Source organism: Cylas formicarius, unplaced genomic scaffold (genome assembly GCF_029955315.1).
Source record: "Cylas formicarius isolate icCylForm1 unplaced genomic scaffold, icCylForm1.1 PGA_scaffold_3__17_contigs__length_32017465, whole genome shotgun sequence".
Taxonomy (NCBI): Eukaryota; Metazoa; Arthropoda; class Insecta; order Coleoptera; family Brentidae; genus Cylas; species Cylas formicarius.
In genome coordinates, this window is record NW_026844326.1 from 21,270,293 (window position 1) to 21,414,471 (window position 144,179).

Below are 144,179 nucleotides of genomic sequence, written 5' to 3' on the forward strand. Positions count from 1 at the left end.
ACAACATATAAGCAGGTACAAAGTAGAATGCGAAAATGCCTTGAATAAGTCAACAGGATGATTGGCAAAACGTCAGCAAGTTGTAAAAAACTGATTCAGTAGGAAAGCCGAAGATTTGAGAATTGAGTATTAAATGAACTTCGTTGTACGAAATTTGTTGTCGATCAAATCGCTTCCAAACGGAGTTAATGTGTGAATTGGTATGGACTCAAGTAAAACGGATGACAGCAAGGCATAAGACCACTTTTAAAATGAAGGACGTTGAAACTCTCCCGCAAGAGGGAATAAACACAATTAATAGAAGGAAGAATGTGGGAAGCGATGACTATAGGTCATCGACAAATGAAGTTGTATTGTAAACACTACATTCGTTTTCCTGTATAAGTTTTTATTTACTTGATCTTGATCTTGGAGTGATTGATCATGTCAATTATTAGCCCATCACTAAAATTATAATAATGTCTCGTCTTTCTATAGTATGCAAATTAGTGAAACTCTAATTTAGTGTTTCACGGTTTGTACTAACCAAAATTGAATTACGCATTTTTACGGTATAAACTTTAATTTCGTCCCCCCCCCCCCCCCACACACAACTTTTTCCGAAACGCTAGTATCTTTATACGGCAACGATAAACCGTTTTCCGTTATAAATCGAATCGTCCGAATACATATCATATAAAATTTCCTTTTTATCCAATTAATCAGAACAAACAAACCATTTATTTTATTATTGCTTTTAAACCACAATTTTTTCATCGCTCGCGCGAAAAAAATCCGTCGAATGGCCTTAACATTTAACAAATTGTTCGTTTAATGCGAAAATATTATATGTTTGATACATTTTTTATCTCGACTTCTAATCTACGGCATATTCAAGGCATGGGCGTCCCGCGAAACGGTTCGTTTCTTTTTTGCTACGTCGCCATCTTTATTTTGCGCGGACGCTCGGCTAATTAAAAATGCGGCTTACAAACATTTGATACCATTAATCGTTAACATAACTTTCAGCAATTACGCGACATTTTTCACGAAAGTCGTAAAGTTGTTCGGTCGACGCCGTAAATGGTCAAAATTAACATATTTCTGTTAATGGCGTGAAAAAATTACTCGTTTCGCACTCGAAAACGAGCCCGGATTTTAAATTTTATCCCGTAATTAAAGTCGTTTTTGTATATCGGATATTTTTATCAGGACCGCCGTCGACAGAAACACATGGCTTTTGTAGCTTTTTCTTAAGTAATAAATTTTGTTGAGGAGCGGTATTTTTCAACACAATTATTAGCATACTTTTCCTTTAGCTTGCCGTCTAAATAGTCTTGTCTAAATTATATTCTAGATGGGATATCAGTTTCTGCTATATTAAGGTCTTGATTTCTATTGGATTCCTCTTTTCTGTAAGGCTCCCTGTATAAAATGGCGTTCTTTTTTGTACACACACATTTGTACAAAATATATTATAATATATATTTTGTAATTTCAATTTGCGAAAAAACATTTTTGATCCCTATGGTAAATGGCTCCCTACTGTACGACGGAGTAAAGGGAAAGAAATAACATTTTAATAACAGAGTAATTAAAACATACTTACGGTAGCGCCTTTACAAGTATATGCGTTTAGTTTAACGCATTTTGTATTTGCTGTTATTGCGTAGTTCTCACAGTATTATAAGGTCAGTAATTAAATTGCGACATTCGCACCAAAGAAAAGGTGTTAAATTGTTGCGGGAGAGAAAGAGGATAACTTCCCAAGAAAAGTGAGGGTGAAAAATGAGCATACAAAAGTGTAATTCCAATCAAAGTTCACTCTTTTGATTAAAAAAAAATACAGTTATGTAATACTCTCTCTCTTTTGTCTGTCTGCATTATCACTGTTCAGACACTGCGACCTCTTCTCGGCTGCAAACAAATGTCGTCTACCACACTTGTTGTATAATATACTATCAACTTCTCAGATTTCGATCTTAAATCAAGTTTACTTGGTTTGTGGAAAACTTTTAGCCTCTATTTCAAAGGGTATGTACGTCTTCCTGTGCAAAGTAACTAAAGTGTTTAAATTCGTGTTATTATAAGGTTCTTCTGTGATGTGTAGTTCAAGGTATATATATTTGTAATTTGGAATGCGTAGATTTTATTTAGACATAAATATGAATGACTTTAAAACCAGAGTTCCTCAATATAATTTTAATTATATTATTATTATTATTATTATTATTATTATTATTTTTATCACCCTTGTTGCGAGTTGTCACTTGAGAGCTGGCAGGCGGTCGCCTGCAAAGCGCTTAAAGTCTATTGGTCGGTCAAGTTAATCTTTGAAACCTTTCTCATGATGTTGCATGAAGGGAGAATCACTGCCTTCTGGAGTGGTCGGAACGGGCAAACCGGTAAATTCGATTTTTCCAGCTGAGTCGTCAGATTTCGGGCAATCTCTCCGGTGACTTCTATTATAATTGGAATCGTTCTGACAGCACGCACCCTCCAGGTGTTTTTGACGTCCTCTGCCAGAGGTAACTTTCTGTGTTTTTTTTGCAGGTTTGCAGGTGGTACAGCAGCAATGTCAATAAAAGCAACCCTGTTCTTCTCTTTGTCGTAGGTAACGTATGGGTTCATCCGTTAAAACTTCTCGATCCCAGTACCCCGGAGGCGAGCATTTTTCAGAACTGAATCAGGAGCATATAGGTAATAATTATATTAATATAATTATAATTATTATTGTTATTGCTATTATTATTATTATTATTATTATTATTATTATTATTGTTATTATTATTATTATTATTGTCTGTGATGCAGAGGTTTTGAGCTCATTGAGCGTGTATAATTTTTTATTGACAAGTTTTCGATGCCGTCAGACTGCGGTCAGAGGGGGCGTATCAATTTATAGTACAAAAAAAGTTCACTGCAAATCTCTAGACTTAGACAAATACTCGTTAGATATTCACGCAGAATTTTGCGGAATAGAATTAATCCACAAAAACACCATAATCATAAACGTATACAGATCGAGGAGCCACGGCGACCCTTACTTGTTTATGTCTAGATTTGAGCTTCTCCTAAGGGATTTCTACTCTCTAAAAAGAAAACTCATCATCACAGGTGATTTTAATATCAAATTCAACTTGACTACTAACGGTTTTAATGGTGGATTTTGTCAACCTACTATCTACCTTTGGTATCTCTCCTACAATCAGTGACCACACCCGAGTAACTCAAACCACGTCAAGCTGCAATGACAATTTTCTTGTCAATATATCTCCAACTTTATTTACTGCTGGCAGTGTGGATCCAGCAATCTCTGACCATTCAGCAGTGTGTTTTAAACTACATTCGGACTCTGGTCCCGCGGTTGAAAATCCCACTCGATTTAGACCAATTACACGGACCGGTTTAAATGATCTATCCGCGAGCTTTGAAGCTACCAATTGGGAACCTTTGTTGGACATGAACGAAGACCGATCAATCTTAACAAACAATCTGCTCCTTGTCTACACCGCGAACGTTGAACAGTATTTTAAAGTTGTCGAGCGAAACAATTCCTTTCGGCCCCCGGTATCCTGGATCGACCGTAACCTCAGAAATAAGAGGGATAATGTGCTGTTCCTAAAAACTAAATGTCGAATATATTCCACACGCGACACATGGACAAAGTACAGACAGACAAATCTACCAACATGAGCAAAAGCTGTTGGGCATTAATCAATCATGAAACCAATCGATCATCCAGAGTCACGCCCAGCTCGATCACGCCCAATGAGTTCAACCTCTTTTTCTCCAAGGTTGTCGAGGATCTAATCTCAACTATTAGAAAATCCAATGATCCCTATACGTATTTAAAGAAATTCTCTACCAGTAAATCTTTCTTTTTGAGTCCAGTTTCAGAAAGCGAAATACATGAAACTATCATGAGTCTGAGCAATTCAAATTCCACTGAATGCTTCGGCATGAATTTAATTTACCTAACTAATGCAGTGTTCTCAAGTGGCGAATTTCCATCGCAGCTGAAACTATCTAAAATAATTCCTGTTTATAAAAAAGGAGACAATCACATTCCGAATAACTTGAGGCCCATTGCAATCATCCCTATCTTTGGCAAAGTGATCGAAAAAGCCTTAAAAACCCACCTTTCACGATTTTTTGATAACCACAAACTTCTGAGCAACTCTCAGTTCGGCTTTCGTGAAAAGAAATCCACAACCCATGCGCTCATAGAATTTGTGAGCAGGGTGGTCCAGGGGTATGATGGAGAGATTTCGAAGGCCCTGTTGTATGATCTTACAAAGGCTTTTGACTGTGTTGACCACGTCGTACTATTGAACAAATTAGGGTTTTACGGCGTCAGGGGTATCCCTCTACAATTAATAGAGTCATATCTAGACAGCAGGTTTCAGTACGTTGAAAGTAGCGGCGTGTCAAGCGATAGCGTTCTCCCAGTAGTCTCCGGCGTGCCTCAGGGCTCGGTACTGGGGCCTCTGCTCTTCTTTATTTACATAAATGATCTGCCGCTGTCCATACCCAATAAAATCGTGACCCTGTTCGCAGATGACACTGCCGTTCTTTCAAAAGCTAGGAATCATATAATGCTTACTGAAACGTTGATGAGACTGTGAGGGCCCTTCAGCAGTGGTTCTCTGCAAACAATCTAGTCCTTAACCAACAAAAAACTCAAGAACTGACTTTCTCTTGTAGCAAAGTAGACTTTCTTCATCAAGACAATATTACTCTACTGGGATTTGTTATTGACAGAAATCTGTCATGGACCGGGCAAATCGACGAAGTCTGCGCCACACTGTCCCGGCGTTTGTTCCTGTTACGGCATCTCAACCACTGTTTAAAAAAATTGGCCCAAAGAAGGCCATGCGGCTACTTAGCGGCGCTGGTCCGCGTGAACACTGCAGACCCATCTTCGCGGATATGAAGATTATGAGGCTGCCCTCTACTTACATCTACAGATCTGTTTTATACATTCATGATAATGCTGATTCTTATCGCACACTAACTAGTGGACATGAGTATAACACCAGGCAAGGTGATTCGATCGCCCTACCGTACTCCAGACTGACGTCCTCGCAAACTATTAAAATCAATGTTAAATTATACAATGTTCTGTTAAGCAGCCTTAAAAATCTACCAACTACCAATCTACCAAAGAAAATGAAAATTTTCTTTATAGAGAATCCCTTTTATGGCACCGATGAATATTTTGAGCTGCTTAAGCATACGAATATTTAATAATTTGTGACTTTGTTATCTATATGTTTACTTTTCACTTTATGTATTATTTACATCTTATCTATTATCTTGAAGTATTTTGTATAATTTAGTGCAATTTGTGTGTACTTTATTAATGTTTTTTTATATATTTTCCCACTGCGATAACCAATGTAATTGTCATACTCTTGACGTACCATTTGTTGTTCTTGTGACTTATCTGAATGGTTAATAAAGTTCTCTCACGCAAAATAATATTTTACTGGATCTAGGGTACATTAATCAATTAAAAGCTGCACAGCTTTTGTGAATTTCTTTGAAGGATACGGCTATTGCTTGGGAAAAGCATAACCTGAGGCATAACGGTGAAGCACTTTTACTGGAAAGTACAAAGCAGTACTCGAAGAGAAAAGCATTTATCAAAAGTGTTGCTGATTTAGTAGTAGTTATTCATGACCATAGAGAAGTTATTTACTGGTTAATTACTTAAGATATTAAATATTGTAAAAGAAGATTTATTAAATATAACAAATTTACACCATCGTTACACCGTGGAAGATATAGCAAAACAGCCTCCATATTATTGCCAACTAAATCCTATAGAACTTATATGTAAACTTGTTTCTTGCAAATCAGTCCATAATAATATTTGCTGCATTAGGATTGTAAGTCGAAAAAATTTAACTATACGTTATCTTTCCACGTCAGACTATGAACGACTCCCAGCCCAAGTGAAGGAATGGCTTTCTGGTTAGCGAATTCTATCTTTCTTTTGTGTAGAGAGGGAGACTTTGAGGAAAACCGCTCCTTAACTATGCAGTTCAAGAGTATAGTGTCGTTTTCGAATAAATCGGCTTGACCATCATTGTTTAAAGTTCCCAAAAAGATTCGTAGTAGTACCTATGTATAGCCTGTCGCAAACTTGATCGTCCTAATCTTTTTTTTTTGTTTATTTTGGCTGGGTATAATCTTATTAAATTACACTAAGAAAAAAGAATGACATTAAATATATACAATAAATTGATAGCTAAGAATATCTATACATAATTACATTTCTAATATAAATATAATATAAATCTAAATCTGATCTAAATTCACTATCAGAGTCGTCATTGAGTTGAGATTTTTGTTGTTTTGTATAGAAATGTAAGAGTCCTCAATTTTCATAATGTGAAGTACTGAATTTTTCCAGCTCACAGTTGGTATGTTATTAATTACATTTTTTATCAAATTTATAACACTGGGACTTAAAGTATTAGTACATTTTCTGCTTTGATTTTACTTTGGTTCCACAAATGCTCTAAGGGGTGAAACATGCAATGATATGGAGGAAGACGTAAAACACTATGCCCAGCCTGTTCAGCCAAATGCTCGCATCCATACTGTTTTTTAATTGCATATGAATTTAGGACTTCCAAAAGTTGCGATTTTTTGTAACTGCATTGAAAAATAAATATTATTTTCTCACAAATATTTCTGGATTTCAGTTTTTGAACTTAATTTGCGCAGCAGACGGCTTTGGTAGCTTAAGTTGTTGGGAATATTTTGAAATATTCTTTTGAAACCAATTTTCAAAAAATTCGGCACTAATATTCTCATGATAATCCAAGCTATAATCCTTAATATTCTTTGCAAACAGCAAGCAGTTTGGGACAAATCCGTCTTTTGACTAAGCGTATATTATGGTGATGGTTTTTATGTATTTGAAGGTGCTTTCGATTGACAGTTTGGAGTGGAATCAACCCATACTTTGAATACAGTGCGTGTGTATCCAACCATCATCATCATCAAGGTAAATTATGTATCTGTTGTCTAATATATATCTTTTAATTTCTTGAAGGTAATTAAATTCTATTACTATTTGCCTTTTATAGTATATTATGCAACAAGTGCGGTAAACGGCATGCGGTAAACGGCATTTGACTCACGGGTTTATTTGACACAAGCGGAGCGAGTGCTTAATAAACGAGTGAGTTAAAAAGTTTACCGAACGTGTTGCATAGTATACTTTTTCTACGACCGTTAGTTTTTGGATACATTTTCGCAAAACAACACGAATACATTCACTGAGCTTCTTTTCAGTTTATCCATGGTAGGAACAACTTCGCTTTGATAAAGACAATATATTTTCCTTATTAGGGCCTGATCACTATTATCTATACGCTGAGTTTAAAAATCACTTCCTTTTAATCAATTCTTCAATATTAATAATATCCCTTATCGACGATATTAACTTTTTTGCAAGTAGACAGTTTTTTTTAAGTTTGTTGTGAAATCATACTCTAGTGATTAAAGTTTAACAAACATTTTTCACAATCTGTGTCGCATCAGGCGACGAATGATTTCGATGCGACATTGTTATAAAAACGATTATTCAACACTGCCACAAATGATCTCTCAAGAAATATATCAGAAAGAAAGAAATATACCTGGCCCATGCCTGCCTCGTCACTCAAGTAAGAATAATTTTTTTATTAATGACTTTGCTCAATAACAGTAGGTAAAAATATCGTTCAAGTTTTATTGGGGAGGGTCCGTCGGAAGCTAACACGATATACTATACTATTATAGTCAGTCACTTCTACATACTGAAATCAAGCTTATTATGCTTGTGTATGCTCTTTGCAGGATGAATGAAGACTAAAGACCGCTTTACAAACTGGAGATTTACTTTAATTTTTCGAAGAAACTACTGGACTACTTACAAATGGTTTGGATGCTTCCTGCGTTGATGAATCGAACTTGCAGACGTTTCGTTAATCATTATTATTGAAACGTGAACAATTCGATTCATCAATAACCGACGTGATTAACTTAACACACTTTACTTAAGTTTGGTGTTATTAAGTGGCTAGGTGGAATCAACAAAATTTTAAAAAATTGTCCCGTATCAAATTTAAGAAATATACTTCAACAAATGCTAAAAATAACAGAGTGTTGTAAAAATGTGCAAACGCTTTTATCCAATTAAAAATAAAAAAGAAACGAGTCAGCTCAGCAACCAACAAGCATTCACAGCAATATCAATTAATATATGATCGAAATTTAATGAAACATCGTCGACAGGAATGACAAGGACCTTAGTCGCGTATCCTGTTGAAGCAAAAATCATCCTCATGCTCCTAAACAACTGTTTCCAAGTACTCGTCTCATTTTTTATTTATCATCGCATTCAATGAATCATAAATCAATTTGTTAGTGCGCCAGGTGTGCATTTTTTTTAAGGACGCTAGGACTAGTAGCATGGAAGGAATTTATTCGAAATAATCTGCATTAGAAATTCTACAATTAAATAATAAGTTAAAAAATCAAAACGCATTTGAACTTTAAAAGATTTTATTATTAAAATAATTACATTTAAAAACAGGTATATAAATATACAAATTACTCTTTATAAAGTATATTACACCAAACGCAAGTAGTTCTCCTCTCGAAACGGAGGAAGTTTAATTTTACTCTACTTAAGTGACTAATTAACGTTTAAAACAAATTTACAAACTTGGTAACCACGAATGACTAAAAGTACTTGGGACTCCTATAATTTTAACTAGTTCTGTACAGTATAGGAGGTACTATAATTTTCGAAAATTGCGGTGAACATGTTCTAACTTTTTTTAATCTAGAAACAGAAACTTCCGACAGACGGCTGATAAAAATGGCAGACAATACCAACTGTGTCCTGCAAATCAACTTTGAATGATTTTGACACATCCGATAAGCCTTTGCAGCAGAACAAAATATGATTTACAGTGTATTAGAAATTAAAGCTACTCATAAAAAACTAGGGCTAAAACAAAAGGTAACTTAAACATCTGATTGCACGATCGCAAACATTTTTAAAATGTTTAAAACTTTTAGGAACACAACATTTTTTTAAAATCAAAATTAACGTCTACAAGTTGTGAAAAGTAATAGGACGAAATACAAAGTTAGTCGTTGCATCTTAAGGGTAAGTTAGAGATGGTGCTTTTTGTTTTGGAGGTGCTACTTAACACTAGCAAAAATAAGGAAAATGGAGATAAAAAAGGACACTTTTCTTAGTCAAAGGAAGGAACAAAAGTGTATAACGTTCAATACTGATTCGAATGTCTAGTCGCGGAAAACATTAACGCGATCCGATTAAATGCAATTTACATCACCTCAAAACGCCTAAAACAAACATAAGGCAAAACTGTCTAGTCCGGTCCTGTAAACGCCATAACATTTTTTTGTTTAATTGACACGCACTTACACGAAAAGCCATTGGGAAGGCGGTCGATTTTTGCATTCGGTTCTTTCACATATGAAATTTGAAGAATATCAACATTTTTGTAAATGACGCTAAACAAACACCCAAAGGAACCATAAAAATGAGAATGACAGGAAGCAAGAGATGGCCGAGGGAATACTAACATGTCTGCTAAGGGAGAAAATAGGGAAACATTTAAAACAAGTCGTGTCATACAAAACATGCATCCCAATGTCATCATTTTTTTGTGTTTTTGAAAATTGAAAAAATCATAGAAAGACAAAAAACGAGAATATGAATACGAATTCTTTGAGTGAACGACACAGGCCTTCTTTGGTCTCGCAACATTTCTTTAGAAAAAAAAATGGCGGTTACCACCCACGTCACCTTTATTGTTATGTCAACACTTTACGCGCGGTCATCAATTCCGCTCGCAATCTTAACCTGGAACTGCAACATTATTTCCCCGACCATTGTTGCTCTCAGCTAACGTCAAACTGCCGCCAATAATTGTACAGAACGGCAGTGCTCGTTGCCGAGATAATAAAATCGCCGATAAAACTAAAATACGGCGCGTGTCGTAACGAAAACTTAAGGCCGGCCCACGCGAAGAACCCCGAGGCACGCCCATAATATTTATCGTTTGCCATTCTTGTCACTCGCGAAGATAGTAGTATAACATTTCGAAAATAATGCGAAGAATTTCAATATAAATCGTACCAGGCTGCAAATAAAAATAGATCGTACGTATTTTATCAAAATGTTGCTAATAATTTTTAATGTTATAGATTCTCCAAAACAACTTTTTCTAATGTGTACCACATCGCTGAGAGGACGGATTGACGCACCGACTTGCCACGGCCATTTTAAACAAATGGAGATAGGAAAGAGGACTAAAATTCAAAATATTCGAAGTATAAAAAAATGTAAGAAATAAACGGTAAACAATAGGTTATTAAAATATTTGAAGGTAAATAGGTTAGATTTAGGCCTTATCGTTAATATAAAAATTTTCACGTATGTGGAAAAGGAAACTAAAGAAAGAGAAGAAAATAAGTAAATAGAAAAACCATCGAAACAAGTAACAGTGAACTATTATTTCATAACAAAATGAATTCAGTGAAGAGAGAAAAGAAGTTAGAAGTTAGAAATAGAAAAATTTGTAAATGGGAGAATCAAATGAAAACGAAGTTAGAAAATAGTAGAGAAGTTCTTACAAATAAGAAAAATAAAATTAAGAAAGAAAGAAAAAATATTGCACCATAATAAAAACATTAAGATCGATAAAGAGTGAACAATAGAGGTTAGTAAGAAAAAGAAGAAATAATAAGCATCTTAGAAAACTGAAAATTAAAGACAAAAAATATAACAAATAAACGATAAACAATGGTATGTCAAACTATGTTAAAGTAAGTTAGATATTAATGAAAATTGGAAACGTGATAAATTATTGTGATAATAAAATTATTCTTAAACCGATAACATAAAAATTCTAACGCATTAGGAAACAGAAAACAGTAGACTATTATTTTATATAAGTTATTAAGAATAAGAGACAGAAAAATATAAAAAGCAATAAAATTTGAAAGTAGAAGAATCAAACGAAAACTAAATTGGAAATCGGTGGACTCTTATTTTATAAGAAAATTAAATCAGTCAGGAGAGAACAGAAGTACGTAAGGCTAAAGTAAATACAACTATGAGAGAAAGAATGAAAACGAAGAAAGAAAATATAGCGGGATAATAAAACAATTAAGTTCGACACTCGCGAAAATAGTAGCATAACATTTCGAAAAGAATTTGAAGAATTTCATTATAATTCGTACCGTGGTGCAAATAAAAATAGATGGTATTTATTTTATCAAAAATTTGACAACTAATGAAGTAGTACACTAATAAATTTTAATGTTGCAGATTCTTCAAAATAACCCTTTCTAATGTGTAACATATCGCTGAGAGCACGGACTGACGCACCGACTTGCCGCGGCCATTTTAAACAAACGCGTTAATTGGTCGCCTATTTTTTTTTTGTAAAACGCTCTCGGGACTCGTTAAAAAATTACCGCCAATTAGCGGCGATTAGAATGAAAACGCGAGTACTAAGAAATTGTTGTTACGCATAATTTTAAGAGGTATTGTTTTCCGAAGCTGTAATCTAATTGATGCGCGCCGTTAAATCCGCCGGCCTGTACGAAGAAATTTTCAGGTGCGTTTTAAATGTTTCGAAACAGTGGCGTGCGCGCTATCACGACAAAACTAAATTAAAGTAATCGTTGATGGGTTAACTGATACACATATCTTACACTTATTAGTATTACACTTATTTGTAATTAAATTTTTCGATCTACACGAAAAATAAATAAAAGATAAACGAACGAAAGAAAATGAGTAAAAGAAAAAAGAATCTTAAAAATATAGAAGAAAAAAATGAGTATATAGAAGAACTCAAACAGTACACAATAAAAGTGACAAAGGAAAAGAAGAAAAAATAAGTTTGGAGGGAGGAAAGGGAACTTAAATACAAAGTATCGAAAGAATAAAAAGTATAAAACGATAAACAACCGAATATTAAAATATTTCAAGATAAGTAAGTTAGATATTACCAATACATACAAATTCTCGGGTATAAGGAAAAGGAAAATAAAGAAAGAGAGGAAAGAAAGTAAGTAAACAAAACGAAAACAAATAACAGTAAACTATTCTTTCATAGGAAAATTAATTCAGTGAAAAGAGAAAACTAGTTAGTAAGAATAAAAAGCAGAAAAATATAGAAAGTAGGAAACTTTGTAAATAGAAGAATCAAACTAAAACAAAATTGGAAAACAGTAGAGAAGTTCGTAAAAATAAGAAAAATGAAATTAAGAAAAAAAAATTGCACCATAATAAAAACATTATAATCAATAAAGAGCAAAAAATACAAGTTATTAAGAAACAGAAAAAAAATAATATAAACAATCGGATATCAAAACATGTTAAAGTAAGTAAGTTAGGTATTAATGAGAAATGGAAACGTGACAAAAACTATTCGTAATGTTTAATGATAACATAAGGCAACAGAAAACAGTGGACTATTTTATAAAAATTAGTAAAAATAAAAGACAGAAATAAATAGAAAGAAATAAAATGTGTAAATTCAAGAATCAAAAGAAAAACGAAATTGACAAAATAATAGACCCTTATTTTATAAAAAAAAATGAATTCAGTTAGCAAAGAATAGAAGTTCGTAAGAATAATGTAATTAAAATTATGGGAGAACGAATAAAAAGAAGGAAAGAAAATATGCGGGATAGTAAAAACAATAAATGTTATTAAGAAAAAGAAAAAATAAGTATGTAAGTAGGGAAAACAACTAAATTTCAAAGTATTTTTTTTCAAAGATAAAAAATATAACAAATAAGAAACAATCGTATATCAAAACATGTTAAAGTAAATAAGTTAAATATTAATGAAAAATGGAAACGATATAATAAAAATTTCCACCCATGAGATATTGTAGTTAGTAAGAATAAGAGATAGAAAAATATGTAAAAAGAAAGAAGAATCAAGTAAAAGCGAACTTGGAAAATAGTCGACTTTTATTTAATGAGAAAATGAATTTAGTCAGCAGAGAATAGAAATTCGTGAGATTTAGAAAAATAAAATTAAGAAAGGATCGAAGAAAAGAAAGGAAGACAATAGTGCTGCATAAATAAAATCAACAAATGGATAGACGGCGAAAAATAAAAGTTAATAAGAAAAAGAAAAAAGGGAATTAAAATTCAGAGTATCCTTTTTTAAAGATAATTAAAATATAATAAGAAATAAACGAAAATAATATTATTTGCTTCATATTTCAAGTCGTCTTCTGCAGACGACGTCAGTAAGCGTTTACTGAATAAATGAACTAAAAATAAAAACAAAATTAAAAAAAAAACAAATAAATATATAAGGCGGGCCAAACAATAACAGCACAGTACTATTAATTTTAGCAGGATTAATCTCGGAAAATGCCAAGGATAGGAATGATAAACGAAGAGGATGGAGAATGTAAACGTGTTTGAACCAAACGTTAACAAACACAATGAAATAAAGACAATTACGAACGATGCGGAAGAAAGAAAAATGCCAAAACTACACCGCTGCGTCGAGACCAGTTCTAGTAAAAGCACATATTTATCTCGTCGTAATGGCATCTCACTGTGAGGAAAGTCAATCCCGAACCGCTCAGTTTATTCATGCAGCATTCATACAATTGACAATCGCGCACTATTCTTTTATGGCTTTACAAGTGTTTAACTTCCAGTTAATATATCTATTAGGCACGTGTTGTCGTCGACGCAATCGTGTAGCTTCGTAATTGAGAAAATTTTCGGTGAAACGCTTGCACGTACGACATTTTTCTAGAATTAATATTCGGAAGAGAATAGAATAACGAAATAACGCGCGGAGGTCACGCGTTAGTATCGTTTAAGATGTGGGACTGCTGGAGTGCCCGATCTAGACTACCAGGGGCCAGGAAGTGGGTGGTACCGCGAAGTAACTGCCTCGCTGACCCGAGGGTACTACTGATCTATGAGCCGCGGTGATGCATGAAATACCAAGTGACCAAAAGAAGCTGTAGTACCGGCTTGGGTAGGTCTAATGTTAACGGACAAAAAGAGTCTAATCGATTTGGTTGGGTTAAAATCATGTCCTGCCTTCGGGCGCGGTTTGGACGGAATTATTTAATTACGAACGACGAAAGGTAAACTTGGTCCGCGGTATAAAATATTATTCACGACGCGGTTCCAAAACAAGGTCCGACGCAGATTACAGAGGATGATACACGTATTTCAAACTGCTACTCCGGCGCTTGGGTTATTATTAGTGACCCTCGGGTGACGATGCGTGTTTGTTTTTGCTGTTTTATGCACGCCCATTATTGATTGGTCGGCGAACCTCCTCCCGGCGCAGTCCGTGCATTTCCTATTCGTTTTCGCCCGAAAAGAACGAGTCAAGTTTCCCAACAGTTTTGGAAAGATCCACAAAAGTGCAAAAAATGAAAAAAGTACCTAAATAAAAACAAAAAGAAATGAACCAAAAGAAAATGAATTCTGGTAGCAGAGAATAGAAGCTTGTAAGAATAAGGAAAATAAAATTAAGAAAGAAAAAAAATATTAAAATCGACAGATAGTGAAAATGAATAAAATAATAAGCATGTAAGTAGGGAAGAGAACTAAAATTTAAAGTATTTTTTTCCAAAGATAAAAAAATATAATAAATAAACGATAAACAATCAGATATTAAAATATGTTCAAATAAGTTAAATAACAAAAATTCTAGCGTAAAAGGTACAGAAAAATATAGAAAGAAAAGAAAGTAAATTAGTAAATAAAAAAACCAAACGAAAACAGGACACAGTGGACGACTATTTCATAAGAAAATAAATTCAGTGAGAAGAGAATAGAAGTTAGTAAGAATAAGATACACAAAAATAAAGAATCCAGGAAAATTTGTTAATAGAAGCATCAAACGAAAATGAAATTCAGACAGCAGAGAATAAATGTTCCTAAGAATAAGAAAAACGAAATTAAGAAAGGAATAATGAAAACATGGCACTATAATAAAAATATTAAGAACGAATAGATAGCGGACAATAAAGGTTAGCAGGAAAAAGGAGAAAGAACAAGCATCTAGGTAGGAAGAAAAAATGAATTTTGAAATGCAACAAATAAATGATAAACAATAGGAGATCGAGGATATCAAGTAAATTCTCATGTATAACAAGCAAAACGATTAAACATATTTTTGTTATCCAAAACATTTTATAGTCTACAGGAATTTTTTTGAGAAAATGTTTTTTTATATCTCTATGTATTTTGTAGTGTTTTGTAGTTGTCTTTGGGAAAATAAATATTATTATTATTATTATTATTATTATTATCATTAATTAATACTTCAATGAAGAATAAGATGGTGAAGCAAATATATTGTAAAAAATAACCCAAGTGATATTAGATAAAATAAAATTCGATATCGAAACAAAGCGATAGAATATTCAGTAAGTAGAGTAACGAGAAAAAGCACACACTGCGGATATAGTTATTAATGGTTATCGAAAATATATATATATATATATATATATATATATATATATATATATATATATATATATATATATATATATATATATATATATATATATATATATATATATATATATATATATATATATATATATATATATATATATATATATATATATATATATATATATATATATATATATATATATATATATATATATATATATATAATATATATATATATATATATATATATATATATATATATATATATATAGGAACGAAGATGATAAATTGCTCGCAAGGTTTTAGATTTTGCGGCAGATTAGTTGGTTTATTGACCGAATCACATTAAAGCATGCAGTAGTAGAAAGTAAAAGGAAGAAAAATGTATCGAATAGTCTATTAATTAAATCGAGATTTATATTCAAATTAGGTTCAATTATGGGCGTAGTTCAGGTTATAACATTTTCTGAGTATTTAAGTTTGTTAAAGTTTTCGGCATCTTCAAACCTATTGTTTTAAGTACACTTAATGACGTTTGTTTAAAACGTGTTATTAGCAGTATGAACGTCGTTTTTCAAGATTGCGTCTTTAAATGTAAATACACATCGACATGTTTTATTAACTCGCTTTCAAAATCGACTTTTTCAAACTAGTCAGTACAAATTATCAGATCATCTCTGTGCGAAAGGATATCGGACAGTTTTCTCACACAGCGCACGTCATGTGAAGGGCGACGGACAAAAAACAACAACCGTTCGATGTTTTTCCTTTCGTGTGGCCGACTGAAAAAAAAAACGTGATATTCAAGATGTTACTTTCTTTCGATGGGCATGCAGCGTTTATTGTTACTTAAATTAAAGATTTAATCGATTATTATTTTTGCGTTTTATTTTTCGTGCACCGTTCACTTCAATAAGGAAACCTCTCAATTAAAACGTTAATTGCGAATTCAATAATTAAATTACTCGTTTCGACTCCCTCGCGTCGTTGCGTATCGTGAGGAAGCGAAACACGATGGTTCTCGATGCGAGATCAGCAAGGGAACGAAATTGAAATAGCGGATATCGAATTAGGCAAGTACAACTAGTTGAAACTTCAAATTATAGTGTTGAATTAGTAATTTCTGCAAAAACAAAGGACAGTACAAAGAAATAAAAAAAATTAATGTTAAAAAGAGAGTGGGACAGAGAGAGAGGGGGAGAGAGAGAGGGGGAGAGAGAGAGGGGATAGAGAGAGAGGGGGTGAGAGAGAGGGAGGGGGAGAGAGAGGGAGTGAGAGAGGGGGAGAGAGAGGGAGTGAGAGAGGGGGAGAGAGAGGGGTAGAGAGAGAGAGGGGGTGAGAGAGAGGGAGAGGGAGAGAGGGAGAAAAGGAGAGAGAGAGAGAGAGAGAGAGAGAGAGAGAGAGAGAGAGAATAAATAACATTCAACTAAGAGGACAGTTAAAGTTAAATAAGCAATTGGTATGAAATCAAAATTGAGTACAAGAAGAAGAGGAAGAATACATCCAACAAGATAGTAACAAAATTAAAGCAAGAATGAAGAAATAAATAAAACACAACGACCAAAGCATATTTATATCCATACTTAAGACAAGCAATTTTTAGAAAATAGTTTAGTACAAAGAGAAAAGCAAATAAACGAAAAGTGAAACAGAAGCTAAATGCAAATCAATATTGAGCTTGTAGAAAACAGTAAGCGTTAAAGTTAAAAGAATAATTGTTAGAAAGGCACAGGTGAGTATGTGCAAAAGAAGTTAAAATAAAAATAAACAACTCGCTATAAAACAATATTGTGGTTATTTAAGGTTAAAAAGCGACGATGCGAAACAGGGGTTGAACATAGGAATAAAGCGAGAGAAAAAGCGAAGAATAACTTAAAAAGCAGAAGGAAAAGACGAAATTATATGCAACGAAGCTAGAAGTGACACGAGTATGCAGTGTAATCATAACTGCCGCGTTTCACCTACCGCAGCATATCGTATAGGTAATTGTGCCTTTCATTTGAGCAATTAAAATAAATTAACAAAGTAATTTTTGTTTTTATTTTTATGTAGCAATTTGTCGTCGTACTTACAGTAACTTTCGCTGGCGTCTTCCTAACGGTATAACAAAAAAAAATCAAAAAGCATAAGCGTTGCGTTAAACGTTTCACAGGCGATCGACAAAAAGGAACAAAACCATAACAATGTCGGCAAAAAAACAAACCATTTCATCAAAGTTGAAGAATCCAGCGTATAAAGGCTCTATAATAAATAGAAGAAAGTTGATCCGATCGAGCGTAAAATAATTGGAAAGTGATTTTTATTGCCGTCGCGACTAAAAATAGGGGAAAAAAGCGGTCACAAACGAACCATTTAGTTTAATTTATGCGCGATGTAGAGCAATTTGTAGTTCTTTGCTAATGTATCATCCATTCTTTAAAGGCTCGTAATTGCGTTCACGTTTAACCTCCAGTTTAGAAGCAACGCTTAATTAGTTACTGCAACGTCCGTACTGCCGTTTGTTAGACCTAATATGGACGTCTCTTTGCTTCCTGTCTCGATGGATGAAATTTTATGAGAATTTTTGTCGTTTTTTCCGTTGGATTTTTAATTAGATCGGCCGCTTACCGTGTAATTATTTGAAGTGGGGAGAGCGCACCGATATACCATTCGGAATTTCAAGTTGAAGATTACTTACGTCAATTATTTAGTATCCGATAGTCAAATAGAATTGAAGACATAAGAGAAAATATTTATGAAAATCGGGAATATTGGAAAAGTGAAGGTAGCTAGTTAAGTAATGGCTCACAGAGGGAAAATGGAGGAAGAAGTAAGACTAAAATATTTGTTATGGTCAGATGAGGAACTAAAAATAGAAGATTGAACTACAATAGAGCAGACGACATGGTAGATGTGTTGATGGTATCCCCCAGAAAAAAGAAATATTTTGAGAGGCAGTCTGGATTTATCGCAGACTGCTTTTCAAATTAAGGAAAAGTTCTTGGGGATATTGTATGATATGTTCGGCGGATTTTGATATCATAAAATATGAGCTCTGACACTTTTCACTTGTCAGACGGTTTCCAAAGGGTTCAACTTCGAAATTACAGAGTTGAAGAGGCAAGTTCTTTTCAAATGTGTATTAATTTTAGTTATTTGAATCAATTATACATTGGTCACCAAATGAATAATTCGATATTTGTTAGAATTTTGGACTCACAAGAGAGAGAGAGAGATGTGTTGCCCAGATACATCACAGAAACTTTAACAGAGAGAGAAGGTAAAGAAACAGCAATGAAAGACGATTAACACATGAAAATGATAAAGAACAACAATTAAAGACAATTAACAACAGTTATCTGCTTGAATGAAAAGCATCAATCATGGTTACAACTCAGTAAATTATAGAAAACGTTGAAAAGGGGAAAATAACAGATGGCGAAATCGAAATCAACAGTCACAGAGGATCCGACCGGTTAGGTACGTAAATAAGGTGCTCCTTAACCCACGCATGCTTTTTACGGCATCTCGCCAATGAGCCGTCAAAACTGTTTGCGGAATTCCCGTCCATCATCTAGCCCAACGTGACCGAGCCGTCAAGAAGACCACACACTCAACAGACGGCTGTGCATTCGAATAATTAAATCTAAATGCGAATTCTTAAATACCAAGTTTACTATTTAATTCAACTCGGATAGCTAACCGATTGCATAACGAAATCATTCATTAATTTATCCGGTTTAACCTTTTGCTTTCCCAGTGGCTTTTGCATTCCTTCGCATCGGAAACTCATAAAATACTTTGTCAGTCTTGCCCGTAAAGCTAGGCAACATTTTTTTCTACGCGTTTTTATCTAACTTACGCAGATTTTGTACCTATAACATACCGCGGAAGGTTTGCAAATCAACTGGATGAAATTCATCTGGTTCTGGTTTAGAAACATGGTCTATTTTTTGTTGTGTAAGGGGGAGAATTGTGGTTGTGGATTAAAACTAATGAAATAAATTTTTATAGGACTGAGAAGTATTAGACCTAGAAATGCTGGAACTAGGACGCTGGCACTGTAGGATGCATCATCCAAATATGAAGCTTATTGTCAGAATTAGAGAGTAAGTAGAAGAGAATAATTCTGAGGCTTTTTTTATGAAATCAAGGTTCAATTTGTTTCGTAAATTTTAATTGCAATTTCAAAATTTTCGCTTTTGATTTATTAAAAAAAAACATTGTTTTATATTGTAACAGTCCATTCATAATTTTTAAGTAGTTTTTATCATCTTACTATATTTGAAATAAAAATATACTGTTCTAAAGGCAATTTAAATGTGAACCACCTATGAGTTACCGTCATACCAAAAGTAATAACCAAAATAAGGACTCGTATTCATCTTAGTTAGACACCCTATCTAGAAGCCCGTAAGGTAAGTCAAAAAATTACTCTTTTCTCTTAATCTTGAACTTTGAAATGTCAGATGAACCGCGATGACACAGATGAAAACAATCCTTTGAGTTTACAAACCCACCCACTCATATAGTGTTGAGTTAAAATAAACCCATCCATCAGGTGTCCGAGTGGAATATCACAGCTGCGATCATGTATTGCCGTTGTTGCTGCTATTATTATTATTGTTGCTATCTTCGTTGCCTTGCTTGCCGCCGTCCTCGGTTTTAGCGTTATTGTTATCATCGTCTTTATGTGATGTCTCCGAGCTGGTCGAGGACCTCGACGAGAAATTGTCTTTGTCGGAGAAGTACGACGAGTCGCGTTTGACGTCGTCGACGGGAGAGTCGGGTTTGTTGTTCTCTGGTATGTTCTTTCCCGTGTCGAACAGCTTCGAAGCTAGCGGTAACGGGAAGTTTGCCAGGTTCTTGGGCGGCTGCAGGTGTTGTAATAGTCTTCCGTCGGTCACTTTGCCCATAAACGATCGGATCTCCTCGAAATAGGATTCATCACTTAGGTTCCTGTTCATGCTCCTCCTCTGCACGTTTCTCTCGTCCAAGATCGTCGGTCCGTCAGCCTCGTGCTTCTTCAAGTGACGATCCAAATTCGTCTGTTGTCCGAAACATCTCTCGCATAGCGGACACTTAAACGGTTTCTCTTTGTTGTGGATATTCCTAACGTGTCGCTGCAAGTTGCTGGATATACTAAAACTCCGGTCGCAGTATCTACATTTGTATGGTTGTTCGCCCGTGTGGGTTCTGAGGTGTCGAGTAAGGTTCGCCGATCTGGGGAACACTTTTCCGCAAAACTTGCAGGCGTATCGGTCTTTGACTTTGCCGGCTGCCGGGTCGAACACTTTGGGCGTGTTCGCGGCCGTGTTCGACGCGTTTCTCAGCATGTCGAAAGGAACATTGTTCACAGGAGGACTGAGCATGTTGGGACTCAGGAACGGGTACCTTTGAGGGTAGTTAGGGGACTGCGGATAAGGTAAAGGCAGACGAGGCACTTTGTCTCCGCCTTGCGCGCGGTACATCGCCTCGAGCATCATGGGGTGAATTGGTTGGGGCGGAAACAGCATGCCGGGATACGCGGGGAGTTGGGGGGAGAATGCGGGTTTTGGAGCTGAAGTCGTCGACAGAGGCGACGTCCGATCTTCGACTACCACGTCGTCTTTTTCGCTAGACGTACTTGGAGTGGGTGAGATGATGTTGCGGTTTTCGTCCTCGATCTGGAAACAATGAAAACCAAATTGAAGTGAAGTTGAAGGTAATGGCAGATCCAAGCTAGGGTTCATGAACCATCATTAGTAAAGTTTTTTGAAAAAAAAATGAAGCACAGATGAAAGCATAGTTTTAAATATAGCCTTACCTGTCTTCTCATGATAATTAAACTAAGCTTTTTGTGTTCCACTCTTAAGTCGAGAGGTTGTTCGTCGCCTTGAGGCTCTTGAGGTCCGGGAGGAGGTCGACCGGCGGGACTCATGTGAGGCCCCGGCGACGACCGGCTCGTGTTTCTGCTTAAGTCGAAGGGAGCGTCTTCCGGCGGCGGTACGCGAACCGAGAGGGGATATACCGCCGCCTGTTTCGGCGACGAGTGGCCGCCCTGGGCGACTAACATTTTCCGGGGCGAGGCGTCCTTTTCTCGCATAATAACGGCCGGCGGTATTTGGTAGGGGCGACAGCGGGGGAGCCAGAACAGGTGGGGGCTACTGCAGGCCGCGTCCGCCGTGGACATCGGGGGTGTGGGCAAGGGGCGGGCCCGCAGCTCTGCCGGATCTGCAAGGAAATACGGTTTTAATGATCGAGTCAAATTGATACATATGTATCGTTTAACAAACGTTATAAATACTGCGCAAAAATATATCGCATAATCGGAAAAGATGCGAGCAAAACAATCATCTAAAGAGATCAAGTAGGCACTTGTCAGTCAGAGCGTTGACAGAATAACGAAATGCGTGAATGAAAACTTATGTTGCGAAGTTAGTGAATATTAATCAATCAAGTCTCTCGGTATGGAGAACCTGGAAGGTCTGTTTTTGCATGTCCTCGCTTGACAAGCCGTCAAGATGATTGTTATTTGCGTTTGCAGGAATAAGGCGTGTTACAACTGCAAAATGACTTACGCGATGTGCGAAATACACGCCCAATCGTTAACACAGAAGCGAATACGACCAAAACTGATGTAGTTGTAGCCACATTGGTAGTTGTAGCCACATTGTGTGCGCCATATGAGGTTTGCCGGGGAACATGTAAATTAACGACTGGTTTCATTTTTCAAAGAAACTTCCACAGGCTACTGTGATACTTTTTACAAAACTTCTGGATTCCTCCTGCGTCGGTTTTTGCTGAGTCGAACTTGCTGACGTTTCGCCAATCATCCTGACGATTCTTTTATGTGTTTTTCATTACAATGTAGTACAGAATTAGTTGTAATGAATAGGGGAACAATCACTGTTGACAGATATATAAGAGACATTTTAGAATCATATGTTGTAATTAATACATGATAATGCAAGACCACACCTGGTAAGAATTTCATCTAAATATCTAGTAAGGTTTGGATGGTTTAGAATTATATAGAGCACATCTGGGACCATCTAGTACTTAATTTATAAATGCAAAGGAATCTCCTAGAACTCGAACATGCTGTACCTGAAGAATCAAAGAATAATTGAATTGAAATTATTAAATTGGCAGAAGTCATTTATTGTTTATATGATCCTCAAACATGAAAATTGTCAAAGTGTGAAAAATGTATCATTCAATACTTTTTTGTGGAGATTGAACGCAAATCACAATTATTTTGACGTCAATCCTTGGTTCGTCTTTTAATAACAAATTGTAGTTCTTAAACCATTAACATTTTTAATATTAGAGCAATATATGAGTTATTTGAGCTCGGGATTCTACACTATAATATTTTCGATTAGCTATGAATGGCCGTATCTATAGAATAGAATTAGTATTATCAAATCACCAACTGAAAGTATTATTTTCAAGACAAAAAAAATATTAACGGAATGTTTTTGTTTCAGATTTTTCGGCATCTGCATCAATAAAACACTGAAGGGATTCCAGCTTCTTTGGCCACCTTTCTGACATTCTTTAGACACTGTTGATCGTTTTTGTGCCGAAAACTTCCAATAAAAGTTTTTTTTTTTCAAAATACATTTTAATAAATAGTCCTTCTATATAAAGGTTAACAATACAGTGAAGGGTACTGTGCAGCTATCGCTATATTTTCGTTCTCAGGTCTTAAATCTTGCCATATACGCAGACTTCAATATTTTTCGCCATATCCAATTATATTTCTCACTACACGAAGAGGCAAACGTGGGTGCCCACAAAACAATGGTGAAAATAGCTGTTTGACTAAAACGACATGCAAATTTTCAGGAAACGTAACAATGGGCATGTGTGGTCCTCGATACTTTTTTTCTCGGTTTAGCCGCTTCATATAAGGCACAATGATATCTTCATTAAGATCTAATCGCAGGAAAATTGCATCTCTCGCGTTAGGGGATGCCGATAAGTAGAAATATAAAATCAAATTTTCGAGCTTGTTGGCTTAAAGTTTGCTGAAAGAAGAAGAAAGGGAGGAATTTCAATTTGAAATGACATTTGTAAATGAATCTTTTAATTGCCGATATATTTGGACAAAAATTTACTTTACTGTCGATTTGTTATTACATGAAAAGAAGAATGAAGAATTGCTTAACAGAAGAACAGTTTGGCGTAGTTAGTTTGGAACAAATAAATACTTAGGCGAAATGAAATGTCTAATAACCGGAGTCAAAGTCCTGCCGTCGTGTAATGCGATCATTAGAATGCAAACGCCCCAACTCGACATTGCCGGACTCTAATTCACTAGTCGAGTGTGAAAAACCGATCGCTATCTTCCTCGAACTATTTTCGTGCAACGGTCGCTCGTTCCTGCTCCTCTTATCTCTCGTCCTGCAACGGCAGGCATTAGGCCGATCATAAAACAAACGGATGGACACAATCTTCCGAGTACGTGACACTTCCAAGACTGTAATGTGCCCGATAAAAACAATAGGTGTCGCGTTGGACGTGCAAAAGAACAACTGTTTTGCTTCGAAAATACAATGTTTTGCACGACGGTGTTTGTCGTTGCGACCGGAATGGTTTCTTATTAGAGAAATGCCGCGCTGTTCCCGGAATTATGGTGCGAATCCGTTTTTTTATGTTTGAGGTCATGTTCGCGCGGGATCGGTTGCGATGACCCTCGGGCCTAGATAATCACAATTTTCGATGGTTTTACGCTACTCAAGTTCAAGTTTCGAACCCCAGAAACCAGGACAGTTAAATAAAATAAATTTAATTATGTTAGCGATCAATAAAATGAAATAGGATTAAAAATGACTTGCCAAACTAGAGCCAAATTTGCAACCAAATGAACCAAAACCAACGATTTTTCAGCAACGAATTAAGGCACCTAGTGTTTTATAAAAATTGAAAAATACACCTATGAAATGGTGTTACAGAGCAAAATTTGAAGGATTTGCAAAAGGTAGTAGAAAGGTTTCCTCAAAAGCGAAACCTAATAACGCCGTCATATGATTTTTAAAAAATGAAAATATACCTACAAATTGGTAGATTTGATTTTTCTCTTTTCCTCGATTTCAAATATAAGTTGATAGTTCCTTCGACGACAGTGCTACTTTTGATGAGACTTACATTTTTTTTCTTCAATAACTAATAAACTTTTTGAAAATCAATTGCAACATTTTTACATCTTGTATTACAGTGTACAGTGTACAGCAAGGCTTGAACTGAGGTGACCTTTACTTGATGAAAATCCATTTAACATAATAAATAAGAACTAAAAGTTTAGATTTTCACGAAATTATATATTTTCACATGACAATTGTTTCGACAACACCGTGTCTTTCTCAAATGTAATATTTACAAACAACCTTTTACTGTATATACCGAAAGATGACAATAAAACCTTAATTAATGTTGTTGTGAGAATTTAAGTTTAATAAAGAAGAGGTATTTAAATATAATTGATCGTAAGGCAATACATTTGAATGTCTCATTATGTTAATCTCCATTGCTTCCAATAAATTTAATTTTCTACTTTCAGCAGCTGTATGTAAAATATCAGAATTGTCGTCAAAAATGTGTTTTTTGTATTTAAGTGTGTAGCATAATTAGAATGTAGACTATTGTTTTTAAACGCCCTTTTATGTTCGTTAATACGTTTCTTGAAGGATCTACCTCTTTGCCCAATATAAATTTTAGGACCAGATCCGCATTTCCACCTGTAGACACCTGATTTTTGAGATTTTGGACATTTCGTTTCATCGTTTTTTAAAAATTTTCCTATTATGTTGTTAGTTCTGAAAGCTATTTTTAAACCACATTTTGACAAATGTTTTGAAACTGTTCTGTACAAGGTTCGGATAAATAGAGTTTACTGTTGTCTGGATTTGGTTTTTATTTATAATTTTATCTATAATGGACGGATTGTAGGCGTTGTTCAGTGCAATTTGTTTGATGATCTTAAGTTCTTTGTTGTAATTTTCTGTTGAGAGTGGTGTATTAAGAAGTCTGTGTATAAAAGAGTGAAATGCAGCCATTTTGTGTGTATAAGGGTGATTTGAGCTGTTATGTATGACTGTGTCCGTGTGTGAAGGAATGGAAAAATCTAATTTGTTTTGCGTTTTCGTAATAGTTAAGTCTAAAAAATTAATACAGTTATCCTGTTCATTCTTTCATTTTATACGATTATGTATTGAGTTAATGTAATTTAAAAAAAAATCAATTGTCTGTCCGTTCTAAAAAAGCAAGCAACGATATCATCCACGTATCTATACCACCATAGAAAACTTTTACTTGAAGGATGTTTTACTATGATATTTTCCAAATTATCCATAAAAATCTCGGCTAACAAAGAACTAAGTGGGTTTCCCATAATCAAACCTTCCTTAGAGATGTAAATCTGACAATTAAATTCAAATTGAAAGATTGCTTAATAGTATCTTTAGACCAAAATTATTTTCATGAAAATCTCAACTTTTAGTTCTAATTTATATTGTCACAGCAAGGGTCTTAATATTTATGGAGATTAGTTTTTTTAGTGGATAATTTACATAATCTGAAGCAATTTGCGTTTAGTAGTTATAAAAAAAATATCGGAAGACCTATTTCTGCTATACATTATTCAAAATATGATCTGAATCTTGAAATGGAATTTTATTGTAAGGTTATTTAATTCACTTGAAAAAAAAAGCTCCAGAACTTTTTGAAGTTTAAAAATTTGTGCTATATTGTTAAGAGCGTACAATTAAAAATAAAAGAGTGTTTTTTGTTTTTTATATAATATTCATAACCTGGACCAATAACAATAGATCATGTTTAAAAAAAAACTTTCTACATATTGCTACCCGATATGGAGAGTGAGCATATTGGTTTCCATAGATGTTTTAAGTTTATATTAATCCAAGCTTTTTTTGGGTAACTCAGCACGCTCTGGCGAAATATTTAAATTGTAAAAACGAACGAAAATGTTCTTTAAAGTCCGTTATTTTTATTGCTAATTGTTTGCTGACACTAACTCTTTGAAATCTTTTTACTTTTGACTGTACATTGAATGTTAAAATTAATCCCGATACATTCAAGTCACTTCCAATTTTTGTGAACAATTACGACCTAATGAGAAGGTTGCACTGTGCAATAAATTAAAATATCTGGTAAAAGATAGACTGTGATAATAGTTAATAGTAGTAAAAATGTTTGTTTTATACTATGTAGGTACATAAGTTTTTTTTTTAATTTTAACAATATCTGACAAGTGTTGAAACAGGCCTAAATGGAAATAAATTGCTTTTGAGTTTGGAATTAATCAACTGTAGAATAAATTGGACGCTATCCGTGGATATCGGGTCTATTTATAATAATGAATACTTTTCCGTTTGAGAATTCAATAGTGAAAGTGTTGCATTTTGAATAATACTTTATACATAAATACTTGAAGAAGATGAGCGAGGGAGTTGAATTGCTAGTTTTTCAGGAAAAAGTGTCCCTGTTACGGCAATGGACATGAAAAATGAAAAAATTTGCAAGTAAGAACTAAATTATATGTGAATAAATTACTTCAATAGATTATATCAAATGAATGAGAATTTGAAAAATGCGGTGATGATAGTACTACTTTTTTTTTTTAAATCACTATTGTATAATAATTAATAGTATATAATATAATACATATTGGTACATATTTATTATATGTGTTGTAGCCCATAATAATAAAAGCAGTTCTTCTACCCCTACTTCAATACCTACATTGCATTGCGAGTCTGTTACAGACCTTAGAAAATTTTACATTAGCATTTTCGCAAATGATGATGATGATTTGGCCTTTTCTACCATTGTATAAACAATATTTTTGACATCCTCAGTGATCGTCTTAGCTTTATTTCATCTATTTAATAACCGAACAGACTAAAAACCGCACTAGCTCGTTATAGTAAAGACCAGGTTCCGAACATCTAACGACATTTTCATAACACACGCCTGGGGAGCCAGTTCATTATAGTTTCAACAAAATACGCACTCAAAAAAATCGTCTAACGATCCCGTTTCATTACTGCAAATTGTGCGGGTTCAATTTGGCACAATCCGTGGAAGAACAAAAAAATCTCTCTCTCGCGTCATTACTCGGTCACATTAGAATCTTCTTTTTTTCTTCTCCGAACGTCCGTTACTCACGACACTTTTGAGGTGTAAACGCGGCGTTTCGAACCGTGGCAAATTGGCGGCATCCTTTGAAAGTTTGTGTGTGAGAAATTCTAGTTTTTACAAGCCGCCATTAAAAAATTACGTGAGGTCGGGCGAAAGGTCTTCGGATTTTGGTGTCGGCTCGAATAGTATTTCATCTTATTACCCCATTTGTGTCAGTGATGTACTCATTTTTATGCAGCATGTTTTTTATTCGATTTTGTGATTATCAAGTTACAACTACCAAAGTAATTGGTCATTAACAGCGAATTATTATGGCATTATTTTCTTTTATTAGTATTAGGAGTAAAGAGAGTAAAAAATAAAATAAATTTAAGTTAAAGGATTCACCAAAAAAAAGCTTTTATGGCCATTTGGTCGATTTTCAGAACTGACCTGAGATCTCAGAGTCTATAACATAAACACCTTAGGTCAGCATTGCTTTATTTTTTGTATTTCTCTTTACTATAAATTAGAGGACAAAATATTTCAATCTGTTTTATATGAAACCAAAACTGTGCGAAGTTATTATGCAAGAAAAACAACCCTGTAGAGGTCCTTCGAAATATGTTCTGAATTTTGAAAAGAATGCTCCGGAGCCTTTTGAAGTTTAAAATGTTAATTTGTGGCATATTATTAAAAGCGTACAATAAAAAACTGTTTTTTGTTTTTTATATAACTTTCATAATCTGGACCAACAAAAATAAATCATGTTTAAAAAAAAACTTTCTACCTATTGCTTCGCGATATGCATAGATTTATATTATAATCCGTGCTATTTATAAATTGTATTAACGAATCCCTAAAACAACGTTTTTTAAAGTCTTTTTTTTATTGCTTCATTAACCCTTTGAAATATTTTTACTTTTGGCTGTTTATTGAATGTTAAAATTAATCCCAAAACATTCAAGTCACTTCCAAATTTTGTGAACAATTAAGACCTATTTTTTTCTTAATATTTCTCTGCACTGTTACTTGAAACTTGTTGACTGAAATTTACAAATGAAATTGTATTTTATCTATTTTCTTATTAGTCTTAGTCCTATATAAGTTTTTATTTACTTGATATTTCTTTATAATTTCCAATATTTCAAGCAACTTTGAATACCTAAACTTAAACTATCGAGAATTATTTGCTACATGCTACATTTACTACATGTGTTATTAAGATTTATTTAAATTACTTGTAGCATCCATTGTTAAATAGTTTATTGTTTCGAAGTGAAGAAAAAGGTTTTTACAAGCATAGCAAACAAACGAATTTCTTTGCAAATTCGACCCATTTTCTTTCCAAAAAAATATTTTTTCGACAACGCATATCTAACTACTTATTCTTTTACGAATTTTACGTATTTTAGAAAGACCAAAATTAATAAATATAACTCCATTTAGATTAATTCGCAATTTAATTTATCCATTTACGTCTGTCAATTACAAACGATTTTACAAAACGTAGGTACATAATATGGCGGCGCGAAGCTTGGGAACTAATTGGCCGTTATTAGCAAGTTCTAATAGCTGTCAATTTAAAGCCGTTTCTAATGAACAATTTTATTTTGACGGATAGAATCGCTCATTAAAGGACTTATTTTGTGTTTGTTTAATCGTAAGCCAAATGGTACGATAGTAGCGAAAATTCTCTCGTGTCGTTCGGATCTCCGAGACCAAAGCGCTGCAATAATTTTTACCGGTCGGGTTGCGTAACATCTTAGTTCTGCGAGATCAAACTTGGTATTCCGGAATCGTCTCGGCTAAATGAAAAAATCACGATTTCGATTAAAATTCTATACTGAGAAAGGTCTCAAATTAAAAAGTCTTCGACAAAAGTCTTCCACGCTCGTTAGATGTTTTTCATTCGGATTATTGACAACTATAACAATATCGTAAAGAACGCTATAAGCGGCCGTTTGCATTCAGATTGCGAACGCAGATAAGTGCGTTCAGAAACTTGTCGTTTTCTTCACGTAAGTTGGGAAAATTATTTTCGCATTTTTTTTTGCGGAGTTACCACACTCGAACGAAACTTTCATTTTTGGATTACGAACACATTAACATTACAAAATTTACATCCGAAATATAGGAAATGTACCTCAACAAGACTTTAGCATTTTTTTTTAAATTGCACAGTTAGGTCTGATTTTCTATTGATAAGAATATCTAAGAATAGAAGGTTACTATTAGTTTCCAACTCAATGGTAAAACGTATGTTAGGGAGTATAGAGTTTAAATGTATTATAAATATATACTAACTCTAGTAGTATATACTAACCCTAGTAGATTTTTATCATTATCCGACCCAAAAACCATCGGTTATCAACTCGCTTGTTTACCGTGCCTTAAAACTATCTCAGCCCGATTCACTGAACCCAGAATTAAAACACCTTACCTCTGCTCTTCTCTCTAATAATTTCCACATTAAAAATATTAAGCGTTCGATCAAAAAATACACTTCAGCACAACCTTTCAATAGCAATGAGGACGAAAGCAATTCTACACTTGCCATTGAAACCAGATTTACCACGTCCAAAAATCTCTCAACATCTTCGGTCCGTCAAATATAAAATTTCATTTGAGATGCCAGGAGTTTACAGCATTTCATGCATATGCGGCAAAGGATATATGGAGAGACTGGTCTAAAAATATCAACTAGGCTCGAAGAACACGAAAGAGCTTTACGACTAAGACAAATAAACTCATCAGCTGTTGACGAACACAATCACGAAACCGGACATCAAATTTTATTCGATAAAACTCAAATTCTTGCATGTAATTAATTCTTCTATTAACGAAAAATCCGAGAGTCTCTAGAAATCTATAAAAAATCTAGCAATTTTAACCGCGACTCAGGCCTCTACCTGTCACCAATATGGGAATCAGTCATCCGAGACGGTATTTATGCCCCTCATTTAGCTTCTCTTCTCTTAGTTTTGTAAAAAGTACTTTTTAATCTTATTTATAAATCAATTTGGCAGCGGCAGCAGATGATGTTTCGTTTTTAATTTTAGATAGCTCTGATAAAGTTCTAGAAAACGTAATAGAATTGAAAAATTTGCTTTTTAGTTATCTCCATTTAGAACGACGACTTTGGGATTTCATCATTACATTATAACCGAAATAGAGATTTCAAAATTGACTCTATCGCCACAAGCATCATTGATTCCTTCAAACCTTAACGCATTAAAATTGGTCATCTTTCTACTACGATATGCATAAAAGTCCGCGGAAATGTTATTTTATAATCAAATCATCAAACGTTATCTCGTCGTTTAAAAGTTTATCGCGGCAGTTCGCTTTCAAAAATCCTTCTGCACGCTGCGGTTGACCATCGCGCAGTCGAATTAATCGACGTGCCGTCTCGGATCCCGAGTATGAATATTCAATTTGACGAGATCATTTCGCCGGAGTAAATTAAGCCGTATATTGTAGCTTACTGTTTTAATTTGAATGCGAAACCTTTTAAAATGTGCTTATTTCACGTTAACGACTTCATCTGTATTTACGATATCTCCGACTTCCCCTTATGATATCTCGAAAATTACATTGTCGGAGATATGTGAACGTCGTTACACGATTCTGCACTTTATTTTGGCAATCTTTTGAGCGTAACCTTGTTTTTAGTTGGCACCTGCCGTAATAAAAGTATCCGTTCAAGAAAACTGCAGGTGACGTTGACTATTGTGTTAAAGGTCGATGAAAATCTTGTTTGGTACATCTACGGATAATGTTAATGTGGCAAGTATAAACTGTATTTATTAATTGTGTGAATTGTTAAGCGATTTTAAATTAATATCAACTTGAAACCTCTTTCTTTTTTCTTTTCTTTTCTTTGAAACAATTTTGTTGTTTTTATATATTTATATTGTTATAAGAATAGTATAACATTATCCGTGGTAAATTGCTATATATAAAATGTACAAAAGGAAATAAATATTTTAGAATTGAACATTTTTTCGTGTATGATTCAGCCCAAATAATATGACATTGAACAAAGGGAACTGACTGTTCCCTCCATTTACTCTGAATAAAATAGCCCCAGCAGAGCTACTTTTATATTGCCAGAATAATAATAATAATCTTTATTGTCTAACATCCATTTAGAAGATAATTTCCTCTTAAGAACTATAACTATAATAAGTATGCAACTATATTCACTGCAGCAAAGTAATAGTGAAACATACAAGCCATTATTTCATTTCACATTTATGTCTGTGGGCGAGTAAGACCAAAAACGTCAATATCATTACAACTGATAGAGAGGACCTTTGATCAAAAAGTTGGTTCTTGGAGTTGAAATACAGGTGATGCCCTTACCGCGGCATGAAAACGAAAGTTCAGCTGGCTCAGTAACTCAGAGCAATCTACTAATGAATTGCAAAGTTTATACAAAAAACTAAAATGGTACCTCCTATGATTGAACAACCTTAAACATTAATAATAAATCACTCTGTGGCAGTCCCCTAGCCGGGTAGAAACCATTTACATGAAAGTGAAGAAATTTCAGAAACTTTCTCTGTACGTTTTCAATTTGAGTGATGTGCTTGTCAAAGGTTTGAGCATTTTGAGTAAACGTCCACAGGCTTCATCGACGTGATTTCTGAAATAGCGTCTTGTGTCAAACGTTACGCCCACGTCTTTAAAACTGTCACATTTTGTTAATAATACGTTATCCAGATGGTAATTAAAAGTTGTAGTATCAGTTTTGTTTGAAAATGTCTTTGTAAAACATTTATTTGTGTTCAGGGGTAGGTTATTAAAAGCTACCATATCATGAAAAGCAAGAATATCAATGCACGTAAGCATCCTCAGTATATAGAGCAGTTCATTGTGGTCCATCCGTGTTAAAGCCATTTGAAAAGTCATTGTATATTACTTTAAGGTGTTTTAAAACATCATGTGATTGATAATATTTCGTTGCAAGCGACACCCGATCCTGCTGCCCGCATCTCGTCGAATCGTCGATCTAGAAACACGACGGCAGGAAGAACAATCAGACCGCCTGAAAAAAAAGTGCGCGCGCCATCTGTTCCCGCTACGGTTCTAACGGCCCAAGCCACGTGTCACGTGACCTTTGAGGCACGTTAGCCAACGGCGGCCTGGCAGCAGGATAAGAAACCGATCAGGAAGAGGAGCCGCGTCGCGTTCGACTGCGCCGCAGGAATTTGCAATGCGCCGACCGCGGACGGGGCATCCGCAGGCCTTTCTTTGCTCTTATCTATTTCGCCGTCTTCCTTGATCCCACGTTGCCGTGTGTCCGAAACCGTTCGATCCAATTTGTGTTAAATTCTGACATGTTTCGATCACCCGGTTTACATTTTTCTCACCGACCAGTCATCTTTCACATGTTAGTTCTTTAGGTTTGGAATCCGTCACGTCGTTATTTGTTGGAAAAAATACATATTATGTAGCTGCCACATTAGAGTATAAAAACAAAAACCGTTGAAATATAGATACGATAAGAAATGGCATCGTAGAAATCCATTTTGTACTTAGTGCAATAACCACCATGGCCTCTCGAGGTTGGGGTTTGTTAAAAAAAACTATTTGCAGGCCTAGGAGACCCTATTGATTGAAATTTCGATCTATAAGTATCAGGTATCAATTCTTGGTGACGAAGTGAAAGAAATGGATGGTAATTTCAAAGTGGTCATGTTGGAGGCTGTACATTTTAACATTTTGTCCTCTTAACGAGTTATTCGGAGCTCGCCACGTTTCGGTTTAATTCCACTTAGTAGTTTTGATTTGATTTGATTTGACAAAATTTCCAGTAATATTATATCCTCATAGAAAAAATGAATAAGTTATATTAAATGTTGTCTTTATTGTTGAAGTTGCTGATCAACAGACTAGCTGTCAACAACAACCAAAATTGAATGAATGAAATCTCATACATCTACAAAAGTATAACACATATACACATTTTCCAATAATTAAGTTGAAATTTTCTGGGCACTTCTGTTTCAGAAGTTTAGCCACGCAAAAATTCCGATTACCATTAATTTTTTGACAACCGCGAAGCATTCGAATGCAGCAGTATGTTGATGATTCGCAATTACATTTATCCTATCAATGACACCAAATTTTAGATACCAGTGAGACAATGATGGAAAATAAAGTTTATGCAAGATGTGCATAATCTTGATTTAAAGCATACACAGCAAATATGAGAACGGCATTACATGAAAGTTCATTTACTTACTAGGTCTACATCTGCTACAATAAAGTGCCAGTTATTTAAAAAGATTTTAGTTGCCAATTCAATATGTTAGACTTTCCATTTTTCCTTGTTTATCTTTCAATATCTAGAAGATATTTTTTAAAGAAGTTGTCACATGGTTAGGTTAGGTTGTGGTGAAATGTGTTGAGATAGGAAGCTAGGCTTTAACTATAAAGTCAATATAATATTTATAATAACAATAAGAATTATTATATCTATTGGCGTTTATAAAAACAGAGCTAACGTTGTCAGTTAGGCAATTATGAAGTGGCTACGTTCACGAAGATTTATTTATTTGCAGAGTTTATCGAAATTCCGCAATAAATTACGACGTTCTGAAAGCTACTAAATTCAGCGATTAATGTATACATAGAGCTGAGTGTACGGGCACCCGGTAAATCCGACAACGTCGCGCCAGTTCGACGTCTTCACCGCGGAGCGGTCGTGTTGGGCGTATTCCCTGGGTTAGGTCGCTAGCGTGCGCCTGCAACCGTTTCACAGAGGTTAGATTTATGGTGCTTAGATCTGGTGCATGGGTCTCAGGTCCGAGCGGACACACGTCGGCTTGTAGCGACCGATTTCGAACGATTCGAAGAAGTTTTGATATGCGAAAATGTCGACCAGAGCTAATTGCACAAAATTGCCGCGTATTGGCGATCTTACAATGAGACCTCTGGGGGAAGGTAAATTTGGCAAGTAAAACTGGGAATTGTTGCGTTGTATGAGTTTACGTTGAGATTGCTTGAACAAAATAGTTCGTTTGGTATTGTGGCCAATTCAATTCAGAAAATTGATTCTCTAAACCTACCTAGCACACTTTGACAAAGCTGCAGGCTACGCCATTTATGCACAGTTAATTTGGTCCTAAATTTAATAGAATATGTTTGTAATTTTGCTAATTTTGGTCCAATGTCCAGTTATTGATAAAATTGTAAGTGGACATTATTCTTGCGGCGTTTTCCGCAACCCAACAATTAACGGTTAACGGAACCACCAATAATGCTATATAGTTTAGACCAACTAAACTTTTAATGAATCTATTTGGTCGATTATATTCTCTTAATTTCCTAATCAAAGTTTTTTACATTAACGCTGACAAAAACCAATTTGGCAAAACAGTTTCGGAGATAGCAAGGGTGATATCTCATTAAACGGATACTCTATGTAATGTCTAAAATGTTGGAGATATTATATTTGATCAAGTTAATAATCATGTCGCTGATTCGAATATTTTGCCTGCCTCCCAGTTTGGGTTTAGGTCCTGGCACAGTACGGCCATAGTACTGCTTAATGTCACTGATGACCTTTTTAGGGCTTAAGATGTGTCAAGAAATCCTTGTTTGATTTAGTTAGTTACTCGGGAGGTAGCCGGCACGATCAGCAGTGTCTGACTTTCTACATAGTTTAAGAGAAGTTGTGCAATGCTGCATTTTGGGACCTTTTTTATTCTCTTCCTTTGCCTTTTCTAGGCACCTAAATAAATGTTATTGTCACCAGTATGCTGATGATATGCTTATCACTCTCGGTCGTGTCTTTCTATGCCAATGAATTGATTCTTAGAATCTCCAAAGCGCATGGTCTGATATTAGATAATTCCAAGACCCAGGTTGTGCTTTTTGGCAATAAAAAAGAGGAAGTTATCCATTATAATGATCTGAAACTTTCCTTGAATGGTACTCCGCTTGAATTTGTCGTCAAATGTAAAAACTTAGAAGTCTCTCTTGATACTAAGCTGCGTTTTGATTCTCACTTGTCTTATTGACTTCAGAATTTGGCAAGTAAAACTGAGGATTGTTGCGTTTTATGAGTTTAAGTTGAGATTGCTTCAACAAAATAGTTCGTTTGGCAATTCAGTATCTTTACGGATTGATCCGAATCTTCAGCATTAAACTAATCGCTCATTTCTTCCATCTCCACACACGGCAAATATTATGCCGCTGAAGAACAATAATTCCAATAATACCTTTTGATTGAGAAAATTGATTCTCTAAACGCGACTTATGGATACTTGAACTTTTGTTATACTTAGTTTCATAGGACGTGCTTTTAATTTTGCTTGTTTTGGTCCAATTAATGATGAAATTATAACTACACCTACACCACAAAACTGTTAACGGAGCCACCAATAATAATAATAAACTTTTAATGAATTTACGTTTCATCCTGTACCGATAAAAATTATTTATCTGTGTAAGCGGCATGTCACAAAGGCGATCTGTCGACATAGTTTCGGCGAAAATCAAAGCTTTCGAGTCGCGACATCTCCTGTCCGTTGAATTGTTTCGGGTCGCGTAGTAGGCGTTTTATCTAATTGTCAATTTCAGCGGTTGTTTTCACAGCCTGCTGGGTTTTCGGTATGTCGCGATCACAAACGCGGCATCTCGTGAACGATGACCCGCCGTAGATAGCGACAAGAGCTTTTACACAGCTCGTTTACACAAGTACCATACGATTAGAATATATTTCAGTCCCTAATTTACGTAATTGGGAGCTTGCTTCGTACAGAAGAGACGAAAAACTGGCGCTTTCCACGTTTTCTACGATTCCGCTTTTAATTATCACCAAAAAAACCAGTCGGATCGATGTGAACATGGTGAGAACCGTAAAGCACCTTAACTAGTAATTTATTTATATTAGTTCTTTGGAGATAGTATCTGCTTATTCCAATTTTGGCGCGTTTGGGTTATATTTCACTTTTTTTCTGTTTTGCAGCACGTGCTGCCAATCTGAGCGAATGATTGAAAATTCCTTGCTCGGAATTCTGACATTCAGGTTTATTGTAGGTACTAATTTAATCCTACCATGATTGAATCGTTACCAGTCCTTTGAAGATCTTGATGCTATGATTTCTATTATTAAAAATATTTGGAACAATGCAGCGTTGCCATTACATTTTTGTGATTCTATGAAAAATTTTCTAAATTTAGACATGACATATAGTAATGATCTTTCCAGCTATTTTGAAGAAAAAAATTATTAACTTATTTTTCAACCATTATATATCAATTTTATATCTATATATTATAACATGATATTTCTATATGATACATCTTACATTATACATCATATGATATTATGATGTAAGATTACTGTTCTTGCTTGTAACCTTATTGCACTTGACCGTAAATAAAAAATAAATTTAATCAATCGTTGTTTGGATACGAATTATTTATTACAACCAAATGAAAGTTGTTTTGCAACCGTTATTATTTTCAGGCCGATTTCAATCGTGCCTTTGTTCGGAAAAATTTGAGATCTTCCTAAAAGGTCAGCTAACTTCTTATATTAATAAGATCGAATGTCTGGGCAGTTTGGATTTAGGGGAGGGTGTGCGACGATCCAAGCAGTGTCTAAAGTTGTGAGTGGGATAGTTGAGGGCCTCGAGGGGGGTGAATTAGTTGGTTTGACCTTGTGTGATCTCTCCAGGGCCTTCGACTGTGTTTCTCAGCAGCTTGTTATTAAAAAGCTATATAGATATGTTATACGAGGTCAGCCCTTATATCTTATAGCATGCTACTTGCAGGGCCGATAGCAGTTTGTAGAATACCAGGATGACCGTTCATCACTTGAATCAGTAGTAAGCGGGGTGCCCCAGGGTTCCGTCCTGGGCCCGCTACTATTTACAATCTACATAAATGACCTTTATCATTTCTTGGCCCCCAATCACTGCGTGATGTTTGCCGACGATACATCCTTCACTACATCTGCTAAGAGTATCGAAGAGTTGTCCGTTGGCATGTTGGCATGTTGGAGGACAGGGCTAATGTCTGGTTTGAAAATAATTATCTTAAATTAAATTTAGACAAGACCCAGAGTATTGTGTTTTCCTCCAATTGCTTGGAGGGCAGTCCGTCAAGTTGCTTGGCATTAGGATCGATGATAGTCTAAATTGGAAACAACATATCTCAGACCTAAAAAATAGATTGTGCAGCAACATATTCGTTCTTCGACGACTAAGAGGCCAGATAGGAACAAGGACTCTGTTTATGGTCTATTTTTCTTTGTTGCACATTCACACTTATGCTATGGCACGGTGCTGTGGGGTGATTCCTCAGCTGCTGTGGAGATTTTTAGAATGCAGAAAAGGGCCATGAGTCATTGCTAATATAGGATATAGGGACCATTGTCAACCTTATTTTAAAAAATTTAAAGTGATGCCCCTTCCTTGCATCTATATCTAGTACCAGTTATTAGAGATACAAAGAACGAAAGGAAACTTTAGCGCTAATTCCGATTGCCATGCCTATCCAACTCGTTTGGGGGATCTCCTTAGACGGCCTAGGTTTAGACTGAGGAAGTCTGAGAACAACTCATTGAACCTGAAATTGTATAATGTTTTGCCAGGTACCGTGAAAAAAATGAGCAATAGAAAATTTAAACATAAGATTAAAGAATTCCTACAACGTCATTGTTTTTACTCCCTGCGAGCATACAATGACACTGTCACTGGTATCGATGCGCTATAAAACTGTATAGTACTGTCTAATTTTGTTTTTGTATTAGATGTGTGTTTTTATGTTATTTTTTAATGTGATTTTATTGCACTTGAATATAACTTCTGACTTGCTACAGTTGTACGTCCCTTTTGTACGAAACGTAGTCAATAAATGAATCTATTCGATTTGTGTAGTAGTGGTACCAGGTCAAATAAAACCAATATTTAAAAAAAATGCATACAATCTTAGATATTTGCAGGTGCTCCAAATCTTATATAGAATTGAAGAATCATCCGATAATTTTCATATCGTCTATCAAGGCGCTTATGGCATTTGAGAGGGAATCAAAAATTTCGCTTCCCTTTTACGAATAAGTTTCAATGAACTTTTCTTTTATGGTCAATCTCATCAAATAACAATTTGCTTTTTCCGGCAGCTCTTTTCTATTCGCCAATGGTAAAAACGTGACTCGTTCGCTGTACATCTTAGAATTTCTTTGACGCCGGCACAAAATTTGATTATTCCGGTTTACAATAATTGCCCGATGCAATCTTTAAACCGTCTTCGACGCCTGTTATTGTTCATTGTCTGGTCCGATATAAAAGAAATCCAAATGAAATTGATATCTATTCAGTAGAAATCTCTTTATATAAATATATAAGTACTTTCGGCGCCAAGTTCCAAAAATACACTTTTGAAAACTGAAATAAATTGATAGAGAAAGCGAATTTGAAAACCAGATTATATTTTTCTGGACCACTAATTGAGAAAAATGTAGGAAAATTTTGACACTATTCACCACACATCCTAGAAAAGTCTTTGATAGATTTTACTACTAACAACAAAATGAAGGAACTGCTTTCGTTTGTATGCTCTCTTATATAACAAGGGTATTCAACGCTTTTAAAAAGTTTTTCACTAACAAAAAGCAATTTGGCCAAACAGTTTCGGAGATAGCAATGGTGATATCACATAAAACGGACACTCTGTGTAATGTCTTAAATATTGGAGAGGATTATATATGATCAACTTAATAATCATGTTGCAGCACTGCTTAATGTCACTAGGGCTCAGGACGTGTATGGAAATTCTTGCTTGATTTTGTTGGAATATAGCAAGGCCTTTGATACCTTTCTACCAATTTTAAGGAGAGTTCCGCAAGGCGGCATTTTGGGACCTTTTTTGTTCTCTATTTACACCTACAATTTGTCTTTCGATGACATAAATAAGGACCTTGAAGTCATTTCTAGAATCTCAATTATTCAAAGGCCCAGTTTTTTTTTTGGCAATTAGAAAGAGGAAATTATACAGATCTGAAACTTTCCTTGAATGATAAATTACAAATTTAAAAACTTAGGAGTCTTTCTTGATAGTAAACTGCTTTTTGGTTCTCACTTGTCTTATTTACTGCAGAAGTCCTATATTAAACTGAAAGTTAAGTAAGTAAGTAAAGAATGGAATGGAATGGAGTTTCATGTATGTGTTTCAAGAAATAGAACGGAAATTAAAAGAAAAATAATATTATACAGAGAAATATTAATTATATGATTTATCACTAATAACCTTTTTGTGGCCACAAATGGTAGGAACCTATGCTAAAAAATCATAGAAATTTCGTGGCAGCGTTGGATCTAAGATGACGAGTGATAAGTCTGATAGGGCCCCCTACACGACAATTTCTGAAACTGTTCTGAGGAAGTCTCCACAGACATCGATTTTGTCATAGTTTTCCTGTTAGATGTGTGCGATAAGTTATTGTAATTGTTACTGAATACTAAATACTATTAGATCAATAATTTGTATCTGGTGCATCATTGACTGGCAGAAACGTCAACGAAAGAGCACCGTTTCCACGCCAAAGTCGACGGCATTATAATTAATAGGAGAAACACACATTCAAATTGCTATAGAAAATATATTGGACGCGCAACTTTCATTGTTTAATGATACATGTGTGTGCACTACATTTTCCGCCGTCTTGTACCAGCAGGAAGGCCTCGGGACATGAAACGCTTCGCAGGAAATGGTCACCGTCTCAGCGAGCCCTGATCTATAACACACATGCGACTTTTGATATAAATCGAACCACTTTCTCCGTGTAAATAACGTCAAAGGATCTCTGACCATTAGTTAGGCGTCGAATTGATTGGCTACTTTCAGATGTCCTTGTTAATCGGCGTTTGTACGTACTATATGGGGAAAACAAGTGCATCGCGGTGGGAATAATAACTGTTATTTTTTGTTATCGAAGTGCCATTAGTCTGACGTCTTCATGTCAAAAATCGGACCCGATGGAGTCGTTATATTGTTTAAAGTGGGCATGATTAATTAAAATAAAAATTTCAGAAATGACAATTGCAGGAACAGTTTCTAAAATTTGATAGTTAAAAACTTATAAAAATATAAATCCGGGGTTTCAATTTTGACTACTCCAAATGGAGTAAAAAGAAATGAATGCCACTTTAATAGCAAAGTCATTACGTCATACTTACGATAGCGCCTTTATAAGTATATTTATTTCGTTTAACGCATCAGTATTATTTGCTGTTAGGTGGTGGCGGCACTCACACCAACGAAAACTTCAGGATCATTTAGGATCTTGATTGCTTTATCGATTCGACAGTCGACCCGTTAATTATAACTTCGAGAGGACATGACAAATCTTCAGAAGAATGTTAAGATTTCCTATAATTTAATTTCGGAATAATGTATTTTTTGTATACTGTTTAATGAAATATAAAGTTACCTTATACCATATACATAATGACTAAGTTTTATTCTGTTGAAATAAAATTCTTTTGCTTGTACGAATATCCTGATATTTTCTGTAGTCGATAAAAAGAAATCGGCAAGTCCCCCTGTAGTCCCCTCGACCTAATGAGGTGTTAATAAAATACTTCTTCCTCAAATTTCTTTTTAAAAAATGTATATATCTTTATTTCTAGTATACACGGATATCGTGTGTTTTCAACTTGTTTTCAATTTCGAATAGGAGCTTGCAGCAATGTGAGAATGTGGTGTTGTTGTTGTTTTGAAACAATCTATTCGATAGGTAAGGAATACCAAAATACTGGTTTATTAATATATCTGAATAATATGCACAAAAATACATTAGGTTATAGAAATAATAAAATTCAATTAACAATCTATTTTATTTGTATAAATAATAATAATATGTAAGATTTATAATATATTAATACTTATAGTGATAACAATTGAGATACCATTTATATGCTGTAGGTGTAGATGTTTTAAAAAGGAACAAAAAGGAAACTTATATTTGCAGGATATATGCATTACTGCCACCATATGCAATTAAAAAAGTTTTCATTGCAAACTGCATACACAAAATTGTCTAAATATATCACAGTTCAAAAAAGATTAAGTCGTCATTTAGTTGGTCGTGTTGGATATTGAACCTACGCGTTAAATCCTACAATTTGTGTCTAAAATTTTTCTCTAAACTGTTAAGGTTAGAGGAGTAACATTGATAATGGACGGGATCTACCCTGACACACGCAACATATTTGAACAAACGCGCGTGCGCTGTAGAGTACCGGACACGGAAATTAACTTCGCTAATGAAGAGGGCTGCGCATTACCGATTCCGCCGCCGTCCGCGACGTTTCGTTTTTGTCGTCGGTACGACGTAACGAGAGTTCTATGCTGATTTTATGACGGAACGCGATCTCCGAGAAGTACTTAATTAAAATTCGGGAATTCGGCGTGATACCGCGGCCTTCCTCGAACGGCCAGCCGAAAAAAAAATCGGTCGGGAACGGTAGCCCAAAAATGGCGCCGTGCGGGGGGGCTGGATTATTTTATGTGCGTTTGAGCAATTGCGCGCGGAATCTTTTAAGAAAGATTTTTCGGCCCGGACGGCAATTAAGGTTCCGTTGGCGGCCATAAGTAATCGCTTTTTAGCCGGGGAGGCGGTACACGAGGAAAACACTGCGGTTTTTTCTACGTCTGCTACGGCGCCAAAAAACGATCTCGTCCATTAGAATTAAACGGATGGTAATAAGTACAGTGTCGACGACCGAGCTGAGTGAGATACTAGAGGATTGGGTCTAACTTGAGTATACAAAACCCAAACGAGGAGCAGGATGATGATTAAGGAATGTTATTGCCGAGATTTAATTTCTTTAGAAGGAAAAGAAAGCTCTGGTTCTCCTAAATTTGACTCGGGATTCTGCGCAAAATCTGCACGTGATATCGTTTTTTATATACGTATGTTTTACGTCTAGTTGATTTATAAATTTACAGTGCTGCAAATAATAGCATCATACTGTAACGCAAACTGACTATTTAATATTTAAAAATTTCCTATTCGCTTATTTTTCATTCCCACAAAATAAATATTGAATGTTTATTTCTTTCAAAAAATTGAAATAATACTACTTGGTTATGCAGGAAAATATTAATCATACTGCAAAGGATTGGTTTCGAGTAGGTGACGGTACAACTATATTTGTAATTTCTTCCCAGTTCTACATCTAAAAGGAGAAGCAAACAAATTAAAAGTCTAGTCATGTCTTATGTGAGTTTTCACTTCACCTCGTATATCTCTTGGAGATCTCTAGATTCACAAAGTATTTTTAATGGTTAGTTATCGGCAGGCAAAGTAAAACAAATTGATTGAGTTGGTTATTGGTGTCACCATGGTTTTATTACTGTTTACTTGAGGATTTAATAAACCCATACTACCAATTCGTTAATTTAGTCCAATCGGGAGAAATCCTCTTTAAATGCTTTCTATATGATGATCGACTGGCTCCTACATGCATCTACTTGAAAGTCAAGGCAGCAACTCCAACATGTAGTCGCCAACATCACTTTTTAGTTTGAGAAAACGAGACCCAAATAAGTATTGGTTGATTAGGGAATATGAAGGAGCTAAACGATGGAAAAGAAAGCTCTGCTTCATTGAAATTTGAGGAACTCATGAGTCTGGTCGATTTGTTGAAGGAATTGCGTTTCGGTAAAAACAGGGGAAGAACATCAGCAGGAAGGGAAAAAGAATAGCAGTGATCTAGATACTAAACAGTACCTTTTTATTTTGTTTGCTCTTGTAATTTTTACTTTGTGCTGTCCTGTAAGAGGGTGCTGGTAGAATACTGCTTGTTGGATAGCCTGTGTTTAAACAAATAAACCATAAAGCAGCTAAGTATATGTGGCAAATCTAAGGGTTACCATCCGAGTGATTAGGATAACGAGCTTGACATAAGCAAATACGAAAGCAACTGAAAATTTATCAAAGTTATCATGATCGACGTTTGGTTGACTTTTGATAGAAAATAAGAAATAACGGGAAAACCTTCGAAAATAGGTACATGGAAAGCCGTAGGAAATAGATGTAGAATTACATTATGCGGTACTAATATACAAAATATATAAAATATACGAAATTCCCGTCAATATCAAGTTTGAAAGGATAAAAGTCATTACCACGAGGAAAAAAATGGTTAGAAGACGCAGTATTTAAAATAATATTGAATATTTCAAACATTTTTTTAATAAGCATTAGTATTTTTAGAGAAATTTGAAGGCACCTATCATGAAATTTTTGCAAAAATCCAAAAATTAAATAATATGCCAGCTATTCATTCATTTAAGATGAGAAAATTAAGAACTTTGAAAGACTATTTGGAGAAATATAAAAATCCCGCCGTGTAACCAGCAAGTAGAAGCAATTTTCAAAAGTTTTATCCAATAACGTTTTACTGTAGTCAATGCATCCAGATTATGCTTGAACCAACAAGTAAATAGTTTAATTTTGCTTGGAAATTTCAAAACAAACGCGCAATCTCAGATCTTAAAACATTTCGTTTCTTCAAGAGAATAATAAAATGTAAATTTGCAGTTACACGATATTACCATCGTTTAGTCTAGATAATAGATGAAAACTTCAACGGCTCTTAATTATCGTCGTCGCGTGTCTCTATTAAAAGCGATTCTCTGTTTTGAGCTTTTTTGTAACGAAAATTCGTTTGCTTCAAAGTTTTCTGCCTGTTGCTACCTGTCCGTATACCTGACACTGAGGGGATCCTCGACAATCATCATACTATTCTTATGGAGTATGACTAAGAAAACTAAGTTTTACAGCTCAGTAATGATTTTTTCTCTGGCATTAAGAAACAGAGCATAGAATGCAGAACATGTGAATAAAATCTCAAATCGGATTGGTCAAAATCGTGTTTAGAATTTGATCTAATAATCGGCTATTTACACAGGTCTACAGTGATTTTTATGAAATTAAATGTAATTTTTCAACAATGGATATTATAGATTTCTCTGCAAAGCAGCAGAGTTGGTGCAGAAGTTTCAATACAGGGTTGTAACCTGCTTATGCTCAGTTTGGTTGTGTTGGTCGTCGTGCTGCTGTATTCGCGACTATTGTCTTCGACGTTGCGTATTTCTAATGTTCGTATAAATTTAATAATAATAATTATAAATATAATATAATATATAATTGTTGTTATGTCTGTGGTAGTGTCGTAGTTAAGCAAAGGCAAACTATAATGTGAAAAATGTATAGCACGCTTATTTTGGCGGTCAAAAGAAGTCCTGGGCGCCTCCACTGTTTGTTCCGTTTGCGTTGAAGAAACTTGCAAAAAGGTACGCCTTGATGTTACGGTAATGTTCAAGTATTCAACAGAAAAAATAAGAAACAAATTGTGCATCTCAATCTTGACTATTCGACTAGTTCCTCATGGATCAGATATACCAATACCTACCTCCCAAAAAGCTCTTGGAAATGTCATATCGTCAAAATCACAGGAATCTAATTCCGACCCAGATGACTCAGATTTCATACAAGATTTCAGATAGCCCCAAGTGTTTAACCAGAACGAATTAAATGATTTAATTAGAGATTTGTACCTTCCAAAGCATGCATCCCAATTGTTAGCGTCCAAAATTCGTGACTGGTACCTGGCGTCCCATCAAGCTTTTACCAGGAACGCGAAAAAGATTTATGCCAATATTTTACTCAGGAAGGACCACTAGTGTATTGCAACAATGTTCATGACTTATTTTCAAAATGTGCCTGATAGAAAAGAAGAAGGGTCCCTGTTTATTGCACATTCGCTACATTTATCACAATTTCTTTATTTATTTTGAAGAAAATAAACTACCAAGAACATCAGTGGATGCTTCGTGGTGACCTTAAAGCGCTGTGCATGCTTCTAGAACAATATAGAGGTTATGCAAAATGTCCATGCTTTATTTGTGAGCGGGACAGTCTGGCAAGAGATAGACATTGGACTCAAATAGAATCTAGAACAAGCCTTACATCCGGCAGCAAAAATGTATTAAGCGATAGCTTAGTTGACCCCAAAAAAGGTTTACTGCCTCCTCTTCATATCAAACATGGCTTGATGAAGCAGGCACAAATGAAAGGTGTTTCAAATATTTGTGCGAGAATTTTTTTGGGTTTTATTTAAAGAAGTAATTGATAAGTTTCTTGGGAACTTGGGACAAAAACGAGAAAAAAAATTGTGAAATATTTGCGAGGAAATCTTATTTTATATATATTATATAATATCAGTTTCCCGAATAAAAAAATCTGTCAAAAAGTATTTTGTAGACCTTATTCTTTGGATAGAGAATAAAAACATTATCGTCGTGACGTCAAACGATCTCTGCGCGTTAACAAAATCGGAAGAAGACGGCGACAGCCGTGAGCGACGACTAATCATCTCCCAGCTCGATTCGCAATTTTGCCTCGCATCACGCAGAAACAATAACCGAACGCTTCCTAACGGCGAATTCCATTAAATCCGACTTCAATTAAATTCCCTTAAAGGCTTCGGGAATCATTGCGGCATGTGGAGGCTAGGCTAATGCCGATTTAATTTTGCTGTTTTTGATTCCCTGTAATTTTCCAGTACCGTACTTTCATTACGACGACAGCGGTAGTAATAGCTTGGGGCTCAAATTGAGTGTTGGGACACACAGAAGATGGTCGCGGGTGACCTATCGGCCATAATATGGAGGATTGGATTGTGCAACCGGAACGGCTTGTAGAACCGTTTCGGAAGCCAAAGGCGAAAATTGTGATCGCTAATGGCTTTTGATTCGTTTTACTCTAAAGGCCCCCACAGACGTCTTCTTTTTTAGCAATTTTATCCGTACGGGTCAAACAGCACGGTTAAACACGAACAACGACTTCCCCCCACACATACGCGTTGTTTTGTATGTTTCGTTCAGTTTGTTTGAAATTGCGGGCAAAAATCATTGGTGATGGATTTTACGACGAAGTTAGAAGTGGTGGCCGCAGTTGCTATTAAAATAAAATATTCTAAAAAACAACGTTCCAAATGGGTTAAAAAATGGTTACTCAAGCGAAAACAATTTTCACATGTTAATATTTTGAATGAATTACGACTAGAACCGGGAGATTGGTTTAATTACCTGCGGATGGACGAAGAAACGTATTTGAAACTGCTCTCTTTAGTAGCACCACTGACAGAAAAACAAGATACCGTAATGAGACTAAGTATTTCACCACATAAAGGTCTCACCGCCACACTAAAATTTCTTGCTACGGGAAGAAGTTACGAAAATCTAAAATTTTCAGTGGCAAATTATACCAGAAACGTGCAGTGCATATTCTGTTTTAAAACACCATTACTTAAAGGTAAGAAAATATGTTCAAATATGCTTGAACAAAGTTCTTTACATGGCTACGTGGCTTGTTATTTATAAAATTAGTTGCCTTTTTGATCGCTCAGTTTATTTTGGAATTTTCAACATTTAATAGAACCTTTTGTAATACTTACCTCATTGCTACTTGCTTCGTCACCAATATTAGTAACTGTGCTCCTCGGTGTTTCTTGGTCTATAAGGAATAATAGAAATTCGTAGTACCACAAGTGTGGTTTATAGATGTCTTCAGTACCGGAACCAGATGTCTTAGATTGAATGACTTTTTTCAATTCCTTACGGAAGCAGCCACGTAAAGAGTTAATTCTCTTTTTCACGGAATCTCGTGTTGCAGAGTTATCTGGTTGTAACTTTTTTATCATATCTTCGTAAGCTTTTTTTTTGTCTCTATCAGAATACTCCGCAGATTTAACCTTCCACAGGCACGGATAGCTTGTATACAGTTCTAAGAACTCAATTATAAATTGCTTGTTGTAATTTCTTAAGTCAGTCATTCTAAAAACTTACAGCAATATATTTTTATTCAACAATACAATTTTAAAATCGCTACTCAAAACTAACACTAATTATTGCTGTGTAAAATAAGTGAGTCGACACTGATAAAACTGTCCTTCTTAACTGTTTTCGCACCACACACTGACAGACTTGAACGAACGCGTTTAAAACGGACGGTTAAAATCAAGCAGTGGCAGATATTTTTGAACGCCAGCAAAAAGGACAGTTTTTGGCTACACACTGACCAACTTATCCGCACCGTTTTAACCGTGAGGGTAAAATTGCTAAAAAAGAACGACGTCTGTGGGGGCCTTAACGTGGACGCAGAGCAGAGATAATAAATCGTCCTAATTTCATACGAGAAATACAAGCTATTCCAACTGAAATGCCTGGCGTTGTTCACCACCTAATTTAAGGTGACGTCTTAAAATTTTTTAAACATATATTGGTTATTTGGATTTCGAAATTTTTGTCGCTAAAATGAAAATTACCTGACATTCATTAATAATAAATTGATTCTATGTTTTACGAGCTAGAAAGTATTCAAGGATTACAGGAGCAATTTTAAGTTTTGTTTGGTTCATAAAAAATAAATGATTTTCCGCTATTAGTTACTACCACTTACTATAGTTGCAGTTGCAACACTGCCTAGTTACGTAATACGCTAATTAATTGCAGAGTAATGATTATTAGGAAAAAATTCTGTTTTGCTTAACAATACCAAATCTAAATATTTAAAAATATGCAGTGTGTTCCAAAAAAATTACGGAAATGGGACACTCAATCGATTAATTGTTTCTGAATCTATATAAAAAAATCTTTTTCGACTGCCTTCTGTAAAACAGTAAATTTCGAGAAAACATTTTCTTGACTCCGAATGTGTTTCCGCCTCAGACATAAAGTTATGTACAGGGTGAACATTTTATTGTAGGCCAATAGCTTTTTCTCAGAAACTACAATTTTCACAAATGTTTTTAAGTTTAAGTCAGATATTTATGTCATTATTTTTTCATATTTTATGGGACATCCTATATGCTATTACAAATTGAAGTAGTAGTTTTTAGGAAGAGTTCAATAGTATGGACCTGTGCTCCAAAGTTTCGAATTTATCTTTTATTTTTCTTCAGATTGTTTAATTTGTTAACATTTAAACATGTTTCTGTGTGGACTCCCCAACAACATAACGTCATATTTTTAAATAGAATCAAAAGCCTTTTTAACAATATACAACAAAATGGATATGCGGTCACCCTTTCGGACTTATCGCCGGCTATCTTCAAGACTTTTTTTTTTAAATTTTGGCTCATGTATAATCGTAAGGACACAACAAAGTAATTAACAATACAGGTGCATATAGTTATTACAAACTGCAAGAAATAACAAGTTACCGAAAACTTGACGAACGGGGAAGGCAATTATTAGTAATACAGAAAATAATCAAATTATAACCTAAAAAAAATATTTTACGTATTGTGCTCGTAGAAATTTTCAAGGTTTCGGTTATCGCACTATAAAGATAACAACGCCAGGTAAGGCGAGGAACCCTGAGATACATTTTTTAAAATTTTAAATGTAGTCCAAGGTTTAATAAAGAGTTGTTTGGTTTGATGCGTGCATTTAATATTACATGCTTCTTTAATATAATGTGTGACAAAATAGTTTAGTATAAGTTAAGTTATAATTTTTTTAATAGAAATTTACTTTTACCCAACACTTTCCTTTTTTTGTATATAATGTTAATATTTCGAATTTTTTGAAGATTGAAAATATTAGTTTGTTTATCCAGTTTTAAACAACAATAATACTCGAGATAGCCGGCAACTGTCATAACTAAGCAAAATACGTGGCGTTGGCGTGACGCCACGATGACGCATGCCAATTTTATTTTAGGCTAATTCTGACCTTAATGTAAAAAATAATTAGTGCGTAACGTGTTATTTATTTTATAATCAGCGTAAAGGCAGGTTCCTTTTTATGAAATAATTATACAGGTCTTCCATTTACAAAAATACAACTTTGATATGTTATGCATATTTGGCACCCCTTGTACATTAATAAATATATAATATTAAACCTAATTTACACATGAAACCATACATAAACGTTTTTTTTGCGGCACTTGATGTACGTATGGCGACAAATACCAGGCGCGCCGGTCGTAATAATATTTCCTCGATAATTTAAGGTTATACACCGACGGTGTTGTTAAGTAATCGCGAAACGTGGATTAAATTTTGATTCCACACTCGGAATACCCGCAATTACAGCAAATTCCACCTGCTTCGGATTTCTCTACACCGATCCTTTTGGCAGCGGCAAATAATTATCATTAGCATTTAAACAGTTGACAGCTACATAACGCTCTAACTACCGGGTGCTTTCCAGTTCTCGACTCCTAATACCGGTCATTAAAATCAGGTGAAAACATCTACTTCGGTTCGGGCCCATATCCAAAGAAATCTCAGACTCCCTCGCATTTTTCCCGTTTTAATCGCGGATATCTCTTTCTCCGGCGTTGCCCACGCGGCCCGCCATTAATTTAAAGTGAACGGTAAAACGTTCGGAATTAGCTCGAGCTAGGCACGAGACCAAACTAAATTGGCAACTGTGTCGTTATTATACCGAATGATCGCATATATTTTATACATCTCGCGCGCGCAATTGCCGGGCTTTCTTTGCCGTGGGCCAAGCTCCGAGCTTTGTGGAACAACTAGAGCGGTTAGAAGAGTTTGTATAATGTTCAGGAATTTCGTTTGGACCGTTGATGAACCTGTCGCAATCGAACGCTAACGGTGCACCAGGAATTATTATTTGTTTTATTGTGGTTGCGGAGGTTCATATCGAGCGTTACGCTGTTGGCAGCGTACTTTGATAAAATTTTCTTCATTTTGCTATTATTTAATATTATTGATAATAATAAAAAATATTGGGAATACTCGAAAAGCGCGAGGTCTACAGTATAATTTTTCGAAACAGAAAATTAATTTCAAAAAAAGCATGACATGTTTCGGCTAAAGATGTCAAATAAAGACCTTAAATCTTATTATCCATATAAAAAACACACCAATATAAACTAAGTGGACACCAAACACGTGAACTAGCTTGCTAGAGACGTATATATTATAGTATACTATGCAACAAGTGCGATAAACGGCATTTGATTGACGAGTTTATTTGGCACGAGTGGAGCACAATGGAGCGCAGCGGAGAGAGTGTTTAATAAACGAGTAAGTAACTTGAAAAGTTTCACCATACGCGTTGCATACTATACTTTTTCTACGATCGTTAGCTGTTAGGTACATATTTGCTAAGCAACACAATATATTCACTACATGGCCGTCAGACCGAGTGAGATAAAGAGTTTTTCTACTCCAGCCTGTAAAATACCTATTTACACAACGATCTGGCGTGCGTCACTTTACCACGTGAGTTTTATTTCTCACGGATGCGAGGCACATGTAAGTGAATTTATTCGTGTTGTTTTGCGAAAATGTACCCAAAAACTAACTGTCGTAGAAAAAGTATGGTATGCAGCACGTTCCAACACGTTACCAAACGTGTTGCATACTATAATTTTTCTACGACCGTCACGAAAAAATCACAATTTAACAAATTAATAATAATAACAGATATCGGATTACTAAATTTCGTACCATTCAAACAAAATAATTACTAGTTGCTATTAAACCTATTCGTTTATCGTTCGGATCGGTTCTGCTATTGTTGCATCTTTTTAACTGTGTACGTTAGATAGAGAGAGATGTATTTCAAATACCCGGATCAACACCAGTAAAAATAAACTATATTTATATAAAATTTTATTTGCTTATCTGGAAGTGATTTTTTTATTTTCCCTTTATTGATAGATAGTTATAGAAAATTTATAAATAAAATGCGTTTAGATCTTAGCCTTTTTGTTTAGGACTTTATTTTTGAATGAGACACTCTGTATAGTTGCAATTACAAACGAGATCTTGGGCAATGATTACAAAAAAAGAAATAGAATTTGGAAATAGACAGTTTTCGACTAGTGGTTTATTTTGAAAAAAAAATCATTATTTTAATTTGTATTAATATGAGGACTTAAGTTAATTGAGAACGTGTTTTGCTGGCTTATAGTCCTTGAAGACTCCTGGCAGATCTTCATTGTAGTAAAAGAAAGATTAAATTTACTGTGTTACTACAAAATGAGATATTATGTATAATTCTTACTAGAATAATAAAAATAATTAAGGCAAAAAAACGCATTTGATAGCTTAGAGGTAATAAAACCAAGTTTCATTGAAATTTTAAGTATTTTTGTAGTTATTGTTTTTATTTACGTTAAAAATATACCAAAATTTTGAAAAGGAGTGCTTGCAATTTATAAAATTGGAAAATATGATTTTGTTTTTTTTTTCAAAATAAATATATTTTGACTTTTAATGAATTCAGCACTAAATTTATATCTATCACAATAAAAAATGTGAAGCATATTTTAATTTTAATTCCATACAAACATTATAATAAATTTCCAATAAGTTAAAAAGGCTTACATATTCACCGTTTAAATTAAAATTAAAAAAAGTATTTGATGGACACGGCTTTGAGTATCAATTTTTCTTTATTTATTATTTTCATTTATTGAGCCGAAATTTGCTCATTACCCATATTTAAAGATGTTGATCATTTATTATGGTTTCTGGTTTTATATGCACCCCAATATTTGAACAATTATTTATTTTATCAATTTATCATTCATGCATTATCACAAGAAAATAAATATAATCCAACCCAGACGACTAATATAATAGACGGAAAGGACTTTACTCAATAAATGTCGCACGCATAAATTGTGGTCGACCGTTCGTATCGAATGCCACGCCCACGCTCAAAAAGTCATCTCAAAAGCCTTTTCTTATGAGATTTCATTATTAATGTTTCTAATAAATTGATTTGACAGTTAATGGGAGACCTTGTCTGGTGCAAGTGCGAATTATGCCGTAAAGATATGCGATAACATTTTACTACGTGATGATGATACTCTCGTCTTAATTCGATACTCATCGTTTATGCGAATTGTATGTGTCTTGTAAACATCGCTATTGGATTTCTATAGCCAGTACGGATGTTTCAAGGTGTTTGTGACTAATAATGCGAAATTATTGAAAAATAACCGAAAGCATGTCCTACTACTTTTTGTGATTCGATAAACCACTGTTCAAAAAAGTATTCACTTGTTAGATCCTGATTTCTCAGATTTTATCCTTAAAAGTACTAGTGGGGGAAAAGAAAACATAACTTTTCCAATAGCTGAAGCCAGATTATTATTATTGTTATTATTGTTATTATTATTATTTCTATTATTATTATTATTATACTATTATTATTATTGCTGTCTTATCAAAGAACGGACTTATATAAAGTTACATAATTAGGGACTAATTAACAAAAGCTCTTCTAATGTCAAACCAATACCTAACCCCTCTCAAATTTGTAATCTGCCATTTGCTCTTTAGATATTCAGGTTATGAGGTATCGCAGATACATTTCTAATATTGGCGAATATTGGACCACAATGAAACGCAATTACTGGTAACAGATAAAACAGATCAAGTTGTAATATAAAAAAAATATTTTATTTTGTGCCCGCAGAAATGTTCATGGTATCGCTTATCGGAGCTCAAGAGATCTTGAAGTCAGGTGAGGCAAGTAACCCTGAGATACATTTCTATTGACCTTTTACCAAGTTGGAGAAATAATGACTCAGCCGATAAGTAGGATAATAAATGATGGTATTAATAATACAATTTTTTAGTTATATTAATTATGTCAATATATACCACAAAAAAGGACGTTCAAGTGAGGATAGCAAATATCCATAATACGTATGTTTCCAGAGGTATGCAATATTATTACAGCAATGAGTATTTTTAAAGAAAGGTTTTAATTTATTGTCAACTACTTTTGTTTGCTTTTGGCAAAGACATTACATGACAGAATTATTGATGCGGAACATTTCTTCAGAAAACTCACACCCAATATGAGACCTCGCCGGTGCGATTTGTTGTATTTATGTCGCGTGGCCATAAAACTTAAACCTAGTCATTGAACATATTCAACAACTAATGCAAATAAACGAAGTTTTTTACGAGAAGCGTTCTACGGAGATATTAACTGCTCGGAGATCTCGACGCTAGATGAGCCGAGGAACCCTCAGATAGGCCAGAACCTTCTTTTTCGTCGTCGGCGCAGATAAACAAATCAAGTTAGCCAAACTATCGTTCAACCGGCAAACTACCCAAACGTAACATAACTCCTCGTTAAAGTCGTGACCATTACCATATGTGTGGCAATTTGCAGGCCGTCGCTTGTATACCTATTTTTTACGTCGAATGGGGCAATTCGATCGACCGGCGAAAGTTAGAACATCACTTGCTTCGGCCGTTTATCAATTGTGTTCTATAGGTGCCAATCATGACCGTATAAATACATCGATCCCGATTTACAGGTTCACCATCCGCGGGATATTATTTTCCCGCTGTCCGCACCAGATTTTTTTTCTTTCGTATTTGGTGGCAGGTAAAACTATTTATGTGGACTGCGATTGTTTTAATTTTTAATTTCTCTCAACGTTTCGATTGCCATGTAGTCGAGAGAATAAAAGACAAAACTTAAAAATAAATGTTTGGGATTAATTTTTTTTCTATACCTATGATTGGGCTGTGGTGCGGATTGTCAGTGTCAGGTCTCCTGCCTGGTCTTACATCTTTTATAACCCATTAGTTTAATAAACCCGATAACTTTATGGATAGACCGTATTTGAAGTTGTGCTTGAATTGTTATTTGTACAATTGGTTGTATAACTGCAGTATTTGAAATGGATTACGAAATTGCCCTTTTTACAATACAATACAAACATCGATGAAACTCGCCTTCTTATGCCATTCAAGAACGAGCTGTTTTAATTTTTTTGATCAGAAGTTTCGTTTTTGCAGATCATCTATTTCATTTTGATAGCAGATTCTGAGAGCGTATTATTTAATAGTTGTTATTCTTCTTTATCTAGTTTCAGTTAGTTGTCCACAGGTCTATAATATCTTGTAATTTTCTAAATAACAACAACAATCAGTATCTAAAAATTTATTCGAAAAAGTAATGCCAGAAACTCAGTATTTTGAAAATATGTTGAAAGGTAAAATAAATCAATATTCCATTTTCATAGGCCTCACGACTTCCCGCGTATACCCAACCCTGTGTCTTGGAATTTTCATGAATCTCGGGAGTTTCCTAACTCCCAATAATTTTCTTTACTTTGACATTATTTTGAAAATATCTTAATAAATATTTTGATTCAAGAATTCACTTTAAAATGTAATTTTGTTATAATAAACCTGACAGTTAAAATTATGTCCCATGAAATTTTTCCTTGTGTCCAAGTTTCAGGAATATTATTTAAATTGCGATATTTTTCCTTTTTTGTTGAGGTATTAATGTCAATTCGAAGCTACATGTTCGCGGGTTTTCGAGTAATATTAGACAACTTGGAAACATTTATTGAACTTATCTATGTGTCGAATAACAATATCTATCTCTATTGCTCTTGTAATACAACCCATGGAGCTTTTGAAACATTTATCGTTTTATGAGTTACCAAAAAGATATTCATGAAAAACTTCGTAACTGCTGTAAAAAAAAGTAACCCGTCCATTATGCAATCATAACCTCACTTTTTAATTGTTAATGAATTTACTCTTGAAAGAAGATATCTAGATAAAGAATTAAGCTAAACATGCCTGTAACATTGTGTAAATGGAAGAAGTTGGGAGAATAGAGCTTTGAAAGATTTACGGTGAGGGTTTAACGGAAGCAAGCTATAAAATCCCACGAATAAACGTATTATAATAAGGTTTTTAAGAGCACTATCTTTTTTAAAAACTAACATCAAAGTGTTTCGATCGTTATAAAATTGTTATAATTGTTTCTTATAAACCCCGTATAAATATCCGTTACCATATCTTGGTTGGCACGCCACCCCACGAAATTTAAATTAAATAGAAGGTAAACTCTTCATCATCGCAATCATCCTCAGCGTAGAACGGATGGGTGGATGCCTACGCTTCAATTCGATTCACGTCAGATTAGGATCGTCTAATCAGAATTCGCCCGCTACGTCGTCTCGTTAGAACCCGCCGTCGATATTTTAATACGCAATAATCCCGTGTATCTCTGACATTAAATCGGCTCCCGCTAGATTGCAATTTATTATTTCCTAGCCTATATCGACGACGCCCACTTTCATACGCTACGATTAGTTTTATTAAACTTTTTATTGTATTTTTTCATTTTTTCCTATTTTCTCTGTTCTTTATTAGCCGGCTCCGCCCAATGGACTCTTTATATCGGTTTTCTAATCGACGGTGTGCAGTGATGATGTGGCATAAACCATCTCGTTCATTGTTTAAATAATTTTAAATATTTTAACGAATTAATTTGATTAACTAAAATAAACTAAAATGAATTTTATTTTAAATTATTTGAGTTCCTAAATTTAAGAAATTTCAATGTTATTTGGTTTCGCTTAGTTAATTTAGAAAAAATAATTACAAATTATTTACAATTTTTAGTTTTAATCATTTAATTTAATTTTTCTAAAATTAGCCTAGAAAAAATCTTAAAATAATGCAGTTTGGAATTATTAGCTTTAACGCTGTTTCATTCCTGTTTAATTTTCTTTGTTCGACAGAAAATAGGGAATTATATGGAATTGAATAACGAGTTTTTACAAGATCGAGGTATAGTAAGAACCAAAGCCCAAAAATTTATCAAATTATGAGAATATAATAAATAAGCCATGAAAAATAATAATAAATAGTAATAATAAGTCAATCAAACATTGTTTTATATTTTCATCTTAAAAAGATTCTTTGGCCGACTAGCAGTTTTTTTAGCAAATTTAAATATTTTTTAAAACAATTTTTTTCTAGCTTTGCGCTATACTTGCTTATAATTTAAAATAATTTATTTAGGCATTTTACAACCACATGCCTTGAATACCACATGGATCTTGCTGACCATCTTTAAAACGGTAGTGCTACAGGTTTTTATTCCTAATGTTATATTGAGGTGTTTCGCGTCTCTTATTGATAAAAGTATTGCAATGAATTTCATAGAAAATGTGTTACCTCCTCTCTGACCTAACTACCATAAAGCTTATTTTGTCTATAACTAAGTAAAGCTGCTTAGCTTTAAATGAAAAGCTAAAATTGGCATTACTACTCTAAGTATCAAAAACTCACACCGTGTGTTCATTTAAAAATAGGGTCAAATTGTACTCAAAAACGGTATAATAAAACTTTTTTCTGAGTATAAATGAATTTATGTTTTTATGTAGTAGCCCCATGATATCAAAGTTAGAAATGCGTATCTTTTATGTTTCCATCGGACTTTAACTACGACCCTGTTCGTGTACAAATTGTTATTAAATGTGGCATTTAAAAATTATAATTAAATGAAGGCGGCGGCTCCTACGTATTACAACGGTCGATGAGCGTCGTCTCTAAAGGTTACGGACAAGTTAGTGGCAGCAGCTGTGAAATTAACCTAAAGATTTATTAGTTTAATTCATACGCGTACCGGAGCGGAATGTCACTAAGTCGTTAATTATTTCGTTATTTTTTCGTTCGAGTTTGCCTTGGGACTGACATTTGTACTTAAATATCTCAGCGTTACACGTTTCGGTTTGTAGAGCACCAGCGTAAAGTGAAAAACACTGGCTAGTTTGTATCGCAAATCCTTACTTGACTGGGAACTAACCAAAACTAAGCAACGATTTTGACAAAAAAAAAACTCGCGCCATCGAATATTGTCATTTTTTTTTGGTTATTGGGGATGAGCAATTAGAAATTAAAATTTTCTGTATAAATATTTACTTTAATAAGAAAATGGTTAAATATTTTAGAAAGTGGCTTTTGTTTCTTTTTTTAGAAAACGAGACGAGATACCTAAAAAATACGGAACAACAGAACTTTTTGCTGCTTATTGGGGAAAAAATGTAAAAACGTCAGTGGCTCATTTGCTTGTCAAAAATGCTATTCCTGTAACACAAAAAGTCACTTTAATATCATCTCGAAAATCGCCTCTTTAGGGTTACTCACACGTTTAAGAATACGCTATGTTGAAATTTTAAATAAATAAAAACATTAACCGATTTGTCACCTTAGGTCATTTTAAAAAAGCAAGTCGAAATTACTATAAGCTTTACCTAAAAGATTTAATACTAATTGGTTTTCAATGGAAAGAAGACAAACTCTGAAATCTTACAGGTTCTTCATGATGAACTCTAACAGCTGATAGAAAACTATAAAGCCCATATAAGAAAATCTCCTTAATTACTCCATTAAATGAAAAGAATCGACCATCAGCTTTTGTGTTTTTTTGTATCTTAAAATTATTATTATTACATTTACGAATTTTGTTGATGTACAAATAAAACATTTATGTAACGATCATAACATCCCTGTTTTTGGAAATTAAAAAAAAATCGTTTTGATATTGTTTATATTTTGCACCATATCTAAAGCCTAATAGATAGATAAAAACTTTAAATTCAAAAGATATAGAATAGAAAATAATGAATTTCACATCTATCAAAACGACATTACGATGATTTACTTCCTGCTTTCAAGTATATAAAGTTTGTATCGCTGGCCGTTTTTCCAATATTTACGTTTAAATTTAAATATTATATTATTATTTGCAAGTTTAAATATCCACGGCTGTATGTTTATGGAAATAATTAACGAAAAGTTTATTTTTATCGGATATTTTTTAAAAGTAGTTAATACAAATAAAAAGTAACATCTATATCACATAAATTTTACTAAAACTGGAACCTGCATATTCAAAATAGCTGCATTTAATATAGGCAAACTTTATGGTTGTATTTGAAACTATGAAAGCTATATGGTTTTGATAGGTTTGCAAAACATTGTTTTCTATGCTAAAACTGCCAAAAGATAATAGATAAAAATCCTATATATTTTGTATTTAAGGTTGTTTCTGACCCTTCAACGTTTGGCTGTAGTTATGGTGTAAAATATAAATAAAAACCCTGTACATATTAATGGGCTTAATAAATAATACAAAAACACTATTCTGCGTAGCTATTCCAACATTTCTTAAAGGCACTTATTGTTCCCTCCACGTCATACACTACACATAATTTTCAATTGAAATTTTAAATACATTAACGTATTTTTTACAAATCGCGTTCGTATCAGATAACACAGGATTTAATTCGATGCGATTTAATCTAAAACAGCGCAACAATTTTGAAGAATAGTCCGGAGGTAAACGGGTGTGAAATCTCACTTGTGTTCATATTAGAACAATTATTACGCCGTTTAAAACCATTACCGCAATTTTACACACTCTTGGGCCTTATATATTGTTCTCGAACCGTAACAGTTAACATTAAAATAGCTACGTTTTACGACCACTCGTTCGGGTGGCTTGATATTCTCTGCTGTGTTTAAACAACACTTTATTGTGATTACTTTAATCGGATGTGAATTATAGTTCTCGATTTAATGCCTTTCCTCTGGTATTAGATTCGTAATATTATCGGATTGTTGGACGCCGTAAGTGGTAGATGAGACGAAAAGAAAAACATTCTTTTGGGACCGTGTCCAGACAAAATATTATAAATTGAGGAGGTGAATCTATTAGGTTAGAATTTTCAAAAATCAGTAGCTGGTACTTTCATTGTTCTTTTGTTATTGTTTGCGTTAAAGCAAGTTGATGTCTTTTATATGATTTGTACTTGTCCTAGGCCTTGATAAACTATGCAGGAACGAAATGTTTGATGTGAAAATAAGTATTATTTTTACAATAATCCACATTCCGATTACGATATCAAAATTATACTTATAACTTTTGCGCCAGCTATCAATTTTATTTGGAACTATAAAACAATCGGAACATTTCTCTTTTAAACAATCTTACGTCATCCAAGCTTAAATTTTACAGAAATCTTTTTTGTTATTGACCCTATCAATTGCGCCATCTTCCGGTGAAGCACTAGGTCCTGTAGTTTTCGAGAAATGGCAACTAGCGACTGTACCGGTCATTCGATATCTCATGTAAAAATTAAATAACGAACGTTCCTGGTAATCGAATTAATCTGATTAACTACTCACTACTTGACTGCTTATCAACTGTCGCGGATTACATAGATCGTTCTAATGAACGCGCAAACTCTTGCTGCCAAATGCCAAGCTAACCTAAAAGTAATTAAAACAGAATCCGAAATTTTTCGCTCTACAACTATGATACGACAGAGATATAATATTCATACGCTTTCCGTTATGCGTCTAAAGCGAACCTTATACAGTGAACTGTTAGAGAGATCCACTTTCCCATAATAAATAACGAAAAAATAATGGATCCGTTGCAATGCCATCATATGTTCGACGAGGTAATTCTTAATACTACTGTAATTTCTTAGAAACGGGTTTTATGTTTTCTGAAAAGAAAACCGACTTAATGCGTTTAAAGGTTGTTTTTTTTTTACTGTCCGGTGAATCGAATAAAATGCGAGGATATCGTTGAAATTATTGCTCCTTTGTGCGATAAATACAACGCGCGAAACGGAGTTGTGCGTTTTTCGAGGAAAAAATAAATTTCGGTTACGTTTTTTATCGCCCAGGCGTTTTCGGAGGTTAAGTTTTCTATTAGGTTGCTTTTCGATATCGGCACGCTAGCGACATCTTTCAAACTCACCAATTTTCCTTTCGGAAGCTGTGATGATGCGATTGCGTTTGTTGGAAACATACCTGCAATTAAAAAAAAACATTTTATATTACGAGATATTTAACTAAAAACGCTACAGTCAATTTTAGTAAAGTTTAATATCCACTTAACTATTTCAGGGTTATTGGCTGTGTACAACAGCAGAGATGATAGGTTCGATAGTTTTGACGAAGAAATTGTAAAAGGCAGAAGAGTTCCGATATCACAGTTCATTCCTTTCATAATTGCTTTTTCGCAAAATAAAATTCTCAAAATTTCTTATGATTATATATTTTGGTTAAAGTAGAAATTAGAAAAGTGGCGATAGTAGTAGTATTTTGAATATTCAGCTGCAAATATCGCTTATCATCTTATTTTTAAAAAAACTGCATTCAATTAAAGTTTGTATTTCAACATATACCTCGCACGGTGAGTAGAGGTCCAAAATGACTCAAAAAGAAAGATATTAACTTTTTTCGATACATGGTTGATGAAGGCGTAGGTAGAAAAACAATTTAAACTCTATTAGGGTACCTTCTAGAATATCAGAAATAAGGCTTTCTTTAATAGTTTTGGTTTTTTGCAAATGTAGATAATGTAACCGATTTTGGTAAATATTCCAGACCAATACTTTTTACAAAACTTTATTCCTCCTGCGTCGGTTTTTGCCTGAGTCGAACTTGCTGACGTTTCGCCAATCATCCTGTTGGCTTCTTCAGAGCGTGACTGAAACTGGGTCCTATTTTACTCTGTACCTGCTTATATATTGTTGGAGGGGGGCGGAGCTAAAAGAGGGACATAAACACCGTCTCGGATGACTGATTCCCATATTGGTGACAGGTAGAGGCCTGAGTCGCGGTTAAGCAACATCTTCGGTCCGTCAAAGAAAAAACTTCATTTGAGTTGCCAGGAGTTTACAGCATTCCATGCATATGCGGCAAAATGGCGAATAAATTGGAGAGACCTGACGAAAAATATCAACTATACTCAAAGAACACGAAAGAACCTTACGACTAAGACAAATAAACTCATCAGCCGTTGCCGAACACACTCATGAAACTGGACATAAAATTTTATTCTATAAAACTAAAACTAAATTCTTGCATGTAATCAGTTCTCCTACCAACAAAAAATCCGAGAGTCTATAGAAATCTATAATCAACCTAACAATCTTAACCGCGACTCAGGTCTCTACCTGTCACCAATATGGAAATCAGTCATCATCATCATCCGCCTTCCTTCAACAATATGTAAACAGGTACAGAATAAAATACGAGCCAGTTTCACTCAAGCTCTGAAGAAGTCAGCAGGATGATTGGCGAAACGTCAGCATGTTCGACTCAGCAAAAACCGACGCAGTAGGAATCCAGAAGTTTTGTAAAAAGTATTACATTAGCCTGTGGAAGTTTCTTTGAAAAATTATTTCAAACCATTGTTTGGTTTTTGTCAAATTACTTTGCAATAAATCAAATAATAAGTTAGTAGACTTTTGTTACAGGGCCTTAAACAAAATTTCATACGATGATTTTCAAATAGATTTGGAGAACATGTCGTGGAATAGCATATTGTATATTACAAACATTGACGATAAAGTAGCTTTTTTGAATGGGGTTTAATCGATAGACACGCCCGTTTAAAACGTTTTTAAAAAACTAAAAATTATTCATACGCTCCGTGGATAACGGAAAATCTTCCTGATCACTATCAACACTATAAACGACTCCGAAATTATACCACATCAGCGATACGCCGCTAAAAAAAAGCATATATAAATTTCAAAATTCAAAAAGACACGTTAAAAAGTCCAAGATAAGATAACCAAGTCAAAAGAAAATATTCTACCAAATAATCTGCGAAATTCCAATGATCTGAATCAATTTTTTATAAAATTGAACGAAAATAATAAAATACCATATCAGGAATTAATTTCTATGAGAAAAATCCATTAGAAAATATTGATCAAGAGCTACATTTTCCATTATCTACAGAGGATGAAATATTTCACATAATAAAAAATATTAAATCTAAGGCAATAGGTGGTGATTATAATCCCTTTTATTACAAATGTCATAAACCAATGTATATTGAACTCTTCTTTTCCAAAATCTTGGGAGCACCACTTCCTAAAGTAAAGAACCCCACAGAATTTATACAACTGAGTCAATTAACATTCCTCCTACTCTTTCCAACGTTTTTGAAAAAATAATTGATAGGCAAATAAGAAAATTCTTAGCTCTTTTTGATATATTACCTATAAAACAATCCAGGTTTAGAAAAGATTATAGTTGTGAGAGTGCTTTGTTAATTTTGTTAGATACTACATTGGGTTGATTCTCTCCGTTGAGTTAGGTGTACCACAAGGTAGGATATTGGGTCCCTTGTTGTATACAATCTATACGTTTTATTTTGTTAAGGCTTTAAAATATTGTAATTATCACCTATATGCTGACAGTCAAATTTACTGTTCTTTTTAAGATCATGAAATGACGCAGACTGAGACTGAAATCAACACTGATTTAAAGAACTTTTATAAAATTGCATCCGATCATCTACTGCAACTAAATCCAACTAAATCGTCGGTGTTGGTTTTTGGAAATGACTCCCAGGTACATAATGTACCTATACCATACTCGGATACATCGAAAAGTTTAGGATTGATCTCAGACTCTAGGCTGCATTACAAACAAATAGAGAATGGCATATGGGAATTTAAAGCTAATATTTTCTTTCAATTGTTTTTAAGAAACTGCTTTTTTGAATCCATAGTTTTGTCACAGTTCACAGAAAATACAAAATTCATGTTTGCGGCTTGTTTATGGATGTTTAGGGTTTTCTTAATATATGCCATAGGTTTAGGTTACACCGTGCTACATTCCATTTTAAATTAATTAATTACAAATCTCCTGAATATCTATTGAACAAAATCACTTTTCGTACAGATTTTCATGACTTAAATCAACCAAAACTTTTAAAAACCGGTATAAAAAATAGCTTGTTGGAAATCAATAATTTCTGTATTTGCTGTTTACCCTTACCCCCTCCTTTCTCCATTGTCTTGCGACTTCTCTCTTTATCGAAAACTATATTTAATGGTTAATGTATTCTAAACTCTGCGTAACATATTCAATTTTGTTTGTTTGGTTCTTAGGATAATTTGGTTTACATTTAATTGAGGCTTGAACAGTGTCTGACTTTGCTGGATGTCTGCGTTTTATTAGGCCTTTTGTTTGAAAAGCAAAAAATGTATTTATTATTATTATAAAAAAGTTGTAAACGAAGTTGGTTGATTTCTGATCTTCGGGTTTGGATCCCGATTTCTCTTTACTTTTGACGGCCACCGTACAAAGATTTCGTCACGAAAGCATCGAAAAATGTGTAACTCGTAAGTATGCATCTACAAAAGACGCCGACGTAACAACAATACGCATTGTCAGCACAGGAACTTATAAAAAAACAACCGGTTTCGCTCGGCACAATAAAACTATTAATTCGGAAAGAAGAATTATTATGGCGACGACATGCAAATAACCTGTTACACTTTCTAGTTCGGTGACATGTCATCGGGGCGTCACGTAGTCGCAGGAAAATTAGTTAGGCACGTTAATTTTCGCAGGCCGCGAAAGCCGGCCTGATTTGCTGCCGGGGAACGGATGTCTTTTGTTTTTCTATTATTTTACGTTGCGAATCGACAATATCCGAATCGGTTACGGACTGGAGTCGTGCGTTTTCGAATATGACACGGCGTCTTTTTCTGTGCTTTAACGCAATCGATCGAAGATCGAATATTCGTTTTATTTGTCCCCTGGAAAGCTTGAAGACTCGATTTTATACGAGCAATTAAGACCAATGTTCAATGTTTATATGTAACAAGGACTATGTAAGTATCCGATATTGCATAAAAAACTTCCAAAATCAGCTTATGTAGGACGGAATAGAAAAGCGGTTTGCCTCTTTCTTAAAACATGGACATAGATATATTTTTTATTAAGTAAGAAAAAAATGGATGCACAGGAAAATGTCAAGAAATAGAGAGATACTTTTTACAAAACTTCTGGATTTCTCCTGCTTCGGTTTTTGCTGAGTCGAACTTCCTGACGTTTCACCAATCATCCTGTTGGCTTTTTCAGAGCTTGACTGACACTCACCGACGCAGGAGGAATCCAGAAGTTTTGTAATAAGTATTGCAGTAGCCTGTGGAAGTTTATTTCAAAAATATTTTGACATATTTTAATTCATATTTCAACAAATCAAGCGGTAACTTTATTTAGTGTCACCCGGTACATTTTAAGCAGCAGAACTAAATATTTATTTGCCTATTTGCGGTAACTGTAACAGTCGAAGACCCGAAAGAAATGATTCAAACAATCAATTTCTGTTGAATAGATACTTCGTTGACTCTGAGATAATTGCCCCAACAGACAATTGCATATGTAAGGCAAGACTGTATTTCCCTTAATCGCCAGACAATGTATCTATACACACCTAATTTCTGTTCAAAAATTTACTTTTTACATGTGAGCTTTTACTTAAATATCGTCGAGAAATTTCAATAGGCCCATTTGCGACGAAATAGTGCTGTATTCGGTGCTGAAGATGCGATAACCGTATCAACTTCGAATAGAAAATTTAAATTATAAATAATAATAGTCTTTTTTAGCATTCCAAAATTAAAGATATGAAATTGTTTAATATCAATTATTAAAGAAATTGGAATTCTTTAAGACCTAATCTGAGGTGGATATGACTTTCTTGAATAAAGATTCTGGATTGTCTTTAGGATTGAAATTTCAAAAATGTAAAAATGAGAGATTTAGTTGCAACAGCACATTCATTTTCATATTTAAGAACAAAAAAATGAAGGATGAATGAAATATAAAAAGAAAGCTCACAGATTTTAGTAAGTAGCAGAAGAGTGTTATAAAGATAACGAGATAATGTACAGCTTAACATATAACATATCGACCTAATGTCAATACGTCGATTTTTAAACGGACCTCGGAGGACCAATAAAAAATCCTAACAATGGAGATAACAATTAAAATAAAAACGTCGGCATGTCGCATAAGGAAAAATTTCATTGACCGTGTCTTAAGGAGTACCGGCCGAGCTACGTAATTGGTCGGTTTAAAATCTCCGGTGGTCATCCAAATATGGACGATCCACTTTCGTACGCCGAAGCATCTCGACGAGTCGCTTTGAAAGAGAAAACCATACGGCATCGACATCTTCGATAAATAAGTTGATCGTCAATGTCTAATCTCTAAATATTGATCTGATTTTCGCGCCTACTATGCTGCATTACCAGTTTATGTTCTTTAAACGTCAGTTGTCTCTGACATCGAATCTAGATGTAGGTGTTTTCTATTTATTTTATAATTTCTACCGAAACGGTTTATTCAAATAAATAAAAATAACTTCAATAAAAAAAAATATTTTATACATTTTTGATTCCTCGCCGTACAGCAAGATTGTATTTTCGGGTAGACAAATAAAATAAATAAAATCGGAACTAATTCCATGAAAAAAATAAATTGAAACGTTAACGGAAACGTCTTTAACTATTAAGATAAGCTTAAGATAAAAATTCAATGATATAAAAGAAACCGAAAGTGAAGTGAAGTGAAAATATTTTTCTATAATTAGGTCTATTAATAGATTTTTAAATGTTTTTTGAGCTGGTTGTTTTTATAGGTATGATTAAGGCAGCGCCAAAATAAAAAGAAGATTTATACACATATAACAATTTACGATAACAAATATTGGATAAATAACAATAATGAGAAAGATTTTCCTAATAGTAATTTACAACACTCGACAAATTATCTAAATATTTAATTATTGTGATTTCTTTTTACTTTCATTTTAAAATAAATGAGTTTCTTTTAAAATTCTTATTATTTCGACATTCCTCTTTTTGGGTTGTGCATTTCTGATGATCCACAGTGTTTCTCAATTTGTGTTGTCATTTTGAAAAGTTTCATGCGTCCGTCTTGTGAATCAACAAGTAAATATTTTATTAAATTTTAAAATATTTCTGCACACGTTTCCTAACGTGTCCAAAATGGCCTTTCCAGAAGACCTGTTTAGTAGTATAGTAGGCGCCGTGACTCCTGCTACACACACACACACTTCTGTGCAGCGGTCGTCTATTACGCATGACGGCGGATCAGGAAAAAAAAAGCGTCGAACGAGAGCAGAACGGGACTCGAGCTACAGATTCCTGCAGTAGATGTGTTCGCCAGAGACATTCTTATTCCGGTGCGGAGAAAGCTCTTTCCCTGTGACTGATTTCGATCTCGATGCGTACAGCAAAAAAAAAAAATAAGACCATAGGAAATTATTTGCATATAGAAAACGAACGGCGAAGATCGATTTTGAATAGGCGACTGACCGGCGTGAAAAAAGATGATTCGTTTTCTTCGGAGTTCGGATAACGATATCCGCGGTGTTTCGAAATTGATGTGACAAAAGCGTAGCGAAGCATCTCATGTTAAGTTTAAGAAGCTGATAATTACTAGATGACTGGAATTGCGTCTGCTTTTTTGTAGTAGAAAATATCGCCCTGTATTTTTTTTGCGGTTTGTGTTGAGGTTCATATTCCAAGTTGGCGAATACATAAAAAGATTTAAATATATTGGAAGGGAGTTCTGAACACAAATTAAGTTAAAATTTAGAAATTCATTCTTTTAACATTAAAAAACATGACTGATTTGATCATAAACTTGAACTTGGTGGTAATATAAGCATCATCATTGTGTGTCTTTCCTCTAAAGGCAATCCAAATGCAGAGTTCACTTTCGTACAGAATTACAGAGACAATCTTCATAATTTGGGAGTTTTTAGGCCTTACATCTGGCCTTACAAATGTAGTGTTCACTTTCTTACAGAATTACAGAGATAATGTTCACAATTTGGGTGTTTTTAGGACTCACATCTAGGGCTGGGGCTGGTCAATTGACCGTCAATTGACCACTTCTTAATTGACTAGTTAAAAAATTTGAAATATGACTGATTTAATCATTAACTTGAACATAGTGGTAATATAAGCATCTTCACCATTGTGCGTCTTTACCTTAAAAGTAATCCAAATGCAGTGTTCTTTTTCTTACAGAATTACAGAGATAAACCTTACATCTAGTGCTGGGGCTGGTCATTTGATGGGTCAATTATTCACTTCTTAATTGACTAGTTAAAAATGTTTTAAATAAAATCTTGCAATTGTAGAGTGTTATCCACCATTATTTAATAATAGTACGCATTTTATAATAAATTATTTTGCGTTTGTGATGCCCAATTTCACAACCCCATTGACATCAGCATAACACAAAAATATTTGGTGGAAAATTTTAAACTCTTTCTGTGATGGTTTCTTAGTTTTGCTTTAGTTGTGGATTCACGCACTATCTTGATATTGTGTTTTGGTTTACTTCGCACATTACATCTTAGGGCTTGGGTGATTGATTTTGAAAAAAATGTTTTTACAAGCAAGTTCACCAAATGATGGATTGAACTTTGAGGGTTTGTAGTATAAAAAATAACTGGATAATTCTTGGAATCTTTTTGATACACAGGAATTAAAGTTTTAACAAAAAAATGTTTTTTTTATCTAAACAGCGGTTTCCGTAAATTAAGTAAAGTTCATCGAGGCGCATTTTCAGGTGCACAACCTTTTTTTGATTTCTATCAGTGGCGTTCGTCATCGATTTTTATTTATTTCAGCTGACATTTTTTTCTTTGAATATTTTCTTTGGTTAGTCGAGTCAGTTCTCCCCATAAAAGTCTCACCTCTTGTTGACTAAAAATAATTAAATTAGAAATGTACATTTCGCTACACTAACCCATAATTTTTGAAGATACAAATCTAATTTGCATGGAATAATTGCATATTACAAATTTTCGTTAAATCATTCTAAGTTTTGGCAGTTGGTTTTGAATTTGAAATGTGAAATTGTTATACCAATGTGAGAATGGCACTCAAAATTTAAGAAGTTTAAGACCTACGATTTTTTTTGCTTGAAAGGAGATCAAAGATTATCTACCTTTAGTATTGACACGCCATTAAGAAACATATGTGTTGCACTAGACCTTTTTCTTTCATTTTTTTGAAAAACCTGTAATTTTTTTAAAAGTTGAACAAATTTCTTTCTGAATAGATCATGGTATCATTCAAATAAAGAAAAAGCAAAGCACTATATTCGAAAGTCCATTATTCTAGGCGATTGTTAAGCTAGATTCGACTGTCATGTCCGACGTTAACATAAAATTTTCTTTCCATTTGGAACAAAATTTCCGTGGGCGTATTTATTATATCGAAATCGGAGTAATTCTGAAAGGCGCCGTTGTCCATCTCTTATTTCCGTTTGACAATCGCCGCAATAAATATCGAGGACAAAACACAACAATTTCTGAAAGTGTTTTCAAACGAACTGGCACACGAAACTACACGTTCGTGTTCTGCTTCCTCGATTGCAAAACTTTGACAGAATCGGCGAAAACATCGAAAAAATCGTTTGTTTCACTCCGGTTCTTCTTCCATAGACCATGATTTAGCTGGTTTGATGTTATTTCTTCTTATGCAAGGCGAAATGAAAGTTGTTAATAAAACATTACAATGTACAGATTAATTGATTTTTTTTTCAAAACGAGGCTGAGCGTCCAGTTGAATCTAATTTTTAAAACTTTTACTTTGTTCAAAGGCGAGCGCTTTCAGGTTCGAACTGGACGTTGATTTATTTTCCAAAACATCCTCAGATACCTCAAGGCATTCTCACATTCTTCTCCGAGATATTGTAGAAATTTTTGGTTAATATCGGCCACGAAAGGAAAATTATGATTTTCCTATTCATTTTGCAAAACTGGAATGATTTAGAGCATAAATGCCAATAATTGATAATTTAAATTTCGGTTAGTCTTTATTAATTCTGAAAAAATAAACAAAAGTTCATAAAAATATATTTTTTTTAATCTTTATGGGGTTTGAGTTGATCTGAATTCAAAGAATCACTGCTGTACTCCGATCAAAAACGATATGAACTAATAAAAGTGTATTGTTATCGGAAGAGAAAATACACCACATAAGATGTAAGCACAATATCCCTACCCAATTTATCAGAATCGAGTTCTATGAATACCAATAACACTAATAAATTTAAATTAAAACTAACTAAACAAGAACGCTTTTATAGCACAATAATACTAGAACTCCTTTTTAAATATTGCCTCGTTATATATCAACAGAAAATTTATTTAATTGCTATTTAGTAAGACGGTATTCTTAAGTCATGTCAGCGACTTAAAATTTTAACTTGTACTTGAATTGCCTAGTGTAAATGGGGCTAGTTGTCCGTTAAATTAGAACTGTCTAATAATAAAAATACTAACAAAAATGCACAGTCGTAAGGTTAAAATAGTATGGTATTTTATAAAACTTGATATTTTGTTGCCTCAAGCCTCAACGCAATAGTTTTCCATATATCAATATTTTGTTCATATTTTTAACAACCGAAGAAAGCATTACCCGGTAAAAAAGTTTTGGACATATCCGGATACGAGATGGTAATGTGTGTTTAATAAGATCGCATTCTTTGCAAAATGCAAAACATTTAAGTAAATCTAAAATAAAAATATAGAGAAAATACATAACTTGACAATTACAATTTTACAATTTCTGTCATTCCACAGGCTCTATAAATTTTACCCGGTCTATTATAAGATATTCTCAGATTTTCTTAACCAAACATGGTGTTATTAAATTGGTCCACAATATAAAACAAACATCACTAAAATTTACTTTAAAATTTTAACAAGTGTTGCCGGTTCATTTATATATAGTTGCAGTTGCCTAACTAAACATTCCTTGTTGAGATATCCTAATTTTTGTGTTTCCTTCGAAATCGGCCATATAGTCGCACTAATTTAAAAATTAAAGCAAATACAACTTTTTTTGGCAATATTTGAATTTCCTCTATGATATTGGCAGACAATCTCTATCAAAAATTAATGTTATATTAAAATATATAAAACTTGTAAAAAAATGTTGATAATGAGCTGTATACAATCACACGTACCCAGAAGTTTATGAAGCAGTAATTCTGTATATTGAGTTGTTATATCAAAATTCCTTTATGATGAGTTTTTTGGTTTTGTTTTAAAAACAGATAACATAATGTGTGGCGATTTGAGCCGTACCCTCAAATCTATATATTTGCAGATAATTTTGTGAAAACTTGAGCATTTATGAATAGAAATGGTCGAACAATATCTATAGTCCGACAAAGTATTTTTTAACATACTGACTCCGATTTTCTTCCAATACTTTAGAAAACTCCGTTTTTCATTTAGACAATTTATACAATATTTACGAACAATTTTTCATAATATTGAATGGTGGACGTAAGGACCGAAGTGGTGATTTACTGATACAAACAATCAGATACATTTTCCCGTTAAGTAATCTATTAATGTTTTACGACTGACGACGACGACGATGAAAAGACCGTACACCGACTAACTACTTCCTAAATTATGCGCTGTAACCAAATTTTATTGACCAATTTCGTTATCTGCTTCCAGCGGACATTTTACGCACCAATTGCAACAATTACCCGTGAGTCACTTAGGAAATCGCAAAAAAACTTTCAAAATGGCAACGCAAAATAAAAACTGCGTTTGCGAAAATATGCTTGTGCAAATCCTTTGTCCTTAAATGTCTTCAAAAGTAGAAGTTTCGAGTAAAAAAAAGACCCGTTATTAAGGTTACGTTGGGCAATCCATTTCAAAGAAAACAAAAACGGCCACTTTGTTTGCCGTAAATATTGACCCGAATAAGTCGACGATTGTCTCGACGTGCTTATTTTGTTATTTTTCAATGCAAAGATGTCAGTTTAGTTCCCATAGGTGGTCGTTACCTAACTTGGGACCATTCTTAAAATTTCCCATGCTTAAAACATAATGAATACATTAAGCGGTTTATGCTAAATACCTTTTTATAGCATATTTTTTCCGTAATTAGCTGATAATAAGATAAAAGAGACATGCAGGATCGTTTGTCGAAGAATGAGTTGTTGGGCAATTTTTTAACAGGCGACTGTCGGTTCGAGGATTGATGATGACGAGGACTTCTTAGATTTTCTCATGCGTTTTGTGTTGTGTTTCGGTTTGTTTATTGTTTAATTGAGATCGACGATAGAAATTTATAATTATCGTAAATGAAAGTTCAGTGCAGTGATAACTAGCAGGCATGGGTATGACGTACGAGACCAATCTAAACATTTTAAGAACTATCCCTTAATTGGTCTTTGAAGACTTAGATTTTAAAGGACACTACACAAAAAGCAATGTCATTTTGTTTGGTATTAAACAAATATATTTTACCATTAAGCAACGTTGAGAAATTGGGAATACCTAATTTTTTTATTATGCTTGATCCAATATTCTGTCCAAACTGTCCATATATGGACATAATAGACCTGCTACTTTCCAGAGGTAATAACTTTCTCATTTGAATTGAATTTGAATTTGAATCATAAATGGAACAAAATATTGATGAGCTATTTTATAAAATCAATAGTAAAAACGTATAAAAAAAACGTAAAAAAATGAGTTTCTATAAAATAACAGTCCACTATTTTGGTTAAATACGACCAAAAAATAGTAGTCACCGTAAGAAACTGGATGTTTTCTGAGTAAGAAATACAGGGTGTTTTCTAATTAAATGTCCATCATTTTAAAAATAAAACTTCATTTGAACATATGTTCAAAAATATATGCTTTGCATATTCAAATTCTGACGGTGATACTTAGACCGAATCGTTCGATTTGAAATATAAAATGTGGCCCGAGTTACAAATGCTTTTAATGAATGACAATTTATATTTCCTCTAACGTATGATTTACTAATCGCTGCGATTTAGAGTTCGGTACACACACACGGCGCGAATTACCATCACAAAAACCGGCAATTATCCGCCATCTTCAAACGCATTCTCCTTAGCGGAGATAACCATCTGAAACCAGAACGCACCGTGTATAAATAATAACGTTTTTATTATTTATTAATTCCGATCCAGATTCTGAAGCCGCGCGTTCACTTTCTAATATCGGTTTCCAATTAAAATCGTATCGTAATTTCTCGGGCCAATTCGTAAAGTTTTTTCTTTTTGCGGAGGGACGCCGGCACATTCGAAGCAGAAAAAAAAATCGTTTACCGCAAAACGGTATAGATTGGCTACTCTTCATGTTCATTTGAGAAGATGAAAGTTTATTCGTTTTTGCGGTTTGACGGGAGAGATCGATAGCAACTATTTTTTTCTATTCGTTGCACTTTTCATTTCGATTAGGCGTTTTTATGCCGTCAAGCGAATTTGGCGTTTGACCGTATTAATGTATCCTTCCTTACGAAGCAAAGGGATGAATGGCGAATGCGTAGGGAAAGATTTGATTCATGTTCGTCTAAAACAGTAAATAGCTGTCAAGGAGCTTTATCCATGCTAGTCAGACACTTGGACTTGTCAGAGAAGCAACTTTATAGTATTAAAGACAGTCAGGCCGCCTTCAGGGCGTTAAAATCGTATCAATATTCGTCGAAACTCGTGGTGCTGCGACCTGATGATCTATTGCCGCGCGGTTCCAAGTACTCACTTCCCCATTCCTCGTACAAACTCCGTTATTTTATGGGGGGGTAACTTATTCAGATCCCCAAGTCTGCGAGTTTCGGTACTCAGTTTTGTTTCTTTCTTTCTTTTCCGCAAAAGTTGCTTCCTTTCCCGCATCCTTGCACATGTCTCAATCTGATCCGATTGATAATTCGGTCCTTTGGTGCTCCCCATATATTCCAACTCAAATCGTTTTATTCATTTAGGAGCTGTCAGTGTTCTGTGCCCACGAGATGAATTTTATACTGAGTCCACTCCTTGGCATATTCACTTGAAAGGAATATTTCACTTCGATGAGTATGTATTTGCTTATACGTTGGTGTTTTTTAAGTTTATAGAAGGAACTTAGTTAAAAAAAATTTCTCTTGTGTTTGTAATTTGATATTGGGTTGTGAGGTTTGTTGATTGCAATTAAATAAATAGACACGGAGAGGGAAAAGTCAGATACCCAAAACTGGTAGCTGACATCTCAGAATGAGCGAAATACTGTAGAGAAGTAACGGCGTGCTGTAAAAGCTCCACAGTCCGGTCAAATTAACGGTTTTTACACGGGCGAAAACAAAAGAGTGACTGTCCAAAAAATGCATTACATAACCCCGAAATCATTACCATATGAACAATGAATTCGGTTCGTCCCATTAAGAGAGCCGTACCGCCTAAACCAAATGTTAATTTAAACACAGTCTTAGGACGTCACATTTTGAATGGCCGAGAGTTTCGTCGTATCTCTTGTATTAACATATAATATGTTATTATTCTTATTTATTATTAACAATGCTAGGTGTGAGGCCGTATATAAGAAAGTCTCGAGGCGCACGGAACGCTGCGATCCAGATTAGCATTTTTAGATGACATTTGTCGCTGTTTCAATGTCGAACGCCTCGGGTTCCGTTTAGTCGTTTTTTACGTACCTGCATAGAGAGGCGTTTGTATCGATATGAATGGGAGACGAATCGCCTCACGACGAATGGTTCGAAGCGTGGCATAAATAATTTTTAACTATCCGTAAGGTGCAGATATATTGTAATACAGTGAGCTCGTAAAATATCTCGATGTGGAGCAAAAATCATGGTGCTGCTTTTTTGAGGTCGAATTGCTGCTTAACTTAGGTTCGCTTTTCCAAAAACGTAATGTCGCAATTCTGGTACATTTTAAAGAGCAGATTTTAATTGAAGTTCGAATCGCTTAATTAGTATATTAACACTTAAAAAAAATTATAAGACTATATCGATCTTACCTTTTTCTGTATATTTCGTTTATTAAACTTAAACTTAAAATTGTTTCTAGAAACAATCCTGCAGTTGTTTGAAAGTTTCTTTCTAGATTCTGATGAGAGTACTGAATTGTAAGGGATATTTTATTATTTTTTTTTAACAAACTTGTTTGGCGCGACAAAGTCAATACCGGACGCAGGATAAATCCAGAAGGGCTTTTGCACTGTTGGTTCGACCTTTGTACACAATAACCGGAAAGTATAGACATTTTCAGTCCTTGCTGAATTGGTAGCGTTTTCTCGTGTTTTTTGGTTATTATATATATAATAACCTTATAGAATGCAAAACACCTGGATTTGTTTTCGCGTACGCAGGTAACACATCCATTGAAATCCTTGACATAACATGAATTTTCTATTATCAATTTGTCAAAACAGTCTTGACGCTTTTTAAAATCAAACATCGTAAGCCGTTGTAAATGAGCCTCTGGTATGACTGTTTTGCCCTTTGTTTATTTCGTTATTTTAACAGGTATTCTCACTGGTATTGTTTACTCTAAATGCTACTACATGATAAAGTCATAAAAAAATACTCAACCTGATTACCGTGTATTATGCAAATGAAAATTCGCCTTTTAGCTATAGTATAGGGTAGCAATCGGCAACCTATGTCACGCGAGCCACTAGGTGGCACACAAGTTTTCTTGTGGCACAGCAAAGTAGCTAATAAATATAAAAAAAATTCGGCAGTTTTTGTATATTTTTTAATTTTTATATTTTGCGCCGCTAAGAAATTCATAAAATTCCGCCCCCCCTTTTCAACTATAGTCTTGAAGACAAAAATTTTAAAAAATGACAAACTCTCATGAAAAGGTTGGTACAGGGTGAAACTTTTGTTGATTTGTGGTATGTAATGTATTAGCTGCTATTTTCAATTAGCATATTTTAACACCGTTTAGTTTTAGGTATTTGATTTGTCTGATCTACATTAATGTATCACAAAGGATTTATAATAAAATAAATAAATAAATAAATACAAATGTATCTAGGCTTCATTGTCAAATATGCTGGGAAAATGAGGGGTTTATTGTAAATTATGCAGTATAACGAAAGAGTTAAGATCTTGCTATGATGGAATGCTTGAACGTAGTTAGTTTGCTACTTATCTGAGAAGACATATTCATAATTGTGACAGTTATGTTAACAATAAATGAAATGATGTCAAAGACCCGCAGTGGGTCTGCTACAACTAGAGGTACTTATTGCTAGACCAATCGTAATACTACATTATATTCTTAATGTTACGTAAGCATTATTTACATGTTTAGATAGTTGTCTAATCTATATAGCTCAAGTTCAATTCAGAGTTTTTTTAATTTCGCTTTTAAACGCATTCCTAGGATTAATTCGTCTAAAATTCAGCGGTAGTTTATTAAACAGTTTTACACACATATCTCCAGGACCCTTTTGAGTGATTTGAGTAATATTCCGATCTCGTATTATAATTTTCTGTGTTTAGTCGTTGGAATAAATGTTTATTTCTGTGAAGGAACATAATTCATTCAAATATTATAGAGCGTATACTGTCAAAAGTCCAATTTGTATAAACACCTTTCGATACGTTACAAAACAGTCTTGAATAGTACTTTTTTTTCCTGAAAGATTATTCCGTATTTCATTTTTCATTCGAAGTAAGCAAAATATAGTTAATGTTGTTTCGTTCATATAGCAACCGTCCTACTACATGGTTTAACTTAATTATTAATTGAGTTGTATGACAAGACAAGTCCAGATTTTCATTCAGATATAACAAGACAATTTTGTATTTTCTGACATGCGTAGGTTTTTATTGTCTACGGTGAGGTTGCCTATTGTTTCTATATTAGACTGTGTGGCTCTGAAGAATAATTTTACCAAGGAACGATTCTGATTCATTTTGGAGCTTATATAGACACTAGCAGCTAATTAGGATATTCGGGTCATCTGCGTAATTTATTATTATTTGTCTGGAACTTTCTTTAACCGTGTATATGCCATTGATAAATATAACAAACATAATGGGGTCTAATATACTTCCCTGAGCTACGCCATTGTTATTATAGCAAACTTTTGGTTTTTCGACCAGACCATTTTTGTAGACCTTGACGATTTGAGCACGTTGGTTTATCTTTATTCATTTTAGCGCTGAACCTCTTACGCCATATCTCTCTAGTTTTGTTAATTGCATCTATCTGTCTAGGCCTTGGATAGGTCTAAGAAAATTCCAACCGCTGCTTCACTTCTTCAAAAATTGGTATATAGCCGTCTGCGTCAACTTTCTAGTTCCCACTCATAAAATTTGTTAATCTTTTGCACATAGCAAGTTCAAAGTCAATAGCTCTCCATTTTTTGGACGTCGCCCTTTTTGTATAACGGTTTAATTAAGGCTAATCTTAGACTTTTTAATAATATTTGTGCTATGTTTATTTTTGATATCTACTGCTAGTTACTAGATTCAGTATCATAGATTGGTTGTTATATGGAATACTGCAGATATATGGTTCCGATTTTAAGCTTTTTAACATTACTGGAATCACCGACGTTAAGAACTGATTATATTTATTGACTACTTTTCCGGCATTCTCTAACATCATTTTTGGGAGGGAATCTTCCTGTAATCTCTGTGCCGATGGCCCACATACATTCCATTTTATTATCTTAGTGAATTGCCTGTTGGTCATATTTAACGATTTGTGCGTTTCTTAATAGTTCATCATATTCCTTTTTTTGCCGTTTTATAAGTATCTTTAGTAAGTGAGTAATAAATCTAGTCCATTTTTCCAATTTACAATTTCTGGGGTAACGCCTTTTTTTCGGTTTAGTACAAACGATATAGGAAAATATTAATCAAACAGCCTTATGTATGTGTCCATGATTATTTACATCATCTATGTCCATCGAATATACATTTTCAAAATTTTTTCGCCCCAAATCGCACAGAAAACTGTTTTTGTTTTCCTCTAAGAAAATTATTTTATACTCAAGGTTTGTAGCCTTATCCAGATTAATCTCAAACTCAATTTTCTGTGCCAAATGGTCTGAGGTTAAAATTTCTATTACACTGGTGTGAACAAAATCTGAATTCGTCAGTATGTTGTCACTGCAACTAGCAGAGGTAGGTGTTATCCTAGTATTTATTTACCTTAATGATCGTCACAAGATCAAAAAACGTCGCCATTGCTAAGATTTCAGAGCCTGCTTCATTTTTTAAAGAAGAAGTTCAATGTTACACCTCCTACTACAAACACATTTTTTTTTGCTTCGAACGTGACTCTTCTTTTAATACGTTGAGGTCATTTACTTTACTCCTTTTAGAGAGTCAATTTGTTGAGGTGAAGATTTTTTCAGCTGCAGAAAATACAATCCTACAGCAAATAGCTTGCTTTGCTTTTTTACTCATAAAGCAACATTTTCCAAAGTACATTTCGACAAACTACAGGTTGGGTATTAGTTTTCTTAATTCCTTTATTTCAGAAAACTTTCTCTAATCTTCTTTGGCCTTTACCTTACTCAAATAACGGACGACATAGCGGAACGTACCCAATGTAAAGCAGATTTTTTATGGGTTGCTCGGTGACTCTAAATAACGGCAGCGCCAAACTTTCGATTTTGAAGAAAAAAAAATGTATCGCGTATTTGTCATATAAATTGATCTAGACAATGCCAAGACATGCAACGGAGCGTGTAGTTTCAAACACTTTCGTCGGCTGTGCGGCCGATCAGCCAGTGTCCCGATGATCTAGATGTTCACGGGTCCAGTGAAGCGAGTCCAAAAAAATACCGTCGAAAATTACCGACGGATTTGTCAACTGCGCCATCCGACGTTTGTTTTCATTTTATTGGAGGTCTGGGATGATGACGAAAAACTGTGCAATTTTCCGTTAGCGAGACGCAATTTATCCGTGTCACTGAATTTCGGTTTCGTTTGGAAATCTGAGCCGCGGTTTATTTACCTAGATCGCCGTTTTGACATTTTTAGTGAGTAATAACGGTGTGACGACATTGACTTAGACCGGTTTGCTATCGTAACATTTACGGTGTTAATTTTTCAAAGAAACTTCCACAGGGTACTGTAAGTTTTCGTTTATCTTCTACACAAAATCACATTCAGAAATTTAAAAAACCAACGTTAACACTAGTAAAACTACCAAACTCTTCTCCACTACCTAACACTGTGATAAATCTATCATCGCACTAACTTTGGGACACGGAAAAATCAGTTCTTGCAGAAGGTTCCAACTTCGTCGTTGCCCCAGGTATTATGCCCATTTCAAATGTCGAGTCTATCCTAAATAAACTGTCATCTTAAACAACTGAAATTCTATTTGAAACCGCGAAAAACCCTTACAAAATCAAAACCGACTACATCTAATATTGTAATGTCTGAACACATTGCTTTAAAATCTCTAAAATATAATTGCGACTTCGTAATCCTAAAAGCAGACAAGGGAAATGCTATAGTTATCATGAACACAACTTAATATTAGGAGAAGATTCAAGATATTCTTACAGATGGATCATATCGGCAAATTAAAAAAATCCTACATCGCCTAGAGAACACAAACCTTAAATTAAGGCGTCCTCTCTATCAGACTCCGTGATAAAGTCTATCATCCCTCATGAGTCCAAAATTCCTCGTCTCAACGGACTCCCTAAGTTTCACAAACCAGGATTACCCCTTAAACCTATTGTCAGCATCATTGGTCCTTCAACATATTCTCTGGCAAAATATCTAGCTTCAATAGTAAAATTCTTTACAGGGAAAACTGATAGTTTCGTACTTAATTCCTTTCACATCATTGAACAATTGCAAAGCATTATATTAGATCCACAAGATATTCTGGTTAGTTTCGACCTATAATTCTAACTAAAGTCCCTATTCCTGAAACTCTCAAGATCATTTCAGATATAATAAAATCCGAGAATCTAGAATCAAACCTTCCCACCTTAATTGAAAAATGCTTGTCAGAAACATGTTTTCCTAAGAACGGAAACATTTTGGAATAAACGTGGGGAACAGCTTCCATCTAAAACTAAAATTATGGAAACGTTACGTCTTTGATACTTTTGTTATTTGACCTCATAGTCAAGAATCCCTAGTAGATTTTATTAGACATTTAAACTATATATACCATAGGTTTCACCATTGAACGGGCGATTCAATAAGAGTTTCCACATTACAACCTGAAATATTTTTGATACGCCACTGTATTTGTTTATTATCATATGAGATTTCCTACCTCAAAACATAAACAAAATTAGTCATGGAGCAATATACAAATGAACAACGTGTAAAAATCATGCATTTCGGGTTCTACGTGAATTATTCGGCGCACAAAATCGACCTTCTGAGAGGTCAATTTGGAATGTGGTTCAAAAATCTGGATTTGTAACTAACCTCAAAGTCCCTCAACGTGCTCGTGCAGGTCGGTCAGATCAAAATATTGCCATTGTTCGCGAAAGTGTAGCCGAAGATCCAAACACATCGATCCGTCATCGATCGCAGCGAGTGGGCCTTACGTATTCAACCACACAGAGAATTTTAACAAAAGACTTGCATCTACACCCATATAAACTCCAAATAACGCAGGAGTTGAAACCTCGAGATCATCAACAGCGCCGCGTGTTTGCAGAATCGATACGAGAACAAGGGGTTCATTTTTCAACGAAAATCATCTTTAGCGATGAGGCACATTTTCACGTTGGTAGCTTTGTAAACACACACAATGCTCGTATTTGGGGATTAGAAAATCCATGAGAAATTGTTCAAAAAGCAATGCATCCTCAAAAAGTGACTGTTTGGTGCGCATTTTGGTGCGGAGGTGTTCGCTATCGAAACATGATATCTGATTTTTTCTGGGAGCAGTTGGAAGGTATGCACGTTGAAGATTTGTGGTTCCAACAGGATGGAGCTACTCGTCCCACATCCAGAGAAACGATGCAATTGCTGCGAGGCAAGTTTCCTGGTCGGATTATCTCACGTAACGGCGATATCAATTGGCCGCCGCGATCATGTGATCTTACTCCCCTAGATTTTTTTTTTTGGGTATCGAAAAAGCAGAGTGTATAGAAATAAACCAAATACTATTCCAGAGCTGAAACAGGAAATTAGACGCGAAATAGCCGGCATAGAACCTGAATTGTGTCAAAAAGTGATAGGAAATTTCAATAAACAAACGAATTACGTCATGCCACATGAGTCGCGGGGGTCATTTGAATGATATCATCTTTCATACCTAATTGTAATACACTAATCTAAAATGGCAAATAAAAATATTTGTATATTTTTATATTCTTCCGAGTTTTTTTTATTATTTTAATGTGGAAACCCTTATTGAATCACTCTTTAGAAATTAATAATTTTTCAAAAGAAAATCAGACCTAACATTGGGTCCATCGTATTTACAGAAAACGTAGGCACACAGACTCTCTTACTTACGGCGTCATAAAACTATCTCAGCTCGAGTCACTAAATCCAGAATTAAAAAACACCTTACCTCTGCTCTTCCCTCTAATAATTTCCACATTAAAGATATTAAGCGTTCTATCAGAAAATACACTTCACCACAATCTTCCAAATGTGAAAGCAGTCCCACACTTGCCACCCTTATCCTTTCTTACATAAAAAACATCACTGACCATATATCAAAGAAATTTAAATTTAAAACCAGATTTACCACTTGCCCAAAATTCTCTCAACATCTTCGATCCACCAAAGAAAAAAATCCATTTGAGATTCCAGGAGTTTACGGCATCCCATGCATATGTGGCAAAGAATACATTGGGGAGACCGATATGGGAATCAATCATCTGAGATGATGTTTAAGCCCTTCATTTAGCTCCGGCCCCCCTCAAACAATATATAAGTACTTACAGAAGTTTTGTAAAAAATGTTTATAATGTTTTTGGACCAAAGAATTCTCGAACATATAAAACTGGTCGAAAAAATTGTATCCTTTCGATTTTGATGATATCGAAAATATTAATAATACCATTCATAACCGACAAGTATTTTCACATTTCTAACATTGTCCATCCATCATGAAAAAGTAATTTCCGGATAAAACAATTATGCAAATTTAGTAATTAACCCTATTTCCAAGTTCTGTTCTGGGCGAATTAGGTTGTGACGTTCTGATTCAGAACTTATGAGGCAATAGCGTTGTCATTCCAGAGTTGTGGAGCTGCTTTGATATTAAAAGTTACATCTTTGATAATGAACGATTTCAAAAACTTCATCCAAGTGTATATGGTCGTTTCGATAGAGGCGTTTTATTGTTTCAATAACACTTTGATCCAAAGAACTATCCATCTTCGGCACGAAAACGGGCACTATCCAGAAGAACAAGTGCTTTTTCCTTTATCTAATAAGTCTTTACATTAGGAATGCACTTTTTATGGAACCGAGCCTGAAAGATACCACACGTTTTCCAAACAGCTTGGTGATTGCAATAGTGACGTGGAAGATTGTGTTATTTGATACGCTATCCGGGATAATCGGGATCCTACTGTACTCAACATTGTATTTACATTGTTACATAAACTTTGTTTACGTTTCAACAAATTTTATGTCTGATGGTTGTATTTAAAATTTTAGACAACTCATTACAAAGGATAACCTTCTTTTATTGCCCTAGGAATTAAAGGTTTCCCATATGGTGATGAATTGGCCACCACATTGCCGTTAGAACTACTAGATAGACAACTATAAAAAAGTGTTTTCTGGCTCGTATTTGTACGAACCTTGAATCCCGATTTAGAAATATTAGGAATGAATGTTACGAACAAGTTGAAAATTTGATAAATCAGGATGATGTTTTTACCATTTGCAAGCAAAAACCTCTAATAAAATAAGTTTTGTGATAATGGCACTCAGTTTGAGGTACAAATTATAAGGCGCAGCCAGTTTGACGTTAATTATACATACCGACTAGTATCGACGAAAAAATATTTTTGAACGTGATCTTACGTGATTGATCCACTTGTTTTACTATGGCCGTAAACATCACCAGGAACTGATTTATTTTAATTTCGCGTATACAATTAGAGTCAGAAATAGGATCTCTGTGCGAGTTTAATGGGAAAATGCCATCAACTATAACTTATTCTAATATAATTTATTGCTTGTTACCCATATTTAGACAACCGTAAAGACGCAAGTGCACTATAAATTTTTTAGATTTCTATCAAAACAGACCTTGACGTTTCGCCGTTCGAACGTTTAATTCCTTGGCAATTTTTCGAGAATGATCGTCCATGTTTCAAAATATGTGACGCTCTGCAATATTTCTGCAACCGTGCATTATACACTTATCTTTCAAGTACAAGTCGTATTCCCGCAATTGTTTACACGACTACTTTCTGTGCAACTGCATCATCCCATAAGATAACAATAGCTTCAACGGAACACGCAAGATTTTACTGGGGCAAGGTTACAGTCTCCAAAATGGCGGGTATTATCTAGGCAAATGTGTCGAGTTGACTTGGTTTTCTGAGATTTTTATACTTGCGAGCAATCATCGACATACAGTCATATCAATTAATAAAGATTAATAACGAAAAACTACAACTAATTTTCTTGTAAAAACTTCCACCCATGGTAGTAGTACTGGCAGAGAAGACTTTAAATTTGCATTGTGAAATCTGTATATTTTTCAAGTATGAGGTGGTTTGGCAGGTCCTAACTTTCTTCTGTAACAGCAAAAAATAAAAATAAAAAATGTAAGTTTTAACTCTATATTACTGTTATATTAAGCATATGTCATATATTATATCCTTCTTAATTTTATATTTTCTATGTTGAATGAAGAATAATCAACAGATGATGATATTGCAGATGCTGACTAGGAGAACAATAAAATGTTATTACGATGATAGGATCCGATACGGTCACGAAAATATTTCCAAATATGTGTATATATTTTTCCTTTAATTATCCCTTCGCTATTTAAAAAACTTACCCTAATAATGAATAACAAAGAAAAATGCACAGCAAATTCTAGATGAGAATCAAATAGAATAATCCGAAAAATATTAACGCCACATTGCGAAATAAAATATAATTAATGGTGAAAGTTATCTGACAAATGTCGCCATATCATCTTTAATGAACGTTCGTTTATGTTGGGACGTCAAATTTCGTCAGAAGATTCAGTTTTGGTTTTTGGTAGATCAAACCTATACCAGGTTTAATAGTGGCAAAGTTCGGTTGAACCAAAACATAAAATTTTTGTTTTAAGATGAATATTTCATTTCAGTAGTTATCCGAAAAGCTAGCCCAACTAATTTTTTTTTCTAATAGTAACGGTTACGTTTCGATTACTTTTTTTTTATAACACCTGAGAAGTTATCGATTGCTCTCGAAACGTTTTCGTTAATTTCATAAAACTTCGCAGTCAACGGTGACTAAATTTTAGTCTCATATAAAACTTTTTCCCTCCATTTATACGTAACTAAGATTATGAACCTTAAATAAGTTGTACATCCGCCTCATCTTTTTGTATATCATATTTATTTCGTGTCCTTGTCATTGTATTGTGATTTAACTGAGAAGTTGACCGCGATATATTTTTGATAAATATTATGACAACTCAAAAACTCTACAAATATTCTTCCGTGACTTATTTTTACTTGGTACAAAAAAAATTATCATTTTTTTTACCTTTAAACAATATGAAACATAATTTTGAAAAAAAAACAGAAATTGAAAATTCCCATGAATTTTTTTTAAACTAATTATAACAAATATAATAAGATATTTATGTCCAACTTATGTTCAACTAAACAAAAATGACCGCCACATAAAAGGACGTCATGTTAGCCTGGTTCGCTATGTAAAAACCTATAGTTTTGTATAGGTGTTCAAGTAATTTTAAGCACCTTGGAAAACGTTCAGCCCCTTTACGTAATACAAAAAAGAATTTTGAAAATTATATATATATCCATCTCTTATTTTTTTGTTTTGTCTTTTGTTCTTAATAAAAAATTAATTTAATGGTTAAATTAATAACTCACGAGTATGAAACACGCTTTAAACTTGGACAAAATTTAAATTTATAAAAAAATGCAAAAAATTTATAACGCACTGCCTCTAGAACTGAAAAATAAAATAAAATTAAAATCATTTGAAAGAAATTAACTAAGTGGCTTATTGATGTTAAATTGTAACTTACATTTCTACGTGGATATTTATTATAAGTCAAATTCACAGATGTATTGTAACTACATAAAATCGTTTCTTTTTTTTGGTAGAATATTATGTTTTTTTTTCATATTATATAATAGATAGGAAACATAGTTAAATTAATCTGCGTTATGTTCAAGGATAGCTGTTAAATAAATATTATTCTTATTCCTATTATTATTATTATTATTTTAATTAATATTATTATTATTAGTGCCGAAATCTCAAATGTCCATAATGCAATTATAACCTCACTTTTCAGTTGCAGTTTATTTATTTGTTCTTAAAGCAAGTGTGCTTAGTTTTTTTAGTTAGTTATTCTTTTGTATTGGACGTCTTAGAAAACTTCTTATAAAATTATAAAAAATGTTACACAAGTTAAGTTTTCTTACAAACGTCTTATAAAAACGTTACCGTATAATAAAACTATGAGACAGAATCAAATTATCGAGTTTATTCGACAATAACATTAACCAAGTAACCGGGACTAATTAATCACTTCGTCTCGAGAACAAAAAAAAAAAGTACAACCGACAACGTCGCATTTGTCCCGGCAGTCGTATCATCGAAGATCTAGGCGGCTAGGCATGGCGTGTGCCGCCGCACATACGGGCGGTTTCAAAATCACGAAGAAAACATTGTTTTATAAAATTAATGTAAGGAGATTTCTATCGGATGGCCGCGCAATAAACAAAATATGCAAAATAGACTCATTTAAATGCCGAGATATTTTTTATTTTCGTGGATATGGATCCCGAGATTCGGTGGCGGCCTTATCGAATTGTGTAAAGATTTAAATCACTGTCTGGAAGGAATTAATCTTTGTTGGGGCACAGTTTGGTTAATTAATCGTCAAAAAGAAAATAGTGCCCTGCAAAGAGTTCGGGAAAAATAAAATCAGATTCATTGATCAAAAAAATTCCAATTCCAAGAAAAGTGTTTAGAATTTCATATAACTCTTAAATAGTTTTCAAGTGTTGAAAAAAATTTTTTTTTCTAAATATTTGTAATATTTCTAAACGTTTTCTTTCCAGCGGTATTCATATTTTACTGCTAATAATAACTGGTATATTTCCTCTGTTTGTCAACCATATTGCATGCGTATTTTCTCTCTATATCTCTGTCATTTTCATAAGTAATTTTTCTGTAAAATGAACGACATACTTCCAGACCTGAATTTGGTGCAGGTTCTAATATAATGTGACGACTTGATTTTTTACGCCAAAAATTTGAAAATGTAAAGAGACTGACGATTACCTTGTCTCAATTTAAAAGGCATGCCACAACGAACACAAATATACATATACATAACCACTCTCCCCATTGAACACGTCTCGAGTTTTTGGAAGGTAATTATCAGCATTAACTGTTTCAATTTAAACAGATCGTTTCCATTCGTTCAATATTAATGTATTCAGCGCTTTCATACAAACACCTTGTGTATTTAAAGGTTTTCGGTGAGAAATGCCTAGGGAGTTATAAAAGAAATTATAATTAGAAGTTGGTTATTACAACACTCCATACTGCAATTGCTTCATAAAAATAAGAAAATCACAAATAAACCGTTGATCAATTAATTTCGTCAGTCAGTCATAAATGGATACATAAAATGATGATTGTAAATGAGATAGTAAATTATATTAAAATTCGGACAATAAAAAATAAAAATACAATGATCGAACAGTGCAAGGTGACAAACATTAATAGGTAAAAATTTATTCAAAGTATAAAAACAGTTTTCTAGAAATGTTTAGACTTAAAAATCTGTTCTTCAGTCCTGGGAAAAGTTTTTTATACTCCCATAAACAAACTTCAAATATTCACGCGAAATATAAGTATTACGTTTGGGACTTTACTTTTGCGATTTGATTTAAATTTCTCCATAAGAGAATTAGTATATTCTTTTCCTTCTACATATTTGTTCATTTTGTATAGTGTATTAAAATAAATAAGCCTAGACCTAAACTTAGTCTCGAATAGAAGTAGAAGTTTATGATGTATTTTTGATTCAAAACAATTTTTATCTACTCCCTTTTATAAAATATCTAATTATACACCGATCTAGCTTGCGTAAAGGGTCATTTTACACCGTCAGTCTCGTCTGTCACGAATCCGAGTCACTTCGGACATTTGCGATATATTTCCGCAAGGGGTTGTTATGCAAAAATGTACCCAAACGGTCGTAGGAAAAGTATAATATGCAATACGTTCGGTAAACTATTTAAGTCATTTATTAAACACTCGCTCCGCTTGTGTCAAATAAACTCTTGACTCAAATGCCGTTTATCACACTTTTTGCTTAATATACTATTAAAGGTCTTATTATCAAACAATAACTATGCAGGCTTTTTAATTTTTCATAGAAACTTCCACAGGCGACTGTAATCGCTATTGGGCGATAATTTTCTGCGGTATGCCTGTCCGTTTTAAAGATAACACAACAAATACAATTCCTGTTCATTAAAGAGTTTTTAGAGATTTCTCTTTTCATGAAATCTTACATGTTATGCACAAAATGAAGAATAAAGTTTCAAGTGAGGTCTATTAACTAAAATTATATTAATAAAGAGAATATTAATTTTAACCTTAAGCAAATTAATAATTATGATGATTCTTCCGGGTGCACTCAAAATGATCAAACAAACACCTTGGAAATTTATGAAAATATTCTAAAAACAAGCATTTATACTATAGCTATATTATAATATACTTATACCTATACTACACAGTATATTTTAATAGATTGCGTGTGTTCTGTTTTGGTATTTATTTACTACAACAATGCGAGAATATTGTACAAATTTTAAAATCGTCTTAATTTATTTCCCAGTATCTTTTCGGCATCCACGTCACCTAATTTGTTTCGTACGGTAAACAAATTATCGTACAACAGACATACGTTCCCAGAGCAGACGAGTCACTACAAAACGAACACTAATTAACTGAGTGTGATTTTATTGTTATTTGGTGTAATTTATCGCTAACTATTTAGTACCCGCGCATCTGCTTCTCGATCATAAATTTCCCGGCCACGCACCAAGCTAAAAAAAAACTTATTTAGCTAACGCAATTAATATTAGCACCCCGGTCGCAGTTGGCACTGTTCAACTTTACGAGTCGACACCTGTTCATCGTACCGCTTCCATATTTTCTCGGTTTCAATCGCTCGCAACATTTTTGCAATTATATTTACGATCCTCGTTTAGTCCATAAATAGTGGTGGCGGAGCGTGAATCACACCCAGCGATTTTTTTCTTCGCGTTGCGACGACGATATTCGGCATAAAAAACAGCGCGAAGGCTAAAGATGTCGGACCGTCTGTTTTCTACATATTAGTGCAAGAAATAAACGATGGGCGTTGCTGTTTTATTCCGAATAACATTCCTATACTTATTATTATCAAGGTAAGCGACTCGATGCAGATTTTTTTCATCCTTCTAAACCGAGCGTCGCGAAACATCGCGGGGAGTGGGGGAATCGGAACGCGCGGGATCAATTTATGCAAAAGTTTCATAGTACAGAGTACAGGCTTCCCCTTCGACCGGCAAAACTCGAAAAAGTTATCAAAAATCTATTTCTTTTAATAACAATTTTGGAAAAGTTTTTTTTACTCCCGTCTGTAAAATACCTAATTACAGATCGATCTAGCGTGCGGGAAACGTCACTTTACCACGTCAGTTTCGATTGCCATGCAACACGTTCTGTAAACTTTTTAAGTCACTCGCTTGCTCCGCTGCGCTCCGTTCGTGTCAAATAAACTCGTGAGTCAAGTGCCGTTTTTCTACTCCCGTCTGTAAAATACCTAATTACCCTCCGATCTAGCGTGCGGAAAGCGTCACTTTACTACGTCAGTTTTGTTTCCCACGGATCCGAGCCACTTCGGACGTTCCCGGGATTTTACCGCACGGGTTTGGGAGTAATCGGATGTTTTCGGAAATTTTACCCCACGGTTTTTTCAATTTTGACGTTTGTCAATTCTGACGGTCATGTCAGTGAATGTACTCGTGTTGTTTTTGCAAAAATATACCCAAAAACTAATATACAGAAAAATGTTATGCAATATATCAGGCAATTTAAATACTACGTGCTATAAGCTACAATTCTAAATATAGTGGACTACTGGGTAAGTAAAGTGACATTTATAATTTAAGTTTCCCAAAGAAATTTTACATACTGTGCTCATAAACTTTAGTGGTTTTGCCAAGACCAATTGTACCATTTTAAAATATCCATGTCTCGTCAGTACATACAAAACAAAATTGAAGGTTAGGAACTGCTTTTTCCTGCCTATACGAACCGAAAAATTTAATCATCTTGAAACGCGGAAAAATGGGCGAATTAACAAATATAACCTTGGTGCGAATTGGTGTTTTGTATTAGAGAAAGTTTTGTATAACTTTGTAATGAAAATTGTAGGACGACTTCCAAAATGTTTTCATTCTAATATTGTTGGGGACTTAATTCAGTTGATAAGAACAAAAAAGTACCTAAGTTTTTGGGCAAAAAAGTGAAAATTAAAATATCTCAAAAACGATATATTTTTGTCCAAATATTTGAACTATATTTGCTCTTTGCTAACTAAACTAACCAAATGTATGTGTTAAAACAATCCATACAATTTAGTTAGCGCAGGGGACATCATTCCTTCCAAACGTCAATGTCAAATAATTAGAAAAGTAGAAAATATTATCCGGCACCAAAATCAGATCATCCGGTTACATTACGTACTCGTATTACAAAATACGGAAAGCGGCTAGGCCAAGTGGAAGTGAGACAGATTCACGGCAACACAGACAATCGTCAAAATAAATCCTACGGTATGCTTTACTTGTCTCACTTTAATCTGATTACAGATCAAGCGAACTGTGTAATCCGAGATCTTCCAGTCGTAAAAACAGTTGAAAACTAAATTAAGCCTCCCACGTTTATCACGACTGGTTGATACGTTCCTCCTCTATACCGGGTATACTGCGTTAAACGCAAGTAACTGTTTTTTGTCTCATATTAACAGGGTCAAATCAAAAACACCGTCGTTAAACGTCTTCGATTTGGAGGGTTTCAAGTTCAAAAAGTTTCAGTCAATAGCACCGGGTGTTTTGAAATTAAACGTCATTATTTTAACTACTATTCACCGTCCTAAAGTACAAATTGGGGTCCACAACCTCTTCGTTTTAAAGTTGAACCTTCTGGACGATTTTTCGCAAATATTTTCGGAACCAGTCCAACTGCTAAGTCGTTTATAAGTTCAAAGATGATTATATTAAAGATGTAAATATATAAATCACTCGAGTTTCTTTTTTTTTTAAATTATGTATGATTGTTAAATTATAATTCTTATAATGTTTGCTCAAAGGTGGTTAGATGAGCAGCTATGCTGGATCCCGCCACCAGGTGTATTTATTTATTGTATAACGTATTCCTCCAGTACCAATAAATACACTTTGAATTGAATTGAACGGAATATTTACTTTATTTACTTTATTACGCTCTATTGAACAAATCGAGCCTTAGTTTCGGATTATCTTCATGGAGCCTAACTAAAAATCTACTAAAATATCGACGTCTAATTTCGAGATGCCCTGTATTTATGTTGTTGCGTTGCCCATGGTAAATACAAAATCTAGAATCTAAATCATAGGCGCGCAAACGCTCATTAGGAAACAACATTTCTCTGGTCTTAATCCTTTCTTAATTTTTTTTTTCATTCGACTTGACATGTTCACCGCCAAAACTTTCTCTTTTTTGGTGTTTTTTGTTCTATTTAATTTGTTATATTGATTCCAAAGGACAAGTTCATTTAGTTCCAGTGCGCGAAAAGGTTTTGGTGTGTACCGTTTCAACTAAAGTTCGAAAAAAATCCATTAAAATCTTTTAAATGAAAACTTTTGCTTCAATGATGCCCGTCAATAAATTATATATGCTATACTTTATCTCCTACAGCAAATTTGCATACATCAATCCAAAAAAATTTTTTAATAATTTCATCATTGAAATCATAAATGAATCCCACAAAATCAAAAATCAAAGTATTAAAAAAGTTAATCATAATGAATATTGTAAATTAAAATAATGGGTGTTTTTTTTTTCGATGTATAGAACTTTAAGTTGGCATTACTGTTCAAGATGGCGACCGATTTAACAACTGTCACGTGATTTAATATCAGTTTGGTTTGGCAATTCATCATGAATAGACTCACGCTTGAAAAACTAAATAATGGTTCTATGCGAAATACGTATCGCGCACTACGTCCATTTTATCGTCGGCAAAATCGTCCATTAGAGCAATTAATTCGATTAACCACGGAACGTTTTCGCACCACTCTCTGTTAATGATAACTCGCATCCCCAGAGACGCCGTACGGTGCGTACAGAAGAAGCTATTGCTGCTGTAGAGCGTAGCATTGAGGAAGACCCGAATGAGTCCATCCGCCAACGAGCATAGGAATTGGATTTGTGTCCATCCACTTTATGGAAGATTTTGCGGAAGGATCTTGGTTTACGTGGTTGCAAAATCTAATTCGTGCAGGAATTGAAGCCAATCGATGATCAAGTAAGAGTTGTTCCCGATTTTCATAAGCGAATTTTGTTTAGCGATGAAGCGCACTTCTGGTTGAATGGCTACGTCAACAAACAAGACTGACGCATTTGGAGCGAAGGTAATCCTCAAGTGTATGTCGAAACACCGTTACATCGAGAAAAACTGACTGTTTGGTGCGCTTTATGGGCTGGTGGAATCATTGGTCCGTACTTCTTGAAAAACGATGATGGCCAGAACGTTACAGTCAATGGTGATCGGTATAGAGCTATGATTACTAACTCTTTCATTCCTGAATTGAATAACCATGATGTCCAGGAGATGTAGTTTCAACAAGACGGCTCAACATGTCACACAGCTCGTGCCACAATCGATTTATTGAAAGACACGTTTGGTGACCGCCTAATTTCACGTTTCGGACCTGTGAATTGGCCTCCAAGATCTTGTGATTTAACACCGCTAGACTACTTTCTGTGGGGATATGTAAAGTCATTGGTCTATGCGGATAAGCCACAAACGCTTGACCATTTGGAAGACAACATTCGCCGTGTTATTGCCGATATACGGCCACAAATGTTGGAAAAAGTCATCGAAAATTGGACGTCCAGATTGGACTACATCCGCGCCAGCCGTGGCGGTCATATGCCAGAAAGCATATTTGAAATGTAATGCCACAAGATTATCTTTCGGATAAATGAAATTCATGTCGATCGGAGAATGCATCGTTGTTTTATTGCATTTTTATTTTATTTTTATTTATAGTTCTATACATAGAAAAAAACACCCCTTATAACAATAAAACAGCGTTCATAAAAACATTCCACATTTCGAAAAAAATAATCGGAAAATAAAAGAAGCCTTTTGTCCGAGACACTTTATTCAAAACAGATCGATATCGCTCTCTTTTTAATTTGCATCAGGATTGTGAGCTCGATATCACGTAAACCCGCGCGTTTCGGGATCAAAATGGCGAGTCTTTGATTAATTTCTAATGAAATTTCGTGCGTAAAATTCGAGGAGTCCGCTTTCCTGCTATACGATTTCGATCGTATCGAACGGTATCGACGCCGTCTCGCAATGTTCACGGTCGAAATTAGCTCAGGTTTCTAATTGTCGAATTGGTAAGCTACACGGAATTTCTCCGATCTGAGCGCAGATTCGTGAGCTGTTCCGGAAGCTGTAGCTTATAGGTTAAAGGCTTTGAAACGGTGTCACGCGTTTTAATTTACATTGTATCTGCGGATAGCCGCTTTGAGAGCCTGAAAAAATCGAAACAATGTTGGAATTTGATTATTCTCTTAAATACGACGAATAAACGAAAAAACATAGGAAAATGCTTTATTACATTTATTATCAATTCAATCAATTCAATTACGACTTAGATATACCACTATTATACATCTTTTTCAACTAACTAAATAGTTTTGAAATCTATAATAGCTCAGAATACAATTTTTTGTTAAAAAAAGCGACCCAATGAAAACTACGCATCTTTAATGTTAATGTTAATGTTGTTAATGTGTAATTATCCCTAACTTATGCAATAAAACCCTAACTTATTTTTTATTGTTCCAAAGAATATTTGAAATCGAAATATCCGTTCCATGGGATATAATAACGATTATTAAGATAACGAAAAAAAAATGCAGATCACGCAGCTCTCGATAAAAGAATTACTAACCAAACTGTTCCATCGACTTTTGCTGACAACTATATTACGCGGATCGTTTTAAACCGCCAAAGAGGGTGGCGGCAACGAAAAAAAGCAGTTCGACCGATGAAAAAAAAGGCAATTGAGACGAAACAAATTGCACGGTCGTATGTAAAACAACCCGAGAACAATTTAACACTATAAAGATGTCACGGATAATTAATGTTTTATTTATTTATATATGCCGCATGCGGTTCGAACGGTATTCAAATCAGCCGCTCGATGTGCTCCGTTCAGAACAATATAAAATCATATAACAATGTAATGAGGTGTGGGGGGGGTATATATTTATATTTGATATTTTTTTAAAAGATGGTGTTTCTCGTAGATAAATCGTTTGTAATGTCTGTAATTACGGGCGGCCGCGAATGGAAGGTAAAATTCGTGGAAATGAAGCAATGGCAATTGTCTCAGGGCAGTCTCTTTCTCTAGCAATTCCCTAGTATGGTCTGTTCATAGATATAAGAAAGTGACCAAATGCTTTTGAATGGGATTATCCAAGGGTGGTCATGAACATCAAAGTTTCGGAATTTAAATTTAGGTAAAATTGTGGTCCGTAATTGAAAATAATTTTATACCTACCTGTGTTTAATATTCTTTGGTTTGGCATACTACTTAGTTCAAGTTTATTAGGAATCATTCTTATTTCGTGTGTAATACAGCGTGTGTTGAATCGTGTGCGAATTATGCAAAATATGTGCGAGTCTAGTGTATCTGAAGAGATGCTCCTGCCCAAATGTAGAAAACACTATTCTATTGAGACTAAGGAAGTTATAAACAATATTTATTGGACACTCATTGAACGTGAGCATTTTTAGAAGAAACGGCCACATTGACGAAAATTCCAACATCAACTCTATGGAAAATTGTGAATTATCCCATTTCATTACCTGATTTATTTGAAAGTTGGTTTAAAAACAAACTAGTTCCAAACGTTCCTCCTAATAGCGTCATTGTAATGGACTATGCAAGTTATCACAGTATACAGTTGACTAAGACCCCTTCCTCAAGTGACAGGAAAGCAACAATCCAAAACTACATGTATAATAACGACATTTATTTTCACGAAGATTATTCCAAAAAGCAGTTAATTGAGGTTCTACAAAGCTTGAACCTACTATAATTATGCAAAAAATCTAGGGCATACAGTTTTAAGGCTTCCACCTTACCACTTTATATTTAATCCCATTGAACATGTTTAGCACCAATTGCTATTCGTCGTAACAATGTTTTTCCCCGTGTTAACTCCAATGTCCTCAAACTTAGGGAAACCGAAGTTTTTAACATCCCTCCACAAAGTTGGGAAAATTTAAGTAGGTAATAAAAATAATTTGTAATTTTATTTTAGATTTAAACATAAATACATACATAAACCCCAAATAATTAAATTCTAAGCAAAGTACGGACCTGTTCGGCCATATTTCACTCTTACAGTTTGCACGGGTCTTTCCTTAATTCATATCAGTTCACTTTCTTATATCCATGAACAGACTATACCTTCAATACTACAACACAAAATCAATTTGCAAAACTTTTATTTGGTCGTTTATTAGCAAGGCTACTGAAAAAATCATTCAAGACACTATCAGCTTAGAAGTAGAGCCTTACCTTGTTATGGAAGAAGTTTTTTTTTACACTATGCACCATGGTAAATTTAGGACCTTGGTGGTTATCGGTTACAAGTTTCAATAGCACTACTGGTTTTCTGCAATTTGAAAAATTGGAGCTCTTTTACTTTTTTAAATATGAAATAATATTAAATTAGAAATATCCTGATTCTTTCAGGTTCCTCACATGGCTGGGAGCCCTGAATTATTCGATAATTTTAACAATATAAGGGAAAAATTTGTAATGCGTACCAGAACATTTTTATTTCCTTGGACATTAATTAGTTGTTTTTCCGGATTGCCTGTACAGGACGTTTACTTCGAACTGACGTTAAAAATAATGAAACTAAAAATGAAAAATTCTAATAAAATAATCAAAAAAAATTACAGTCTTGTATTGGTTTGCATTTTGTTTTAATCGACTTGGGAACTTTGCAGCGGTGAATAGTGACAGTGAGTTTGACATTTTGATGCTTGATATCTTTCTGTTCAACGCTTATGTGAGACCTTAAGCAGTTTCAAACAAAATTTGCCGCAATTTGGTAGGCGAGTCCGCCAACGGTCAACAACACACCCGGCAAAATGAAGACACCTCACACAAAAAAATAACATTTGTTAAAGGTCAAGGGTGTTCTACCGACGAAATAAAAACGGACGATAATTTTATTTGTTAATCGATCCCGCGTCCTATTTGAAAAGACCAACCTCTAATCAACCATATTGTAACGCCGATACGTGATACGAATTGGAATGTCATTATGTGCCATCGGTTTTTCTAGGAATAAACTACATTTCGGTGTCTGAAGCGTGACGATAATAAATGCGCCTTTATTTCGTTATAAAGTAAATTACAAAATCAATCAATCAATAAATAGGCGATTATTTCCAATGTTTGTTGCTATTATGTAGAAACATAAGAAATATTCTCTGCATCTACAGTAATTAAATTTTTTATTGTGTTGTTTGTAAAGAACTTATCTACTACGTACAATTGTATTTGTTATTCTAACCTTAATTGTCTACATGCTTTTCTCAATAAATATGTAGGGGACGTCTTTATGATATATAGAATTTTATAAAGGTCTATCTAACAATTGCTATGAAATAGATTCTGTTCTTTTTTTCTGGAGGAACCCAACCTTTCTGGCTATCTAATAAAGCTAGTTATACACATTTGTTCTTTTATTTCCTCGTTTCTTACGTGTGCTCTCTTCTCCTCCAGTAATCCCTTTCTAGAGCCATCAGTCGTTCTTTGTTGCGTTATGTTAACTCCCTGGTTTGTGATTTATAGTTGCATATTGACTAAAAGGACAACTTGTAAATCATTTGGTTGGTTCTTTTCGTAATTCTGTTACTCCAAAATAGCGACTTAAGTTGTCAATATAGTTTTTTTTTATATCTGTTTAGCTATCAAATCTTGACCGTCAGCAAACAAGCTGGTAGTGCGCTTTTGGTAAACCCATTCATCACATATTATTTGCTATCTTTTTAATGCATTATTTAAATAGGTTTTGTGATGTAGAGAGATGTCTCAGTCAGTGAAAATTCTTTCGATTGTTGACTCGCTAGTTTAACAGAACATCTGTAGTAGATATTTCTTCCTAGGTTTATTTAGGTTTGACTGATATGATTTTCTTTCAATGCTCTTTCTGCTCTTTGTTCTATTAAGTTCCTTAGTGTTATTTCCTTGTTCTTCGGATTTCCGTTAAAGCTAAACAACTTCATCACTGTAATATGTATTTTCTTCAATATCAAATTTTAAACTAAGCAACATTTTACTTTCTCGGGTATAATTTTTCTTCTTGCTAACGCTCTTTGTTTGACTGCTTCCCAAATACATTAACATTTTTTCCATCCGGCAGAAAACTGTGCTCGAAAAAATCCGTCATGGCGAATCGACAATAAAGACATTTGTGGCAAAAAACACGTGAAAACCCATCAGTCAGCCGCCGCCTTCTGCACTTATCTTGATCCGCGAGACACGATAGCATTGTTCGCCTGTTTATAACTCCTTAAATATGTCTTTTGTGGCGCTGTGAGACCGAAGCCAGGTCTTTATTGGAAAATATGACGGTTTTAAGGCAATTTTCTATATCGCGATATCGAAACGGGCCAATAATTTCGCCCGATTCACACGAACTATCATCCGAATTTGTGTAGTCGGAAAATGCTTTGTGTCGCCATTTTTACCTTCCTGTTTCTCCTTAAGCTTAAAATTCATTTTAGGTTTCAGGTTAATCCCTATCTTTTTAACAGTTAGTGTTTTGTTTTTCAGTCTAATATTCTTTTTTTACTCTCTTCATTTTTTTCTTTCTTTATTTTATATATTAATATTAAGCATTACTGGTGTTATTATTATAATATATTTGTTTCTCATCTGGGCCTATTCCTGGCCTGGTAATAAAAACGAATGAGAAAAATCGGTATAATCGCAGGTTAATAGACTTAGACCTAATATGTGTAGTATTCTTCTCTTAACTTGGACTCTGCGTTTCATCAGCAACGACTATAGCATCGCTATTCGACAATGTTAATCCAATTTGCGCAAACCGCTTCCTTATCGCATTAAAAAAATTGCAAAGTACATGCAAATCTAAATGGATATAATCGTTTTTCAATCGGGTTTACTGCGCCGATAGTGTGCCACCCACTTCGATCCGCGGCGCGTTCGCTGCTAACGATTAATTAGGGAAAAATTTACTCATTACCATTACTCTATAGATAGCAGTGCGCCCGATTATTCTCGGAGATACAAATGGGCTGCGGTGGTTGCTCCTAACATTACTCTAATTAGAACGTACACATTCTACGAAAAGGAGTTATTGTTCTCCGAGTTACGGGGTCACTTCGGTCACTACAAATGACTTTTCCGTATTCTAATTTTTTTGGGATCCGGCGTTTTCGGTATAAGGTAACATCTAGAGGAAGGCGGTGTAGCCAGGCCCTTAGTTTTTTACCCACTTGCTGCTGGACCTCTATGTTTGTCTTACGGTCCGTGCAAGATATTCGCAGGCTTCACCTCTAGATTTATATTTCAAAGGCCTCCATTTTGTGTGGTTGCATCATCAAATCAAAACAACGGCAGTAACGTATTCTGGACAGGAGTTCGAGGCTGTTCGCTTTGACAGAAGTACCCTCGTGTTGTTCAGAGTATTCCGAGTTTGTATTTTAGAGATGATTAATGGTCTTCCCATGAAGCCTTTGGGAGCTTTGTGTTTGAGAATATGAATAGTTTGAAGGTTAGACAAGAGCGGGGAAAACTGACATTCTTGTTGCACACCTCTTCTTATTGTTATCTCTTCTGATCTTGTTCGTCGATCTCGGTTGATATGGTTTGAAAATAAGTGCGTTGGTGCACAAATTAAATATTTTAATTGTGGGATGCTGATTATTTTTTAATGTAAAACCAATTCAAGAGCTTTTTTATGGCCAATGAAGCATGCATGGGAAGTAAGTTTGAACTAACCAAATTGGCGAAAATTAAGATTACAACAATAATTATAAGAAAAAAAAACATCCTAAACAAATTAAAAAAATATTTTCTCTTAAAAATGGCTCTTAATTATTTAAAGGTATTTACATATTTAATAAAAATATATAGGCTTAATAACTTTTTATCACCGTAGACAACGAATGCGACGTTGCCGGATTAACTTTTTCGTCAATTTTCTTAGAACCTCGTTAGAATAACTATTGCATTAATCATCTTTTGTTAATGTCTAAACAAAGAAAAACTGGCATTCTTTCTTTTTTCTTTGAATGCTCGCTGAAGAAAACGTCGGGAAAAATTAGTTAGCTCATTTGTTAAATAGCTCTCTCGTAAAACAACAAATATCGTAACCTTTCAAATAAGATTGCCCGTGAAAAAAAAATTAACCTACTTGCTTAGGGATCTCCGCTTTCTACCGACAATCAAACAATTTTAATCCGGAAAAAATCCATTTAGGATGTTTTCCGCCGCGTATTTGGTCGAAAAGAAAACGCAACTTGGCGTGAAAGTAAAAAAAATGCTTAAACAAAATGCAGACCGGTTCGTAATCGCGACCTGGAACGAAAACTGGATCACTTGAAACAGATTCCGGAGAAATCCACGAGAATTTCAAAACTGCTTCGGATTTGATGGCGCCCGGTTTTCGTCCTTTGTCGCTTTTTACTAAAGAATCTTTGCAGAAGGAAAAAAACGGAGTCGACACAATCCCACAAAATGATTCCTATTAAAACTCGTCCGCGACTACATGCTTTCAAATTTGAATATAATCGCGCGGCCATTACCATAATCGTATTCATTCATTTTTTTTTGGACCGACGTAGGTCGAAAGATTCTTTATGAAAATTAGATGCTCCGCTTCATAAGTGTACGCACCGATCGCCTAATACGAATTTCGCAATAACGTTGAACTCGTGCGAGCGCTTCACTTTATTACGGTTAGAAAACAATTGCGTTGGTACACAAATTATATATTATACTTTTATTATAATGCTATTGACCTGACAAAAACATAACTTAAATGAAAATGTGATTTAAGATCACAGACGACATAAGTCATAAAGTTATCTTTGCTGTAATGTCAATATGGTCATTTGGTAAGGGATGAGTGTTGCTATAGTAACCACGCATGGTGAGAGAAAATTTCCGAGAGGGGCAATAAATCATTGGCGTGTGAGATTATAATGTAATAATATTCAAATTTTCATAGTTATATTATAAATAGGTAAATTAAATAAATTTGACACATTTGTCGAGAAAATGCAAACCGCAATCGATACTTCTCAGCGTTCTTTGGAGATTTGCAATAAATGATACTATGCACAAATACCCAAAAAAAAATCGATTTGTGGACATACTCATTAAACGACACTTCTGAATTTTAACCGCCAAGTTTTTCCCTAATGTCACAATGTTTTGGTTAGTTAGCGATATTCAAAAATACAGTCTCACTTTCAAAAAGTCACTTTTATCACAAAAAATAAACAAAAATGGTGAAATGGGGGTTAAAAGCTCGAATAACAATTTAAATGTCTAAAACGGATTAAACCCGAGTTGTTTTATTTGTTACCAATCTTTCAAGTATTTTGACAAACGTCATTTTAGTCACAAGTTTGATTTTAATAATTATAAAATGAGTGACTGAAGTTTATCAACGTGCAACACGTGGTTACACTTTTGCACTTTTTCATTCACTGATTTGTGGCGTGTGACGTGGTAGCAGAACTGACAAATGCCGAAACACCATCCGTGACGAAAAATTGCTCCCAAACCCGTGACTAAAGTACCGGAAATGTCCGAAGCGACAGGTAACGAAGCTGACTTTTTAAAGTGAAGTAGGGAGTAGAAAATAATATTTCAAATTTTAATGGAAGTCAAATTTTTTTAAATTTTGCTTGGTTTAGCATTATTTTTATTAATTCGATTTTTTTTTCTTCTTTAACTTTATACATTTTCTAATGATCATTCCTATATATAAATAAAAGGTTAGGCAAACTTACAAGGTTTAAGCACACGGAAACTAATTTTAAATAATGGAGACAAGATTTGTACCTCTGGATTATCACTTAATTTTATTGCCTTTTATATAAATTATTATTTTTTAAATGTATGGTTCTTGATAGTAATAATTTAGCCTAACCAAAAATTTATAATCGACAGAACTAATTTGTCACCACATTGAACGTAAAGTTGCTAAATCGGGAGCTACAATTATACATGTCATTTTCTAAGTGCGCGAAAATCTTGAAAACCAAGAGAAAATAACTTTTTCTACTCCCTATTCTCAAATACATCACGGCCGCGATCAACTCTTGACAATTCGGGGGTTTTTAGAGCCACGGATGTCCGATTATCGGATTGTCAGGTCTAATCACGACATACGCCACTGTTCATGTTCACGCAAATATATTATCTTTTATAAGAAAGCTCTTTTAAGAACCACGGCTTGTATATTCCTTTCTAAGGACATCGATAAAATTGCGCTTCGAAATGTCTCAAGATGCTTTAAAATTTTTATCTTAGGTAAAAACATCCATCTATATGAGTGAAAATTCGAGTTTTCTCTTCTTGATCTGCCTAGAGCCGTTAATGACCAACCGAAAACCCCGACAACGCTGCAATTCCGACAAAATGACAGGAACGTACGGTACCGCAGATTAAAGTCGTAGTTCGTCTAACCTCGCGTCAGTTAACCGTAACACCGCCGTTCATAACATCGTGGCAGAATTCTTCGTGGTTGTTCTCCCGATCGACCAGATCTAGATCCACTAACCTTTTGACCCGCGTACACCTGTACGGAGTTATTTGTTGCGAAACAACACGTTCCGTCGGCCCTATCTTAAGGCACGAGTAGTACAGCTAAACGATCACGCCCGCAGGGCGGGAGGGGCGCGAGCGATCCGATTCTACAGTGTGACCAATTCCTCAATCGATTTTACGAATGGTTTTTTGTTATTTTGACAGACGTGTAATGTGTCAATTTCCTTAGCGATCAATCATTAATATTGCATCACCTGTTACGAAAGGTTTTGCGGCCAGTGCAGTGCGATGAAAATATAAAACCAAATTTTATTAGAACATCATTGCATAACTTTTTCTGATTATGTATTTTGTATATGGTGATAAACAGAAATAATCCTTTTTCATGAATGTCTAAATTTTTCTTTTTAAACTAGTGTCAAATTTTTGAAATCGAATTTTATTTTAAAAAAAAATTCAAAAGTATGTTAGCTAAATTCACACTAAATGTAAATATTAAACATTTTATTAGAAATTTTAAATTACATAGTTCGGTAGCAATCAACAGATAGCTGTGGATGTTTTATTTATTATTATATATTATTAATTTTGAGATATTATGCCCTTTTGTGAGTTTAGTTTACTTTGCCAATTCTTTCAATATTGTTGTTAAAAAATATTCAATCGTATCTTTCTGTAACGATGATGAATGCAGTGGAGTAGTCAAATGTAAGGAAATAGTAGCATAATAAACTTTTTCCTTTTTTGAGCATTGAAAGCTAATGCGCTCAACTGCCGATTCGAACGGGTCATTCTTGAAGGACCCTCACCGAGCGACGCGGTTTTTCTTCTTACATCGTTCGGAATTGACTTGCAAATTGTGAGCGCGTCATTTTCATCATAATACCAACTAATTAAAGTAATTTTTAAGGCCACCGTAACAAACAACGCATCGCATTGTAACAATGGGTGCATGAGTAACGATGTTTACATTAAAATATAATACGTTTCCACATAAGAAAGATTGAAAAAACGTGTTAAAAATTCAATAAAGTGGATCTTTTAACGATGTTTTCTGTTGTCGATTTAAGTAAAGCACTTATGGTGAGAGTGCGAAGATTTATTGTTTATGGGCTCGATCAATTGATTTGCGCGGGGTTCGTTTTCTTGTTCTTCTTTAAACTTGTGTTTGTCCTCCAACTATTCTAAGGATGCTATTCGTGTCCACGGTTATCAAGATCTGTCGTTGTTTTGTGTGTTCTGGGGTTTGTCTAGATTTGGGTGGTTGTTTCTGTTGTTAGGTGCCTATTGTCAAATACGTTGTCATTAATTTGTTCTTCTGGTCCGCTTGGCTTTCTTCTATGTTTATGTCCTTAATGTTAGTGAAACTTAACGCTCTCAGATAGGCGCTTCGGCTGATGCCATTTTCTACCATTATTGGTTCTGTTCGATGCTTAGTTTTGCATGAAGTAAGTCAGTAAATAGGAAGGAAAATGATCAGCGAAAGGAAAAAAACACACGGGTAGGATGCTCTCATAAAAATTATTGTATGGTCTGTTCATAGATATAAGAAAGTGACCAATTGCTTTTGAATGGGATTATCCTAGGGGTGGTCATTAACCTACAATGCAACAAGGTTATTACCTAAAATTTCGAAATTTAAATTCAGGTAAAATTGTGGTCCGTAATAGAAAATAATTTTATACTTACCTGTGTTTAATATTCTTTGGTTTGGTATACTGCTTAGTTTAAGTTAATTAGTAATCATTCTTATTTCGCGTGTAATACAGCGTGTGTTGAATTGTGTGCGAATTACGCAACATATTTGACTCTCATTGAACTTGGTGCCAGCAAGCAAGCATCTTTAGAAGAAACGGCCACATTGACGAAAATTCCAACATCAACTGTATGGAAAATTATGAATAATCCCATTTCAGCAAGGAACAAAAAAAAGCGATGCTGACATTTTCTCGAGTGTAGATGAAAGTGATCAAGATATAATACGGCGTAAAATTAACCAGTTATACGAGGAACAAAGCGTGCCTACATTAGATATCTTCATTAGGAGGCTTGAAAATGATGAAACCGGTGTTAAATGTGGCAGAACAACCTTATGGAAGTGTATTCAACACATGGGTTTTAGATTTAAAAAAATTGACAAAAGGAAAGTTTTAATGGAATCTTTTAGAATTCGGAAATGGCGACTGGAATATCTAGAAAAAAATAGGATTTACAGAGAACAACAAAGGCCAATTATTTACTTGGATGAAAGCTGGTTCGACACTTAAGATACCCCGGAAAAGGGTTGGATTCACTCAACTGATAAGTGTAAAACAAACTCGCCATCAAAAAAAGGAAAAAGAATAACTATTTTGCATGCTGGCTCTAAAGATGGTTGGATTCCAAATCGACTTTTTCTGTCTGCGAAAAATATTAAAGATTCTTCTCTGGATTACCATGAAGACACCACTGCTGATTTATTTGAAAGTTGGTTTAAAAACAAACTAGTTCCAAACATTCCTTTTAATAGCGTAATTGTAATGGACAATGCAAGTTATCACAGTAGACAGTTGACTAAAACCCCTTCCTCATGTGACACAAAAGCAACAATCCAAAACTACATGTATAATAACGACATTTATTTTCACGGAGATTATACCAAACAGCAATTAATTGAGATTCTATATAGCTGTGATAATTATGCAAAAAATCTAGGGCATACAGTTTTATGGCTTACCACTGTATATTTAATCCCATTGAACATCTTTGGCACCAACTGAAATCTGCCATTCGCCCTAACAATGTTTTCCCCCGTGTTAACTCCAATGTCCTCAAACTTATAGAAACTGAAGTTTTTAACATCCCTCCACATAGTTGGACACATTTAAGTAGGTAATAAAAATAATTTGTAATTTTATTTTAGATTTAAACATAAATACATACATAAATAAATAAATATTGTTTAGTAACTTTCCTAACAAAACCCCAAATAATTAAATTCTAAGCAAAGTACGGACCTGTTCGGTCATATTGTATTCTTACAGCTTGCTTGCCCGGGTCTTTCCTTAAGTCGTATAAGTTAGTCACTTTCTTATATCTATGAATAGACTTTACCTACCTAGTCGAAAAATAAAATCACGTTATTTTAGATTAAGCACCAAACCACTTACTGAAACAAATCTTTCCGAAATAAATCTGTAAGTATTATTTTAGTATTGTTAGTATTAGTATTATTTTTTATATTATTAAGTAGACTAGTCTTAGCCTAATTGCCACGGACGTCATAACTTTATATGGGAGATCGGAGTTGATGCCGGTAGTTCGTAGCTTTTTCACTTCAAAAACCTGTTTCGATTAAATATATTAGTAATCGTAATCTCGAGCTTATCGTTTTTGGCTACCAAAGAATTCTTCTACCGTTCCCAGTGATTTATTTCTGAGGATCGATAGGTAAACGGGTGCATAACAAATATCTCCAGTTAAGTGCTATAATTATGTCTAATTCCACTACTAACTGGGACTTTATCACTTGATAATTAAGTCACTATCATTCGTGTTTTGGCCGTTTAATCATTTCGAGTGGATGGGAAAACTTGCGAACGGAATTTAGAATAATTGACATTCTATCTGTTTTTGGGTGATAAATACGCACTTAAATACGTATGCGTATCAGATATTCTAATGGATATTTCCATATCGATTTGTCAATGGTAATAATCACTTACGAATTTACAGTAATTAGGGATCCACAAAAAAACGAATGAGTATAAAATATTCCGTTGGGAAAGCCTGTACTATAGATTATTAATGACGCGAATAAATAATTTTAAAAACATGTTTTTATAAAAAACAGAAGTGGAAAAATAATTCGATTCACTCAAAATTTTTAGGAATTTTGGTCGTACGGTATGTTTGAAGTGGCTGAATTTCCGTTCATCAATTCAGACCACTGCGGGAATAAGAAGAAAGAAAATATAGAAAAACAAATGTTTTTAACCTAGGAGGTGCCTGATTTTTATAATTTCGGCAAACTGATCGTGTACTTTTCAATCAATTAGAAGTAAAATAATATAACTTTTTTATAGTTAGAGCTTGAGTATATATTTTGGTCAGCATTCTATAGCCCAAAACCTGTAGTATTTCTACCTAAAAGCAGAAGTTATTTCGATCAAGAACTTTTTTTATAAAATATGATATTTTCATTTTGAGGAATGCCCTCTTTTTCGTTATATACTCTTAGTAATTCTAGTCCTCGGTATTCAAGAATAAGGGTAGTGAACAAATTTTCATTATTATCAAATTTTTTATGTTAAACAATGGTGTAATTGTTCATCAATTGACATTAAAAGACAAATTGAAATTAAAATTTAAGTAAAATTAGATTTCAAATAAAAAATATATTTACCATTAAAATTTATCAAACTAGTGACTATTTTGAGGGCCCATTGAGGATAGAGATTTATTAAAATGAAAACTTGACGCTGTTTTGGCTATATCAATTAAAAAAATGGCGTTGTATATAGTGGTCTCGTACGATCGTTAATATGAGGATTATTAATGATTACGATAAGCTTGAAACGATCATATCCGGTGAAACCAACGGCCAACCAAAATAGGAATTACTCGCAATAACAGCTTTTAGCAAATAGAAATATTCTTGTGAAGATATGTTAACCATGGGAAATACGATCATTTCAGACTGCTTTGTACAAGTAGAGAGATTTGCATTCGTTCTCATTTTTTTGATCGATTCCTGCCAGAATTTATGACGATGCGTTTGTCGTATTTTATTTTATTGGAATGCGTGCGTTAAAATTTTTAAAATGTCATTTGACATATAAAATGTTATTTTGAAGGAACTTTAGTAACGGGAATGGCTACTTCATTTTCTTCGTGTCACTATTTTATATATTTTGACACTAATTTTTTTGGTGATAGATTTATTCAATTTTAAGTATTTATTTAGTTATTTATTTGGTCTTTTAGTTAATTCGAACAGTTCAGTCTGTACATATATTTAACGGATTTACTTAACTTTAGTATTTAATTCGTTAGAAATTTTTTAATTGTAACAGGGCCTCTTGTTTTACGATACGGAAAAAGAAAACATTATATTTGAGTGTGCTAACAATAGGAGATCAATTTCTTTTAGGAAAAGCAGTTGAATGTTTTAAAAATTGTTCAAAAATGGTTAAGGTTACAATTTTTATTTATCGTGCTGAATAAATCAATTTTCAACGTTTTTGTGGTAGTCAATGGATACTGAATTTTAGTATTTAATTATTTGAAAAATTATTTATAGGAAAAGTGTTTTTAATATATCAAAGAAAACATTTAATAAAGTGTTCAAAAAATTCCTAACGGCACGTGAACAAATTAAATAATATTTCAGCATTTGAAAAAATTGAGTACGTTTTAGTTGAAATTTAAATTTGATGATTTATATACACAAAAAACCTATTTAAAAAAAAAACACTATTTTCTGGCACTCACTTACCTAACTATCAATCCACAAACTTAGGATAAACCCGAACTAGTCCGATAGGTCGTTGCGCCGTTATCTAAATTCCTGCGGGGGTTCGCTAAATGCACGTCACAGACCTCAGGCCGAAGGGGCTAAAAGTTCGGTTTCCGTTTTTGCGCAAACTATCACAGTCATTGTACGTCAAAAATTGCCTCGAAACAGTTCACAGGGCGTCCATCACTCTAGTCGAATTTTATTTATCACAGCGGAGAGAGATATCAACTCGGCGTCAGACCACTAACCCGGGAGACATCAACGATCGATCACACCACAAACCCCGCGACCGGTACCATTCGATGGCGAGCAAAAGAAAATCGCCCACCCTTCAAGTACGTCCTGGTACTGCGCGCACGTGGTTCAAGGCTATACGAAGCATCCGGACGTGGTGCTGCCCGATCGACGGTCTGCGGTACACTGGCTGTACGAAGGTACCGCTGGTAATGTTCGGACCACGCCACAGAAGATCTGCTCCAGTTCTGGGCAGCTCGAGATCGAAAGTGTTCTTCGCAAAAGGCGGCTGATGGACCTCGTCCGAGAGGAACCGACGGAGACGTTGGAAGTACCACCGCCGTCGCTTTAGTCGGCGGCAGTGTCGGTTTTGCGTCGCTCGTTCGCGACGAGGTTTGTTTTTTTTTTCGTATTTTGAATCGCACGGCACGATTGCGACAGATTAACGTCAATTAACAAACGAAATTAGTTTTCCAGTGTCGCAAGACGGTTTTATTCAAATGCGTTTTCCGTCTGACTAGGAAAGTGTCGCTGTCGCATCGTAATTCATGGGTTTACCGTTTTAAGTTACCCGGATTAAAAAAATCCTATTATTACTCTATCTATCTATCTCTCTTTATGTCTGCCTGTCGCACGAGCCTGTTTTTTATAGAGCAACGGTAGAAAAACTCCTTAAAAACAGCTGATAAAACTAGCATTACGCTTTCTTTTCCTTATGTCGCTTTCCGCTTGAACGCATTGTTATCGGTGAACAGGGTGTAAAAAGCTTATAAAACGGATATTTATTAACACCTTCGGTGTATATTGAATTGTCTTTTTGAAATTTGATGAGAAATTTAACAAAAGCGCGTAGTAATGTAAAGGAAAGAAAAATTCATTTTTGCCGGTGTCAAATGACTTGAATTGGACTTATTTTAATTTTGATTTCAAGCTTTTTTGTGCGAAATATTTTTGCTTCCCTGTGTATGTGTCACACAAATTCATTTCTTTTAAATTTTTTGTTTGATTCAGTTAAATCATACTTTAAATTATCAAAAAAAATGCTGTTGTATACGTACATTTTCATTTTAAACTTTGTACATTATTAAAAGCTTTTTCCTTACAAAGAACAATACTTCCTTTATTATTTTTCCTACACCATTGAAGAGCAAACAAAATTTTTCTGTTAAACGCTCAAGCTCTAACGCCCCATTCATTTTCTTAGTACCTGAGTCAAGCTTGCTTGATATATTTTTAACGTTATCAGTGGGGATATAGTTGTTGTTGCTTTAGTTAGTAATTCTTATTTTTCGACCCTAGTGGCTTGGAGTTGTCAAGGCAAAAACCACGGATGAATTAAGAACGATGTAGTCGGACAGGCGGAAAAAATGTGTTACGTCACTTTGCTGCTACAGGAATGATTTTGTTCATATTCAACTCTCGCATTAACTTCACCATGTAATTTTAGTAATTGCTAAGCTCGCGTACGATTGTCGACATGTCGATATGTACATTCTAAACGAAATCGATATCGATTTTTGACCGAAAAATGTCGACGAATGACTGATTGGCTAAATCGTTATAACGGCTCGCTGCAACGATTGTCCTTGCTCGACAATATCGCGTGAGTTTATTTCCTGTACAAACCATTAGTTCAGATAAAGAGATAAGGAGCGATTTTATAGATTTATCGGCATATTAAAAACACCGTTGCGCAAGATTTAGGTGTTCGTTGGATCTGTAATTTGTAGCGAGACGGAGGACAGTTTAATTAGATTAATTGCAAGGTAATTAATTTGAAAAACAGTATGTAATGGTTTCTGTTTTGTTTTTTTTTTTACCGCTTAATCGTGGCTTTTAAATACGCAATTGGTTTTACGATGATACATGGCTTTAACGTAATTGTTGACTATTAATTTTGGGGAGTAAGTGGCGGCATTTTTCACTTTGTAAAGTGCCGTTTTTAGAAAATAAAAATGCACAATTTATGCGTCGCGTCCACCGTTTATATGAAAAATATTTGACACGCTTCAATTAATAATTTAATGGTTCCGTTATTACGCGTAAACATATAGATTCGATTTTGAGTACGAATTAATTTTCAAGAGTTTGTAATAACTTTTGAGGTAAAATGTTCGTTCGTGGAGTTAATTAAAACGTTTAGTAGTTTCGTATGTTAAATAAAAAAACGTATTACCGCATAGTTATTGGTTTTAAGTGAAGCATATACACGGTGTTTAATAAAGGCCCAGCAACATTTAAGGGGATGGTTCTTCAGGTCATTTTATGAAATAAGTTTAAATAAATGTAGCTCCAGAAATGCCTTTTTTAATATACAGGGTGTTAAATTATTTGTATATTATATGTAGAGGACCTAAGAAATCGAATTATTCCTGGGTGCAACTCAATCAGGAACGACCCTGGACCCTGGATTACTTTGTGTAAGTGGTTACTTTACAGTTTTTTTAGATTCTTTGTGTGATAAATATGAACTTATTTTTAATCATTTTTAGTCGAATCAAAATTAAATTAAACTGAGTGGCGTGCATTTTTGTCGATACTTTTTATAAAATACTCCTCCTTCAATTTCAAATCTGTGAGAAGATATATCATCAATGGGCGCGCAGTGTGGTCAGAAATATTTTAAAGCATCAACATTGTCTATTAGTCATTTCTATATAAGTTCATTTTTAGAATTTTTCATTATGACACATATAAATGAATTGAAATTATTTTTAATTAAATAAAAATTAAAGCAAAGGTAATTTAAAATTTGCATGTGTATTCAGCAAAAGTGAATGGATAATAATAAAATTCCTCTTTTATTGTCAAATATAAAGCCGCATGTGGTGAAACCGTTTTTAAGCTTGTAATATTCACGTTACCACACATAGTTACCAGAACCAAGTAAAAAAATCTATCTTGACCACCCTCTGAATAGTTTTGTTTTAAAGGTTTTCGAGTGTACATCTAAAAGTTGGTGAATTTTAGTGAAACTTTCGACAATCGGTGATAATGGTTTCAGACCTATCAGAAATAACTAACCAAAGAGGCAAAATTTTTGATTGTGTTTAAAAACTTTTATTTTAGAGCACATGATCGGAAAATGTCTTCAGGAGATACAAGATGGAGATGCGTCAAAGGCAAATTCGCATGGCGAATCATGCAGCAGTGTTATAACGAGTTTGAATGAGAACCACCAGAAATTTTTGTGTGATTTCAGCATTGTTTGTATGGATGGTACTTGTAATTATTGCACCAAATATTTTAATCAATAGAAAGTGTTAAAATAGTATTTGTATTTTGTATTCAATAAAACCAGTTTAAAATACAAGAACATTGATATATTAGTTAAGTAAATTTATTTCTGTGTCGAAATGGGACATGAAAACTTGGGACCTGTGGCATCTTTGTTCCGATTTGGATTATTTGTTTTCCAAGTACCTGGTTGATGTGCCATCAAGTAGGTGATTATAATTAATAATTAGAGGGTCCAAAATCAAATTCGAAAGCTATTCTGGAAAAACTTACTGAATGGTGTCTCTAAAATTTCGGCATCAAGCAGGCTGGACTAGTGATCCTCAAACAACATTCCAGGTTTCGTCACATTTCCAGTTAAAAATGACTGAAATCAATTTTTATTTTCAAAAGGACAAAAGGTAAGTATAAACAATATTGATTGAAACATCATTTTTTTATATAGGTTATATTTTTTATTAGCATTATTAGATCAATACTACGATAAAATTTTAAAATTTAAAATTCCAATTGCCCCATCTTCGTGATAGGTCGACGTCAAGCCAGAGGGCCCAATTTTTACTCGAACCACCAACACCACGATTCACCACGAAAGAACAACGCTTCCTTGTAACAGCGACGCCCGTAATTATATTTCAATTACGTGTCCGCCGAGGCAGAGGCCTCTTCGCGACTGACAAAAAAACCGCCAGACATTCCAAGTAGCGTGGATACGGAGGCTTTCGCATCCTGCAACACGGGGTTACGACAGAGGTTACTCTTCCTTGACTACTCCTTTTATTTGTTTCGGCCGTAGTTCACGCCTCAACTTGAGTTACTGCATATTACCGTCGATTTTTAACGGTAGACAGCCGAGAATAGCTCCTGCTGAGAGCAGGGAACAGCCACTCCTCATGCTGCCCGGCTATAGATCGCTGCCGCGCTCTGCTGCCGCAAACGCCTCGATTTTTCTCTTGTTTGCAAATTCGCTGTCGGCTTTCCGTATTCGGCTTACGCGTTTGTTTTTTTTTTGCATTTTTTCAGGGCGCGTAGATCACGATAACTGCAAAGCTTCAAAGTTGCGTGATCGCTCCGTCGAAGTAAGTAAACCTTTTGAAACTGCGTGGATAGATGATTGACAATTTATCAATCTAACCCCGGTGAACTCCATGTACCAAAATGGAATAGTTTTAGTAAAACGGCCGATACGGATTTTGTGAGGTTAATTTTATGTAGCGTGAGAGGGGCGTTACTGCTAATGGCAGATGACCGTAACAAACTCAACTAATTGGTGTTTGGTATTTTGCGGTTACGGTAGCGGTGCGATTACCTTTTTTGATAAAACATAAGAGCTTATCAATTTTCATTACTCTTAAAGCATTTAAATGAATAATGTTATAAAGGTAACGACCACCAAATTTTAGATTCATATAAAACTTTTACTCCCCATTAATTTGGTACATTTTATTGCGTTTCTTCGTTATTGTATTTTGTTTTCAGTCTTAAGTTGACAATAGTGGATTCTTACTTAAACATTAATATGTAAATATCTTAATAAATATCATAACAACTTAAAAACCCTGAAAAATTCACACGGTGATTTTTTATTTATTTTATTACGAAACATTTTTCCACTTTTTAATCATACATTTTTAAAGAAACATGTCTTCAAGTTTCATAAACATTGCTTAAAATGTTTCATGAAGGGATTTATGTCAATTCGAAAAACATAACAATGGCCGACTCATGCCAGTTTCGCGTTTTAAAAACTCCCACTTTTATATTAGCTTTCAAGTAATATTAAACAATTTGGAAACTTTTTACACAACTTCTGGATTCCTGCTGCGTTGGTTTTTGCTGAGTCGAAATTGCTGACGTTTCACCAATCATCATGTTGGCTTCTTCAGAGCTTTAATCGCGACTCAGGTCTCTACCTGTCATCAATTTGGGAATCAGTCATTCGAGATGGTGATTATGCCCCTCCTTAAGCTCCACCCCCTGAAACAATATATAAGGAGGTACAGAGTAAAATACGAGCCAGTTTCAGTGAAGCTCTGAAGAAGCCAACAGGATGATTGGCGAAACGTCAGCAATTTCGACTCAGCAAAAACCGACGCAGGAGGAATCCAGAAGTTGTGTAAAAAGTATTACACTAGCCTATGGAAGTTTGTTTGAAAAATTAAATTGGAAACTTTTATAAAACTTACCCAGACGTCTTAGAGCAATATTCGTCTAATAACAAAGCTTAAGGTAATTTTGGAATACTTTTTATAAATTACCGAAAAGTTATTTACAAAAAGTTTTGTAACCGCTGTAAAACTAAAAGTAACCAGAAAACCAATTGAAAATTATTAGTATGAAAATGTCAATCATACCCCCCACTTCTTAGTTGTTTATGTATTTGTTCTTAAAAGAGGCCTACTTGCTTCTTTATAAATATCTAGATATAGTTTCCAATTGACTAATAAAGCCTTTTTGCAAATGAAGAAGTTGACAGTCCTTCCAAGCTCAAGGGTGTTTAAGTTTCATAATAGCTTTAGAATATTTATTATGTGCTTTAAGATATATAAGGTTTTTATGGAGAAGCTATAAAAATTCAAGAATAAAATAATGTGTTTAGGAACGCTATAATACCTTCCTAAAAATCACTGATTTTTTTATATTTACAAAACTTCTAACACCAATGGTTTTCTTATAAAACTATAAAAAATCGTTGTTAAAGCAAAATTTCTGATACACCCCTTATAAATGTTCGTTAGCTTATAGTAAAACCTTAAGCTGCGAAAAATTTCAGTTGAGAGCGATTGCTATAAAAATGTTGTGTTTTGTGCTGTGCTTTGAGAAATCTTAACAATCGTTTATCCCAATTCTATGTATATTTGTGTTTTTTAATTTTAATTTAAATTTAATTGAGTTAGTTTTGATTGGACAACAAAGTTTAGAAAAAAAATTAGAAAAAGGAATGTTAAAACATGTTCCTTTTCAATAAATAAATTGTGTCGGTTAAATGTATATATTTGGATGAATACTTTTACGAAATAATATTTTTGAAAAAATACAAACTGCTGTTTTCTGACCAAAACATTATTTAAATATTGGAACATAAAAATGTGTGCGCTGTTGCTTTCGAAAATTAATTTAGAAGAAAACTGATTGTTCCATGTATATAAGAAAGCAAAAGAATGACAACAATCCCTATTGCTAACCGTCTTTTTCTATTGTAAAATTCATATCACGCCCTTGTGCTATTCCAGTTTAGATCTGTTTAACCACGAGACAAATTCTACAGGGTTTACCAAACTTAATGGATTATTAGAAATGTAGGGAGAATGGAGATGCTAAGATCTCGATTTCAAAAATATGTGTTGTATTGCACTCGAGCCGCTGACTAATACCTCCCATAGATTCTAATATTCTCTATTCGAAAAATATACAGAGGTTTATATTCCGTGCCATCGTAGTGTTGGGCTGTGCGCCTGTAGTGTTGGTGGTTTTCATTAATAATGCAACGACCTATCCCTGTTAATTATTAATAACGTGGGAGTTTGATCTCGTTTAGTAAAACGCAAGGCCGCGGCGGGGCAGAAAAGAAAACATATTTTTCGAATCGAGGGGACGCAGTGCGTTAGATAATTGGTTTTCGATCCTTGAAGGTTTCTGAATCGTTCGGTTTTGCACGAATATAAAGTTATCTTACATATTCGTTATAATATTGTTGCCAACAACAGCAAATATCGCAACGATACGGTCGACTCTGGGCATAATTTGAAGCAATTAATCACCGTTTAATTATCTCAATTATTACTAATTGTAGCCTAAAGCTAGGATATACGTAATCTGGCATACTACTTTTAGTTGTTTCTGCAACTTTATACAGCTAAGCAAAGCGCTCTCGTAGATATGAATAAATTGTTCTACATTCTACGAAAAGTCACTCACAGATTGAAAGCGTTAAACGCAGAGTGCCAAGAAATATACCAGGTGTCGCTTTACGTACTCTATTTTGGTAAATAATTAAATTTAAAAGTCCGCGATTCAATGGGAAAACATTTTCATGCATTTTAAAGCCCAAAGAGTACCGATTTGTAGACATTTGCAGATTCCTTATTTACTGCAATTTCGTCTGAATAGTTGTTTTCAGATCTTTCGTTCGTGGTTTATGTAAAACTTGTAAAATGTTTTAGACATCTTCATACTCATATAAGGCTATTGTGTGAACCGCGAAAAATAACCGGCCATGTTGTACTATAGACGCTTATTACGGATACATGCTGTTTTTTTAACAAAGACATTACTTCAAAGGCTGGAATTTGTAGCAAAATTGTTGCCATCGTATAAAACAACATTATTTTTTTCAGAAATTAGTAATACGTCTTAATTATTTTCGAAGCAAATTGCTAATAACCGCAGTTCAATTTAATTGTAGTGATTCGGGTCGAAGGTAATAATTTAAAATTTGGTATACGTATGTATATATGGATCGACTATTTAGTCAATTAAATTACTTTTCACCAGTAGGTACAAGTGCACATTTAATTAAGTTAAAAATATACACAGTGGCGTAATAGTACATAAACATTTTATAAATATATCAAAGTGTATCATAACAAGATAATAGAACGTCCCATACATTTTCACATATACGCGATTCCTCAGAAATATGACACTTCCGGAAAAATAGACATTTTTTAAAAATACATAATGTTCCATGATCTATAAGTTTCTTGTCTTATTAAAAATGTCCCATAACATAATCAAATCCATAAAGAGTTCGTCGTAGCGCCTAAGTAATTATTTAATATATTAGTATTGTGTTCAGCTATTCGCCCCCTGTTTGTTTTATTCCCTTATACCTTTTGTTAATCATCAACAAAAAATTTATTAATCGACATCTTGTGATCCTGCATCATTATATCATTTATAATTTATAGTATTTTTATTTATTACCCCTATTTTTGTTAAGAAATCTTTCTTTAAGTTTCAGAAACACTGCTTAAAATGCTTCATGATGGAATTTATCTCAATTAGGAAAATACGTAATGCTTCTGTTTCTGTCTTATTGCGATATTGCTTTTATAATAAAGCCTAAGGTAAATTTGGAAGATTTATAGTTGTATAAGTTACCAAAAAGTAATTCATAAAAAGTTTCGAAACCGCTGTAAAACTAAAAGTAACTACAAAACCAATTGAAAACTATTAGTGGGTTATAACCCCCACTTTTCAGTTGTTTTTTATCTATTTGTTCGTGAAAGAGGAGTGCTTGGTTTTTGATAAATATCTAGATAAAGTTTAGAATTGACTAAAAAAGCCTTTTAAAACTTTTGTAAACAAAAGGAGTTGGGAAAACGTCTTTGACAGTTCTTCGAAACTCAAGGGAGTTGAAGTTTCAAAACAGCGGGAGAATATTTATTAGGTGCTTTAAGATTTATAAGGGAGTAAGCGATAAAACCTCAAGAGTAAAGTGTAATTAAAAAAAAATTAAATTAATCTAGTGCTCCTGCATATAAAAATATACAATTATATAATTTTACAATTTATAATATATTAATTTAATAATATATATTTAATACCCGCTTAATTTTGCCGGGCAAAACCCCTCTGCAACATGGCGGGTTTCAAGTATTTTTAAATACTATTCCTAAATTCACCCTCATTGTTGCGAAATGTTGTGTTGGCAATGTAAACTTTACCCCATCGTTAACACTAAAGCAGCCAGTTAATATTTGATTTATTATCGGCGATCGGAGAAAAATTATAAACAAATATGGCATCAACGATAAGCCATAACTCTTCGAACGAAACAATAAAATAACAACTAATTGCATAACCTACATCGGCTACTTGCAATGCAATGCAAATATCTATGCGGCACAGAAAAAAAAAATCGATGAAGCCGGATACCAAAGCGATACTGTCTGTTCTTTTGTTTCGCTACGGTTTATTGTTAATTATTTTGCCGTTCGGATTGTTGTTTACAATTATTAAAAGGCCAGCTGAACAGCGAACCGTTTTTTTTGCACCCGTAGCCAGCAAAACGTCTTCTCATCCCCATCGAATACGAGCAAATCGAAAACCGAAACAAACGAAACATTTGAGCGAAGTAGACGTTAGAAAAAGTGTGGTGCTGAGCAGTAGGATACGGAGTATCCAAAATTTCTAACAAATCGTCCTTTTTGTATTTACATTTACAATTATTCAGAATTTATAGTCCCAGTCATAAGGTAATAAGTGATATGATGATGCTAAATTTTTAGAAATGATAAAGCAAAAAGACTGTACTCGTAATGTGAATATCGGGTTTGGAAATCTCATCAAATAAGTGGGGTATTTCAAAAACCATACCAAAAACTGGACACGCTGAACAAACAACAATGTAAAAAAAGTTGAGAGCGTATTTTATCATGTGTAGGTTTATCGTCACTGAATTATCCCGTATGGCTATTATATACTTCCTATTATAAATGTATATACACATATATGTACCTCTTCTATACCGCAATATACCTCTTCTATACGTCCACATACCTGTCATATACCTCCATGATAGGTATAATATATATGAAAGCATATACCAGGCATACAAAGTAGTTCAAATCTACCGTCCTGTCTGGCCTGACGCCATACATACCGAAGTAGTGCATCGAGCTTGAGAAAAGTTGCAAGAAAAGCTATATGACGTTAGTTTCGTTCACAGTTCTATAGTATATATTTAGTATGCTGTAAACTATATATAGTATGGTATGTAGGGTTTATATATTTCAATAATATTTTAATAATGAGTACTTTAAACTTGATCACTCGGTATAGTTACTCCTAGCCACACATATCTGGTAAGACAATCGCCAAACAAAAACAAACGACAATCGCGATCGGTGCGTAACAAAATCTCCTCGCTGTTCACCCGAGTTACATCAGAGCCTACCATCAAACGACTTTAAGGACGGTTTTTAACGTCCGCAAAATGGAAAATTCGTCCAGATGGTTCAACCGAGCTACAACTTCTTATTTTTTACATCTTCGGTATCCTGGATCATTTTGGGTAGCGTTTCGGTTGAAAACCAAAATCGTGCGATTTAGTCGACGAACAACCAACGCGCGGGAATCTCAGCGTCCCGGTTAAGTAACCGGCAGATATCCGAAACCGGCAAAATCATTTCTGCTCCGATTTTGCTTTCTAACGGGCGTGGTCACACTACCTACGCAATAATGCGAGCAGTTACGCCGTTTTTTTAACCGTTGGCATATCTAACTGAATTGTTGCTACCATTTCAACGGACTGTGAAGGCTGCTCGCTGGCCAGTCGTTTCGCAATTCTCACCTAGCGGGAGGCTGGAAGAAAAAACACCCTATGTAGAAAGTCCGTAGTCACGGCGTAACGTTGCTGGATCCTTCTTTGCAACGGTTTCGTTCAAGCGACGATGGTTTTGACTGTTTTTTGAACAAATCTTCTACCATTTCGAAATGTGGAACTTCTCTTCGTACGGCGTGATTAAAATATAAATTGCAAATTTGACTCTCACCAATGGGATCTCCGAAACTGAATTTTACCACGTTCTTTTGATTTTATTTCAACCATTCCCTTTTTTTTTTCGTTAAATTGATTTGAACAATTTGATAATTTTTCATCTTTTGTTTCCGCCATATTTCCAGAGTTACGTAAATTCAATTGTTAAAATTCTTGTATAATCTCTTACCTACCGTTATTTGACCTTCATTTTTAGTACCAAATTGTGACAATTAGTAGGTGGTTAGTTTTGGTCAGTTTATGGATACCTACCCAAAATCAAAGCAAGAAATGCTGTTCTTTGCAATTTTGGAAAAAAAAAGAAACTGTGGAAGAAAATAGCACCCAGCACACTTATTCATAAAATATGACGAAAAGTTAAATAGCTCTTTAAAAAAAAAGAGTCTCTAAACAGAAACGACCAGAGAAAAGATAAGGGAAGAGAAAGGGAAAGAGAACAAATGAAATTTGGTTGAAAATTGGCCTGAACTATTTGCTTCATATTAATTGAGTTGAAAATTGTCAAAAAATAATGCTTAACAATATACTGATTGAGTTTTTTTAATTTTCAGATATCATTATAATATGCTGTATATTTTATTCTGCGACCTTTGTTTAAACCTGTCGCTCTATTTTTGTAATACGTGTTAATGCCGCTATTTCATTTGGTATTTGTTATTTAATATAAAGTATGTTGATTTTTGAATTGCTTTCTCCATTTTGTTTGTCTTCTTAGTTTCGTTCTGATTTGTTCGACATAAAGCATTTCAAACATTTTCTCTGTAAACTTTCAATCCTATTTTTGCATACGTTTTGCCTAGGGCTCCAAATGACAGAAGCAAAATTTATTCTAGTATGAATATACTGATACATAAGTGTGAAAACCTATATGTGTTTATTTAAAAAAACCTAATATTTGAAGACAGGATTATGTGACATTGTTGATGCGAGATTGAAATATTAGATTCTTACAAAATATCACCTCGACATCCCTCACTTCTGTTATCCTTTGCAAAGTGCTATTGTTGACAGAGTAGTAGGATGTTAGTCATAGGGAATAGACAATTTCAAAAATGGTAAAGATATTGAAATCATCGATTAAGGAAACGAACAACAAAACCAATTCGCTCGGAAAAGTTCATGGCACACGCAAAGTTTCTGGTTTTTGGAATATTCAAAAGCAAAATTCTCCAAAACAGCTTCAGATATTGACAACCAATTACCTTTCTATTATTCTTTCCTTGTATGAACTCAAAACGGTCTAAGTTCGGATTCGGATAACGCTAGTACCCTAATTTGTGAATGTAATAGATTTCTGCGTTTAGATAATTTTATAATTTCTCCCTGTATATCTGTATAGCGACTAACATTGGGCATGACATATATTAAATCAATCTTTTTATTTCATTTTATAGTATCATTTGCTGGTCTTTGGCGAATAAGTTGAGACGCAATATTTATTATTAGCAAATTATCAAAAATTACCTAAATAAGTACGTATTCCTTTAAAATCCAATTCTATTTCACTATTAAACTAGGTGACATTATACAGGTGTTTATGGATCTACACTTTTTTAATTTCTTTAAATATGAATGATTGCTATGGTACCCATTCCCGAGAGGAGCAACGAATCATAGCCAATAAAGTAACTTCTGTGAATTAATAGAAAAATATTTGTATAGTACGGTACGTGGATTAAAAACACAAATATCGAGTTCATAATTACTTTAATTTCTTCACCTAACCGTGCACTGTATTGTATTATAAAATTGAGTTTTTTTTCGAAAAACTACGAGTACAATGTTATATATTTTATAGGATCTGTTCAATTCACAATTCATAATTCTGTGAAATGACGTAAGTACCGCGGTTTTCATCGGGGAAAGTGCGACGAAGCACTAAAAGCGAAACACTTACCATTGAATACACGAGTGGATTTGTTTACATACCTATGAAATGACATACTGGAATCCAAACCTCCAAGTTTATAACAAACTTCCAGTTTCTTTGCGGTATTTCTGCTATCAGTCTTTATAATGTTATTGTCCTAAGCCAATTTTTCACTCTTAAAACCTCGTTATTCTCACAAGAATACGCTTGTACGTAGTACAACACGTAGGCAAAAATGATAAAAATACGTTTCTTACTAACCATATTGCTGTTAGGATAAAAAGATGTACTTGTAATTTTATGGATTAGGGTTATTGAAATAGTAACACTACATTTTGTTAAACTACATCGAATAAATGATGTAATTTATCTATTCATTCTTAAACCTAACAATCATATTGTGTATGTATTAATCCCTTGAAAACTATGGTGATGCTCAGCACTGGCAACATTTTCTCAGCGTAAAATGTAAACAATGTCATCTATGTTGCCACGGATATCAGCTGACAGGATATCTACCTGTATCGTTTGTCTTGTCCCTTGCCTATGAATATATTATTGATTGTTGGGTTTACCGAATAAGAACGGGTATTAAGCTCGTAATTATTTTGCGGGGCAAGAAGATACATATTAGGCCAACAAAATTAGTGTTTCATATAGCCAAGAGGGGCGCTAGCTCTCGATAGTTTATAGTCTGTCTCAATTTTCGTCGTGTTGACTTACGACGGACTTTCCCCAATAAAACTTTAACGATGTTATTATCTATTGTTATTGGGTAAAGTAATTAACAAAAAATTTATTCCTAGTTGAGTGACAAGGCAGGGGTGATATATATTTCTGGTGGTGATATATTTCTTGAGTGACTATTTGTGGATTTTACTGTGCGTGTCGAAAAAGTTATTTTACGAGAGTATAACAACGTCGCGTCAAATTCATTTGTGGCTCGATGCAAAATAGGTTGTGAAAAATGTATATGAAACTTTATTTAGTAGTGGACTTATTCAAGAAGAAGTTTTAAAAGAAACCTGTCTACTTCCAAAAACGTCAATATTGTCGATAAGGGATATTATTAATAGTGCAGAATCGAAGAGAAGAAATAAACGTAGAAATAAGTGTAGTGTTGTCTTTATCAAAGCAAATTTGTTCCTACCTTGGATAAACTGAAAAAAAAAAGCTGGAAAAAGATGAAGCCAATACGCCGTGCCACCATCCTAGTAATTTCTAAATTCTAAATTGGGATTAAGTAGCGTAAAACAGACAAAAGGCAAATAGTAATGGAATCATACAGATTACGCACGTGGGGATTTAATTACCTTCAAGAACTTAAACGATATAGATTAAACAACAAATGCATAATTAACGTTGATGAAACATGGTTCGATACAAATTAAGCAAAACTGTCAGACCGAAGCACTTTCAAATAAAGGAAAACGAATCACCATAATACATGCAAAAAATATTAAGGAATCTAGCTACGCAAAACTGAAATCCATGAATATTTGTTAGGAAATGATATTTATTGGAAGCCCTAAATTCATATGCAATTAAAAAACAGTATGTATGCTATAATATAGCATTTGTGGAACCAAATAAAATCAAAGATCAGAGCAGAAAATGTTACTCCTACTATAAATCCCAGTGTTATAAATTTGACAAAAAATATAATTAATAACATACCAATTGACAGCCGGCAAAATTCAGTACAAAACAACATAAATCCCATTCTAATTCATTTCAATGACGACTCTAATAGTGAAACAGAATTCGATTTAGCCATTTAGTATAAATGTTTAATGTCATTATTTTTTCTTTGTGTAATTAAAAAACAAAAAAATTATATTACTTCCTAAACCTTTGAGAGTCTGTCCCTAATGTTCTGTCCTTTAATACCTACCGGACCCGAGTTTTATTGCCGTCGGTGGGTAACTTTCATAACTCCAGGCAAAAGCTAGCACGATGAAGATTGGGACAGACTATACCACTAAACTCGATTTAAAATTGTACGCCATTGATGCGTACGCCCGTCGTCTCCGTTTCCCTCCTTCCCGCGCCAGGCAGATCGCCCGAACCGCCAAGCGACGCCTCCTTCTCGTCCTCCCACGCGCGTCGCGACGACGAATTGCAGCGTCCCGTGTTCCGCCACACCGTCTCGTGGCTTCCCCGGATTCGTCCTCGGTTGAAAGTCAACTTGCATTTGTTTGCCAACGGTTTAGCTGTTTTGTGCCTCGGCTATTATTCGTGACATTTCGGTTTGGTATTTGAACGAACCAGTCGATAAATAAGTGAAGCCGTTTTTCTCAGCACTTAACTTGTTCTAATATAAGACGTTCTGAGCAATTTAATTACGTTTTAAGGCAATATTTTGGTGTTTGCCATAGAGAAAACTAACGAAAATGAGAGTAAATTGCGCAGTAGCTAATAATTTTTATTGGCTACTTTTGGTTTTGCAGTAGTAAAACAGCAATGCAATAAAAATGCGAAAACACCGAAACTTAAGCTGGATTATAACAGTCCTCCACGCTTCCAACAGTCTTCCAGTTATCCATATTTATATACATCCTGCACACACGATGGAGTTAAAAAACGATTGGATTGAAGTTATTGGAAACAATAATACTAATATTAAAAGAATAAAAACCCTTAGGGCATTTTATTTAACCCTACCACACTGTAAAAAGTCGTCTGACTATTTTTTCCCTACTTTTTTTCAACATTTTGTAACAGTGGTACGAAAAAATGCCACGTCATCTTTAAAACTTTTTTCACATAAATGTAAATTCATTAAATAAGGAATAATGTTGCAAGTAATGTAACATTTTTTAATAGGGAATTGGTATCTAAGATAGTCATTGCAAAATTCATTTATAATATCTTTCTGGTATCCTTACTAATGTGAATAAAAAATGTTCTGCAAACTATACTATAAGATAATCCTTCAGTGAATGTTCAAATAATTGCTGCTGTTTTACTAGAAATTTACAGAGATTCGTTCTATAAACTGTAACTGGTCGTTCATGACTATTATTGAAACCAGTTTTACAATTATTTTTGGTTAGGAATATCGTAAAACTAATTCCTATAATTGTAGAATTTTATTGGACGTTTTAGGATCTATGGCATTGTTGCCTGAATTCACAAATTTGTATGCTGATAAGTTTGCTAATCTTAAGCAACCTTTTAGAAAATATCAATGTGGTAATATGTGGTTTCCTCTTATTATAGTTAAATAAGAACAAACGTTGTTCAGATTTTCACATAAATATATTTAAATGGCAGCTGTTTGGGCAACACCCTGCCTTTATCAAAAAGATTTTTGATAAAGGCACGGTGTTGCCGAAACAGCTCTCATTTAAATATATTTATGTGAAAATCTGAACAACGTTTGTTCTTATTTAACTATTTTAAATGGATTTTCATCAGGTAAAAGCCACTTCAGTACAATCCTCTCATTATTTTAAAATCCACTTAATAATGTAAAAAAGTTTATTGAATAGACAAAATGAACTAAATAAACTCTTTTAAAAATTTATCGGCAAAACAGCCCTGACCCCGGCCATCATGTGATTCGCATGCTGCGGCTTGTATGTACTATGTATCGTGATGGTTCGTTTATCTGTAGATAATGGAAGAGATGCAAGAGATGCTGGTTAAATGGGGACTCCTAGAATCTTTAAATTATTTCAAATCAACGTAGTAACTGGCGGTGAAGTTTGAATACGCATCGAATTTCCAATCTAACCCAATTTTAATTTGAATATGAAGAAGAGACATGATCAATCAATAACAAAACCTTATACAGCTGTTTTATGTATTTTTCTGTCTTTACGAAGAGGAGCGGGCCAGTATAATACAGTGCAATTTGCTAATGTAGATAGAAAATGATAGTTTTAATTTTACTGAACCGGTAAGAGTATTTTTAAACTTTGCTGGACTGGATGAAACACGTGAGGTCTAAATCTCATTTTGTTACAAAAAAAAACACCCAAATTTTTGTACGAAGTACAGGGATTAGCTTTATATGTGCACTTACATTATTTAAAGCAATCTCGTTGCTATTTCCAAACAAATCGAGCTGAGATTTAGAGTTGGTCAGATGAAGTTTGTGTGAAAGGTGTCACTTACAATCTTGAAATTGATCGACAAATTGATGCGAGTTGAGATATTTTTCAAAAGTTAGAGGTGTACATTGACAACAATCATGGTTCGAAAACCACGGTCAAGAAATCAGAGTATTCCTTAAGATTAACATGGAAATGGTGAGTCAAAATTTTAGAATCGATGTTATGACAAGATTTCTAAGGACTGTATATTTTTTCCAGAGGAAGTTTTAAATTTTTTATATTTTAGATGTGCATTATTTCCAACTCTTATCATATATTTGATACTTGAGGTCATCCATGGTGAGAGTAGGGGTCTTGTACAGAGCATATTTATTAACGACATATCATTATAAAAATTGTTTTATCAAAAATTTGAGTGATCACGATAAGTTCCTAATTTTGTAAGGGCATGTTGCTTCGTGACATTTATGTCACATTTTACGCAGCAGTGTTCCGAAACACCATCCATGCGAACAACTTCTGGTTTGGCCACAAGATCAAGAGAAAAAATGTACAAGAACATCTAACAATGTGTTGCTATGTTGAGTCACCTATTTGTTAAGAGACTATTTGATGCAACCCATATTTCGCTGAGAACGTTTTTAATGTTTTAGTATTTAATGATATACCGGCGCGAAATCCGAATATCCTCCAAGGAAAAATTGTACAGGGCTTGCCCTAAGAATATTGCTATATAGTCTGAACGCTCTGGAAGTCATATGTAAGAAGAATGAAATAATGATAATACCGGTCTCAACTCAGAACGCGCAATATTTGGGCGGATGTTCTAAATAACATGTCCCGACAGAGAGACGATATTTACCACAGTTAGACAACAATACTAACCTAATATATTCTTGTAGATGCAATAATAATATACGACTCGAGATAGCAATAGAGGAGGTTATAGATTACAATTACTAGCAAACGACCCATGCATTTATCATTTCTGTAACTAGTTTTTTGAAATTAAACTGGTAAGAACCAGTGACAGTTTAATACATTTTTCTACCAGTTTACTGATACTGCTAATTAACACGATGGGTTTATAGTTAGAAATATGTTTTTTAAAGAAAATCTTTAAGAAAATCGTTTTAAATCCCAGCCCCTGATGTTGAATTTTAGCAACTAAATATTCACTAACTGTAGAAATTTCAATATCTTAACATTATTAACAACAATAGAGCAGCACATTTAATTATTTCCCAAATGTTTTTGCTGTTTTCGGTAACATTTATTATTTGTGATTAACTTTTAGGATACTTCTTACAATCGAGCAATAGCTCAAGGTAATTAATATTTATAACCAGTATTTTCTTTAATCTATCTATTTTTCTAATTAAATGACTAAGCCTTGTGAAATAAAGGTCTTCAAACGACGACTTGATGTACTTCAAAGTAGTTAATTACTTAATGAAAGTTTGTTAATAGAGATCCCAGAACAAACATCTGCATCATTAGCACTCATAAGATCCTGCAACTTTCATTTTCCAAGAATCTCTTCATCCTGTTACTTATTCAAAGCTCACAGTCATTAGGATAAATGTCATTTTCATTGAAAAAATATTCAGCATCCTATCAGATTTTCAAAAAATTGTCCATCCGAAACGAACAACGTTTTTAATTTAATAATTAAATTCAAATCGCCACACCTACCCAGTTATCGAGAAACAAAACCAACAAAATATCTATGATGCAACCCAGCTTATTAAGCGAAATCCTCGCACATCAAGATAGGAAAATACCGAAACGCATGTCAGCCGTGGCAGGCGGATTGCGCAATAAACAAATCATTAACATAAATTCGGGGCGTCAACGCGACGAATGTTCGACAACGTTTCGTCGAAATGAAAAATGTTATCGGAAGGATTTTGCCATCGCCTATCATTAATCCCAATTATTTCGGTGTCAGAAAAATCTACTCCTTTTACACTGGATTCATAATTCATGAGTACCATGGGCGTGCTAAACTGCGTTTCTTAAAAAATATACACGGCGTGAGTTCAAAAAGTAAGGTGAGTTTTAAGTTTTATCAAAAAGTATTTATTTATTCACCAAAATTAATGTTGTCCCCAAAGTAACCCCCCAGATGTAATAAACTTGTGCCAACGTTTTTTCCAATCCTCGAAGCAATTTTGGTAAGCACTTTCTGATATAGCCCTGAGTTCTTGCAGCAATTTTTTCTTTATCTCCTCAATCGTTTCAAACTTCCTTCCTTTCACGGGTTTCTTGAGTTTTTTCAAGAGGAGAAACTCGTAGGGAGGCATATCCGGTGAATATGGTTGTTGAGACATGATTTTGGTTTTGTTATTGGTCAAAAAGTTAGACACAAGCAATGATGAGTGAGCAGGGGCATTATAAGGGGTGTTTTTTTCGATGTATAGAACTTTAAGTTTGCAATAAAATAACGATGGATTATTCGATTGACATGAATTTTATTTATCCGAAAGATAATCTTGTGGCATTACATTTCAAATATGATTTCTGGCATATGACCGCCACGGCTGGCGCGGATGTAGTCCAAACCGGACGTCCAATTTTCGATGACTTTTTCCAACATTTGTGGCCGTATATCGGCAATAACACGGCGAATGTTGTCTTCCAAATGGCCAAGCGATTGTGGCTTATCCGCATAGACCAATGACTTTACATAGCCCCACAGAAAGTAGTCTAGCGGTGTTCAATCACAAGATCTTGGAGGCCAATTCACAGGTCCCAAACATGAAATTAGGCGGTCACCAAACGTGTCTTTCAATAAATCGATTGTGGCACGAGCTGTGTGACATGTTGCGCCGTCTTGTTGAAACTACATCTCCTGGACATCATGGTTATTCAATTCAGGAATGAAAGAGTTAGTAATCATAGCTCTATACCGATCACCATTGACTGTAACGTTCTGGCATCATCGTTTTTAAAGAAGTATGGATAAATGATTCCATCAGCCCATAAAGCACACCAAACAGTCAGTTTTTCTGGATGTAACGGTGTTTCGATATACACTTGAGGATTAGCTTCGCTCCAAATGCGGCAGTTTTGTTTGTTGATGTAGCCATTCAACCAGAAGTTCGCTTCATCGCTAAACAAAATTCGCTTATGAAAATCGGGAACGACGGCAATCTCGTTTTGGGCCCATTCGACGAATCTGCGATTTACTTGATGATCGTTTGACTTCAATTCTTGCACTAGTTGGATTTTGTAAGCACGTAAACCAAGATCCTTCCGCAAAATCTTTCATAAAGTGGATAGACACAGATCCAATTCCTGTGCTCGATGGCGGATGGACTCATTCGGGTCTTCCTCAATGCTACGCTCTAGAGCAACAATAGCTTCTTCTGTAGGCACCGTACGTCGTCTCTGGGGATGCGAGTTATCAATAAGAGTAAACGTGGTGCGAAAACGTTCCATGGTTAATCGAATTAATTGCTCTGATGGACGATTTTGTCGACGATAAAATGGACGTAGTGCGCGATACGTATTCCGCACAGAACAATTATTTTCGAAATAAAATTGCACTATTTGCAAGCGTTGTTCAGGCGTGAGTCTATTCATGATGAATTGCCAAACCAAACTGAGAATAAATCACTGTTAAATCGGTCGCCATCTTGAACAGTAATTCCAACTTAAAGTTCTATACATCGAAAAAAAAACACCCATTAGTAGTGTAGAATTGTTTTCCCACAATTACGGAAGTTTTCTTCGTATTGCTTCTCGCAAACGGCGCATAACTTTAAGGTAATACTCTTTATTGACCGTACGATCTTGTGGTAAGAACTCTTGATGTATTACGTCACGATAATCGAAGAAAACAGTCAGCAAAACCTTGAGATCTGATAGAACTTGGCGTGGTTTTTTCGGTATTGGTGATTCTGGGTTCTTCCATTGGGACGACTGGGCTTTGGTCAGCAGTTATGCCCTTTTTGAGCATATCAGGATCATCCTCCTTAACGATGCTCCTTAGTTCAAAATTAAGCGGTTTAGGAACAAATTTTGCTGCTACATGTTTCATGCCAAACTTCGGAAAAAATGGCACGAGGCAACAGAGATGTCGACGTTTTCAGCCATTTCTCTAATAGTGATTAGACGATTTTTCAACACCATTTGTTTTACTTCTTCAACGCTTTCATCAATTATTGACGTGCTGAGGCGTCCAGAGCGAGGTTCATCATCGACCACCATATGCCGTTATCAACATTTCTAATGTTTTGCATCACTGTATTTCATTTTTTACACAAAATTTTATGCGAATTATATGTTCCACTTTTTGTCAGCAGAAAATCGCCTAGCACACAAAACACTTATAATGCTTCTTTCTCACAAAAAAAAGTAAAGGTGCAAACCGGCTGAAACTGTGAACATATGTTGGGGACATGTGTACGGACAAACAAAAAAAATTGATCAGACTCCACAGTTCCGACAATCGCTCCTTGAGAAGTAATCCCTAAGTCTGTCTAATTCTCTTTTCATCCATTTGATAGCTGCAATTAACCATCCTACAAAAGGGTTTTGGAAGATTGAGTGGCTTTTATTGTGGTCTGGCTGTCGGTATAGCTCTCAATTGTTTATTGTTGTTTATTTCTCTGGTACAGTGTTCTACACTTCTTACAACTGACATTCAAAAAATCTAAATAAAGGATTTAATTATTTAAAACTAATTCTTATTCTCTTTTTTTTAAATATTGGCCCAGACAACTGTCCATTGTATAAATACAAGTTGTAGAGAAAAATCAGTTACAATTTTTTTATTTTAAAATATCATTTATCTTTTACAGTATATTTTAATTTTCTGTGTTGAAATATCGGACTGAGTTTTAGTACACGCCAAAGTTTCACCGAAGGTCATTTTTATATACATATACCAATTGTTTTCTGCGCAAGCCATCTTCATTTGCGACCCCCATTTTTTTGAAACAATTTGTCGCGACCCCTGAGTAGACGGTAGAGGTTTTTTTAATCGTCAACGTTGCTAAAATGAAACTTTTTCTGAAATTTCCTTTTATTAGAGGTTTCACACAACACAATTTTCTGAAACAATGGTTTTATTTATGCATATGAGAACAAATATTTATTTAATAAAAAAAATACATTTAAACATTTACTCATAAGAATTCAGTGTGAGGTTTGCGCTTGCAAAGGACTCATAATCTCTTCCAAGTTCGGAACTGTATCGGAAATCGCAATCCGTAAGTCATCCTCTGGATCTAATCGAGATCGATATTTTGTTTTAATGGCAACTAATTTTGAAAAGCCCGATTCACATTCACATTCACATTCAAAATATTGATTGCCCTGTTTTTCAAATCGGCATATTTATTTTCAGCTGATAACCAAAAAATTCTGGCAAGTCAAAGACCTAAATTGAATACGGAGAGTTTTCTCACTTCAAATATCAATTAACCGTTCTTTTTTATTTAAAGAGATATTAGAATTAATAATATCAAACGAAAATGGATCACGTATCCAATCTAATTCTTCATCTGGAAATTTTTCGAACCTTTTCAGAAAGTTTTCACCCAATTTTATCAAATGATGGGAAATGATGTTTTTAAATAACATGAAATCTATATTATTTTCATTAGTAAATTCTGAAAAGCACGGAAACATGTCTGTGTTGTTTTTGTTTAATCCTTCTTGCCAAAGCATCAGTTTATTCTTAAAAGCTTCGATTTTACTGTTCAGTGTTAAAATGTTTGTACTCTCACCCTGCAAAACTCAAATTCAAATCGTTAAGTTTTTCGAAAATGTTAACCATGTAACTGAGTTTTCCGAGCTAATCTTCATTAATGAATGAATGTGCCAATATATGTCTCTTTTAAACCAAAACATTGTAAACTTCCTTTCGCAAATCAAAAATACGTGGCAATATTTTGCCGCGAGATAGCCATCTAACTTCAGTATGTAGTAATAACGTCTCATTCTCAGAACCCCTCTCATGCAGAGTATTAAAAAGAGAGGACTGTTTAGGCTGTTGCCTTTAATGTAATTAATTACAATAACAATACAATGGTTGATTACTATATGAGGAGAAATTTTTATTATTAACCCTTGAACTGCTGTCTTACTACTTGTAAATGCTGTAAATACAAATGGCAACGCAGTGGGCCTAGACAAGATCATTTTCCTCAAAATATCTGTTAATAACTTGAAATATTTTCTCTCCAGTTGTTCTTCCTTCTAACCTTTTACAACAAAAAAAATCTTCTGATATGACTTCTTCAAAAACGTATCTCAAATAAACAATTAATTGAGACATTTTAGCTAAGTCCGTAGTTTCGTCAGGTTGTAGAGCAAACACAGGAGAGCTTTGTATTGGATTTAACAGAACTGATTCTATATTGCGTGATATGGCTGAAGTTCGCCGACAAACGGTATCTCTGAGGGATTCTCTAAAGGTATGTGGTTTTAATATTTTTCCTATTAAAACTTCTAAGGATGCCCGTAGAGCCTTTTCAGAAATTGTTGTATATGTTTTCAAAAATACAGTTTGATTTTTCATACTTTCAGCTCGCCTTTTAAAAAAAAATTCAGATTTATTTGCAAATTCTTTATGTTTCGTATCCAAATGTCTTTTTAATTTAGCAGGTTCCAAACTTTCTTTTGCTAATTTATCCGAGCAATTATCACACAATGGACGTTCTTCCCCACTAACAACGCGAAATGTAAAGCCGTATTTAATAAATTTTTCTTGATATTTTCTTAATTTTTTATTAGATAACATAGTTTGTCTAATATTTTTTGAAGTAGCAACAGTGCCACTGGATTCATTGTTATTTGGGTTTTCACACTCTTTCTAAGTTTAGTAGGTGTTGGTCCATCATTATCATTGTCATTCTTGTCATTTTCTGGGCGTTGGGTACCTATATTTAGCCATTTATCCATTGTAAGAGCATTAAAACTGAAACAAATGTATAAAAATAAATAAGAACTAAAAGTTCAGATTTTCACGAATTGTTTCGACAACACCGTGTCTTTATCAAATGTCAACGGTGTTGTCGAAACAATTGTCATGTCATAATATATAATTTCGTGAAAATCTGAACTTTTAGTTCTTACATATTTTGATAAATGGATTTTCATCAAGTAAAAGCCACCTCAGTTCAATTTTTGAAAGAACCTGAAATTGGTTTCTTGGCTATTTGGTATTTTAAATTGCTTCTACGTTGCCGAATATTTTCCCAAAACATTTGGTTTTTTAACAAATGTCTGCAAAATAAGGTTTTTCCCAAATACATAAAATTGAAAATCAACAACAGAAGTCCCGCTGCAAAGAAAGCCCAGATCCAAGGCCAGACGAAATGGATGAAACGGTGTTGTCGAAACAATTGTCATGTCATAATATATAATTTCGTGAAAATCTGAACTTTTAGTTCTTATTTATTTTAATAAATGTATTTTCATCAAGTAAAAGCCACCTCAGTTCAAATTTATAAAAAAAAAACAATATTTCTTTGCTTTAAATTTAAAATAGTAACTACACTGGTAGCGTTTAGAACAAAATATTAGTTGAGGATGATTGATTTTTGAAAAAATTAAAAACGAAAGATGTGATACAAAAATATTTAAAAATTTTAATATCGCGCCTTCGACATGCGCGAAGATAACATGAGTCATAAAAATTACTTAGAGTGATTGACATCAATGACATCACACAGGGTCATATAAAGTTCTTTAAATTTGGCGACCCTGAAAATTTTTCTCGCTACCCATGGGTTGCGCACCACTCTTCTATATGTTTATCAAAACAAACTATAAGCCATATTAGAGTATATATTATATATAATATAAAATTTCCATTTCTGTGTATCCTTAAATTTTTTGTGTAATTATTTTTTTTAAATTCCAGATTGTTAGCACTAATGCACCGCTCGGTACAAATTAAAACGCTAACATCGCCTTTCAGGCCGAGAAATTACATGCGAACTCTTCGGATAAGCATGTTTAACTGCAATATACCATCAACGTAGCGGAGTAAAAGATCTTCTCTCAAACCGATTATGGTATAGAAATGGACCAGGGGTCAACCACACCCTATATAGCAGGTCAATTACCAACCGGAGGAACTTAAGGAGACGCTTGAGATTACGCAATAATGTCTACGTAAAGTACAGAAAGTATTTTCTAGCGGAAAATTTCCGTGCCCAAGAGAATTATTACGTCATATGAAAAGTTTGTGCAATATCTAGAAAACAGGAAAGAAATTTTTCTGTATATTTTTTAACTTGATAAGTTGCCTAATAATATGTTAAAAGTAGTGAAATATCCTTATAGGTTAAGATTTGTTAGAAATGTATAGAAAATGATTTTTTTTTACATTTACTTCCTATATTATTTTTTATAATTTTTGATTCTCTTCGTTTTTCGAGAGGAACAAATGCGACTAAACATTATTTTTAAATTGAGTCTAAAAACAAACTATCTGCCAAAACCACTGACAAACCAATTCAAACGAGTAGCAAATGGAAACTTTGGCCGCTAGTTGCTTGTTTTCTTTATTTTCTAATAAATATGACCAGTTTCAATATCGATATTACTTTCATGTCATCAGCAGAAGAAAGTCGCGTCAAAAACGAACTAAAAGTTAATTCGTTACCTAACACCAGCTTATCAAACGGTTGAATCGGGACTCTTTCCCCATTCTTCTTTTTGTTGTCGTCGCGTGAAAGTGTCTCGGCGTATATAATGAAATACCTAACAGTACACGGCTTTAATGATAATGTAACTGGAGCGGACAAGTCAAAAGTGCAAGTGATACGAATGACACTTGCCTGTGTTAACGCGTTTTTTCACCGGACCGTACGGTAAACTGGTTTTAAATAATTAAAACGTTGGGCATGGGTCGCAAACGGGAAAGAAAATTACGCTTTCTGAACTTGAACACGTAAAACTAACAGCGGAATTGTTTAACGCGGTCTTGCAAATTTAAATACCCAGTGTGTAACCAAACAAAGATTTTATTTTACTTATCCATATTTTACGATGCCCAATTTATGAAAAGTTTTAAATTATTTGTTTCCTTCCAGAAGATGATGGCTTGTTATACAGTTTGGGACCGAATGAGAATAGGAAGTTTTCTTTGGTTCGATTACATGTAAACAAATAATACTTACCGTCCTCTTTGGTACACACATTTTTTTCCACTTAAATTGGTACCCCAAGCCGGGTATCAGATTATATAATGGGTTAAAGAAGCTTTTTACTCAATTGCATATAACCAGCAAACTTATCTTTTTAGTACGATTTGTTAGGTGAAAATCTTAAAATCAAATTAACTGACTCTTTCGTATTAAGTCATTACAATTGTTGTGTTCGCTTATATGGGTTAACCTTGTCCATATAAAATAGGCAGAAACAGGTAAATTATATTCTTTGCTCCTTTTTTTTCAAAAAATATCTGACTAAGAAAATGTTTTGTAGGTCGTTAAGCCTGTTCTATGATCTCAATATCTTTTCTTTCATTAACAGGGTATCTGGATATTTCGTTCGAATAATTTAGAATAAAATAATAAAATCCTATGAAAATACATACTTTTCAAGACACCAGGTGACCGATTTTGTTTAAATTTGGTAGTGTTGTTTTTTGTGACAAGAGGGTTATTTAGAGTAAATTAAATTAAAATCATGAAGTGCAGTTGTGTCCCGGGAGACACACTACCAAATATATTTGACAAAAAAGTGTGCTCCACTGACATGATGTTTGCATCAATTTTAATATTTTTCAAAATCATCTAACTAAAAATGCAATCTTTTTTTTCTTGAATTTCGTGTATTTTTTTGTTTTCAGGAAAAAACAACAGTTTGTTGCATATCCCTAATGGGCACCAAATTATATTTGTTTTTTAACTAATATCTTTAATAATCCTTATCCACATTCCGGCTATTAAAGATATTAATAAAAAACTGATTAAAACTTGTTGCCAATTAGAGGCATGGAATGAATTGGTTTACATTTTGTTCTCGAAAACGAAGCAAATTTGTTTAAAGTTTTGACACTCTGTGTCTTGAAAACTATGCATTTCCGGGCGTTTCTTAAAATTCTTTATCGTGTATAATTACCACTTAAATGTTTCGAACGTTATATCCTGATAGCCTGGAATATAAGCTTGATAAGTAAGTTTTTAAAAACTCTGCTTTTGTGATACAGATTACTTTATACATATATATCATTTTAGTTTTTGCATCTTTTAATTATAATATTGTGGATTGTGCACATAATACTCATTTTCGATTCAATGTAGGTCCTGAACTTGTTAATTGCTTTCATCTGCTTTGTTGCCAGGTTACCTCTATATTATAATATGCAATATATATCGTATGCATTAGTGTGTCTTACTAGCCAAATATATTATTGTATTTTTCAAATTAATTATCGGAATCTTCTTTTTCTGTGTATTTTATGTAAAAACATCGCTTTTTTATCATTTTTTTCGTACGATTGCTTATGTTATTCTTCTCATATGAAAACATAACGTTCAAGTAGTTTTGGTTTCAATCAACTAAAATTCTTCGGTGATGAAGTTCACAGACCTTAAAAACCCTAGTGCCTTTAATTGTCAAGACATTTCCAAGAAATTTATATTTATTTTTTACGCAACTTGGCAACCGCGCCAACAATAGGCTGCCGCCTAACCACAAGTCCGCCATAGACAACTGCCTACAGACAAAATATACCGAAGAGAGAGGTCTTCAGATCACTGAATTACATAAAAACAGGCTATTAGAAACTATTAAACTGCCTTTCGAGTCGCGTGCCCCGATCAAAATAAAATCAGTGTGTGTCTGTGTGTGTGTATCTACCGTATGTCTCAGATTTCTCCATAATCGCCCAAGCTGAAAACTCGCCATGAGGTTTTTCTGTTGCCTTAAGTCACACTCTCGCCCGAGAAATATTAATGAGATAATAAATATGTGATAAGGAGTTAGGACAATGATAAAAAAGAAAACAACATTTACATACTACACTCACGTACAGTAAAAAATTGGCAACTAAAAACGAGCCTCAATTTCTAAGCACTCGTATAACTGTATAAAATTGATAACATTTTTTTTTACTTTGCCATTAGATCACTTTTTCCTTTTTAAATATAATTTATTTAAATTATAAAATTACTTTCCAATCTTCACTATTTTTTAAACTATCCAACTATCGTTGGATAATTTTATTATAAAATTGTCTTTTGTGATTATGTCCGAACACGCAACTTGGTGGATATGTATGCAATCGCAAACGCTTCGAATATAGCCTAGCAAAATGCCTCTCTAAAAACTCCAAGTTTATTCAAATCCGTCATTCATTACCGCAAATGTTCAAACATCTCCCAGCCCTCTCCTTTCGGAGCTAAAAGCATTATGAATTTATTTTAAATCAGGACAGACATCTCTACTATGCTATCAAGACATTATACTAGTAGACTTTGTACAGTTGAAGTGGATTGGGTTTTAATTTTGTAAAAACTCCAGGTCTGTTATCTGTTAAAATATCAAACCAAAAAGTGCCATTTTTGGTGACCAAAGTTTCTCGTATTGTAACCTAACGCTATGAATATCTCCCCTAACCTCAAAGAGGCATTCTTCAGCGACGTACTTTTTACTCAACAGCTTCACGAATTTGCTCTTGTTACACAAGAACTTTGTTATTTAGTAATAGTGAATTCTTTATTTCATTACATAGTGACAATGCAAGACAAGTCAAGAAAGAAAGCTGCCGATGAAGGGGATGTAAACAAGATTTCGACAAAAAAAATAGTATTGGATAGTTGGAACGACCAACAACGAAAAAAATAAATTCTACCGCGAGTTTATCGAAATCGATAACGATCGAGGTGATTTTAAAATAATTTAAAATTTAAAACAGAAGCGCGTGTATTATTATCGGTGCCACACTGTACAATAACTATCATTTAGACAGTGGCACGATAGGATTGAGTTGCGAGTGAAAGTCTAATGAGAGTACAGGTAGAACGTGCGCGGTTTCGATATGTATATTTTTTTCCGATCGCAGGTAATTCGAATCATTGGTTGGAGATTATCGATTTGTTCCGAAAACTTCGGCGCCGCTACCGTGTCTAGAATGTGATTTTAAATTTTTAAGCAAAACGCGTCGAAAATCGCGATTTAACTTTTTATTTTGTCCACTTTAGTTCCTCTTTTATACCGTACCAAATTAATTAATTTTTCTATGCTATCAAAAGCACGCGAATACTTCTCGATTTTAAAATCAGATCGCTGGGTAAGTCACATTCATGGAGGGCTAAAAAGAAGAAAACAAATATTGACAAAATGCGCCAGAACATCGTCTTGCAATGAAGGTTTTTAAAATTTCCGCTAGAGGCGTTCCGATCTCACTGAACCCTTCACAATTATTCAGTGTAAGCGAGTTCTAATCTATTGAACTGTGCGTTCTATAGCTATAGATTATAACACATTTTTTCTCCAAAATATTGCATGACTCCTATTGTCTTGCCAATTTTTTTTGTATTAATTGTTTACTTATATTAGGTCTTTTGAAGAGGCTGGTACTGACGTTTCTTCAAGATCTACATCAGTGTACTATTTTCTCAATCATTTTTAAATATTACCAATCATACAATAATAGTATATTATGCAACAAGTGCGGTAAACGGCATTTGACTCACGAGTTTATTTGATACGAGCGGAGCGCAGCGGAGCGAGTGTTTAATAAACGAGTGACTTAAAAAGTGTACCGAACGTGTTGCATACTATACTTTTTCTACGACCGTTAGTTTTTGGGTACACTTTCGCAAAACAACACACATTTTTATAGGAAATCTTACATCGGAAATTAAAGAAAAACTACAAAGGTACGAAAAATGTCTATATTTTTTTAAATTTTTCCTCTAATATAAAAGTCTAACGTATTGATACCACTGTGTGATTTGTAAGCAAACTCGATTTTTGTGGTTAGAGGTTAGAGAGAGCTAATTTGAAATAAAAACCAGTTTTGGATAAAACATAGAAACTGCCTTGCATTCCGAGAGAGCGAAATAGTATATTATGCAACAAGTGCGGTAAACGGCATTTGACGATTTTATTTGACATGAGCGGAGCGCAGCGGAGCGAGTGTTTAATAAACGAGTGGCTTAAAAATTTGCCGAACGTGTTGCATACTATATTTTTTCTACAACCGTTAGTTTTGGGTACATTTTCGCAAAACATTCACTGACATGACCGTCAGAATCGACAAACGTAAAAATTCAAAGCGTGGGAAATATCTCCGAAAATATCCGATCAGGGTTGTATAAGATCTGTCAAACTAAAGGTGACCAAAACCGAGAAGTATTCCCTCTAGATCGAGATCTTGCACTACTATAAAGGTAGGGATCGAAACTTTGATCAGCCCTCCGCAATCTTACTCATCTGTGGAATTTGGGTTTTCGAAGTACAGGAGGTCAGTTGAGCAAGAATCTGCTTATCAGAGTGGAAAAGTGGAGTCAACTGGAGTAATACTTTGTTATTGTAAAATATGTATGTGTACTAATTTACGTTCTTGCCCACATAGATTCATTTTTTATCGTTAATGAATTGCAAACGGAACGTATTTCATCAGATTCATTAATATCAACGTTTAATAATTATTAAGGCCATATTATATTTGATTTCGTTTTTAATCCGTTTTTACTACTGTGTAAACAATAATTATGGATTGATAAATATTGAATCAAATTAAAACCCACGCTATAGCGAGATTAAATAATCCATCTAAGCGAGAAACTATATTGAATTACCTCAAACCGTTTTCAAAACAAGCATGTAAAATATCGGAAAATATATATTGCGTTTATGTTTCATTAAAAAAAAAAAGACAAACAAGTACTTGTTAAAATGGTACCTGATATTATTTCAAATTAATTTGATAAAAATGCAATATTCAGGAAAAAAAATACAAATAAGTAAATAAGGTAATGATTTACAAAAATATCCGAAAAAGTTTCGTTTTTAATTATTGCCCCAAATAAAAAAAAGTAAAACAGTTGTGGCGGATTTGTTTTTACAAAAAATATCGACTAGGACACACCGGCCCTCCACTGAAATTAATAATTTGGCACGAATCAGCTACTACAAAGTGTTTTCACCATTTTGCAGGTTACTTTTAACATAAATAAATTAATCATAAATAAATGAGTAATTACATTTTAGCAATGAAAAAAATAAATAAACTTGTGGTGGATTTGTTTTTACCAAAAATATCGACTCGGTGCCAGGGTAGCACGCCACTAAAATTAATAATTTGAATCGAATTCACCTCCTACAATAACAGACAAACCAACCAAGTTTCATCAATATCGACAAAGTTTTTACACACACTCTTTTGAAAGATAGCAATTTACGCTACCTGCGTAAATTGCTCTTTCAATATGCTGTTTTGCAATACCCCTTATCACCGGACACCATGGATCTGACAACCACATATAATTAACAATACTAGTAATTGTTTTAAGTTTCTTTTCACCTTTTTTGAACACTACTATTTTTCTGATAAAATTGGTCAATGAAACAGGATAAGTTATGTTTGTTAGTTTCTGTGTAATTCTGCTGAATCATATTTCAAAAATCCTTTTGTTTGAGCGGAAAGATATATTGGTGACATAAATTTGTTTATTCATTGTAATATTCCAAATAACAATCTTATAATATAATATTACTATATTTTGCCGCACATTTAGAATTGTTTCTATTGTCCCAAATCTGGCCACAGACACAACATTATAGGATTCGCTTAGTAGTAGTGGAGATGTAATTTATCAATGAGATAATTCAGTAGTTCAAAAATTGAACTGAGGTGGCTTTTACTTGACGAAAATCCATTTATCAAAATAAATAAGAACTAAAAGTTCAGATTTTCACGAAATTATATATTATGACATATAATCCGAACTTTTAGTTCTTATTTATTTTGAGTTCAAAAATTCTCTATATAAATAACATGAAATTTGTTATTTGTTGTTTTACTTTTCCTTGTTTTGTTTTTTACTATTTCCTACTGACAAAGTTTAATTCTAAACTACACAGTATTAGTTTTTTTGAAAAACAGGGCTTAAGAACCTATCCTGTGGAATACCCAATCCATTTGGCGCTATGTCTGACTTATAATGTGTACTCTCTTTCTTTATAATTACGCGTTTCTATTGATTGAAGCTCCGTTCAAAATTTAAAAGCCAAGCTTGTATTCGCGTTGAAAAAGGAACGGGAAAAGAAAAACAGCAATCCGGCAGCTGAAAAATAGATCGAACCGAACGGGGTCTCGCGAATGTTTATGTTTTCCGCACCGAAACCGCCATTATCGTCGACGATGCAAACTTTCAGCCGCGGGATTATGTATTACCCACTCAAATATAAACATTAAGCGGGTTACTTAATTGTCGACATTTTGTTGCCGCGCAAACTCAGCCGGGAGTCAAAATTAACCACAAGCCCCCCCGATGATGGATGTGGTATGCGCGTTTTTTCGCAGTTTCCGAAACCTAGATCGGCCAAGTTATTCAAATAAGAGAAGCACGCGGCATCGAGTAATTGATATATGCGTGCTGCACATTTAACCTTTGAAAGGTTACATTTCTCGGGCTCTCTCTACATTTAGATGTATTCGGTTTGATTTATATACTCGCTTTATTTAATGCTTCGCGGTGAAACTTGCCCCTCTGTCACGATTAATTTTATAAATTTAAACGAATCGGGGTCTCGAATTACCCAATGATGGTCTCGAGAACAACACAGCTGCGAAAAATGCCATTTGTGTCTGCAAAATATGGGCACATGCATATATATGCTTCTTCTTGCCATCCGCGACTTCTGGGAACATATCCACTGATCGAAAACTAACCAAGTCTCGTCGGGCATTCTTTCTTCTTTACACAACTTCCAATAGAGTTTGGTAATGGTTCCTCATTCAGTATCCAATCTTCCATACCGTATAACAATGAAACACGACCATTATTATTTCTTTTTTTCAGCTCTTAAAGCTGTTAAAGGTTTCTTCAATTGAAAAAGTGCTCGTGGCTTGAGTGATCCCGTATATTGCTATTCAAGGCATTCCCATTATCCAAAATTTAAGAACTGAAAGATCTGACTGATCACATTGTCACCGTTACAGTTGTCTTGCATGCTTGCCTAAAAGGGATGAATAATTAGATAAGTCCTGAACGAGAATTCTGTTTTTGTGCACTATCAAGTTTGAGATCCGCCAACTTATACGAGCACAAATATTTCGCATCCGTGAGCCATTCTTAATGGTGACGAACATTTCAGTACACTACACGCTACACAACATTCTTGTAACATATTTAGACACTTATAAACATTAGCTTAGTTGCAAAAATGTCACAAAGACCGTCGAAAAACTACGAAACAAACCTTCACAAGTTTTAGGGAACCCTTTGTTTTGGTATGGAATAACACGGTTATCAAAACAATTGAGATCGGTAGATATAGCATATTCCTATATACACATCATGCCAGTAATAGACGATGTCTTTTAAAAAAGAAAGGTTACTTTTGTAATTGTAATTGGATATTTTTTTTGTTACATTGATACAGGTGTATTTGACAACGGCATATGGTGAAGCTGTTTTGAGCAAAAAAAAAAGTTCATTAGTGATATAAGCTGTTCCAAGATGGCCGCGAAGATGCCGACGACGAACCTCGCTCTGGACGTCCCAACACGAGGGTGTTGAAATCTCGTCGAATCACTATTAGAAAAGTGGCTGAAGAGGTCGGCATCTCTATCGGCTCGCAGAGTATTTTTTTCGAAGATTTGGGCATCAAACGTGTAGCAGCAAACTTTCGTTCCAGTGGAAGAACCCAGAATCCCCAACACCGAACAAAGCACGTCAAGTTCTAACCACAAGTTCGTACGGTCAATAAAGAGTATTACCTTGAAGTTAGACGCATACTATAAAAATGTCAGGAATTGTGGAAAAACCATTCATGGATTTGGTTGTTTATGTCTAAGTTTTGGGCCAATAACCTAACTAACCAAAACCACAATCATGCCTCAGCCACCATGCGATTTTAAAACGTTAGCACGAGTGTATTATATCAACATTAATTTTGATAAATAAATAAATACTTTTTGATAAAACTTAAAAGTCAGCTTTTGTTTTTGAACACACCTCGTATAAGCTAAGGTTTTAATTAACTTTCTTCTACAGAAACTCCTTTGAAGGTTTGGCATTTGTTTAGAAAAATGAAATTTCAAATTATTTTCCTTGCTAAGGGGCGTCCTGCTTTAGTTTTATATTCTTTTTGGCAGTTTGACAGCCCAGTCACACATACTTGGTTTCATTTGGTAATTTAAAAATAAAGCTATGAGATTTAGCTTTATTCGTATTAGCTGAGAGAAATTTTGTGACCGTTCCGCGTATAGAAACATGATAAACGGGCTCACCTACATGGCATTAAAATTTCCTGAATATGTATCGTGTAGTGATATATTTAAAACGCCCCGTGCCCAACGAGGGGCCCATCCTACGACCGTCAATTGTTCTGCATGTCTACTAGTTTGTTCTGTTAAGTTTTCAATCCCCCGCATACCTGCGATACGAATCGGCCGGTATAAATACTCTGAATTTGCATCAACCGTCCTGTTTGAGGACCGGACCAAATAAGTTAGGACAATCTAAAACAGTTTAAATAACTATAACCGCTGCAAGCTGATAAGTCAAATCAGTTTATATCGTCCACAGATACAGGTAATCGTGGTGGAAACACATTTCACCATACTCTTGAAAACTGCTATACAGGAGTAGATGTAGGCCACCATGATGCGACAGTTCAATAATTTAATTTAGAACTTTGTTTTCCTTGAGGAATATTTGAGTCTCTTCTTCTCTATCCTATCAATTATTATCGTTCTTAAAGCGAAGAAACCAAAACTATGGAACATTCAGCTAAAACTTCCTCGTCAGCGCAAATTGACATTCACCAAAAATTAATGAACGAACGCTCATTTTGTTGTCTAGCTCACACAGAAAACCCGAATTTCCGGCCTGTAATCATCGTCGGTGCCGCAAAGCAGACGAAGCCGGAGCAATTTCCAGCGAGAGTACTCCAGATACGTCTCACGGCAGGAAGACATATGGTCTTATTATATTGTGAATAAATCCGCGGACATTATATTATGTAGCTACACAGGAAGACGCGCACACATGCACAATACAAAGGACGAGTAAATTATTCATGAAGCCCACCAGCCGAGATGTCAGCGCCCGGAAAAAAACCAAAGTCACCGCCAGTTTAGATTCAGTGTCACGGCGGGGAGCGTTAATTAGAAAAATACCACCTGATTGCTGTGTTTTCTACTAAACCTTTTTTTAAATAAAAACTGAATGAAATATTCCCGATAAAAAAATAAAAATTATTTACGAAACATCTGTTGGTAAAAAATTATATATAACTTATAGGGTTAAACTAATTAGCTAGAAAACTATGGAACCAGCCGTCCACCCACCATAGTGTTATTTGTAACAAGTGGTAATGCAACCGCAGGGATTGGAGATTTCTTTATCTTCAGGAAGTTAAAAAATATCGATCCAAAGATAAATATATAATTTACCTAATTAAAACTTGCTTCGATTAACACGATACAGTATCAAAAGAAAAACGCATCACCACAATTCCAGCTGAATCAGAGGGATTAATACCAATTGCTTGGTGCTGTCTTCGAAGAATATTAAGGACTCTAGTTTGGACTATCATGAAGATACAACTGTAGACATTTTTAAGTACTGATTTCAAAATTATCCTTTAAAAAATATTCATGATAATGGTGTAATGGGTAAAGCAAGTTATCACGGCTCCTTCTACAATAATCACTAAATTCATCGAATATAAAAATCGAAAAATAGAATTTAGAGAATTTGGAACTATTAAATTCATATGCTATTAAAAAACACTATGTGAGAGCAAAAAATCTTACTAATACTGTTAAGTCCGTACTTATTATTTGTATATATTTAGTGTTATCGTTTTTCTTAGTAAGTAGATAGAGCAAGTGTTAAGTAAGAATCCAGGTTAGAATCATGGATTCTATTTTGAGAATTTTTAAAAGATGCTGTCTCTATAGAAAACAAAAGATGAGGAAATTGTTTGCTAGAAATCCGAGTGGTTCAGTCGCAAGTTTAAACTTCTTATCATCGTGCGCTAGGAAGCAAACTGTGTATCTCTTTTTTGGTATCTCTAAATGGGTTCTGGTAACCTCTTATTTTATACAAATTTACATATTTCAGCTAAATCTTATATTGCATTAAATAAATTAAAGTTATAACAAGCAACTAGAAAATAGCGTTGGTAAAAAGTCTTGTAAACAATTTAAATGACCAACAAGTGAGGACGAATCTAGAATGCATATTTCCTTTAAAAAATCTTATAACCATCTTTCCAACTTATGGACTTATGACATTGCTGCGTCTCCAGATGCGCACTACAGACCATTATTATGAAGGCAACTTTATCCTTGTTTGCTTACAATTTACAAAAAGAAGACAAAGATAACTGGGCCTAGTGACCCAGACAAGCAATTGAATCCCTGGAGGGAGGAGTAACAATGCACAAAAAATTATTTACGGCGCCCTTTATAACACGCCGATGCGATTTGATATTACGTTTAATGGGTAGCCCGTGGCATGACTTAGACTTATCAGTCGGTATAGGATCCGAACGAAACCATTACGTCAACCTTTACCTAGTCCTATAAATCACTCTCGCCCATATAAATTGGTCGAGAAAATGTCAAACGGTTTTTTGTTTGATATCAATCATCTGACGCTGATTGGTCGGGCAGAAGAGGGATTTTTAAAAATTTCTAATCATTTGCTCAACGATGCAGAAATAGTTTTCCGACATCATATAAATACGTGAGCGTTCCTTTTACATACATATTTATGTAATTTTTTTCGGTGGACTTTCACGGACTTGTCTTATACATCATTATCTGCGTCGGATGTGAAATATACCAAGCGTTTTGTGTTCACGTACACGTACAACTTTGACCAGCAAGACACTTGGACCCAGTTTACAACATTTTCTAAGGCTTATTTCTTGAACTTTCTAGTTAACGTTTATATATCAAGAAGATGTGGACTTACAGAATATAAAAAGCTTCATTGCAGACAGATAACATATTCCAAAATATGTTTTAGTTTTAAGGAACACAAAAATTTTAACGTGACTTATAGATTAAATGGTATTTTGAGCGAAATAGCCGTTAATAATTTGTATGGTTCATCTCTTGAACTTGGTATAGTTAGATGTTTTGTTATTTAGCCGTCTTGGAATATGAAATTATTAAAGAAATCTGCAGTATCTCTTTTTCTTCTCGTCTTTTTTACAAAAACACTTCATTACGCAGAGATGGCGAATGAGCAAATCCGCCTTAATTTCAAATAACGCGTAGCCTTTAAGGCAAAGTGGAAATCTCATTCGTTTTTGATAATTCAAAAAACGTACCAGATCATTTGGAAACAATATTTAATAGAAGTGCAAGTAGAAAACAAACTCAAGTCGATATATTGTCAAAATGGGCCATTTTTGACAAATTTAATAAATCTATCCTATTCGGTTTTGTCACCTTAAACCTCAATTTTTCGACTTTCCGTAGGGTACAGTGTGTCTAATTATTGATTGTTGTAGTATTTATAACCTTTATTAATAAAGAAAACAGAAGAGTGAAAAGAAAGTTAAACAAGCAGAAATCATATAATTATCTTGTATTTTTAGATACTGGATGATTTTGAAAATGTTGCATTATGCGTCAAAAAGGGTGAAATCTGGTTTGAATCAGCTTGTTTATGTAGAATCTAGTATCGACCTCAGTTTTCTTCTAACACCTACAAATTTTGATATAAAAACTAAACTTGCGTTTTTTTTTTAATGAAAAATCTTGTCTATTTTAATAATTTCATTAATCTTCAGCTTCTCAAGAATATGTAGGACATAAAGGCTATTTCAAATATACAGCATATATTTTTAATTTCTTAATATTTTTAATATTTTAGTTGTCATTTAGTTGATATTTTAAGATTGTTTTGTAAATTAATCAACTACCAAAAATATGACAATTATGAGAGAGGAATGTATCTATCAATGTATTTATGTAAAAAAAAAACAAAAAAAAATTAAAGATATATGCTTCGTATTTGGAATATCTAGGGGAACATATAGGGTCTTATTAAAAATAACACAAGTTTAGTTAATATATCAAAATTTATGCGTTTCAGAAGAAAACTGGCTAAGCCACTATATTTTACAAAGATTATTTAAAAATATATTGGGAGATATTGGAGATTGTTCCCATCTGAGAATTCAATC

General features: G+C 34.2%; 1 protein-coding gene and 1 long non-coding RNA gene across 4 annotated transcripts; one reads left to right on the forward strand and one right to left on the reverse strand.

Moving 5' to 3' along the window:
- Positions 1–16,885: 16,885 nt before the first annotated feature.
- On the reverse strand, positions 16,886–106,131 carry LOC132699816 (transcription factor hamlet-like). Its single transcript, XM_060666720.1, has 3 exons — positions 105,896–106,131; positions 21,272–21,678; positions 16,886–21,131 (listed from the first exon to the last, which is right to left on the reverse strand). The coding sequence occupies exons 2-3, from the start codon at positions 21,635–21,637 to the stop codon at positions 20,055–20,057; spliced, it is 1,443 nt and encodes a 480-aa protein (XP_060522703.1). The 5' UTR covers positions 21,638–21,678; positions 105,896–106,131; the 3' UTR covers positions 16,886–20,054.
- Positions 86,517–109,445, forward strand: LOC132699817 (uncharacterized). Of its 3 annotated transcripts, XR_009618559.1 has the most exons (4): positions 86,517–87,723; positions 106,129–107,916; positions 108,499–108,570; positions 109,220–109,445. It is a non-coding gene; the product is annotated as an uncharacterized LOC132699817 (long non-coding RNA). The 3 variants fall into 3 exon arrangements; XR_009618557.1 differs by having other exon boundaries at positions 106,129–108,570; XR_009618558.1 differs by lacking the exon at positions 86,517–87,723 and adding an exon at positions 88,059–88,442 and having other exon boundaries at positions 106,129–108,570.
- Positions 109,446–144,179: the final 34,734 nt, after the last annotated feature.

Excerpts from the sequence above, each read along its gene's own strand:
- LOC132699816 (XM_060666720.1), bottom strand. The coding sequence starts at position 21,637 with ATGTCCACGGCGGACGCGGCCTGCAGTAGCCCCCACCTGTTCTGGCTC. Across the intron at positions 21,132-21,271 it reads TAATTATCATGAGAAGACAG|ATCGAGGACGAAAACCGCAA; the intron begins GTAAGGCTATAT and ends CATTGTTTCCAG.